Source organism: Trachurus trachurus (assembly GCF_905171665.1).
Source record: "Trachurus trachurus genome assembly, chromosome: 17".
NCBI lineage: Eukaryota > Metazoa > Chordata > Actinopteri > Carangiformes > Carangidae > Trachurus > Trachurus trachurus.
This window is the reverse complement of record NC_139900.1, coordinates 26155923-26300101: the sequence shown is the minus strand read 5'-3', so window position 1 is coordinate 26300101 and position 144179 is coordinate 26155923. Positions and strand designations below refer to the sequence as shown.

The 144179-nt window shown below is 42.1% G+C and overlaps 1 protein-coding gene across 1 annotated transcript; it reads left to right on the top strand.

Annotated features, from left to right (window-relative positions):
* Positions 1–26057: 26057 nt before the first annotated feature.
* carmil3 (capping protein regulator and myosin 1 linker 3) lies at positions 26058–135665 on the top strand (the record flags this gene model as incomplete). Its single annotated transcript, XM_083991750.1, has 40 exons — positions 26058–26115; positions 31037–31131; positions 45630–45680; positions 47634–47693; positions 47778–47899; positions 53794–53888; positions 54471–54541; positions 54750–54823; positions 61674–61749; positions 63092–63180; positions 65174–65268; positions 66474–66560; positions 72520–72629; positions 75361–75438; positions 81621–81697; positions 91877–91981; positions 96743–96812; positions 96923–97004; positions 100633–100729; positions 100827–100881; positions 103351–103523; positions 105796–105864; positions 106250–106343; positions 109316–109414; positions 109550–109669; positions 113253–113366; positions 113987–114162; positions 114296–114383; positions 117402–117527; positions 118737–118803; positions 120033–120220; positions 121002–121081; positions 126641–126760; positions 127789–127957; positions 129123–129492; positions 131423–131526; positions 131619–131829; positions 132531–132602; positions 132969–133088; positions 135625–135665. The coding sequence occupies 40 exons, from the start codon at positions 26058–26060 to the stop codon at positions 135663–135665; spliced, it is 4248 nt and encodes a 1415-aa protein (XP_083847876.1).
* Between the last annotated feature and the right edge of the window lie 8514 nt (positions 135666–144179).

The following is a 144179-nucleotide window of genomic DNA, read 5'->3' as shown; positions in this document are numbered from 1 at the left end:
TCCACCTCTCTGCCAGCAGCCTGATAAAATACACCAGCTTGTAACCAACACAACACCCTTATCGATTCACCACTATATGTACGTTTATCAGTCTGCCTGGAGCATCAACACTGCAATGCAGCACTCTAGGTGAGATGCGCTGTCATGGCACTGTCAATAATTACAGCATGCATAATTGATCATAGTATAATGGCGGCGCTGGAGATAAAATGGGGCCCGTTAAAGCCGGTACACCTGGGAATGACTAACTATACACTGCACTTACAGAGAGAGTTACACACACACACACACACACACACAGACATTCAGTGTGCTGCAGGATTGCATCACAGGACACACAAGTTGGTGTATGTGTGTGAGTGTGTGCGCATGTGTGAGTGAATTCAAGAACATGGAGATTCCTCATTCTGTTTGAACCTTACTGACACGCAGAATCCCTCTGGCGATTCAGCTCAGTGTGAGCGCTTATATGTGTGTGTGTGGAGAGAGTGTGTCTCTGCACTTGTGCATCTTTGCATTTCAAGTATGTATGGGCTTTAAAGGGACATTGTGTAACTTCTCCAGTTATCTATTCACGAAAATTGATTATTTTGTTCAAAAGTCTGTTTTTCATTAACCAGTAATCCCCCCCATCAACAAAGTGAAGTGTTCCTTTCAGCTCTGAATTAGCCGTTCATATCATTCATATCTACATGGAGCGGGTAAGCTCGGTGCTGCTGCCATGTGGTGTCACCATGTTTTTACGTTCAGTGGCAGCGTGACGGTAGGAAACCACGGAAACTCAGCGGAGACACCGGAGCTGTCGGCTCAGGTCGAGGTGGCGTCTGTGAAAAGTCACCGCGGTAACGCAGTGAGGAGGAACGGAGCGTTACACTGATGCTGCATTCACCTGCAGTCGGGCAGACGGCCGTCACTAACAAACCAGATGTCATTTTAGTCACAGAAGTCCAGAGAAAGCCGGTAAAACGTGGGTCAGATAAACAATACCACATCGCTATGACAACATATCGTCACGTGTATTGTTTTGCCTCGTGATGACGGACCACTTGTTTACATAGAGGCTTGTTTATGCCGTTACATGCAGCGGCTGTCGTCCGTCTGCTGTCTGCCCAATTTCACGTGAATGCAGCATGAAAAATACGATTGAGTTGCTTGCGATATACAACCGCAACGCTAGATGTGAGTAATTCCTACACAATGTACCTTTACTTTAAAGGCTGCAGCTTCTAAACACGACTAAAGTCTGAGGGACTTTGAGCAGCTGCACGGCTCAAAGCTGGAAGGAACTCTGTGGATGTGATGTGACATCCTCCTTCCCCTGTAGTTAAACGTCTAACTACCTCCTAAGTAGCTGTTAGCTCCACCTGTCCCTATGGTTTCTTTTACACCCGCCTGTTCCTCTTCCTCACCTCCCCTTGTCTTTCTCCCCTCCCTTATTCTCCCGCGCTCTCTTGCTCATGTGTTTCACTCGGGACACTCTCAGAGTTCACTGGCTCATTTGAAGTGGAAAATTAAATCTTCATTAACAATCTTAATTAGAGTTCGATCTCCCCCGTAGCAAGCCGACAGGGAATCCATAGTGTAACGGGGGGGGGGGGGGGGGGGGGGGGGGGGGAGACCTGGAGCAGGAGCCTGTTTGGGAAAGGTGCTAGTGGTGCTGATGCTGCTGCTGCTGCTGCTGGTGGGGGATTATAGGGGGGGTAATTAGTGAATGGGAACTTAAGGGTAAATTACACAAGAGGTGTTTACACTTCAGAGGCAAAAACGGGGGGAGGGGGATAATTAAAGTGTCCCTCTGGTGGATGGCGGACACTGGAGTATGAAATCCAACATGTGTGATGTGCATGTTGGTAAGCGTGCAGGTCTTGTTTCTGCATTGTTGGCAAACTAGTGCTCAGTGAGAGAGAGGAAGTCAGGGGTGGGGGCATTATTAGTCAGAAATCTTCATTGGAATTCTTCTTGTCTTGCTTTTTGGTGACATGGTGTTACTTGAGGCGACATAATCCCTTATCATGCTTCCATAAGCATAGAGCATTTGCCTAATACCAGACAGTAATCATTCAAAGACACTGCTAAGCATGCGGCCCAATGCTCCCGCTCTTATCCACATTCCACAGAACACTATTTAACCACTGTGTGCAGGGATTGGGGGCGGTGGGAAAAAAAAAAACAATTAGTATATGCATTCGCACAATTAAAATATACATTATGTTCCTAAAAAATGAAAGCAGGAAGCGTCGCTCTCCTTCCTCTCTGTGCCCTCTGTGAATGATGTCTTCTTTCACTGTAGTACCATTGTAGTTAGACGCCCTATCAGAAGCCATCAAAATCCCTCGGCAGCCCTCTTTTGTGGAAGCAATGAGCTGAGGAGAGATTTTTGCCTGAAGGAAAGCAGACAAGTTGAACTAGCCCAGGACTTAATCCTGTGACAGGAGGCCCACGCAGGCAGTGCAGCACGCTGGCCTAAGTGTGATTGTGTTTGTCCCCGTAGAACAGGTTATTTGTTTAGCTGTCCAGCCGCATGCTTTATTTGCAGGGAACATACAGATACACGCTGGGCGTGGAACATTTCCAAACGGCGGAGGGCAGGAGATTGTGTCTGGACCTTTCGTTTTATTTATCTTGCTCGGCGCTCGGTTTCCTGGGAGCCGGGCTGGTCGACCGCTCCGAGCACAGTGATCATATCTGTGGTAATGTTGCTATGCCTCTGAAGACCGGGGAGAGAAATATGTAGACATGTGTGATGGTGTGTGTGTGTGTGTGTGTGTGTGCATTCTGGGAAGTGACAGACTTTGTTTACACAGCTGACCATTAGGCACTAAAAGTAAGAAGTGAAGATGATAGCCAATTACAGACACACAAACACAGAGACAGAGGGGGAGAGTTAAGTGCGTTCATTAGCCCTTGGAGTCAGATTGGTTAATTGGTCAATGAAGTGAGAAGAATAATAAGTTGAGGGGGATGTTAAAGCCTTTGGTGGAATATTCACGGCATTTATCCTCATCAGATGTTGCTGTTATTGTCCTACACAGAGACCATGAGGCCGTGTTAACATCACACATCATTGTCTATATATATTCTCTCTATATTTTCCCAAAGATTTTCGCCTCCTTTTTTATCTTGACTCACTTATTCTCAAAGGCTTTAATGATGTAGACTGGGAAATAGGACTGCCTACAGCCCTGCCCTCCCTGCTGCTGATGCAATATGCTGCCCATTATTTCACTTGTATTACTATTAATTTTCTATTATTTGGATTGTTCTGCAGAGCCTGTGCTTATTTTTATGTTTTTGCCAGCTTGTTGGTTTTGTCTCACTACCTGTGATGCAATAGCATCAATTACAAGACCATATTGTACACTTAAGTCGTTCGCAATACTTAGAATAGTGGTAGTGACAGTTTATGGTTAAAGTTTAAAATAATGATAGTGTTAGTGGGATTCAAATATCATGTAAACATAATTTAGTAATGTTAAATATTGAATCCAATTCACCAGGAGAAGTATAACACTTGTCTTAAAGCAGCTTTAAAGATGTTGAAAGTGTGATATGAGTGAAATATTTACTCCCCAGCCTCTATGATTTTTATCCCAGCAGAATTAATCAAATAGAATTATTTTAGATTATTTCAGTGATGTGCAGTAGTTACTTCTCACCAGTTTTGCCCCAAAAATTCAATTTCACTTCTCTGATTTCTTTGTAAACTTTGGGATCATTTCCAGAATCTCAGTTTCTAGTAACTTGCTGCTCGGCACGACTTCATACAAAATGTCCAACCAGGTAAAACAGGCCCCACATAAAGCTGAGGATTATCAGCTGAGCCTAATATCACTCCACTGCTACCTGCTGATAAAAAGTCAAGATATGATGGATTGAAAATACACAACCAACCAATAACTATAATTCATGTGTGACATACAGTAGCTTGGCATAAAGAGACACTGGCAAATGTCAGATATGATCAGAAAAGGTTGTTCACATGGAGATGACGTTTTTTGTTAGGTGTGCAAGTGTTGAACTATGAACTAACAAATACACACTTCCTACAGGGAATGAGAGAGAGAGAGAGAGAGAGAGAGAGAGAGAGAGAGAGAGAGAGAGAGAGAGAGAGACTGCCAACCACAGGTTAAGTGTTTTTAAGGCTATTTCTAGTCAAAATTTCTAGTCAAAATGTCTCATTATACTTAAAGGGACAGTATGGGACTTTATTGGCTTTTTATTGACAAAAATCAAATATCGCTTTCATAAATACGTATTTCACTGAAGTGGAATCGCGCCCGCATACAAACAAGCGCTTTCTCGTACCTTAGAATGAGATGTTACAAGTCGTTACAAACATACAGGGGGGGTTCACCGAACCTTCTCTGCCATGTTGAATCGCCATGTTTTACGTTCAGTGTCACCGTGGCTGTAAGTAACCTCAAACTCGGGCCGCCGGAGCTTCTCGGCTCGGGGAGAAAGTTTTCCAGACAGCGCCTGTTAAAACTGTCACCACCGTGTAGCTAGTGTGAGGAAGGACGGAGGCACTGGTGTTGCCTTCAGGTGCAGTCAGACACCTGAATGACGCCGTGAGTGACGCCGTCGGCAAACCAACTGGATGTTATTTTACTCGACGAGAGAAAGCCGGTAAAACGTGGGTCAGGTAAACAATACGACATCACCATGACAACATATTGTCACGCCTGTATTGTTTTGCCTCGTGCTGGCGGACCGTTTGTTTACATAGAGGCTTGTTTATCCTGATACATGCAGCGTGTGTTGTTTTTCTGACTTCTGCCCGAGTTTACGTAAACGCAACAGCAAGAATACGTGCCGACATGCAACCGCACCGCTAGATGGGGGTAAATCTCACATACTGTCCCTTTAAAATAAGACTCATCACATTAAAAAAGTAGCTTGTTTTTAGACACTTTTTTTTTTTTTTTTTTTTTTTTTTACATCTTTCAAGCATATTTTCACTTGAAATAAGTAGAAAAATCTGATAGTGGATAAAGTTATATAGTTATATATAGTTTTTCTTTCACTTTAAGATTTTCACTGGCAGATCTTTCTACTTATTTCAAGTGGAAATTTGAAACAACTGAAAATGATCTAAAAAAAAAGTTCATTTTTAGGTGATGATTCTTATTTTAAGTGAAAAGAGTTTAGTTTTGACTAGAAATGAGACATTTTGACAAGAAATAAGACAAATATTCTTGATTAGATTTAAAGTTTTTGCAGTGTGCCCAGGTGGTCTTGACCACGCAGGCTGACGGAAAAGGTTGAGGACTCGTCACATGAGCTCCAGAGGTTTCCATGTCTCCTCCTCCTGCTGTGACATACGCTGTGTACTCCAGTGCCGTGACATCGCTGTGATTGTATGATTATAGGAGCCATGAAACCGGGGCATTACACGCACTAAGTGTGTGCGACCGCTCTGGCAGACCCATGCCGACCGGCCCGCTGCTTCTGAAATGCCTGACAATAACAATAATGGCTGATCTCTGGTCTGCTGTGCTCTGGTCATTGCAGGACACTTCATTAGAGCTCCCACAGTTCCAGTGAAACTAAAACCGCAGCATGTCCAGCCTGATTATGTCTGTTTTGTCCAGCAACACTTGACATAATTAGGCCCATCCAGTTCCATGTATTGGTTTGTGTCTGCTGCCACCTGCTGGAATAATAACCTCTTAATACAATGAGTCTCCCTGCTGGTGCTCACTCACAGGCTGTCTGCAGCCTCTCCCAGCACCCTTCATACATCATCTGTTCATTACTGAGCTAACTCACTTGTAGAGTCCATCACACCCTTGGTCAATTAAAACCCTCCGTTCTGCCAAACCTGGACGTCTTTGGGACTCGGGGGGGGGGGGGGGGGAAATGCAATCTAATTCCACAGGGAGAAAGCTGCAGCTGAGGAATCAAACCGTCTTGTTGGGAGATTAACACACAGGGGTTCAAGCTTCAGTACATTTTTCCTAACTGATGTAGAGAAATTCAATTTGGGTGAACAGCTTGTTAAAATGATTTATTGCGGTAATCCAATAAAACGTGAAGGAAGGGATTATATCTGCATGATGCTTTTGAGAATGATCATAATTGGAGCTTTGCTTGATCACAGAAATAACCTGTGATTGTGATTGTTTTTGCTGATTCTGCGCCTGTGCTGAGAAACACGTCACATTCATGACATCCCACTGAAAAACAAACTTCATAAAACTTGCATGACGTTACTTTCTGTTCTTAAATTCAGAAATGGGGATAGATGTCATAAATTGTGAGAGCTGTAATCCCGCTTTTGAGATTTTTAAAGTCACCAAAAGGCGTTACATTTTGTGTATGACACCTGAATGACAGCATGAAGAAGATTAGGTGAGTTTGATTGGCTTTGTGAGTGTCCTATTTGAAAAGACACCCACAAAGAAGATTATGTCATATTTAGTCAAAAGCCCAAAGTGTATGTATATGTGTTAACTTCACTTCATTGCTCCTATTGAATCAGTTCACAAAACATTTTGCTACTTGTGGATCTAATCATGGAAAAACACTAATAATGGTGATATAATGTGTTTTTATCTATTCATGTAATCAGATTCCTATAAACAGATTATCCAGGGGTAAACTGTACTATAAAAGTCCAATCAGTAATCAGTTTGATTGGGTATATAATTGGAAATCTTGGATTATAAATCAAATAGAAGTGATAGCAGTCAGATCCCTGTCCTGAGATCTGTTGGTTCAGATTTGGATCATGGACCTTTAAAGCCTTTCGGCACTTGTTTTCACACTCTGATCATATGTGGCTCCAGAGAGACAAACTGGTGAAACAAGACCTTGAGCAGTTCTAACTGTAAACTGTTGTTGCAGAGCTAAATCTGATCTGATTTCCCAAACACAATCACTCAGAAATGCAGCATTATATCAGCGCTACAGGTCATAGGTCGTGAGTGGACGTGTTGTGCTTTGACACATGACAGTTCAGGGTGTTATAAAGATATTTCACCTCTTCCACTCACTTCTTTTCACACCGTGGGCTCTTTCTTTTCCAGACTTCACCTCGAATGGCTTCCAGTCGGCGATGATTCTCTTTCATGTCCTGTAAGCTCTGCTCTAAACCCCTGTCTGCCTCCTCCTCTCTGCCCCCCTGACTTCATATCCATCACACCAAACAATCACATTCAAAGTGTGCTGCAAAACACCATAAAGTGGGCCACGCTGAGAGGCTACCATGTGAGATTTTCTCAGGCATTTTGCAACACGAAACAGAAAAACGTCTTTTATTCAGGTTATATCTTTGCTGCTGGATGACACCATAAAAATGTTAATTTTATGTGGACTGAATTTTTTGCTGACACCTACAACAGATAAAGTAAATTACTGAAAATGTCTCCGAACTATAAAATGAAATTTTGACTCCTTCATTTATCTGTTAACCAAGAAGACTATAAATATCTCCTCTGTATGCAAAGCAGACTTTGGGTTGGCATCTTTTATCAAATTCTATTAGCTGTTTATATTCCACTGGCTGTTCCCCAACTCTAAGCTACAATAACTGCATTTTCTATTTTCCATATGAAGCTCAACTCCCCACTGAGCAGCAGCTATGAGAGGTCAAGAGAAGCCCTCCTCTGAGAGACTTCAGCCTAAAAAGACTGAGATTAAGACTGAAAGACAATACCACATATGGTCTCAAGATAACAATTTAATATATTTTACAGACTTACAGACTCAGTAGCTTTTATAACCCAGCTGTCTCAAATCCTTTCCCTCTGATCACTGCCATCAGTCCCCTGCTGATGCAGCAGTGGAAAATATAGACCGCAGCTGCTTTTTTGATAGCTACTGTGAAGGATGGGCAAACAGCTGTCAATAAAATTAAGGGCAGAGAAGGAGGAAATTGTAAATGAGCCCTGAAAGAGTTTAAATAAAGAAATGGCACAGTGGAACAACTGGTGCATAATTAGGGTCATCGTAAATCTTTTGAAAGTGGATACTTAAAATTGTTTCCTCTTAAAGTGGTGAAAAAGTTTTAGAGATCCTGCGGAGTGTTCCAGATGGTCACCAAAAAATGAGCTGTCATTTGGTCTTAAATCCCTAATTAGCACATATTTACTTTATTGTGCTTTTTTCCTCCAGTCATTTAGAAATTATTCATAGATGTGTGCATTTTACTAATTCAGACGAGGTAATGGGTTTTGGTGGAGCTCTTAGTTAACTTGAACATGCCAAAACATTAATGCAAATCAGCTAAATCAGGTCCAGGCACTAAACTGCCTGGAAGTGTTAATGCCACGGCAGCGTTTTTCTTCCAGGATGTTTAGGACCATTGGGAGTTCATTCTTTATTTTATTTTTATTTGTTTTTTTTTATGTTTTTTTTTGTGACATTCTGGCCTTTACTTAGTGATAGTCTACAACAAGGCCTAAATACTTCAAAAAATAATAACAAATCTCGCATGAAGTTTACTCCAAAATGACATGATCCCCAAAGGATGAGCTCTAATCTTCTGAAGCCCCATCTTTTGAATCTCTCTTTCACAGAGACATTGGACCATGATAGGGTATCTCGGAAATTGGAGACTGATTTTCATTGACATTTGCTGGGAAATTACATGGTCCCCAAAGAATGAGCCCTAATTTTTGTGGTGTCTCTGATCTTTCCTCTTTTACTAACAAGAGCTGGCATGTTCCCCTTGTATAGAAATAATTCAACTTAATGAACAGTGACATAAAAGTGACTACTATATAGAGGAAAGAAACTAGTTGTAACACTCATCGCCTGTTACAGTAATGGTGTTCAGATTGCAGCAGCTATTACTTTCTCACTTTTGGGATTGTGGTGGTCCCAGGGAGACGATTCCGAGTGATGTTGGTGACCTCTTCATTATGGATTGTCCAACACCCTCAGGTTAGATTCTCTCTTCAGCATCTACTTTGTTCCATGATGAGATATCTGAAAAACTAATGACAAATTTTCACTGGCACTTTCACTGACCATTTTCATGGACCTTAACTTTCTATTACCCCTTGTATTCTCTATAGTAGCACCACCATCATTAGATAATCCAAAGTCATTGTGCCGTCGTCATCCTCTGAGGAGCATGAATCCTTTCAGTCAATGTCTTCTTTCCATAGAAGTCCTGAGTAGTGCTCTCAGGAGGATAACTCATTTATTTCTAATGTTCAAATGGCTTCTCCTCAGTCACCAGTAGCAGGTATGTTATTGTAGCTTCCATTGATATTTAGTTGTGTACTCTTTTAGACCTTAATGGCTCTTTTTCTTCTTCAGGATTAGGATGTGGCTAATTTGTCTGCATTCTGGGACACACTGACCTGAACGTCCCGACCTGTCATCCATCCATCCACTCTTATCATTAATTAACACAGCATTCTGTTTATTGACGACTAGAATTAAATAGGGGATTACTCACAGACACACAAACTAACGTATGGACACACAAAGCAGTATGAGATAATTGGTTTATTTTTACATTTTTATATTAATTCCAAGGCTGGAACTAATTATCTTGAATCATTTTATATAATATTTCTAATGTTTTGTAAACAAGCTGAGGGAAGGTGCAGAATATCATTGTGTTGCAGGAAGTGAGTCCTTGGGAGAGGTATAATGTTTGAATAACTTTAAAGTGGGTAATTGAAAAGCTGGTAGATTTTTCCTGGGGTGAAGACATGTCACTGATTTATTTTTTTTCACATCTTCTCTCTCTGCCCTCTGTGTCTGCTGAAGTGAGAGACTTGAAATTAAAGGGAGAGGATATTTGTCACTTGTACAAAGCCACTGAGAACATTTCCTCCTCCATTTGTTTTGTTGCCTGCTGGTTATTGAAAAGTAATTTGATCTGAAGTCTCTGATCGATTAGCGACTTTGTGTTCAACCCTCGCTTCTGCTGCGGAAATATCAAAAGGTACAACTGTTTTGAAATGGGCTCTGTCACAGTGCAGGGTATTGCTGTTTGTACTTCAAACCCTGAACCAGCGGTAGTGACATGTTGTCTACCATACTGCCAGTCCTTCTACTAACATTTTTACTTTGATGTTCGAAGTGGCAAAGGCTGCGCTGCATATAAATCTCAGGCCTTAATAAATCATTAATCCTGTATCAACACCCCTGAGGAAATTCCACTGTCAGTGAACTTGTTTCAGGACCTGTGAAATAATTAGAGACAACTTATTTTGAAGGAGACAGATGATAGATAATGATAATAATAATAGTAATACAAGTAATTCATATGATTTTCAAGGTACCCAAATTCACTTTACCAAACAATATACATCTTTTCTGGGCTTCATCAGTTCGTACGCAACAAGTCTCACTAGTCCGCACTAGATGGACAAAGACAGTGGAGTAAGGCCCAAGTATTTAACCTCTGTGGGAGTGGTCACCAGAGTACCTGTGGGTGTGTTTACAAAGGTACTGGCTTCACTTGACCATTGTTGGGGTCGTTAGAGGTTGAGTTGTTTATTCTCCTGGGTACAGATGAAAGGGCAGCATTGTAAATGGGAGATACGGTAGGTGGTGTCTCAGACCTCCTCCTCTGTTCCGGGATGGTTTCTCCAACTTTTACAGATGGCTTCTTTTACTCTTCTTTCAAACCATCTGTCCTCCCTGTCCAGAATCTTAACATTACTGTCTTCAAAGGAGTGTGCACTGCCTTCTCCTTTAGATGTGAGTAGATAGCTGAGACTGGACCTGAGGAGTTTGCCCTTCTGTGTTGGGCCATGTGTTTGTTTAAAGGTTGTTTTGTTTCCCCAATGTATAAGTCCCTGCATTCCTCACTGCATTGGACAGCATACTGTATATCAGGTTGCTTTTTTTGACTGTGTTACACTGTTTTTTGAATCTACCAGTTTTTGCTTGAGAGTGTTACTGGTTTTGAAAGTGAGTTTCTCTGAGACCCCAGACACATATGGTATGACAATTGCGTTTGTCCTTCATTTTCTCAGCATCCTCAGTGTTGGTATTCTTTCTGGAGCATGTTGCTGTTTTGCCAAAAGTCCAACTCGGATAGCCACAAGTTTTCAGGGCTCCCCTTAGATGTTTATGTTCTTCTGTTTTGGCCCGAATGAAGGTGGGCACATTATCAGCCCTGTGTTGAAGGGTTCTGATCACTTCCAGTTTGTGCTGCAGTGGATGGTGTGAGTCAAAAAGGAGGTATTAGTCTGTGTGTGTGGGTTTCCTGTATACCCCAATGTGGAGGTTCCTGTCCTTATCAAAGTGAACGTCACAGTCCAAAAACGGTAAGTGGTATACAGGATACAATATACAGTAAAGCAAAGCAGATTTTACAATTCACTTTTAATAATTTTTCCAAAAGGGAATAAAAAAAAGAGCGCAACACAGACAGAGCAAAGATATAATGAGAAAAGACAGTGACAATAATAATGCAGACAATAGAATGAAGAATAAGAATAAAGAGTTATGAGAAAAGAAAATGTATAAACAGTGTAAGCCTTGGCAGCACATTGCCCATCACATAATAAAGTACCTAATATATTACTTAAATTATCATATAGACTAAATGAGGTAAATATAATTATCCCACACATTAATCACTAAGCGAACGGCTGCATTCACAAACACAACATCACCAGCAAACAGAAAACCAGGGCAGACATCACATCACATTACAATCAAGCAGCATCATAATACATTTCAACATATAGCACAGACCATGCCTCAAAGCTCATCCTGCATAAAATAATAAATAAATAAATAAATAAATAAATATTGGCTTCTCTCTGATTAGCCAGTGGCTATTGTATTCATGCAGGGTGCACATCATTTTCCTAATCTCCTATTGCCTATTGCTCGCTGTGATAATTAATTGTTCATTATTGGCTAGCTGGTCATTTCTCCCCGTGCTTCATTAACAGGGATGATATTTTCCCAGTGTCTAAAGGCAGCGTGAAGAGCGCGTTGGCACCATAGACTCTGCTTAGCTGTCAGTCTGCTCTCCTCTGGAATTATTTCTCATCTGTAACATCTCTGTACCAGGGACTTGAAAACAAAGTCGGTTTTGTGTCGTTTTTATTACGTTGGTCGAGTTTGTGCGGTCACAAATGTTCCGATAGTTTCTGGATATCGCTGATAAGAGGTTAGCATTGCATCAAGAGAGTATAGGTTGGCATGTGATGGTGGAGAAGGTCAGGGAGGGAGGATTAGGGAGGGCTCTGTCTGATGCTTTGTGGAACAGGACGTCAGTGAAGGCTCTGAGCTATACTTGAACTCCGCTCACTTGAGTGTCAGATTTTTGAGCTGTGAACTGAACATGAGCAAAAATGACATGAAATGCTGAGAAATAGGTACATTTATTGCATGACAGCTTTGTTATCCTCTCTAGCCCCTTTCTCTTTCAGCTTGACCAGCCCTCTGCCATCCTGAAGGAACCCACTATGCACTCATCCCTTTCTGAGAAATAGACTACAGCCTGGAGGGCAGATCATGGCAGGAGTCTCTAGCACAAATATCCCCAGAAAAAACAACAGCATCTTTGATCATGTTCGCCTCAACAAAAGTCCTGCAGCTTATATTCCCATCTGGAGATTACTATTTTACCCTACGGCATCTGTTGGACCGAACCTTTGTGCATGGGATCAAATAAATGTCAGAATGAATTTGAACTTGTGAAATAAATCTCAGATATAATGGGAAAATAAAATGTATTTAACAGTAAAGGTTCATATAGAGGAAAAGAAACATGTGTGCACACTGCTGACAGTGACAGGAATAAGCAAGGCCTTTTGTCTGTCTTTCCAATTCTATCTGATTAGTCAGCCAGAAAGCAATCTGACGGACCAATCAGAAAAAGACTTTTGTTATGCAACAAACAGCCTTTTTTTTCCCCTAGATCTGTTTTCCCAGATGCCTGTGGCTTCGTGTTCATGGTATTTCTTGCAGTTTTGAATGCTGACAACAATACACAGTCTATCATCAGCAGGATAATAAAAACGTGGAACTGTTTTAATTCACCTACTACCTGCTGTCGAGGAATGGATTCCTCCTGAGGCAGTGAGAGCGATGGTAAGTGTGTTCACCAGATACCGTTCTGTTATAACAAACACTGCTGGTTCGACAGAAATGAGCAGGGAGTTCCATCTTTACTTTCATGGCGTTACTTTAAAGTAAATCCCACATTAACCAGAGAAGAGAGTGTTGATCCTTAATCCAAAGTACTCTTGAATTTGTTATAATACCTCTTTCAGCCATTCCTGGTTCTGTATAGCAATCAGTAATAGTTTGAGTGTCCTGGCATTAAGGATATTTGCATAGGTTATATTTAAAAGGACAATCTGACATCTGATCTTCTCATTAGCTCACAACAAGATCTTCACTGAGAATTTCTCTCGGTTCAAGGTGAAAGTGCAACAAAATAAAAGAAAGGCTTATTGAATACTTTAACCTTGGAGAAGTCTAATGCAAAAACACTCCATTCACGTTACACATACACACATATACAAAGCCATTAGAGGTACTGTATTCAGTTGGAAAATATTTCATGCAGGTAATAAAACCACGTACAAGGTGTAGTGTGAGTTGAGTTTGCTTGGAGAGATGAACACGTCAGGGAGTTATCACCCAACTCTCTCTTAAGCTTTTTAGACTCATCTTATTGATTTGTTGGGACAGACCAAACCTGACGGAGAAAAAAAAGATACTGGACAAAACTCCAGAAATGTAATGGGTTTTTTTTGTCTGTGTATTTGTTTTTCTTATTAGAAATATTTAAATCCATTTGATTTCCAGACCAGTTTTAAAATCATAACCTTAGGCCTATATTTGATTAACCAGCATTGAAAGAAAGGCCCTCCTGATAAATAATTCAGGTAGTGGACTGAGTCTGGTGATGGTGATACAGTCAGGCTGTAAACAGAAAATTAATTTAGTGAAATTACTCAAGTATTGTGGGCTGAGTATAATTTGTAATGCTAGAAAATCCTCATGCGGTATAACGTCAATGTAAACACTTCTCAGAGACATGCAGCGCTGTTTAGTGGAATAGAGTAAATTGTTTTGGTTGGCATTTACACACCAAATTAAGTTTTCATTACTGTTAATTCTAAGCTCAGGGCGCACACATCCACATCTGCAGAGAATCAAACTATGTTTCTTCATTCAGTTTGAATTGAACAGCATTATGTTTTTGCCTGATTCAATAATGAGTTTGCTACCACTGAATAGTTAAAACAGTCAAACGTGCAGTTAGTCAGTTCCTCCATATAGTATTGAACATTGCTCATGCCTTGAACAGATTTATTGCATGCTGGGATGAACTCCAGCCGTCGTGCCCCAGAGAAGGAACAGATGGGCAAAGAAAATTAATGAGTGACTCAATGCGGACCTGCATGTTTGCTTGACTGGGCTAAACACTGACTCTTGAGAAGAACAGGAATACATTGGTTTTAATGGTTTTTGTAATATTTTCCATCCATCTATTCATCCATCCATCCATCCAATATCAACATTTGTACATTATAATAACTCTCAAATCATTAAAGCATAAATCAAAACCATAATAATTATTAGAGAATATGTCTCAGAAGACCATACAGATTTAACAGTGTAAAAAAACCAAACAAGCGACAACAAAAAAATATTTTACCTGTGTTTAAAGTTTCAATTTTTAATCCAACACTTAGATGTCTCTCTAATTTTTAAATTACACTGACTTCATTATGTGGTCTTGTTTACCACAATAAATGTAACACGTTTTGAATCAAAGTGCCTGTTTGTATGCAATAAAGAAGGACTAGAACAAAGACAACCCCATCCGTAACATTAAGCATTTTCCACAGCCTGTCATCATAATCCCACATGCAGGAACATAAAATGCAAATATCACGGACTACATGGCAAATAGTACTGACTACTTACTTTCATTGATGTTATGCATATGAATGAATAACATCAAATGTTATGCATTTATTCATGGCTGCGACCTATTATTTTGCAACCTGACAGTCTTCTTGTGAAGGACTGTTATCCAAGGAAAGTGAATTGACAGATGAGGCCTGTGCAGCGGCCATGAGAGACTTTGATCATGCTGCAGCTGTAATGACCACTGTAAGGTGGATGTGGTAATCACTCTGATGAGGAGGCCAGCAACAGCCACTGATCACACACCCATGAATTTTGTCCTTAAATGCATAAACATTTACCCACTCTTCCACTTCAGCTATTTCAATACCATGCTGTTGAATTAAATGGAGTGTGCTTAACTGTGTAATTCTTAAACCCTTAGCCTTGGCCAATACAGGCTATGCCAATGTGGCGATTTCTCCTGCCTAATGCATGAATACATTTTATTGACTTTTTAAAGCCACTATAAGCACTCTTTCTCCTGCTTTATTCACCTTTACCACATATTTTTCAAGGATTTTGTCTTGTACAAGTTACTTTTCTTCAGCTTGCTGCTGAATGCCCCACGAAGTCACCTGGGTCTCGACTTTATTGAGAAGACTTCAACACATTCTAAAGGTGACAATACATTTGACTCTACAGCTGCATGATTTATATACGTATACACTATTTTATTTAGGTTCTTTTTGTGCCAGTAATACTTGAAAAAAACCTAATACTGCCCCTGACAGGTAGCACTTTGATATGATAGTTATATAAGAGTAGCTGAGTAGATGGTGGTTGTGTCCTGGTGGGAGTGTGAATGTACACAACAAATTTCACGCCAGTTAGCCTTATAAATATGTTGATCACAGACTAAACAAACAAACACAGATAGATGGAAGTGATCGGATAACCTTCTTATAGCGGAGGAAGATAGATCCGAATCCCCCCAGAGAAATTCATTTTTATTTTGCACCCCAAGGCTCCTGAGCACAAAAAGACGTAATACCGCTGCTTTATGAATATGAAGACAAACGTTGTGCCTGGTTGAACACAATAGGCACACTCAATGATGACACTTGCTAACAAGACCAAGCAAGTGTAAATTGCTGGACTGTGAACACAGCCCTCTGGTGTAGCTACAGAAGAAGAATATCTACAGTCTTCACTCAGGCTGTATAGACTCACTCTACAACAACTTCAGTGTGGCCAGGGGCGGGTCTTCCAGGGTGGCACAGGGGGGCACCTGCCCCCCCTGCAATCTGATTGGCCACCCTGTGTGCCCCCTGAATGGTCATTGACTTGTGGCAATGTCAATCATTGTGTAAAGCTCTTTCCCACTGCACTGTGTAGAAAATAAAGAAAATTGTGTAAGACTGTTATTGTTCTCAATTTGACCATTTGAGTGATGTTTGTTCTGGTTATTCTGCATAACTGACTGACTCTTACACAAAACACTGAGATGTTTGTACAGAGCTGAGCGCTAAGAGTATAAGATATTGATGTTCACTTTGAGAATATTGTGTTGCTTATTCTGCTTCTGCTAAGACTTCTTATTACAGTAACAAGATAGAGTTGGTTATTGATTGGTTATAATTTTAATATTTACAGGTGGAAAATGGAAAGGTCATCTGCCTTACAAGGTGAAAGATTCAATGTGGCCAATAAAAGCAAGATGAAGACATGTAAACAGTGTGTACCTGTACAATATTCAAGAGAGCGGTCAATGGCAGCCTTCATTTTTGTTACTTTTGGACGCCCCCCTCCCCCAGATTCACTGTTGTTGCCCCTTGTGCCCCCCACCAGAAAATACTGTGGACCCGCCCCTGAGTGTGGCTGCAGTGCTCTTCGAGTGAAGAAGAAGAAAAGGGGAACACAGCTTAGACAGTGTAATTGACTCTCCTCCACAGACAGCAGCACAGGTTGGTGAGAATGAGTGGGTTTGTCACTGTAGACTCCTTTTGATGAAGAAAATGTGGCATTAAGGGTCTTAAAAGTTGCCATATCAAGTGATCACTTGCAATTGAGGTGTTGCCTTATCAGTAACACTGGATTGCTTTCTGAGCCCCAAAGCCAGGCTTCTGTAGGCTCCACCTACAAGCAACACCCATTTGGATTGTTTTGGCCACTAGGGGGCAGCAGAAACAAGCTGTGAAAACACCATTTCCAGGTGATGCTGTTGGTGCCGGTAGGGAAGAGGTCAACGAGGACGCGCTGTAGGTTGACCCCTCTCCCTTTCCACCTGATTCTTAAAGTCGGCTTTTTTAAGCCCGGCCATGATTATGTGTTTGACTGTGTAACCATGGTGACAAAGGCCCTCAAACCTTTAACAACATGCCTATTCCAACTGCACATAATGACAGTATTTCCACCTTAGAAGCACAACAAATTGAGAAATTTCATCATTTCAAACTGACTTGATTACTGCAATGCAAAAGGAACTCTACAGGTAGAGTAGGCTATTCATTTATTTATTTGTTGTAAAGTACTTTGTGCTATTCTAGTATGAAAAGTGCTATAAAAGCAAAGTTTCTTTGGTTGTTGTGTTTGCATCCACCTGCTCTCCACTATCCCCTCTCTTTTAACTCTGCTTTGGTCTCTACTCTCTTGTAGTATCTGTCTCTGCCCATGTGCGTCTGAAGCTTTTACAGCCATTTCGCTGCCTGCTGCTGCTCAAAATGGCCTTAAGAAATGTGAATGTGAGGAGCTGCAGATACAGGTACTGTAATAATTCTTTGTTTTAATGCTGACAGTTTCGACGTCTCAAATAGCATAGTCATAACATTGTTATTTTATATATTTTAGAAAAACTATTGATCATAGTTGCTTGAAAGAAAAACTAATATACTGCATATATACGTATATTGAACTAGTATTACTAAAGTGCAGCTTAAGTGAACTTTGTAGTTGTGTACATAAAAGTGTTTGATGAAATCTTAAATCAAAATCCACTTACATGTACCAACTTTTTTTTTTTTTTTTTTACTGATCTTTCAACTACATCACTCAGTCTGTAAGAGATGAATTTGAATCAGAGAGATAACTCAGCTGTCATCACATGAGCTATATCCATGACAACAGAGCATACAGATCCTGAGATGTAGCTCTAAGCTCTGGAAAAAAAGGTTAGTGGACCTTATAATTAAAGTCCCCCTCCACTTAAACATGTGCTTCGCTCATTGTTCCTTCACTTTGGGAGTTTGAGCTTCACTGTGCAGAATGATGTATGTACAGAGTTTGATTTTAGAGACCTGTGTTCATGCCTCTGCACTGACAACAACTAGGACTGAAGGCATTAGGGTTTGCGGTTTGTCCACCTGTCTGTCACCATTTTTGTGGATGCAATATATCAGCAGTGTTTTAAAAGGATTTCTTCAAATTTGGCACAAATACTCACTTGGACTCAGATACCTAATATAATTTGTTGATCAAAGGTCAAGGTCACTGTGACCTCGTAAAACATATTTTTGGCCACACCTCACAAATTCATACCCCTTTTACAATTTAACAGAAATGTCTAATGGGCTTAAATGACGATATTTGAAAGGTCAAAGGTCAATTTCACTGTGACATCATAATATTCTGCTAAAACACCTCTGGCTGTCATTCAATACTGATATTCATAAAGGACACATTGTGACCATGTACCCTGTCTGGCTTGTTAAAGGAGGCATACAACCAAACAGGTTTTAATTCGGTTTAACTCAGCTGCTGAAGGAGGAAGCGTTCTCTGTGTGCACATTAAATCTGAGTTTAAGGCAAGCAGGTTATTCAATATGATTTACAGTATAAACAGTGTTTGTAAACTAGAGGTAGAAGAGGAAGATCAGACTGAAGTTCAAAGCAGAGTGTTTCATATATCTGGAAAGCAGGCTACCGTTTGTGAGAATGAACTCACACACTTGTTTAAATGTTATTTACTGTCCAACTACAGCTATAGCTCTTCACTTTATATAAACAGTGTTGGCCCTTCATTTACTCTGCACACTCCAAAGCTCAGCACAGCTACACCTCTGACTAATACTCTCTGCTCTGCTCCAGCCTCCTCTTGCATTTCCATTTGGATTTCTGTGACTTCAGGATGCTTTTCACTCAGCTCATCCAAACGTTTTTGTATCCGAGGAACTGCCAGACGGCCTGCGAGCTCAGGCACAGTCTTCGTTATGCCATCTCAATTTTTTCCAGGGGCAGAGTCACGCCAAAGAGCTCAGTGTGATCGTGGAAGTAAAAGGGTGCAAAACCTTGATGTGAGTGTCACAAGTGAAATTTATTCAGGTCTCATCCCCCTCCCCACTCTGGCATGATGTCAAGACCCGTCTGTTATGAGACATCTAAGACCTCAAAGATGTCTGGAAAAGTACAGTGAGGCCCTTCAGGCATCATGTCCAATCAATACTCTTTTCAGCTTTTTGGTGTGCAACAGATCAGTGGAGCCATGAAATAGAAAGGCACAGAGTTCAGCACACGCTGTTATCCACTTTCCGGTCTTAAAAGTGATCTTCCATGTTACTTCCAATAAGTCGCCGACTTACTGTCCATATTTTCTTCTGGAGCCGCCAGTGCAATGAAGAAAGAAAAATCAGACAAAATAAAGCCTTGTATCAGCAGGGACCCTGATGAAGCAGAGTGCGTAGCCTCTGGTGGAGTGCAGTATATGCAGGCGCTCAAGCTGTCTCCAGCTGTAGCCAGCTGTTTCGCACTCCCTCTTAATCTGTATGCAGGCTCATTTAGCAACTGGCTGCTGTGGATTTGGTTTCATCAAGTAGAGTCATTGCTGTGAAGGTCAGCTAAAATTTATGCTTGTGGGAAGCCCCAAAATAGATGGAGTCAAACTCTAGATTCCATTTATGAAAATGCCAGTGTGATAGCAATGCAGGAAAAGCAAGGAGGAGGAACATCTGTTCATGGAGCTACTTTACATGGGCATGCATCGGTACGGCTCTGAGCCATGTGAACTCTACGCTACGCTTGATTTGAGCATTTCCACTACTTTTTACTTGTACTTTTCAGAGGTAAACATTGTACTTTTTACTACACTGTCTCTATTCAACTGTCAGACAGAGTGATTGGTTACTTTTTGGGTTTAGAGTTGTTGAATTTGATAATGTTTAATAAGAGGTCAGTGTGCTCTCAGTTTCATCATACTGAATGTCACAAAAATGGTTGTGTAATAAATCACAGAGGACTCAGAGCCTGAGGCAGAGAACTTCAAATCCCTCTGACTTCCTTCTATTTGAGTTGAATTGTTGTTTAAGAAAGTTAAAGAATTTGACATCAGAGGTGTGTGTGTATGTGTGTGTGTGGGGGGCATAGACTGGCAGCAACAGTTTTGTGCTGCCCCTTTAATCTTTTAATACTGCTACAACATAATAAAGTAAGGTCTTGCCCTAACGCTGTAAAGTACTTTGAGATAATGTGTATAATTATGTGACACTTAAAAAGTTAAACTGAAGTGAAGTGAATTGGATTTATTTTATTAGTTAAAAGGTTTCTAGGTGGTTTGTTATAATTATCTGTATTTTTTTGGTACCTTTTTTGTTTGACCTGATTCTGCAATGTTTCACTATATTCCACTGCAGCTCTCCAGTTCATATAGTAGGCTACACTTAGTGTGATTGACAAGACAGTTCAACAGGCTCAAAGTGACTCAGCCTTTTTGTCCCTTTCAAATTGTGCAGTGAAATGTCTTTAATAGCACATAGGCCATATACTGTATATACTTTGTTCATTTGTTCATTTATTACTTTGTTAATTTGTTAATTTATTATGGTACTGTAAACATAACTTACCACTGATGTTAACAACATCAGTGAAAATCTGCCTGACAGCTCACTTGCACCCGTGCCAATGATGAACGGTAAGTTTCACAACACTTTGTTCTAGCAGTCAGTGAGTAGGCACCAATAAAAATAAGTATATGGGCAAATTAAACTGTGGAAGAATAACAGCTCACTGATGAGTACTGCATATGTGTAAGTTAATGTCCACAGTATTCAAGTATGTAGAAAGAGAGATTTCCCTGGCTTTCTTTAGATTTACAACAGGCCTTCACGTGTTATATGTATACTGTACTGTATGTTGTTGTAGTGTTAAATCCATGGATAACATGAATGCAGCCCAGATTCAAAAACTGAGCCTTAAACAAGCTGTCAGCACTTCTCTAACATTATAATGTTAGCTCAATACAGTCACCACTGTGCCCACAGCACGGCCCACCTGGACCCAGCATCCGGTTCGCAGGATTAGATTTCTCCTCGTGTTTACCTGAATTCTGCAATGTTTTATTCGATCACTCAGAAAACAGAAATCTGATATTGCTCCAGCTCCAGGGAGAAGCCTGAAAGAGGAGATGTAAAACTACACTGAGATGTTTTTTGGCACTAAAATCCACAAATATTTCTTCTTAAAATAAAACACTTGAAAAGTGTAAAGTCTGGGAACCTTCAAAGGGGCTGCATGGTGTTCAGGTCCTGACTTGGTGTCAGTCAAATCTGGCAACACTGAAAACCACTGGGACAACAAAAAGTCACATGTCAACTCACTGACACAGAAACAACAGCAATGATCTATATATGTCACTTGATATATTTGTTGTTTAGATAGGATTTTACTGTGTAGTTAACCCTCCTGTTGTCCTTCTGGGTCAAGTTGACCCAATCTGTCCTTCTTCCATCCTTCCTTCTTTATTCATTTCTCCCTTCCTTCTTTCTACAATCCTTTTCCCCTTCCTTCCTTCTTTCCTTCCTTCCTTCCCTTCATCCTTACTTCTTCTTCCTTCCTCTTTTGATCCAATTCACCTGGTCTGTTCCATCCCTCCATCTTTCTTTCCTCCCACCTTTCCCTTTGTCCTTCCTTCCTTCCTCCCTTCTTTCTTTCCCTTCATCCTTCCTGCCTTCCTTCCTTCCTTCCTTCCTTCCTTCCTTCCTTCCTTCCTTCCTTCCTTCCTTCCTTTCGTCCTTCCTTCCTTGACCCAGGAGGTCAACAAGAGGGTTAAAGTAGATAACAGGCCTACTTATAATTTGGAAGAAGGATTTTGATTGTAGGACTATTTTCTTTTACTTTTCTTTTTTTTTTTAAAAACATTGTTATCCTTTTGCTAAAGCGAAGGACCTGACCAACTCTTCCACCGCTGCAGTTTGGTGACAGCAGCATTTCACTGTTCAACTACGAGAGTCATTGATATTCTGATTTATTTGTGCAACCTTGCAGTTCAGAATTTGTGAGTACAGTGTAACAGTCCTGTGTGCCTGCATGAATTATGAACTCCTTCACATTGGATCGATGTTTACTGTTTCCAGCCTGATGAGGGCAGTGTATTACAGCTTTGTTGCACAGCCAGAGAGATGTGTTAATCTAGCACATTCTATACCCTGAGGAGAAGCCAGCCTTGGGTGAATATTGGGAACAGATCGAAAAGGCTGCTTTGAAGCATCATTTTGAGTTATTACTGACGTCAGGAAGAACAGTGAGACAGAGGCTGCTAACACTTTTATATCCACTGGCAGTTTTACAGTGGATGAGACTGCCAGTGTATTACACACAGTTACCCCCTCCTCTTCTCTCTCTCTCTCCCTCTCTAAGCATTTCTATGATATGTGGATTGTCTTTGCTTCTCCTGCACACAGATGTTGTGTTGTCTTGTGTAGATATTTCCTGCCAAACGACTACTAAATGTGCACAGAAGGAGCACTAAACAGATTTTCAGTGAATGAGTGTTTCTTCTTTTTTTTGTTGCAAGAGCTTTAGTAGCACCCCCCTTTGTAAAACCCTTTTATTCAAGCTTTGTTTTATGTAAGCAGATTCATGCACATATACAGCACCTAGACAGACAAGTAATTGAGGGAATATGGAGCGTCTCAACTCGTATCTATGAGGTTCTGCATTGATGAATAAATAATGGATGGTCCTTTCATGTGCATCTTTGAACAGTGTTGAAGTTTTTAACCCCATGAAAACCGGAGACAGCTACGGGTTCCCAGACTGTAAACCTCTTATTCTCGTCCCACGCACTCCGCCTTTCTCCTTCAACGCCCCCCCACCCGAGGAATAATGCCCCCCACCGGGTCTTCTTTCATCAGGGTGAAGTATCAGTGCGACACAGACACAAAGGTCTCTCACACACATGCGCAAATATGGGAGACAACACACTTTTGTTGCATGGCTCTGGGGTCCCTTAAGGGCCAGTTTTTGGAAATGACACCAGAGACAGCTGCGCCCCCCACAACCCATTCATTTGTGTCTTCATGAGCACATTTGTCAAATTAAGAATTGATGTATGGCACTACGAGAGTTAAAATTCAGGTCTAATTTTGGCAGCATCTATGAAAAACAGCTGAACTGCGCTGCATAAGCGATGACATTGACAAGTAGCAGCCATTCAGATGAGTGGGTGAATCATATATCATTGTTACTTACAGCTTGAGCTTCAACCTGGCCTCCCCAGTTCTCTATCCCAAATCCTATCACAGCAATTCAGAGGAGAAAGCCACTGAATGAAACTGTTTGATATATGGCTCCGGTCCTTCAATGTCCTCACGTCATTACAGAAATACTGCCATGAAAACACATTTATCAAAGGCATCAAATCAACTCTCTGCTGTGACAGAATGAAACCATTACTTCTCTGTGCAGATCTATAATTTAAACAGTGTTCAAATAAAGAATCACCTGTTTTATGTCAAAACGACACAGACAAGAACCCGAAATTTGACAATCTACCAGATCTTGAATATTTTTGACCATTTTGAAGATCATGACAACAAATGTTCACCTTTCTGTCCATCAAATTTTGAGCCATCATGTTCAGATTGTCATCAGCAGTCCAGAAGGAAATAAAAAAAGCAGTGTAGTCTGACCTCCATTTAATGATTAGACCGCTCCATTACAGAAGGAGCTTATACAGCTTCCTCCTAGAAGCTCCTGCAATTTGATTTAAAATTGTAATTGGGTCTTTTGCAGAAAATCTGCTCCTCTGGCTGCTGGCATTTATGGCTATTTTAAAACCTTGATGTGTTAACCTCATTGAATTTCATTATGTTTTAGACTAGTCTTATTTATTTTATGCTTTTAGACAGAGGGTGTGATTTAAGGTACTTTTACACTCAGAAGTATTCATTATGCTGTGTTTGCACTGATGTTTGTTTTTGTTGCACATTGTCTGTTGGATGTACCCCCTTGTTAATTCTGCCTGGTTTTGTCAGGACAATCTTGAAAAGAGGATTTATTTAATGCAGTACTTATTTCCCCACAGACTGCCCATTAGACGCGGTCACACACTTGACATTGGTCTGCTGGCCTGTAGTGCCTCCACTGTCTCACTTAAGTGGCAACTAGCAAGTGTGTTTTCTGTTACTGTTGTCTTTATTATGTAGGGTGGCTGCTTTGTACACTGTCTGCAGGCAGCCTTATCTTGGCCATCTCCAGTTAACTCACAAACACTTTCACAAATAACTAGACTTTTTCTTAGGTGCATTGGCATTGTGATTTCTTTGCAGGAGTTTGTGGGCTTTATGGTTTGTACCAAGCAACACAAAGGCACTCCATAGGTCAGGATATAAGAGCTTAAGATGCAGTTCATTGTTAGTAATATTTGTCCTTCATCTTTGAATTTGAATTTGTTGTAGCTTGTGTGCACTATGTTATTTAACAAAAGCTGCAGTGTTGCTGCTTTAGCTTGCTGGCTGGCAGACTAATGTTCAGGGAGCTGAGCTTGAGACTGACTAAAGTGAACCAGCAAAGGTAGCTCCATAACAACTGCACCGTCATGGAAAATGCTAAATGTTGCAAGAAAAGTTTTGAACTTTTGCAAAATATATTAAATAAAGATGAACAAAAAATCTGTGATAAAATAAAAATGAATGAATCTCATACAGTAATAATGAATTGGGTAGGCCTATCAGTATTTCCATTCATTATTTCACAATTAACTGGTTGATTAATTTATGATATTTTTTATGTAATGCTTATCATTAATTTCATAATTCTTTCTTTTAATATGAAATTTAAAATGTAATCCCAAATAAGAGATAGGCTACTTTAAAGCTTTTAAGTTGTAGTCCAATGGTGTCAATGACACTAAATCAGGGATTTACTCACCATCATCATCATCACATTGATCATCAACGTTAATAGTGTTTTGTGTTTGATTGATTAACTATTTATTGATTGATTATTGGCCCTCTGAGACCTCTTTGAACTGTGACATGGATTTTCTAACAGACCCTTCCTGACTGCTCATTACTGTCATCGGTAATCAATACAGTGCAACACAATGTGTCTTCTTTATTGTGATCACTTTCACAGCAGCTAAACTGTTGGGTGGTCAAAAATAGCTCCACATGCAGCAGTTCCAGTGAGAAGCTAGAGCTTAATCAATAGAAAATGAATCAGAATCAATTTAAATAATTGATGCGCCATTAAATTTTTAAGTTTCAGCTGCTCGAATGTGAGGATTTGCTGCTGTTTTGTGAAATTATTGTAAATTCAGTGTCTTTAGGGGGGTTTGAATGGTTGGAAAACAATGCATGAAAATATCTGTCTTTTATATTCTGACACTGTGATCATTTTCACTGTTTTCTGACATTTTACATATATAGATTGAAATATAATAAATAGTGAAAATGATCACTATACATAAAACATAGTCTTTCCTGGTTTGTGCTGAGCAAAGTGAATAATTAGAAACCCTTGCATTCCACCCTGTTCTGTGTGCTTGGGCCCCTTCTGTACTGGGGTTTGCATGCCCATTCTTTTGGGATGGCTATGTAACCCCCTGCCATGACTACAACCTGACAATTACATCCATAGAACCTCTAACCCTTCAGAAAGTCTAGCTCCCACCCCTCCACCCACCCTCTCTCTCTCTCTCTCTCTCTCTCTCTCTCTCTCTCTCTCTCTCTCTCTCTCTCTCTCTCTCTCTCTCTCTCTCTCGTGCCTGAGTGCTGGAGTCGGAGGCGCTCCTCTCTAGTTTTGCCAGTGCGCACCACAGCGTCGCCTCGCATCGCTCTGTACCGGCTGTTGCTGCGCCCGGAGCACCTGCAGGCACGGAGGGAGGTGAAGAAGAGAAAAGAAAAGGGGGCGGCGAACAGAGTCTGAGGGGGGAAACATTTGTGTGAGCAGGCGAAAGAGAGAAGAGGAGGAGGAGGAAGAAGAAGAAGAGGAAAAAGAAGAGGATAAAGAAGAGGAAAAAGAAGGGGCCGGACCGGCGGGAGGAGCGCACCATGGCCTCAAAGGAGACCACAGCTGCGGGCTTCGTCAGCGTCAGCAGGGAGATCACAGGTGAGCTCAGGCAGGAGCTTTTTTTGGGGGGGGAAGTGTGTTTAACCTGTGTGTTGAGGCTGCTGGGAAGCAGCGGGAGGGGGCAGAGCTGCACGAAGACGCGTGCGGTTAGTTTTTTCTTTTACTCGACTGCTCTTTAAACAGCCGCTTTCCACAGCGTTTGATTTGAAAGGAGTTACCAGAGCAGCGCTGGAGATGTCTCCTCGGGCTAAACCCGGAGTTAATGGCTGTTGAGGACTGTGATCCAGAGATCTGCGGAGCTGGGGGCTCACTTTGGGATTGATTGAGCTGCTGTTGACATTTTGTCGAGCACATGGATCCTGTGGTGCTGTCTTTTAATTTTTCTTAAGTGTCAAGCATGCGTGTCTTTTGATGTGTGTATTCATTAGTTTTCATCTTTCTTCTCTCCGCACGCGCGTGTGCGTGGGAGTTATTGTGCGACCGGAAGCGCTTTGCGTGCAGCAGGCAGCATGGGTTCAGCTGCACACAGCCTGAGCCTCTCTGCTGGGGAGGTTGACCAGTGCAACACACACCAACATGTTTGGATGATAAGGTGCTAAAGAAGGTGTGTGTCTCTCTCACTACTAATTATCCTGACGCGGCGAGTTAAATCCCGCTGTTTACCGGCTCAACCTGCTCAAGCCCCTTCTGTCTGGCCTGTTGATAAAAGCCAGTCAGCATTAGGCCATTAACACACCTGTCAGGGGCGGACCGGAGGGGGGGAAGTGGGGGGCAGATCCATCAAAGTGTCAAGAGGGCAGTGGGATGTGAGGGAAGTGAAGAGGAATGAATGGGGTTTCCTCACCCCCCTCCCTTTCCCACCTCCGTTCACCCCCTTTGGGACTAAGTGCAGAGGTCAGAGCAGCTCTGCCCTACAAAGGCAACCAGTAGGCCTATCTGTAAAAATGCCAAACTGAGAAAAACAGCTTTTTTTGTTTTTCATTGTCAGGTTTAAGCATAAAATTATGAATAAATACTAAGTCTATAATTGATTAGATAAAGGTAGACTGAATTAAATTTATTTTTTGTAGTTTGTCTTTCTGACCAATTTTGACCGTTTTATGGCAGATACTGCACTGTTGCCTTGGTTTTGGTGCAGATACGGCACTTTGCCTTGGTTTTGGTGCAGATACGGCACTTTGCCTTGGTTTTGGTGCAGATACGGCACTTTGCCTTGGTTTTACTCCAATGGAATTATAGAGTAAATTCTAGAATGTAGGGAGTAGGAGTACTTTGCAGATACTGCACTTTGCCTTGGTTTCACAGTGCTTTTTTGGATGGACAGCAAAATAAAAATTTTAGCAGTACCAATATCAAATTCTACCAGATTGAAGAGAATATGCCACACTTTTGATTGGTCAAAAAAAAAACTGCACTTTGCTTTTGTAGGGCAGAACTGCAGGCCTTCAGGGGGGGCCACAGAGTGTGTTAAAAGGTTTAAGTGATTGGGTCTTACCCAGCTTAACGTCAATAACTCTGTGTTTGTCTGCGGCTCATCCCTCGGTCGATCTGCTGGTGCGATCCACCATCAACCCTCCCTGCCCTCCACCCCACCCCACCCCACCCCACCTCATCCCATCCCTGCTTCGTCCTCCCTGCATCTGCCGCGGCTCACTCAAGTGTGAGAGCCAACTTCATGGTTGTTGCTGGATGTGGAAAGTGAGAATTATGAGTGTGTGTGCAGCGGTGAGAGAGCTGGTAGACTGACACAATGGAGCGTCGTGACACAGCATGACGTGCGCTGTATCTCCATCTGGCTGGCTTCATGAGTGCATATTTAGCATGGGTGGCCCCCCGCTTGAAATTGTGGACTGTGAATATCACACAGCCTGCAGGCAATATGTGTGCCATTTGGAAATAGTCTGGAAATATAGGTTGACATGGTGTTTTGTGAGCGGTAGTCAGATTGTTATGGAGAAGGCCTGTGGTGCAGTTCAGTGCACTTCAGCAGGGTCGCCTGGCATGGTGGAGCAGAGGCCCCCGAAGACCGCAGCTCTTGATCTTGTGTTTGGCTCCATTGAGATGAGCTAGGCTGCTTTTTTTTTCATTCTCTGAGGCTAAAAATAGCTCAGTTATGAGTCCTCTTCTGCTAGAGGTTGTGTGTGCAAGTAAATGTGTGTGTGTCTGCCTGTCCTCGTGTTTGTGTTTGTGTCTTTGTAGCTGTCTCTCTGAAGCCTCACCCCTGTGTGACTGACTTTAAAGGAATAATCCACCAGTCACCAGACACAATGACAGAATCATGGTGACATTGCTGGGATTTGTGCTCAGTCTCTGTCTCACAGCTACGTTCAGACAGGACACATTTGAGTGGAAGATATTTACAAAAAAAAAGAGTTAGTGATTCACTTTCACAGGAGTACGTCCAAAAAGTGTCCCCTGCTAGTGTCCTAAATCCAAGTCTTAATGCCCTGATGTTCAGCTTACTTTACTAATGGTGGTCATGTAACAGTACAATGTGCACGTGGGGGAGAATATTAAGCAAACCCAGCATTTAGTTTCTTCTAAAGATTTGTTGCTTCTACATACAGTCCTCCAGAAGAGCATCGGTGCAGCTTGGCATTGATTATTAATGTGTCCGGAGGGATGATCCCCGCTCTTCATTGACAAAACAATCTCAACTCAAGGACCACTTACTCACCTTTTATCGGGTCACAAACAAATGGTTAGATTCATTTATCATTGTTTTCCTGCTTTAAGTGTCTTTTCTTTGAATTAAACGAAGGTGATAGTGGAAAACAATACAATCACATTCAATATACCCTTTACATAGGCGTGATTTATATATGCAGATATTGTGATTGTGATATGAGTCATGGTTTTTGTCGGCATGGCAACTTTTGCTTTGCAGTCTCACAAAGAAAGGGTGAATGTTGCTGTGGTTTGAACCAGACAAGCAAAGTCTAAATATGTGGAGGATATCATCTGTAGGCTGAGACATCACCACAGTGCTTCATTTATGTTATGATGTTGCAACACATTCTACCATTAAAAAAAAACTGCAGTTATTATGATTTGGCCATATTGTGATACTGATAAAATATCAATTAATTGTTCAGCTCTCCTATCAATCCGATCAGATAAATTTGTTATTAGATTATTTCTAAACTGATATGATGTTGACCACACCTCATAGTTTCAGCTCTTGATCTTCAGCAGTGTGACCTGTAGCTGAACTGCGAATGTTCAAACAGCAGAAGTTTCAACTTGATATCCTCAGACATTCATCTTGATTTTATTTGACCTTTTAATTTCTCATAATTTAGCTTTTTATCCTTAAAAAAACAAAACAAACCATTTCTACCATCTTTACATCACTGGAAATGCTTTTGTTTGATTTTGTTTATCTGCTTGATGCGGGCTCTTGCTTGACTTTCTATTTAACTTGCGGTGCCCTGTGTGAAGAACTTTGTAACTTCAGTTTTGAAAAGTGCCCCACTGTATAAAAACACAAGTAATAGAGAATGCTATTGTAACTTAAACATTCATTCGTTTAGCTCGACAGTTCACTCTTGATCTCATGCATTTTTTTAAACTGTTGATTCAGTTGAAAGCTCCATTACAAACAAGTAAGAGGACCTTGAGTGGAGATTGCTTCTTTAACTGTTGTTTTCGAGGTTGAGCATAAACAGTCAAGGTCTTTGTGTTTTGATGATGTTGCTGTCTGATACTGACTGTATGAAGTGTATTCACTGTCTCGGTCGGTGTCATTATGAAATACATTGTTTTTGCTGTGACAGCAGTCTGCTGACTCAGTTTTTAGCACCATGAAATCCCTTGGGCCATGTTACCTTACATACCAATGATTCCCAGCAGTTCTACATAATGCAGTGCAGGGATTTTCAAACATGTGGAGGTATTGTGCACATGTCAGAAATGAATGGTTTGAGTTATTTTGGTATCTAGAGAGAAGTTTTTGAATCTGTGTATCTCTGATTTTTTAACTTCCCAAACACTCGGTCTATATTTGTCACATTTCTCAGGGATGCATCAGTCAGAGACGCTGCATCTGTCTTGGTGCCTTGTTAGGGACACCAAGTATCAGCCTGATCCACATTAGTCACTGTTGTCATAGTAGTCACCGTTTTATTGTCCATAGAATTTGAGCACCATAGCAACTGCTTGTCTTATTTATCTTTTCACTATTGTCACTTAAAGGTCCAGTGTGTAATAATTGGCTAGGTTTATTGGCAAAATATGAAAGTACTACCCATGAATATATTTGTATACGTGTATAATCGCTATAAAATAAAATCTGTTTGGTTTTCGTAGCCTTATAATTCTTTTATATACACATATAGCAAGGGGCTTGCTTTAGACTTGTCGCCATCTTGCACCGCCATGTTTGACAGTAGACATATCATAAAATGGTTTAGGTCTTCACCTCACCGCTCCATGCTCCTGAAATACTCCCAGTCGTTGTTTTTTGTCCTCGGAGGCCACCGTTACTTTGCCGGCGGGAGGGGTGAGTGCGAGCGAGTGAGTGAGAACCTAAATGCTAGATATCACGGTTTTCCCTTCCATTTTACACACTGGACCTTTAAACAGCTTTGTCACAGCAGCAGTCACATCGTCTTCTCTTGTGTCTTTGTAATGACTTGATTGAAGGTTACTTCATGAACAGTACTGTTTGACATGACATGACATGAAGTCATATATTAATGTTAGCTTGTACACAGAGGAATGACCCATTATGGATCCATGCAGTGAGGAATAAAGTCCTTACCCCTCTCCACTCGTTTACCCCTGCTTTTTCCTTTCATGTGTCGCTAAGCTGTGCATTTGAATTCATACATTTCCTCTTTAAAAGCTTGTTACTGTGTTTCTGAGTGCATCTGAGGGCAGCTTTCATTCTGGTTATGTTTACATGATGTAATTAGCGCTCCCGTTTCATCCTTGTTTTTGCTCTGCTCTTCGTCTCCAGAGAGCATCCGGAAGGTGCTGGACAAGCAAGCCGTTAAGTTCGTGCGAGCCGTCAAACAGGACACCAGGAGCGGCAAATCAGAGGACAGGATCCTGGTGAGAGACGCCCCCACCTTCGCACCATCACACCGTCACACCGTCACCTCGTCGCTCTACGGTCACACCAGGTCACCTGAGAGAGAGAGAGATGGAGACAGAGACAGAGAGAGATAGTCGTGGTTAAAGAGAGTGTACTGTACTGTAGTAACGTTTGAGGTGCTGAATATGGAACAGGATGGCTGTCGCTCGTTACAAGGCCAAATGGCAATCAATGGAAGTTAATGACGACATATTGAAAGAGTCGTAAGAAGTCACGGCTTACACATCCTGAGACACAACAGATGCGTTGAAAATCAGGCTTAAGACAGATGCTGCCTAAGCAGAGTGAAGTGGACACCATGCCATGGCCTACTACTGAGTCCATCCTCAGAGTTTATTAGATGTGGCAGGATGGCCTTAATGCCACTGGCAAGAGATCTGCTTGTGTGCGTATGTGTGTGTACGCCTAACATGGAGTTCATATAGCAGAGGCATCAATTGTGTTTTTTTGTCTCTGAAGAAATCTCAGTGTTGTGTGTGTGTGTATGTGTGGCACGAGTGAGTGCATGCCAGAGGGTATGTGGGCAGCCTATGATGTGTTCGAGGAGCATGTGCGAGCCAAGGCCACCGCTGCTATTGAGAAATTGTCAATTAGTCAGCCACATTAGTGACTGATCAGTCGCTATGCGCGAGAGTGAGCTCATTTCCTCCCCTGGAAACAACAAAAAGGGACGAGCTGATAAGCAAATCAAAACTATTAATCTGTACTTCACTCAGTTTTTTTTTCTTTCTCTCCCCCCTTCTCCAACTATCTCCATCATTACCACCCCTCCCCTCTATTTTTGTCATCTCCTCTCTTTGTTTCCTCGCTCCCTCCCTCCTTATCTGTCCATCTCGATTATTCTCTTCCCCGTCACCACCCTCCTCCTCCTCCTCCTCCTCCCCCTCCCTCACCACCACGCCAGTCCCCTCTCGCTCTCCCTCCGTCGCTCCCCTTTATGCCCTTCCCTCTTCCCTCCATCTTTACTCAAACCTGTAAAAGGGTATTGAGCTCCTCTTTCCATCAGAAGCAATTCAATTAGGTCTCTGCCTTACAAGAGTTTTTTACTATCCAAATGGGCCTTGGCTGCTGCTGCTGCCACTGCTCCAAATTCTTTCAAAGGAAGGGAGGCAAGGGGGGGAGTGAGGGAGAGAGATGGATATAGGCATCCATTCTAGCTCGTTGTCAAGGTCTCCCCCTCTAAAAGGCAATCTTTTCACTCTAATGGATAAATTTGTTTAGATGTATGAAGGGTGAACAGATGAGAGAGTTTGTAAATAGACGGTTTCAGTTTCTCCTGGTGTTATGCACAAAGACAGAGTGGAAATTTAAAAAAAAGAGCGAGAGCCCCTTTTGAATTACCTGGTTTTCCCAGATGATTGGTCATAAAATGTCTGATCTTCATCTAATATCCCAAATGTAGACAAACACAGTGTCTCAAAGCTCATATAAACTCACACAAACTCTGGGCTCCAGTTTTTCCTCTCTGATCATCCTGCGTTGTGCTTTCGGAGCCGTCGAAGCTGGACGCCCACACGTTGTCTGACTGCGGACTGATGAATATTTCAACTCACAAAATCACTTTGCAACCCTTTCAGCTTTATCAAAATGAACAATTATGGATAGCAGATAGTTTGTTAAAGAGGCAACGTAGCTCTAACCCACAATTCCAGCTGGGTTTTGTTGACTGGATTCCAATCAACTTTTGTTCATCTCACTGAAGCTGACATACTTTCTGTGTTGACTGTGGACCAGACTGTTCATTAAGATGGACACTGGTTACTGTAGAGTGGTTTTGGAGCTGGGATGAGCTGCACATCTTGGCAGTGCCTGTCACTAAACTCTCTGCCAATCTCAAAATGGAGGTTGAGTGTGTGTACAGTGCTCACCTGTCACTCAAAGCCCACACCCTCAATTAGGAAAAGCTTTCAGACGGGATAAAAATGAACTTCCGCTACTTGTACACTTGTCACAGAGGATGAAATTAGCCATAGAGACCAAAACAGTCTCTGTAAACATGTTTATTTGTGCTCTGAAGTTGGGAGTGTGTAGGGATTGACTCATAGCCACATGAAGGATTGCACTTTTTAATACTTTAAAGGGATACACCAACATTTTTTTTTCGTGTCTTGCCTCACTCCTGAGTCCATGACCAGCAGATAGACACCATCCTTTCGACTGTGCGTGCAGTAACAAGGGATATACGGGCAGAGCTGGCGCACCGCTAATTAGCTTAGCTCAAACGCTGGAAGTGTATAGGTAATGTTAGCCTGCCTCATACCCGAGCCGAAATCAGCAGTCAGAAGCTGATTTCATTTTAACTCTAAACTCTGTAAATATATCACTTTATCGACATTTTAGATCAGCAGTGTGTCGTTAATTTGTCTAAATACCAGCTGTTTGCAATTTTGTTCGGACAAATTCGGAGCTACTCAAGCTACTGTAGCCGTTGTGACCAACGCACTTCCGGTTACTTTCACAAAATAAAACACCCGATACAGAATACCATGATGATAGAATTTGTGCTTTTACTTTGAAATAGGAAGCTAATCTACCCTGTAGATGTAGCTAGCTTGAACCAAAATAAACCGTCTTTGCTTGAACCCTCCGTTTTGACCGATCTCGTCCCGTTACCGGCATTCAACCGCTCGAGATGCCTTACCGGAGAGTTTTGTCAGCTCTGAGACGAAGATCCGCCCGCCGGTTTCCGTTTAGAGTTGCTGAAGAGTTTCTCTGATGACTTTAGGTGGAGGCAGGCTAACACTACCTATGCACTTCCAGCGTTTGAGCTAAGCTAATTAGCGCTGCGCCAGCTCTGCCCGTATCTCCCTTGTTACTGCACTCACAGTCGAAAGGATGGTGTCTATCTGCTGGTCATGGACTTGGGAGTGAGGCAAGACACGAAAAAAAAAAATGTTGGCGTATCCCTTTAATGTTGGTTTCATCTTTCAGCCTCAGAGGTCAGAGCTTGGTCAATATAATTAGGCTATACAATGTTTTGTGTGTTATCAGATAAATATATTGTAGGCCTACAATTTGAGGCCAGATTTCCACATAACCACTGAGTGCTTCACTGAGTTTTTCTTGCCGCTCATTTCCCCCTGTGCCTGCAGCTGTCATACACGGAACAAGATTGAGTCTTCTAGGATTTCTTTCTAATAAGGAGCTGAAGTTTAGTCTTGAAAATCATTTTTTCTAAGCCTGGAGGCTTAGCTAAGGCCCTCCTTTCCACCTTTATCCTCCCTTTCATGTGGAAACCCTCTCCTCATGACTGCGGTAGATTCGGCAGGTCAAAATCTGTACGGGATTGGAGCTTTCATCTCAATTGCTCTGCTTTGTTTAGGTTGCGGAAAGAACAGTTTTTAAACATGTTAAACATCAATTGTATCTCTTACTGTTCTACCCACCAAAGTCTTTGTTCTGCTGCATCTTGCTCTTTCTTTGTAGCCACTTTCCCCCCCTCCGGAGACTGCTGCTATCTAGCTGTCTGTGTGTGTTGACTGTACCAGCCATCACGCTGCAACACACACACAAACACACGCACACACACAGTTGTCTCCCTCCACCCATCTCAGACAGACCCGGGGAGGGCTCAGCATGACATCCCAACAGCACCCAAGGCAATGCATTGGAGAGCATCAAAATGCATGTTGCCCTCTCTGGGTACACACGCACACACACACACCGCACACACACACACACACACACACACACACACACACACACACACACACACACACACACACACACACACACACACACACACACACACACACACACACACACACACACACACACACACACACACACACACACACACACACACACGCCACACACAGTTTGACATGTGCAGGAAGCACATCTTCACAGGACCACATGGTTCAGTGCCTCAAAACTTGCCTGCATACACACTCTCACAGCCATTATTAGATCACCCTATTAGAAGATTAGAGGCAACTCAGAAAACAAAGCATCTTCAAAGGCAGAGGGGTGGGGGTTGGAGGGGAGGGGGGGTGAGTGAGTGAGGACAGAGGGGGAGGAGGAGGAGGAGGAGGAGGAGGAGGAGGAGGAGGAGGAGAGTGGGTGTGATGGTAGCAGAGGGCATCCCACTAGAGGGAAGAAAGTGGAGGAAGGAGTGAAGGGGGGAAGAGAGAGAAATCTCTGATGTGGTTTGATGCCCCAGTTGCCAATTTGGTTCTTCCGCCACTTATTTATCCTGATTGGTCGCTCCGTTTTCTCCTCTGTTGACTCTGCGGTTCCCTCTCTCCTACCTAATAATGGGCCTATTACGGCTGAGGCGGCCACTGTTTGACAGTCCTCGGCACACTCGTGCTCATTTCCACTCAGTTGCTGCACTTAACGTGGAGCTCCCCGCTTGTGAAACTCCAGCGGGACCGAGGTTTGAGGTCAAGTTAGCGCTGCGTATTTAAAGATGTGCTGGTTCGGGACACGGTTACAGCAGAGATTATATTTACACAGTCGGTAGAAGTAATGCATGACGATGATTTCTGGTCGGAGGTTGTGTAACAGTTCTCCAAATTTACTGCTCGGTTCTTTTTCATTCATTTTTTTCATGGCAGGAGAAATAATTGTGGAATGAAAGATGAATTTTCCCACATTACTAAAGTAATGAGAGCTCACCAGGCTGCACCTGCAGCACTGGCAGCAGGTTGTTTGCAGTTTTGATGTTCTGTATGATCCAAGATTGTGGGCGTTTGTATTGTGGTTTCTTTATTCACACAAAATGGTTGGAAATCACATTTTAAAGCTGCTTTCCTTCACATAAAATCAATCATTCATACACTTTATTTGATGTAACACTTAATGTTTTTATTAGTGAGTAAATGACATCAAACAATGAATGTCTTCCTTCTAGCTGAAGGTTTCTAGTCACAAAATACAGAACAAAAGGTATGAAGAGCTTTTTTCTCTCCCAGCAGCCATTGCTCATATGAGTTAGTAGAAGTCACACTGCTTAGAAGCAAAGTTTTTTAAATTGCTCTATTCAGTCTGACCCCAGGATTAAAAAAAATGTGATTGGCTGCATGACCTCCTGAAATAAAATTGTGCTTTTGTGCTAAATAAAATTGATTGGACTTGAAACTAGTCACAGCTGGCAGCGAACAGCATCAAGATGTGTGGATGTGTGCTCCAGTAAATAAAAGTATCACAGAGCTTGTTGGTATTGAGATGTTTGTAGTCCGTCTGTGTCTCTCTTCAGGCTTCCTTCTTTCCTCATGTCCTGAATTCACCCCCTTCCATTTCATTTTCCTTTTAACAGAGTTACCTCTGCCTTTTGTTTTAATTTTGTTTGCTGTTGTTTCTCTTGTCTACCTTTTTTGTTTTATGTTTCTTTTACTCCTCAGGGTTTTTTTGAAACCTCATCTGCATAAATTAGAGTTTTCAATCTTCTCTCTGTGTCCTTTTAATTATTTTAATTTTTATCACTTTTTGGGTTGTTAAATTGCTTCTGTTCCTCGCTGCTCCGTCCAGTGTAAACTGCATCATTGACTTTGTGCTAAACTTGTTTGTCTAGACGCTGAGGTCATTCCCTGGTGGTAAAACCAAGCCTGCGTAGTCAGAACTCTGACATTAGACTATTGACGTTAAAAGCGGTTGTATAATGACGTCTGTGGCTGTGAACCAGTTCTCCAAACTCTCGTTCTAAACAGAGGTGAAGGGATTGAAAGACGTGTATTAACCAGGCAGAGATGGACAAATTAAGTCAACTGATTGGTTGAATTATGGGAAATGTAGATCTTTTTGAAGCTTAATCCATATTTGAGACTAAATACTGGGATGTCCTCCTTTTTTCAGTCCATCGCTTGTGCTGGTGGTACATCAACAAAACCTTTGAAACTGTGTGTCACTACATGATGAGTCACAGATTTTGGAGGTCACAGATGAGCTGGGGAAAATGACAATCACTCAACAATTAAACTGACTTTTCAGACTCAGAATCTGCTAAACAGGTATCAATATGGTTGATTATCCTTAAAGCAGAAGTAAGCGTAAGTTTTCTCCTCGGCTTACAGCAGAGCAGAGTGACTGACAGACCCGTGTTTCAGACCAAACACTCTATATAAGTGATTGCTGTCGGAAGATATAACTATTTAAGACTTATATTAACACAAACATTCCGCTTACTTCTGCTTTAACCAGCTGCCTCTAAATACATTTAAAAATGATCCAAAAAAAATGAGCCTGCTAAGGGAAAAGATAGTGGAGCTTCAAACTAAAGAGACATTGCTTAATTTTAAGGGGTGAGATGCTAAAAGGTTTGGGAATAAGTGGGCGGCTGACCTCCAGCTCTGTCTTACTGAACTACAGAGGAAAAACAAGATGTGTTGAGGAGCAGTTTAAAGCCTGGTGTACCGGGACAGTCTGCAATGAAACGCATGGATCCTTGTTATATTGGTCAGTTGTAACATGTCTGATTTCTCAGGATATCAAGTCTTATTCATAACACATTGCGTTTAGTGTCTAATGCTCTGATTTGTCTTTTTATGGTTGTGTGTTTTATTGTATCGTGGCACTTTTTTTTTAAAACTGACTGCAATTCAGCCTCAACTCTGAATCTGACGGGAGCCGTAACACTTCACACTAAACTAGGGGTGTCAAATATGCGGGCCGCGGGCCAAAACTGGCCCGGCAGAGGGTCCAATCCGGCCCTCAGGATGAATTTGTCAAGTGTGAATATTTGAAATCGCACATATTTTAAACAAAACATTTCAGGTCGCTCATAATATGTTAACTGTAAACATCTTAATGTATTAAAACAAAGTGGAAAAATTAAAAGTTGTTTTTATTTATAGGCTATCATGCTATTATTTTACTGGTCCGGCCCACTTGAGATCAAATTGCGGCCCTTTGTGGCCCCTGAACTAAAATGAGTTTGACACCCCTGCTTCAGTTTGTTTCCATTTAATAGCAGACATGCCACTACTAGTTAGTATTTTTAATATTAAGGCACTGGCTTTAAAGAGCTACAAGATACAGATAGACGTGTCATATACCTAACAGCCATGCCTGCTCTCCCCTAGTATGCACAGCTGATAGATTTCCTTATTAGATCTGGTGATGTAGATTTGTAAGTTTGACGACAAATTTCATTGACACTAAGGAGAAACTCCTCCCTTTGGTTTTCTTCCACCAATCTCAATCAATCAGTAGTGTAAGCATTGTACTTGTGTATTGAATCCTCTCTCCCTGCCTCATCCTCCCTAATCTAATTCACTCACTGATTTGCTACATTTCCCTGGACACCTCCTGACAGCTCGCAGAGAATGTGACTGAACATCTCAAAGTTGTGCAGAGAGCAGCACAGCGCACTGCCAAGACGCCACTGTGGTCCTGAACAGACAGCGAAAGGTTTCCAAAGACTCTTTTTATCACTTCATCACCAGTGTTCAATGAAGCCAGACAGAAACACTTTGCAGAGGGAAGAGGTGCAGTCCAGTCCCGGTTGAGGTTCACGCTCTGTAGTTAGTGTTCCTGGCTCCTGAGCCTGCAGGACAGTGAATACGTGATCGAAAACAGAGCCAAAGTTGAACCCAGTTCTGAACTCCTCTTGTTTTTTTTTTGAGCTACTGAAATTGTGCTCGGTGGTTAAACAAAGTGAAAAGCAACAAACACTCGTTGAATTGCATAAGCAAACTGGTGAATTTTAAATGGTGGAACTGGGCCTCGCTTCCGGCTCAGATGATACTTTGTTGCGGAGAGGCTCCGACTGTGCACTGGACTGTGAAAGAAAGCCGAGCACAAAGCAATAACGCTGAGACAACCCGCGCTGCCGGCTATAGAATCCTGCATTCTTTCGCTCTCTCCACAACGCTGCCATTTTTTTTCCTCCTGTGTAATATGCTTGCGTAATGGAGAACATTAGCCTCGCATCATCCGCAGTATTCCTCTCACGGCTTCTTCCCGAGTTGCTCTCTCTCTGCGAGCGTAGCTGGGATTTACCATCTGACGGTGCGTGGCGACGGCTCTCTGCTGTAATTAGGACCGTGCTTTCTTTTTGATTATCATAACACATGTTGGTACCCGATGGGGGAGAATCTGTGATGTGTGACTGCTGACCTTCTCTCTTTCCCCCCCACATGAGAAGGAGAGATAGAGGGAAGTTTAGATTGAGCGTTAGAAAGGCCACTCAGAGCATCACTGCCTCTGTTTTTATCTCTCCATCCCGTTCATTTCCTGTCTCTCTCCCCGTCTTCATTGTCCCGGTCGTCCTGTCTCACCCCTCTTCTCGCTCCCTCTCTTCTTTTCTCACCCATTTGGCCTCTCCCACACTCGCTTGCTTTCTCTTTTGTCTTCTCTCTCCTCTTCCCATTCACCCAATCCCTGCCACTCTTCCTCTTTTCCTCCACGCTAATTTCTTACTCCCATCTCCAGCACAACCCTGCAACCTCTTCTTATTATCTCTGTTTTTCCTGTTTTTTTTTTTCCTCCTGTTTTTAAGAGGTCCCTTGGGTTTCAAAGCGTTCGCTTTGCCATCTCTTTGATTTCGGAGCATTGGACTAGTTGGATTTTCTGTGAGAATCTGGAACAAGATGTGTTTTTCAGCTTTGCATCTTTTTCCTCTCATGTAGCTCCATCTCTCTCACTCTCTTTCAAGCACTCTAAAGTCCACTTTTAAAGCAGGACCTGGGGCATCTGTGCTTTCTGCGCCCCCCATCCCCTTACTGTCACTTACACACTCATAGACTAGATGCACTACACGTGCACATAAACTGACAGATTAACTGATAGAAGGGTTGTGTTTTTATCATGCTGAATTCACTTGAATGATGAGTGTGCATGTGTGTGTATGAAAGTGTGTGACAGGGAGAGAGAGAGAGAGGAGAGCGACGGGCGAGTGTAGTCCAAAGCCAGCTTAGCAAGCTATTGTGCATCATTATACGTGCATGAGAGTCAGGGTGTGTGTGTGCTGCACTGGGATGTCAGACTTATGCAAATGTCTGTATTGGAATGTTTCTGATTTTGCACCGTGTGTATGGTGTATGTGTGTGTGTGTGTGTGTGTGTGTGTGTGTGTGTGTTCGAGTGTGTGTGTGTTTTTTAAAATGCCCTTGTGGACGAGCCAGAAATACCACGGGTGGCCAAATCTGGCACTGATCCTCAGCTTGCTCCCTCAGAGGCTATGCATACACACAAGACCCAGAGACGCACTTTGATTTGCACCATCTCGTTTGAAGTGCCAGACCCGGAGCCTGACAGCTTATGATTAATATAAGCCCCCGCCCTCTGCCCTCTCGGCTGCGTACGCGCGCAAACACACACATCGAAAGAGATACATTTGTTGTTTCAGCGCATGTACCGTTGGCGCACCCTCCCTGTGCATGACACACGCCCTCCCTACACCCTCAGAGTCTGCTTCAGGGCCCGGCTGGCTGCCTCTTTGAACTAGTGTTGCTGACACTGTGCCATCGCAGCAAGGGCACCTCTGTACCCTCCCCACCCCCCCACCTCCCCAATCCCATCATCTCCATCTACCACTCCCTTTCTTTTTTCTTTTTACCACTTCCTCAACACTTTGTGAGATTGTCACCAGCCGCGTCTTGGGCTGACCAGGTCAGAAGGTCGACCATCTCATCTCCCAGGGTTTCCTGACCCGGAAAATGATTCTGTGTGCGGGTTTCAAGATTTTTGATTGGTCCCAGGAGGAATGAGTTACATGAAAGCCACATTAGAGGACAGAATAATGGCTCGTGGGACTCGACCCTTAGTTCTGGTTATTTGTGCCAGTTAATGTAAATAGCTGGATAATTCGCCTTCATGCTTTTTGATGCTTCACAGAACCAGTTTCTTGTTTCCTGATAACAATGTTAGATGTGTTACTAAGCTCAGAGAAGCTCATTCATCTGCACTGTTTGAGCGGGGACTGTTAGGGAGCCGTATTACTTTTCTAGGGCACAGCTCCATCCAAGAGAAACAATAAACAATACTGTGAAAACTGTACACCCAGCCAGGCCCACAGATGATAATAAAATAAGACAAGAACTGTTATACTGATATGACAAGAAAGCACTCTTTCATCAAGACTTTGACAATGACAGATATTTCATCAGTATTTTACTGGAAGTGGACTTCAAAGTAAAGTTCATGTGTGTCTCGGAAGGCACACCACTTTTACTGTGGTTCATGTTTAATGATAATAACTACATTACTGTGATATTGAAATTTGCTTTTTCATCATTCTAATTGAGCAGTTCCCAACGTTTTTAAAGTCCCCTTGAAATCTCAAAAATGACAGCCCACACCAGACTCCATAATAATATGAAGGCCAAATGAAGGACTCCCAGAATACCTTTTACTTTGAGTGTCCTACGGTACGTTGTATGGTACTGTAGATGTATGGTCCATTGTGTTTGATTATGAAGCAGGTCTAGGTTCTAAGTGTCATGGTGCTGCTCTGTCCACAGAGAAATACACACTGAGCCTTAAAAGGATGGGTCAACATTTTGGCAAATTGGCCCATTGCCATAATCCCTATAGTCTTAGCAGTAGGTTCGTTACCTTTAATTGTCGGTGCAAGCTATTTTTAGAACGGCGGAGCAGAGCCGTGAGCTGCTCAGAGCCACGCTACGGAGGCTAATGGGATTTCTTGTTTTCCCTCATCAAACTCATCAAATACACAATCCAACAACTCCAAAAAGCTCTGGTGGACAAGTTGTGACCTGCACATTCACCACGCAATGAGATAATAACGGAACGTTACAAGACGGAGTTGTTTTCGAGGCAAATGCAGAGATTGCTTCCTGAAAAACTGCCTCTGAAGGCAATGCGCATCAGCGATCCTGCATGTATTTACGTCTAAAACAACTCTGTCTGGTAACGTTCTGTTACCACCAGAGCGTTTTGTAGTTGTTGGATTGTGTATTTGATGAGTTTGATGAGGGAAACCAAGAAATCCCATTAGCCTCCGTAGCGTAGCTCTGAGCAGCTCACCGCTCTGCTCGGCCGATCTAAAAACAGCTCGCACTGATAAATAAAGATAATGAACCTACTGCTATAGCGATTATGGCAATGCAATTTGCCAAAATGTCGAACTATCCCTTTAACACTGTACAGTCTCCACTGTATCCACAGGATCTGGTTCCTCTGAGCGTTTACCCTATCTGCTGCAATCTGTGATGTTTTTTTAATTAATTAATTAATTCCCTATATTCAGTCAGAGCGGCATCAGTCAACCAATCACAAGAGAGGCTCACTGACTCCTGAGAGCGGATTATTAGGTTATCAACACTTCAGTTAAAGCACTGGAGAAGAAGAAATGTGAGATCTTTGATTATAATGATCACATTCAGGACTGAACTGAAAGCAGGGGAAACATGTAGGAAGCTCCACAGTTCCCACAGTGATAGACTTTAAAACTTTTTTGAGATTAAAGGTTCTAAAACATTTTTGAAAAATCATTTAAATTATTATTATTTTCTTTTTTTCTCAAATTATGCTGTTCAGCAAACAATGTATTGTCCCAGCTGTGATGCCTTTGTGGCCACTGGTGGGCTGTATAGTCCATAGTCTGGAAACCACTGCTCTAACTATCTAACAACAAGTATCTAGGACACTAAGTTCCTGAAAGGACAACGTGCTGCTGCTGAGTTTGGAGTCCCTGGTCTATGAAGATACTCATGCACCTCCTTTAAAGTAAAACTGCAGGACTGTTTTACTCTATTTTCTAATGTTAGCTGTCAGTCAGATCTCCACTGCTCTCCAGCTACAACATGCAGGGCTGGAGAACGTGCACAGGCAGCTAATGCTATGTGATCATAAAGATTCCTCACTCCGTTGGCCTCTGAAAACAACAAGAAGAATCTATGCAAACTCTGTAAACATCAAAACAAACCAATGGATTCTCCCCAAAAACAAACACATTTCAGACCCAGGTTTAAAGCCCCAGTATGTAATTTATTGGGCTTTTTATTAGCAAAAATCAAATATTGCTTTCATAAATGCGTATTTCACTGAAGTCGAATCACACCCACAATCAAATGAAAGCTTTCTCGTACCTTAGAATGAGTTGTTACAAGTCGTTACAAATACACAAGGGGGGGCGCACCGAACCGAGGCGGCCATGTTGAATCGCCATTTTTTACGTTGAGTGGCAGCGTGACCGTAGATAACCATAGAAACTCAGCGGAGCTGTCGGCTCGGGGAGAAAGTTTTCCAGGTAGTGCCTGTTAAAACTGTCACCACTGTGTAGTGTGAGGAAGGACGGAGGCACTGATGTTGCATTCAGGTGCAGTCAGGCAGACGGCCGTCGGCAAACGAGAGAAAGACGGTAAAACGTGGGTCAGGTAAACAATACGACATCACCATGACAACATATTGTCACGCCTGTATTGTTTTGCCTCATGCTGGCGGACCACTTGTTTACATAGACGCTTGTTTATCCTGTTACATGCAGCGTCTGTTGTCTGTCTGACGTCTGCCCCATTTCACATGAATGCAACATCAAGAATACGTTCAGATATGCAACTGCACCGCTAGATGGGGGGAATTCCTACATGTTATACCTTTTTAAGAAGGTAACATCCAGCAGTACACAAGTTTGGCAGAATCACAAAATAAATGTTGAAACAGCAAAGAAAGTGAGAAGCCAGCTAACGACTTTTACAGCCTCTTGATCTTATGGGGGATAATTGGGCACAGGGAAGCTGTAGTGAGGGAGCTTTTAAGTTTGAAAGGGTGGGGGACACTGTTGCAATGGATTAAACACTTAGGATTTTCCCTTCACCACTGCACACATCCCAACCAAGTAGACAAAAAATAACAGGAGTATTGATCGTCTCTAATGATACCTCAATGGGCTGTAAATGATATATCAGGAGAGGAGAAACTCTGTGCGATGGGCCATGTTCAGCATGGGAGGATCAGGTCAGCTCCCATCAGAGAGTCTGCATTATTGATGCCTCTGTTTACATGATGAGTCCTTCTGCCAGGTTACGAGGAAGCCTCTGTCTTTCATTCTCACTCTATATATACTGTATATCTATACGGTATATCTCATGTCATGTTTTTTTCCTCTTTTGCCTCAGGGTCCCATCACACCCATCCCACCCGCTCAATCCTTTACCGGATTTATATAACAGAGTTTTCAAACTTGTCAAGGAGTGGAGATTGGACTAACCATCTCCTGCGAAGGCCCCTACATCAGCTTAGCGCAGAGATTTTTTTTCCCCTCCTCGGTGGGGGTATCATTATGTCTCCTCCTTTTTTAGTCTCTTGTTTTCATCCCTCCTCATCCTCCATCTCTTCTCTGTGGGAGTCTGTTATGTATGTCTGCATAGTTAAGACACAGGGCTGATCTGTGAGGCCATAGTTTTGCCGCCGGTTGGCAAAGTAATAGTTGGAGGGGGGAATCTGAAGACTTTATTATCAGGAGGCAAATCTGGTGTCTGTCCTTCTATCGCCTTCTCTATCTCCCTCTCCCTCCCTCTCTCTTTGTATGTTTCGTTTTCTTTCTTCCTCTCGCCGCCACTCAGCGGGGCGCCATTAGCCATTCAGCACAGAGAGGCCTTGAGGAATTGAAAGCGACAGAGCAGAAAAAGAATAGAAAAACTGAAACGGGAAGGGAGACAGGGGAGTTGGGGAGTTGGGGAGGTGGGGAGGGCAGGAGGGGATGGAGTGAGGTGTTAAGGCGGAGAGCACACCAGGCAGGGCACTGTGGCACACATGGGAGGAGGGGGGAGATGGAGGGATTAGGGATTAAGGAAGAAGATGGAGGGGAAAATGAACAGATTTCCATGGTGATGAAGAGAGAAATCAGAGGAATGACAGGATGCAAAGGAGGGAATTATGGACAAGCCAGGAATGGGATTTGAGAAGCAGCTGAAAAAGAGCAAAGAGAAAGTGTGGGCAAGAAGAGAGAGAGAGAGAGAGTTGAGGAGGGATAGAGATGCACAGTGCATGCATGGGGTATGCTAATTATGGATTTTTGAATTATGAATGAGATTAATTACATAGGCAGATGTGAATATATTCACATTTTACCGTCTCTTACGTTTCCCCAGATACTTTTAAATGGTAATGCCTTCTTTTTGGTGAAAGCACACCTCTCTTTTTTTGCTCACTCTTCCCATCTTCTTTGTCCTCTGTGTCCCCCTCCCTCCTCCCCCTCCTCCTCCATCTTTATCTTTGCATTAGATGCAATGAGGCATCTGTTGAATAAGTGCTACTTAGTTCCATCAACACAACTTCAGCGCTATAAATCGGACTGTCGTATGACTCAGAATGTCGCCAAAATATTGCTTTTTCACACACACACACACACACACACGTGCTCACACAGCGCTATCATCATTAGCTTGCTAATGTCTGGAGTGCTTAGCATGACTTACGAGCCATTGGGATGAACTGCAGTGATGATTTGCTCTCTTTTACAGGCTGTTTGTGCTGTGCTATTTTTGCTGTGATTTGCATTTTGCATTTCCTGCTCCTGTGACAGAAAAATGAATGTGTTCTCCCCTCAGGTCCTGGCAACATGGAGACTGTATCTCTTTGCTGTCAAAGTGCCCACCAAGGTAAATGTTCTCCCGCTCTCAGTGAAATTTTATGGCTTTCACTTGCCAGCCTTGATCTCATGGTAATGTGCAAGAGATGTGACAGAGTAGAAGTCGACTTTTAGAGCAGGAGAGAGGAGATAATGATGATGACTGCGCTGATGATGGTTTAGGATGATATGAGTCATGGTAATGATTACAATGAATACGATGAGGTGACAGGTGGCATAAAACTAGTTGTTGCAAGCGGTACTTAGAAATTTTGGCAATTTGCTGTCTTGCTGAAAGTTGGATGAGGAGATCGATGGGAGCCAGCAGCTGGCTGACTCGGCTTATTATGGTTTTACACTTTTGGTTTTTTGTGCCGATTAGACAAACAAGCTGTAATGTGCTAATTAGTGAGCTTCAGAGATGCTGGTAGTCTGATTTAATTATCCTTTAGAAAGAGCCAGGTTAGCTCTCGCCCTCTGTTTTCAAGCTTTCCTGCAAAGCTAAGCTATCTGGCTGCTGGCTGTAACTTCATATCCATCAACTGAGACAAGTGAGAGGCATCAATTTTCTCATCCAACTCTAGACCAGAAAGTATTAAGCAGGAGCACTTCAAACCAAAATGTTAATCTATTTCTGCAGGTTCTTTCTTATGTGTGGTTTTTCCATCATTTTGTGAGTCGTGATGAAAGTGTATGAATCAGAATAATTCCTGAGATCTGGGATAGCTGCAACGTCACTACAACAAAAGTCCCAACAAGGAAAGAAACACCAGCGATCAAATCAAAGGCTCCAGACATAAACATCTGCCCCATTAGAACGGCAGCGTGGTTTCCAGTTGGTCTGTCATTATGTGGCTGGCAGAATGTGCATCTGAAATGATTCCCTGCTCAGCAGTATGGTTGAGCAATTAACCGAAAAATAAAATTTGTCCCTAAAAACCCTCACCATAGTAATGTTGCTTATGTCCGTTTATTTGGTTGATATTTTCCTCAATGAACTCATGAACTGTTCCCTTAAGAAAATTCAACCTTGTGTTAGGTTAGGAGTCAAAATGAATCTGGAGATATAGAAGATACAGATATAAACACTGAGCCTCGGGCTATGTCCACACCAACACAACTTAGTTTTGAAATTTCTTTCACACTTACACCTGATGTCCAAAGCACTCTGGAGTTTTTGAGTCACTGAAACAGACTTGAAGAAAAGCTGCTTTTAGTTCAAAACAAACAAAACAAACAAACTCCAGCGTTGTGTTGTACAGACACACAGACAGATTCGGTCTCATCAGTCACGACTACCAGACAGTGAAGAGAATGCGACGTGAATAGCAACTGAATGTCGCCAACAGTTTGTTTAATCGTTTGGAGCACAATCACATTGCAAATAGGAAGATGGTTTAGAATAAAAAACACACACACACACACACACACACACAAAAAACACCAAACCAAACTATCATAATTCATGATCGATGAAGTTGTTTGAAATAATGATGATATTGATTCAAGTCACCCAGCCCTACCTGGCGGCAGTTCTTTATGTCAGCTCCATTAATCACCAGAGACATGTTCAGAATTACTGTTACAGCACTGTTCCTGTTGCACAGCCTCGTTGTTACCATTTCCAGTGTCATGTTTGTCTGGTTTTTGTCAGTGTTTCCATTGCAAATAACCTTCCTCTCACAATTTAATTTGATATATCAGAATTTGATCAAAGCCACAAGGCTGGTTCCTCCACTGTTAAAGTTTGGCTGTTACTGTATAGAGCTTCTCTCCTATTTAAAGTAAACCAAAGGCTTTTCTGATTGATCGCTCATGCTTCTTGCCTCATCTGACCTCTTTGAGGTGTTCATTACCAGATCTCAGCAATTACCTTGGAGAGTACAATATTGTTAGATCAAAATGGGCAAAAACCAAATTGTAAGGAGATGTACAGTAATTATCTTGTAAAGATGAAATGAGTGGTGTTCTGTGCTGTCTTCAGATGGAGGTCACCTTCAACTTCCTGGAAATCAGAGCAATGAACACCTACCCAGAGCACCAGGTGAGGACATTTTTCTTTTGCCATCTTCTCCCTGCCAGCGTTGCAAAGTATTATAATGGAAAAACTTATATCCATACGCTACAGGTTGTCATCGACACGGACAAGACCACCTACTCTCTGAGGCTGCAGAGCCAGGAGCAGCTGGATCACGTGGCCAGCCACATCAACTACGCCCTCTCCCGAGTCTTCAACAACTCCATTTATGCGTAAGCATCGCCGAGCCCCCCCCCCGCCCCCGCTTCGCTTCGCCGCGAGCAGGGGAACAAGTCTTTCTAGTTTTGTTTTGTCCGTGCTGAGGAGAGAAGACAAGTTGGCCGACGCTAACAGCTCTCGACACCGCTTTGGCAAGTTGGCAGCTTCACTTTCAGGGGCGCTTTCCCTCCTCAGCAGCCAAATGCATTGTTGTACTGTAACGCTGTAGTTTGCATCCAGCCCATTTGTGTGTCACGGTAGACTTTAACACCCAGCAATCACCGGGATTAAATCGGCCAGCTGACACTGAGTAGGCTGTTACCTGAAGGCATTGTGTTGACACTTTTTTTTTTTTTTTTTTTTTCTTTCCCAAAGCAGTTTATGCAGTGAAAGCAGCAAGCAGCAGCACAGACAGTCACTGACCGGGCAGTAGAGCCAGGCCTCCAGTCAGACAGCCACTTGTACACAGAGTTTGACTCAAGTTTTTTTTCTCGTGCCATGGTCATGTGGACATTAAGGGGAGCAGGCAGGCAAGACACAGAGTGTATTCCCTCATCTAAAATTTCTAAGAGCATCGGGATTGACTCTGCTCCGGCTATTGACCTGCACAAGGCTATCTCCGCACTCTATCATCTTTCAGAATGGCTCTTTTCCATTAGAGCCACGCCGGATGATTGCTTCCAGTGAGGACATTTAAACAGAATAAAGAGAGGAGAGGGGGGGGGGGGCAGAAGGAGGGAAGTTGTTGTGGGTTTGATCGTGCAGCCTTGTAACTGATTGGTGCCGCCGCATTGAAGCACATAATGCAGATAGTATCAAGACAACGTGCACGTACGCTTGCGCTCCAGGGGCGGATGATGATTGTGGAGATGAGGTGGGGGATTAAGGTCATGGATGTGGCGAGGTGTTGTGTGTGATTTGTTGACAAATGGGATTAAGGATGGTGTGTGTGTGAATGCAACAGTATAGCGGTGTAATCCTATCAAAAAGCCAAAGCAGGTACAGCACAGTATTATGTACAAACACAGTATTTACTTTGTGCGGACTCTTTTCTGCTTACTGGATGTTTTTTGCTTTGGAAAAAAAATTAGTAGAGCAATCAGAAAACTGAGGAGTGCGCTACTTCTTTTATGATTTGCAATAGCACAGTACAGTAGCTTCAAACTGAATTCCAAGGACGCAATTTTACACTTGGTGTATCATTTGTCCACATGCAGAGTCAACCTTGCACACATTCACTGAACATCCCAATACTTAAAGGGATAGTTCAACATTTTGGCAAATTGGCCCATTGCCATAATCGCTATAGTCATAGCAGTAGGTTTGTTACCTTTATTTGTCGGTGCAAGCTATTTTTAGAACGGCGGAGCAGAGCTGTGAGCTGCTCAGAGCTATGCTACGGAGGCTCATGGGATTTCTTGGTTTTCCTCATAAAACTCATTAAATACACAATCCAACAACTCCAAGACGCTCTCATGGACAAGTTGTGACCTGCACATTCACCACACTATGAGATAATAACAGAACGTTACCAGACACAGTTGTTTTAGAGGTAAATTCATGCAAAACCGCTGATATGTGCGTTGCCTTCAGAGACAGTTTTTCAGCAAGCAGACTACCTCGAAAACGGCTCCATTTCGTAACGTTCCATTATTATCTCATAGCGTGGTGAATGTGCAGGTCACAACTTGTCCACCAGAGCGTTTTGGAGTTGTTGGATTGTGTATTTGATGAGTTTGATGAGGAAAACTAAGAAATCCCATTAGCCTCTGTAGCGTAGCTCTGAGTAGCTTGTGGCTCTGCTCCGCCGTTCTAAAAATAGCTTGCACCGACAAATAAAGGTAACAAACGTACTGCTAGCGATTATGGCAATGGTCCAATTTGCCAAAATGTTGAACTATCCCTGTAAGCAGCCACAATCATTAAAAAAAAAAGTTTGAAAAAAGAAAACAGTCTAGTGCTACGAATTAGTATCTTGCCAATTCATATACAGTAAGACAGTGGTGTCATTTTAAGACTATTATGCAATTCAATTTTGTTTAGTTGGCAAAGGCTAATTTTAGCTCAAGCTCTTTTGGCAGCTTTTCACTATTGCTGGAAGTTGCGTGAGTGTATTTTTATTTTGCAGGGTGTGCGCTCGCAGGGAGTTGGGAGGGTCATACTCATTTAATCACACGCACACCTGGGAGCAGCCTTGTATCACTGCACTGTCTCTTGGGCAATTGAGTGCTCCACTTAAGCAGCTGGGAGTTCACTGTCTTTGCTTAAGGGCACTACAGCAGCAGCAGAAGGAGCTGAGGGAAGGGAAAGTATAATATTTACCAACCTCCTTTTCCCCAAACTGTCATTGGGACCGGAGGCTCAATAACAACACCTCTCCTCAAAAATCGGGGTGAGTGTCTATTCCTAAAAAGAATAGACACGATACGGCCTCAGCATGGCTCCGCAGATGGCAGTTTCACTCTCCTGTCTGATCTATCTCTGGGGCCAGACGGAAATATGGATCGGCCTAAAAAATTTTGTACAGGCATTCATGGTGTCCAGAGGATACTTACTAATGACTTAGTTGATCCCATGATATTTTCTTTAGTGCAGTTTTTAAAGTCTGGTATAGTGGCCTCCCCCTCAGACAGTGTGGAGGCAGCTGCACTGTCTTAACCTTGGTTGCCTTTAAGTTAATGTTGCTAAGGCTGCGTGCTATCATTATCTAGCACTTGACACACTGAAGTTGCGGTGAGCGCTTGTGCCAGCCTTTATTGAACCCAGCTTGAGATCATATTTCTGATGTTTTGGTTGGGCTTCTGTACTCTGAAGCTGCAATGGGCTATATGCACAGCTCCACTACTTCCTGAACTTAAAGGATAATTACCGTTTTTTACATTCTGGACCTTATTTCTAGCATAAAATACGATCATTTACTCACCCAGATAACTTTGGTGTCATTACAAGTCGTTCCGACAAAATTAGATCCAGCCGAGAGCCGCGTATATCCGTATAATGCGAGTACATGGGGCAACGCAATGAAGCCTCTAAATAACACATTATCCGTTGTGAAACTCGTTCATTTCACCAATATTTTGTTATGATACGCTAGTGCTATTCCCCTCTGAGTCCGGGGTTAGCTGTTATCAACATCCGGGGTCTGTAGGTTGACCTACTGACCTCTGACCTGGATGATGTCATCTCCGGCCGCGGCTTGTTGCTACCGCTAATGCTACGGTTCGTTTCTGCGTGTTTCTGTCTCGTCAGAACAAAATGAGCAGCTGGATGAAGTTCAGCTTCCACAGGCTTCCTCTCCTCAACCTGGACTCACTAAAGCTCCGGCGAGTTGCGCTAAAAATGGACCCGAATGCCGAAGTGGAATGATTATTATCAGAATGAGCCGGGCAGCGGTCGGAGATGACATCATCCAGGTCAGAGGTCAGTAGGTCAACCTACAGACCCCGGATGTTGATAACAGGTCACCCTGGACTCAGAGTGGACTAGCACTAGCATATCATAACAAAATATTGGTGAACTGAACGAGTTTCGCAGCAGATCATGTGTTATTTAGAGGCTGCATTCCGGTGCCCGATAGACTAGCATTATATGGATATACACGGCTCTCGGCTGGATCTAATTTCGTCGGAACGACTTGTAATGACACCAAAATTATCTGGGTGAGTAAATGATCGTATTTTATGCTAGAAATAAGGTCCAGATTGTAAATTGCAATTATCCTTTGATGCTGCTCCTTTGTTTCCTGTTTTATTATAATTGGACAAACTGATTAATCCAGGTGTGTCTGAGTACTGAGTAGTCACAATGGTCAGACACACCTAGAATAATCAGTTTGTCCAATAATGTGAGACAGGAAACAAGGGAGCAGCATTAAGTTCAGGAAGTAGTGGAACTGTGCATAGAGCCCATACTCGGTATAAAAAAATCACAGCATTTTGCTAAACACCTGAATTGCCATTTGCTGTGTCACAGCCACTGTTGAATGTGCTGATGGACCAAATCTACGATCCAATAAACTACAATAACTTCCAGTTGTCTTCAGAACTCCAGCATCAACCGGTTTCTCTCATTTCACGTAGCATTTGCGTCATGTGTCTCTCTCAGTTTCCCCCCTTCTGTGACTGCCCCCTCCCCTCCCCGGGGAGGCACCTCGGCCAAATCCAAATGTCCTGAGTTTGCCTCACTTTCAGATGAAGTCTGTGAGTGCTGTGGGCTCCAAATCCGCAAGTCACTCAGTCCTCAAGGGGCCTCAAGCCGATTTTCTGCAGACTGCAAGACAATCTGTTCAGCGTGCAAATATTATAGGAATCACATTTAGGTTTTAAGACTTTTTCATGGTGCATTTCATCGCCTTGCCAGTCCAACACCAATCACCGACTTGACATTACAGCCAGGTTTCACAAGGGCTCAGTCCACTAGTCTGGGGGATTCAATTCCAAAATCTTTCTTTCTCCCCTGGAGGCAATTTAAAGGGCACATCCACATTACAAACACACAAGCAGCACAGAACAAACTGACAGTGGCAGGAAGAATCAACAGCAGTTGTACAAATAAATAACCGAATGAACACATTTTTGTAGTTCAACCTCAGTGTGATTGAAAAACAGCTGGATATTAGATTTGAGATTTTGATTCATCCTTTGAAAAGCTCAGTATGAGATTTTTTTTATTTCAGGTTCTGAATGAAATGTGATGATGTTTTGTGCACAGGCTGATGTTCTCCTCGGGATTATCACTTTGGTGTTTTAACTTTCATCAAAAGCCATAACCATGTCTCAACTTTCATTTGATTATACTTTAAGGGGAGACACTACAGGTGAATAGGGGGAAAAAAAATTAAATAACAGATATCACCATGAAAGTCTATCACTTAGCCTACATTAAGACAAATATTTTTTGTATTACACGTTTTGTCAAATTTTATGTTTAAATATGTAAATGAGGCAATATCTAATGAAATTTGCGCTAATTTGTATTTCCCAAACCAAAATCTGAAAAATGGATAAGCCCCTTTCAAAATTCTTCTTTTAGTTTTACAGAGGGGATTTTGGATATCTCTTTTTATCACTTTGTTAATGAGAAAATACTGTCACCAGCCCTAAAAAAAATCAAATTTCGCCATGTTTTTAGGGATAAAATGTTGTATGAATCAGGCTTTGAATGATATATCAACAATCCCCTCTGTAAAAACCTTCAGAATATAGACAGGAATAAAACTGGAAGGTTTGGTTCGCTCCGAGTCTGAGGAAAAACCCATTTTGAGAAAACGGCCTTTATAGACTTGCACTGTAAAATTCCATTGATTGTTAATGTAAATCATACTTTTCCGATTGGTTGTGGAAACAAAGGAAATGACGATTTTTGGAGCCTGCATCATTATTCAGGAGAGAGAGAGCTTTACAATGATACCTGACATGACATGAGTCACACCACCGGCACAGGACAGTATGTCACAGTGGCATGTTAAATTTTGGCGAATTTAGGAGAAATCTACTGACGAAAGAGACAAAATGAAGTAAAATAACCACATTAATATGGATGTTCTACCATTTCTTTTGACTTTTCTGAAAGAATACATGTTAGGGAAGAAAAATAGCCCAAAATTGATCAGTGCATGAAAAAACAGTGTTTTTGTCTGTAGTGTCTCGCCCCGACCATACACCTAAGAAACAAAATCAAATCCAATCAGCCTCAGCTGTTTTGTGTTTAGCGCTAATTAGCAAATATTAGCATGTTAGCCACTCAGCTTAAGTAAACTACCTGCTAAACAAACAGTCGGCCTACCTGCCTAACATCAACATGCACTATGAGTGTGTTAGTCACAGCAGTGCTTCATGCTCAGTATGCTAAGTGCAGCTTTACAGAGCTAGCATTGCTGCTGTGTGAAACTCCTCACTCTCTCTTTCAGTCCTCCTATCTGTCGGGCCGAGGGAGACCTGACCGACGGAAGCCACAAGTTTTCACCAAACTCTGAATCGTCTTTAGAGCCCCAGAAAACCTGCGGTAAGTCTGCCGCTCTCAATGCACAATACACACACACACACACACACACACACACACACACACACACACACACACACACACACACACACACACACACACACACACACACACACACACACACACACACACACACACACACACACACACACACACACACACACACACACACACACACACACACATCATCATCATCATGTGTCAGAGTCTGCGTCCACTCCCTTCCTCACTGATTCAGACCAAATCATTTTGGAGACTCATCCCTAAGTGGGTCAGAAGAGCAGAGTTTCTGGATGTACTCCCTCTCTGCTGGTAATCCCATTAATCTATGGGACGAGCTCTTTCATGGTGCAATACTTTCATCTCACCTCAATATTTACAGCTAATTTCTCACAGTCTGTCTGCTTTACTATCTTTGTCTTGCTCTCTCATCCGACTTCCTCTTTCATCTTTGGCTTGCACCTTTTTACTCCTCCTCACTCCTTCACATGTCCTTTACCCTTGCTTTTACTCTCTCCTTGCCATCGCTGATCCGTCATGGTCTGGTTTGGATTGATTTGTTGTCTTCTCTCTTCCATCTTTCAGGAGGTTTTTCAGAGACCTATGCAGCGCTTTGTGACTACAACGGGATAGGCTGCAAAGAAGAAGTGCAGTGGGTGAGGAGACTTTGTAAAGAAAACACTTTTGTCTGTTGTGCTCTTGTTAGACCTTAAGCAACTCCTATCTTTTTGTGCAACTGGAAAAACAAAAGCTAGAAAAACAAAACAAAAAACAAGGATTTTTTTTAATGTTGGCATCCTCTCTGTAATAGTTTGTTTCTTTTCCTCTCCTCTCTTTCTTTCTTGCCCTGCATCTCTGCTCCAGGATGTTGATACCATCTACCACTCTCAGGACAACAGAGAGTTCAACTTGCTGGATTTCAGCCATCTTGACAGCAGGTGACATAGTTTACTGACATCTTAACTACACCCAGGCTCATTACAGATACAGTTAACTTGTGCCAAACTTAGACTGCAGCAGTACACAGTGTGTGCTCCAGTGCATTGGATTTGAAATGATGATAATGGTGTTAAAGTGCTGACTTTCAGCATTAATCTGACATTGTTTACATCAGCTTTAGGGGGCGTTTAGGGGACAGGAAGTAATTGGACACAAACTCATTATATCTTATATTTATATGTTGTCAATGTCTGGCAGTGTGTGACCCGTAGACATCGGCAGACAATTGGCATGCTGCTTGGTGATGCACTGCCAGCACTGTATTGCTGAGCCGTCTTCATTTTCTTCCTGTGTGTTTGCATTGAAACACCTGCTTTGTTGCATTGGGATCTCAAGACTGCTCATCCGGATGCTTTAAAGAACATTGCACTGAAAGTCCCAAAGCAGATCGTTACTTGTAATGATGGATCTGCATGTGTATGTGGTAAAGCTATACTGGTGTAACTTAATCAGAAATTCAGTAGCAGTAAGACTTTTTGCGATGCACTTCATCCTCGTCTACACTGAATTTGGCTGCACTGTGAACAGATACAGACATGAGCTGCTCTTCTATCCGTTTTTTTTTTTTACAGAGTTACTGCTTGGGGTGTTTTGCACATGCCATTTTGAATGGGACCCAGCGACCTTTATTACTAAAATCCATTTTGCAGTTTCCCACCAATAACCACAGGTGTTGTCAATAAACCAGGACTGAAATCTGGCTGATTTAAACCGAAGCTGAAATTCATCACCTAACTTGTTTTGCGGAAATCCACTGGAGTGAGGACCTCAAAACAATAAAACAGCATCATTGTTCTGATAGTTTCTGACTGCTCTGTACTTTTGGAAGTTGTTTCTTCTCCCTGCATGCGTTCTGCATTATGCTGTTTCGCAAAGACGTTTCCCCAGTACGGTACAATGCAATCCCTTCAGCTGTCAGTCCTCGTCTCATCCGACATTAGAGTGGCTATTTGTCTAACAAGACCCTCCCTGGGTGAAATTGTTGTGTGCATTAGTCCTTTGTTCTCTCTGCGGTTTTACTCCGTGTCCTATATCTGTGTTCACTTTTGTTACAAGTTCGGGAAGATCATAGAGCAGGGGAATGATCTGCTTGTCAGAGGCAGAATCCAAGGCTCAGAAACAGCTGTAAGATGCCATATGTCTTCCCCTCCAACCCCCCCACTGTCTCTCTCGCTCTCTTTCTTTTTTTTTTAAGTCCCCTGTTTCCTTTCCTAGACGCATTGAGGAAGAGCGTGCTTGTCGTTCCAGCGCTGCCGTTCATAAAAAAAAAAAAGATTTGGCAGCTGACACATGCAAATGCAGAATCCAGCCTAGCTTACTTGTCTATTGTTTGAGGAATGTTTTGTCCTGAGAAAACCCCGAGGCCCATGGAATCTCTCTCACTTTTCCTGTGTGTAGTGACAGCAGTCCCGACCGGAGAGGATACGTTCACACTTAAAAATGCATATCTCATCACAGGGCTGAAGCCTTGCTCTGCTGGTAAATCAAAAAGCCATTCATAGAAGCATGATTGCAGCAGCAACTCATGAATATATTAATGTCTTTCATATTGAGAGCTAAAATCACTGCATCGCTGTTGTTTTTCCTCCAATATTTTATACAGTGTGTGATAAACAGAGTCACAAGCTGCCTGCGTGTGCTGTTTTTTTTTTTTTACGATCTTCCATTAATATATTGTTCCCTTGAGCCCACAAGCCAGTGCTAAAGACTCTCTTCCTGCTTTTCTAGAGAGGCTGTGTCAAATTGAAATTAATAGAGATTTGACAAAATAATCACCCCGTGCCCGAAAAAAAAAAAAAAAGAAGAAAAAAAAAGCAAAGTGCAAATGACTTAGGAAAGGATCTCAGAGTGGGCTTTTACATGACCATGTGCCATAGACTGTCTGTGGTGCATTACTCTCTTCTCCCTGACTTGTCCTTCCACATTTCTATTCCCTCCATCCCCGACTGAGCCCGTCTAGCGTTACCGCGGGCGACAGGGCGATGCTTTTTCTGCTGACTGCTGTCCGTCCAAACAAGGGCTCATTCCTCATGACTGAAAGCAGACACCTTTTTTCTCTGGCTCTGTCTCATCCTCTTGTTCTCCACTTCCTGTGTATTTCTCCTGTTTCGTTTTCTTCAGTTCTGCCTGTGCTTTTTCTGAATGACACACACACACACACACACACACACACACACACACACACACACACACACACACACACACACACACACACACACACACACACACACACACACACACACACACACACACACACACACACACACACACACACACACACACACTGCCTGTCTCTGTTGGGTCTGACTTGTCGCTGCAAGTTGACACCGTGTTGTAGAGGAGTGTGTGTGGGAGTGTGTCTGTGTGTGAGGGTGTAGCTGTGAATTTTTGTCAAAATATTTCGGCCTGCATATATTTGTTTGTTTATGTGAGAGAGAAAATATCACACCTTGCTGCCCCAAGAAGTTCTTCAGACACCTCTTGGCTTGACAATCTCCTGTGTGTACAAACACAAACACAAACACACACATACACATACTAGTCAGGCTGGAGTGGCCAACTTCTGTCCAACGTTGTATCTGTTACTGGAGCAGGACAGCAGCTCCACAGCCCAGTGCCACCATCTGCCTCTCATGTCAATGTTTCAGCACCGGAGTCATGCAGCAGTGAGTCATTACACTACCGCACGAGTCATTACACAACCGCACAAACTCAAAATCTTTCCAAGAATATTTGTCCTTTTTCTTGTCAAAATGTCACATTTCTAGTCAAAACGAATCTTTTTCCACTTAAAGCCCCAGTATGTAACTTATTTGGCTTTTTATTAGCAAAAATCAAATATTGCTTTCATAAATCCGTATTTCACTGAAGTCGAATCACACCCGCATACAAATGAAAGCTTTCTCGTACCTTAGAATGAGTTGTTACAAGTCGTTACAAATACATAAGTGGGCGACGCACCGAACCGAGGCGGCCATGTTGCATCGCCATTTTTTACGTTGAGTGGCAGCGTGACCGTAGGTAACCATAGAAACTCAGAGGAGCTGTCAGCTTGGGGAGAAGGTTTTCCAGGTAGCGCCTGTTAAAACTGTCACCACTGTGTAGTGTGAGGAAGGACGGAGGCACTGATGTTGCATTCAGGTGCAGTCAGGCAGACGGCCGTCGGCAAACCAACCGGATGTCATTTTACCCAACGAGAGAAAGACGGTAAAACGTGGGTCAGGTAAACAATACGACATCACCATGACAACATATTGTCAGGCCTGTATTGTTTTGCTTCGTGCTGGCGGACCACTTGTTTACATAGACGCTTGTTTATCCTGTTACATGCAGCGTGTTGTCTGTCTGACGTCTGCCCCATTTCACGTGAATGCAACATCAAGAATACGTTCTGATATGCAACCGTACCACTAGATGGGAGGAATTCCTACATATTATACCTTTTAAAATAAGACTCATCACCTAAAAATTAACTTGTTTTTAGATCATTTTCACTTGTTTCAAACAAATATTCACTTGAAATAAGTAGAACAATCTGCCAGTGAAAGCAAGTTTTTTGTGCTTGTAATAAGGAAGAAAAACTTGCTCCACTATCAGATTTTTCTACTTATTTCTTATTTGTTTCTTATTTTAAGTATACTGAGATTTGTTTTGAATAGAAATGACATTTTGGCTAGAAATAAGACAAATATTCTTGGTAAGATATTTGAGTTTTTGCAGTGTGTATGCCTCAAAAAGTCCAACCATCCTCCAACCTGGGACAATGGTTGGTCCAACTAGCAGTCAGTTTGCTATGAAATGTCTTATTAATATTTATGGTCCACAGAAGATGAATAGAAATGATTTTGGTGCCCTCTGACCTTTTTACTCTGCTTCCACCAGTCAGGTCAGAGTATGCCCCTCTCTGTGGCTACCATATTTTCATAAAGTGCTATAAATATTCATAATGCTCACAGGGTTAATAGTCATGTTTTTGGTGACCTCTGCTGACCTTTTTGTCTACGACTACAAGAAGCAATTTCATTTGTTTGTAAGAAATCTGAGCAGATTGCCGTGATATTTACTGAGCATATTCATCCTCCCTTCAGGAAGAACCCTGTTTATTTTGGACACACGGTGACCTTAACTCTGCTTTTCCTACAAGCTTTTTAATAATCTTAGAGGCTTGTTGCCGTGAAATGGTCCTGAACACATTCATGCTCCGAGCGAGACTTTGATTTGAATGACCCTATGATGTTTTCTCCGGTAGCACCTCAGGACACACTCTTATCTCAGCCTGTTGTCTGCTAATTGTGAGAATGTAGAGGTGGAGGACAGAGCCAGGATAAGCTGTTGCCCCCGTTGCTTCCAGTCTGTGGAACCAGCTGCTAATTGTAGTTACATATGAATGCTATCAATCTCCTCATCTAAGTCGCTGCAGGCAGACAAATGAGAATTTCTACCAAAATGTCAAAGTTATGCTTTCATTTGCACCAGCTGGAAAAATTCCATTCATACTGTGCACGTGAAAAAGAGCCAGAATTGAAATATAGGGTCTTTAACAACATAGCCTGTGCAGCCAATTTGTATGCATGGTCTCTGTAGCACTATGGCAATGCACAATTTAGCTATAGTGATAAAACTGTGCTTTATTATTCTCATACTTTTAAACTGAATTGAACTCCACCCTCAACCATAAACCCAGCTGTTCCATAAAAGTCATTTTATCCTAGATCCAAAAAATGCAGAATATTAACAACTATCATATACTTTATTTGGAAATGCATACCTTTTTATTTTTTTGGGGGGGAAAAAAATCCTATAATAAACCTAGTCTATGTGGATATAGATGTATCAGAGGTTGGTTGGAGGAAGGGATGGAGAGTAGAAAGATGCTCCTTGTGCTGTGTTCAGTTGTTCATCCATTGGTACCATTGAACCATGCTGCCCTACAAAGGCAAAGTGCAGTATCTGCATTTTTTTCACATTTGTTTTTGACCAATCAAAAGTGTGGCATATTCTCTTCAATCTGGTAGAATTTGATATTGGTACTGCTAAACTTTTTATTTTGCTGTCCATCCCAAAAAGCACTGTGAAACCAAGGCAAAGTGCAGTATCTGCAAAGAGTACTGTACTCCCTACATTCTAGAATTTACTCTATAATTCCGTTGGAGTAATTTAATTTAATTTCCTTTATTTGTTTAAGAGGGACAGTGTACATTAATGAACATTTTAAAAGAATAAAATGTAAATGCACCCAATTATAGCCAATAGGCTAATTTCCGTTGGCAGTCCCCCTGCCTGATGGAGCATGGCATGAAACATAAAAGTTTCATGCCAAAACCAAGGCAAAGTGCCGTATCTGTAGCTAATACCAAGGCAAAGTGCAGTATCTGCACCAAAACCAAGGCAACAGTGCAGTATCTGCCATAAAATGGTCAAAATTGGTCAGAAAGACAAACTACAAAATACATTTAATTCCGTCCACCTTTATCTAATCAATTATAGACTTTGTCAGGTTTAAGCATCAAATTATGAAAAACGACCATGAAAAACACAAAAAGCAGTTTTTGTCAGTTTGGCATTTGTACAGATACTGCACTTTGCCTAGGGCAGCTGCAGCATGGATCTACCACAGAGCTAATCTCAATTTGTGTTTTAACATCCAACCCAACCTGAGTTGATCAGTGTGAAGAACCACACAGCGACAGATTGACCTGCCGCCAAGCAGACATGTCCTCATGCAGTTACAAGTAGGAGGCGACACATGAAGCGCCAACACGCCGCATCAGTGAGTGAGACATCATAGAGGTCAATTACATGTCCTGCTGTCAAAACGGGAATCAACAGGCAGCGCTGGTGATGAATGTTGACGTGTGCATCATCTGCTGACACGCACACAGTCGCACACACACACACACACACACACACACACACACACACACACACACACACACACACACACACACACACACACACACATGCACCATCAGAATGGACTGGTCTGATGGCTGGCATGGTAATGAAAAAGGAACACAGCCTGTAGCCATTTTACTCCTCAGAGATCCACTGTAATGGCCCGGCTACTGCGGTTACTGGCAACAGGAACCTCCTGGGCTGGATTACACTCTTTCCTCCTCTCTCTTTCCTTCTCTTTGTATTTTTTTTTTTACCTCCGTCTCTCCACACTCCTTTCTCTCTCTCTCTCTCTCTCTCTGGGTTTATTCCCCCCCCCCCCCCCCCCCCCCCCTCTCTCTCTGTGCTGCTGCTTGTTTGTCAGATGATGTATTGCAGGTGTAGCAGCAGTGTGGCTGTAGTTGGACCTTGGAGGATTCTAAAACTCTCTCTCCCTCGTTTCTCTCTTACTTTTCTCTTTCTACCTCACCGACACACACACGGGCAGCTGTGTCTGTGGGCTTTGTGTCTGTTTATGTACCAGTGGATGTAGCAGTATTTGAGGTCTGTAGCTGGGATCAGACTGTGGTTTTATTGAATAATCCACTGACCCGGCCATCGATCCTTACATCTGTTTTTATTTTTTCTCTCTCTCTTCTCTGCTTTTCCTCAGTGGGGCTGCAGTATCAGTCATCTTTTAGAGAGCAGCCCTGCCCACAGTGTTCTCCCTGTCATGATGATAAACTGCTTTTTTACCAAAGCAGGAGCAAAGAAAAAGTTTGGCCTACGATAATGTGAATTTATGGATCAATGACATCAAATGGTTTTGAGCAGATGGAGTTTGCTAATTTAAACATTTGCATTTTATCTCTAATATAAAGTATGTGTGTGTGTGTGTCTCTCTTTCTATTCCAGGGACTTGGCGGTGATTGTGGCATCCATCGCATACAACACCTGGTTCACCAAGCTGTACTGCAAAGACTTGCGCATAGTAACTATCCGTTTTATCTTCCTACCTTGTAAAGCTTCTTGCCAGATGTAAACTATAAATCAATATTCTTTATTTAGTTTTTCCTCTACCAGCCTGAATGTTTTAGATTAAATTGAATCAACATCAGTCTAGTCGGATCGTTGCTGTCAAGTGGTTGTAGTAGTAGTTTGCATTTTCTAAGTCAACTAGTCATAAACACTAAATGAAAATGAAGTAGGAAAAAAGAGCAAGATCAAAAGAGGACACAGAGTTAAGTTACCCTCAGCAAAGTTGTATGTACCTATTTAAGATGATGTGAGTTTTTAATAATTCATAGTGTGCATTAGAGTTAGTGGCATCCATCTAAGGTGAACTACAATGAAACAGTCTTCACAAAGTTTCTCGGATTAATATAATTTGAAAGACATTAGATTAAAAACATTGCTCATCAAAGCCCCTCCAAAACTTGATTTGAATTTTAAAGGTGTCATTTGCAATTTTCTTGTCAACAAACTAAAGTGTATACTCACCAGAATGCATTATGTGTTTCCGTGGATCCAGACAAAGAGAGAAACGCATTTGCAACCTCACAAAACACTGGCAAAGCTGATTTTCTACAGTATTTCATATTTTCAATCTGGCTCTGTGCACACGTGTTCGTCCTCGCGTGCATGCACAATACAAACACTTGATTGAAATTCTGAAATAAATCAACCTGTGGTTGGTGTTGTTTTTGGCCGGGATCATTTTTTTTCTAGGTTTCAGGATTTTTTTTCATGTGTGAAAAGAAGCCCTGAAAGGCATGAGAATTTTTTTTTTTTTGTGCCAGGATCAAGTTTTTCATTTATTTAGTTTTTACTCCCGGGGCTTGTTTGTTTTCACAGAGGAAAAAAACTCTCCAACTTACAAGAAAATAAAAAGAAGAAAAAAGATTTGGATCAATGTTAATGAATTACATGACCTTTTTTTCTTTGCAGCCCCATGTCCATGTCATATCCAGTTAAACTACAAAGATGTAGAAAGTTATATCAAAACCCTTTTGTTTATGGTAACAAGTCAACTGTGAATATACAGTACAGTAGGTTTTCAGGGAATTTAAAAATACTATTCAGTTTTGGGATATACTGTCGGTCGTGTTCCAGTTGTAATTCATTTATAATTCATCATGAGGCTATTGAGCAGAAAGGACATGAGAGCAATGTCATAAAATTGCATAGTGTGAAATCTGCAGCCTTTCACTTGTAGATGAACCGATCTTTCGACTTAAGTCTCTTTTGCTTGTGCTTCACTCTTCCTGCCTGGATCCTTCCACTGAGCCGGAACCTTCCAGTCAGACGTTCACGTGCTCTTTGTGTTTGGTCAGGGGTCGGAGGTGGTGGATCAAGTTCTACACACCGTCAGCAAGTCCAACAGTCTGGAGGAGCTCACTCTGGAGAACGCAGGACTCAAATCGTAGGTTTTTCCTCCGTCCTGACTTCATCATCATCATCATCCTCATCTGCCCTGCCTGTCACCTCTCTTTGTATAATCTAATTTCCTGCTTTTCTTCTCCTCACATCTTCACCTGTCAAACACCTCCCCACCTCTCTTTCTTTGCCCTTTTCCATTCTTCTCTCTCTCCTTTTCCCCTTTGCTTGTCTCCTCACTTTTCACTTCCATCTCCCATCTCACCTCTTCACCTTCGCTTTTCTCACCTCTCCCCTCCTCCTCACCCTCCCACTCTCCTCACCTCCTCTGCTGTCTTGACCTTTCCAATTCTGTCTCTTCTCTTCTTTCTTTCCCTCACACCTCACTTAACCTCCACTCTTTCATCCAATAAAGCTCCAATATAGATCTCTGTGTCTGCCTCTGGCGGATGTACAGTATTGTTTCTCCATTGAAAATGTAGGGAGATTCGGGGCTTTACCTGGAAAGACATTTCACCCTTTATGCAGAGCTGGTATCATTTAGCAGAGTAGTTTCCTTATTAAGTATTAATTGAGATGAATTGGCTGCCTCCGGGCAAGATGATTTACTGCACCATAATGATGATGTTACCAAGTTTTTAAACATTCCCTGTATTAAATCATTTCCAATAGAGCAGGCGGTTTTTTTTATTAAAGGCTCTCCACAAGCACTGCACCAAAGCTGAATCCACAAGTATGATATACTAAGTGAGGTAGCATCCTCAAACATTGTTTGACCTTAAAGGTTTCCTCTGAAATATATTTTCCATTATGGGATTTCAAATACACAAAAAAATTGTAAACTTGAAAAGAGATTCTTGGGAACAAAAATAAAAGAATAGCAGAAAAAAGGAGTTATCACCTTGTCAGAAAGTTGTTGCCTTTTCACACATTTAGCAGTCTGAGCCACTGTTTGCAATTGTCTGGAGTAAATGTTTCTGGCCATCACCAACTTCTGACACTTCATTATTTTTGTTCACTGGCAAGTCTCTAAGTCTGCTGCTTGGTGCGGAGGCAGGTAGCACCCAGTGGGTTGACTGCGGCTTGATTACTGAAAATAACAAGTTAGAAAATTTAGCCAACTATCTGGAATATCCGAAGAGTAATATTACTCAGAATCTAACCGAGCTGGCAACATTTTAAAGGTCCCATACAGTGTCAAGGTAGATATCCATTGTGTAGTTGATAATAAACCAGGTCTAGGTTTTATATTGATACTGGGAAGGTATTGTATAAAAGTGCTGAGTCCAAAGTGAAGCCGCACACCTCTAATCAGAAACTGAGCCTTAAAACTAGCTGTCAGTGACTTTTGTAACTTTGTGATGTCACAACAAAAGCAGCCACCACCCTCAGCCATGCCTTAAGCCCCACCCACCTGGACATGTCATCTAATTTTGCAGAATTTGGTTTCTCTCAGTGTTTATCTGAAATCTGCAACATTTTTAATAGATCAATCAGCGGGGAGGATTAGAGCCTCCTCTCTTCTGATTGGCTGACACTGACCTGGTGTTATTAGAGCTACAGAGAGAAGCCTGAGAGAGGAGATGCAAAACTACACTGAGGTTGTTCTTAAATCAAGAAATGTATCCTCTTGTGTATCAACACAAATAAAATATGTCACCATTAAACACAGTGTTACTTGCTGCTTGAGACACATTTGAGTTGATACCAGAAAAGTAGTGAAGCCCCCCCTCCCCACCCCATCTCTAACCATATTGACTGTTTAAAAAACTAATCTTTTACTGTCATGTATGATTTAAATACATTTCCTCAACATTTTACCTTTACAGCCAAACGTAATTCAAATTGATTTCATTTTCTGCACCGTGACAATAAAACATCCACCCATCACCAAGATATGTAGTTTTATTTATTTTAGCGGATGCATTAGGGTGAATTAGGGAAATCTGTCCAGTGGATTTACTCAGTCCTGGAGACCAGTATTGGATTAGCAATTCTATAGAAAGCTCAATTTTCCCTTTTCAACGTTTTGTCTCCAGGGATTTTCCACAGAAGATGGCGTCGGCTCTGTCAGAGAACCCGGCGTCTGTGATTCACTCTCTCAACCTGGCTCACAACACATTAGACAACCAAGGTACAGTACCGGCCCAGACTTTGAATCCTTTATCCCTTTTTACCGCCGTCTCTCTCAGGGAACTTCCGATTGTTCTTTTTGCTTTTATTTGGTTGCAGCTTTTGTTTGCTCTCAAAGAATTCAAAATCAATCTCTGTCCTCACAGAAGCCTCATTATCTGCCTCTCTTCCAAGCTATATGTGTATGACGTGTCTTCTTTAAAGGAATGCTTTCATTTTCTGGTCTCTCCCAAAGCCTGCCACACAAACTGAAACTCTAACTGCCGTGTATCAGTCCCTGTAGACTCCTCCATCCTGAGTCTACATGTTGGGTTGTCAGGGTCAGGCTGTGCTTGCATGCAAATATCACTCATTAGTTAATTTCTGTCCTCCCTGTCTGACACATGTCACTTCCACTCACTTCAATAAATTCTGGGTGTGCTCTACTTACCACCCTCTCCTTTCGTATGTGCATGTGTTAACATGTGTGAGAGTGTGTGCACTTGCTTCATTGTGATTTCAGAGGAGAAAACGTGCTGCGGTCTTGACTTTCACTGTTATAGGAGGGAAAAAATGTAGAATAACAGCAAAGAATGACCTTCAGTTTCTTACCTTTCTTTGCCTTTCAAATTAAGAGTCTGTACATGCACATTAATAAAAACCGAGAAAGACAGCAGAACGTAAGAACCAGAAACAAGGTTTGGCATTCCAATGAATTCAATTTTTAATAAAGGCAAGCCTTTCATATTATCATCATGGCTGCAGTATCTTTAATCAAATTGCTGAGCTGAAGTATGCCTTACGTAACCCATGCTGGCATATGGTATTCATATGGGTTTGTCTCTGGACTGGGTATGTGGGAGAAAGTGAGACTGTGAAGTATGATGCTGTTATGTTCTTTTAGCTGGAGTGTGTGTGTGTGTGTGTATATATAGTGTTTGTGTGTGTGTTTTGGAGGAGGTGTATTGGCCACATGGTATTTCATTGTTATGTGGCAAAGCTGTGTGTGGGCCGATTACTGTCCTAGTCAGAACTTTGAGCAGGCGATGGCTGAAGGACTGTAAGCAGAAATGATTTTCATTGTAGATTTTCTTGATTAATTGACTGAAGATTTGGTCAGTTGAAAGGGTGGTGTATTTTTTGTGATTTAAATAAGGCTTTTATTTTCTTATCTCTCCTCTCCTCTCCTCTCCTCTCCTCTCCTCTCCTCTCCTCTCCTCTCCCCAGGAGTTTCCAATCTGATTCAACAGGTGTGCCGCCTAAACAAGGGACTGCGCCTCCTCAACCTCTCAAAGACCTCCCTGTCCTCCAAAGGTAGGAAACCCCCTCTGGGACACAGCAGCCTCTTGTGGCTGAGACTGTACACAAACACACACACACACACGCCTCAATAAATATTTGATCAAATCTTCCCGTTGGGGCAAACCTGGGGCCTGTTGTTCGAAACCCAGATAAGGGATTAAGCCGGGATATCCTGGCTGAATTAAGTCTCAAGTCGGTTGTTCGAAAGTGGGTTAAATTTATCCTGGTCAAGTTACTATGGTGATTTATTCTCTGCAGCTAGCCTGCTCCAGACCAGGCTAACAGTCAGCAGTCGCTCTTATCAGAAATCAACGTGTTTAATACATTTATTCCATGTTCATGTAGTACATATTGGCCTGATTTCTAAACAAATAAAATGCATTTACAATAATCAAAAAACATGAAACATTTACAATATTTATTAGGCTTTTTTTTTTCATAATTAGGCCTATTCATGTCCTTCTTCTCACACTGAATCTTTGCATCTGCCAGTGCTTCCTGCTTCTTCAGATGCAGGGCTACAGATATCTGATGGTTTGTGAATTCTGTAAAACACATATAGCACAGAACTTCAGGCAATACTCACTATTTTTGCTATCTGTGTCCATGATATTTTTTATGACCACTAGTACTACAGTACATCGCTGGCTTCTCATAAAAAGGAATGGACCAAAAATAGCAAAAGAGTTATTTTTATTTTTTATAAAATATGTTACAAAATATATAGACCTAAATATTGGTTGAGGTAAGAAAACAAGTATAAAATTGAATGAGTGTGAGCAGGCACCTTCCAAATAATTTATACACTATCTGAACATTGTTATCAGCAATTTATTGAACAACCAGACTGCATAATGTTCGTGTATTTAATTATTTTCACCTGTTGCACTTTTGGCCACTTGTATTTCTGCTGTATGAACTTTACTTTAGATTTGTGAAATTAATCAACTTCCATTGCTCATCGTTAAGGCAAAGTGCACAGCTGTTAATTTGTGAAAGGAACTTGAGTTGTGAGTTTTGGATTATTAAATTATTAGTCCGCAGTTGTCCGCCACGTTCTCTCTGAGCTTTACGATAGCGGGGGTGCTTTTTTTTTTTTTTTTAAATCCAGGTTTGAACCCATGTTGTCACACAACCACAACACTAAACCCACTCTCAACCACAACACTGCCCCAAATGCAGAGTTTCAGCTGGCATTTACTCCCACAGATCAACAGACCCGTGCATGGACAGTATGATCCATCTACCAAATGATAATCAGGCCGGAATCATAAGTAGTTTATCTGTTTTTTCCCTAAAAATCCTACAAAGGCATTAGCGCAGTGTCCCAGTTCTGTTGCTTTCATCCCGGACAATGCAGCCACCCTGCAGTATTACAGCAGATTCCACAAGATAACAGTGATACAGATGTAAACCCATACATTAATAGCCTGATCTTTATGGTATTTTGATTATTATAACATATTCCAGAGCGTTTTTGATCTGCCATGGCTTTGATGGGTAATGATTGTGTGAATGTTTATCTGATTTAGCTTATACAGTATGGTGATATATTTTTTTTTTTTACTGAGTTTCAGAGGAGTCACATGCTGCTCTCCAAAGGCATAACACAGTAACTACACATTTGCTCAGGACTAAGACAAGAACTAAATCTGAATGTTTGGATTCTGGTGAATTTACCATGAAAATGTATTCCGCTGTGTAAAGGAAATTGAAATGGTAAACGGCATACACAGTAAAATTAGCAGTAACCACAAAAAGAGGCATGTCAACCCACAGTATCTGCTCTCTGTGTTGGCTGAGCTAAAACCAATTATTATTATATTATTATAAAAGAAACCCAGCTAACTCATGCTAACGCTAACTAGCATGACGGTAGCTACTGATCCATTTGATGCCAGTGGATGCTAGCTGTTATTTGGTTAAACTATCTTTTAAATTTTCTATTGAAATATATTAAATTATAACTTATTTTATTCATTTTAATTTCAAGATGAATGTTATCAACAGGCAGACACAGTGTTTGTTTTCTGAAACAACCACTTGAAAGGACACTGACAAACAACATTTAGTTGACATTATCTATCCATAAAATCAGCATTTCTTTTCATTGCTGTGTTGCAGGTTTTTCGAGTGCTTAAATAATCAGCTTCTTTCTCTGTTACTTTTGCTAGCCTGCTAGAAAAAAAAAAAAAAAACCTTGTATCTCAACTCCTCTGCAGTTACTGCTCTCTGCCTTTGTTGGGCAGGGAGGATGAGGAGGATTGGAATGTAATTATAAGACTGAAAGATTGTGTTACATAGAGCATTCAGAAAGTATTCAGACCCCTTCATGTTCTTCACATTTTGTTGTTTGGGAGCCAGTTTTTGTTTGTTTTCTCCTCGTTAAACTGCACTCAATACTCCTTAATGAGAATTTGAAATGCTTTTGTAAAGATATTTGCATATTTGTATTAAAAAGAGGTGCTGAATAATATCACATTGACACAAGTAGCTATTCACACCCTTTGCTTTGAGTTTAGGTTCTTCCCATTGCTCCTCTCATTATCTCTCATCTTTTCTGCACCTTAATTGCAATCCACCTGTGGTATATTAAGCTGATTGGTTACAATTTGTAAGGGCACAAACTTGTTTATATAAGCCCTCACAGCTGACGATGCATATTGGAACAAAAACCCAGACTTAATGCCAAAGAAAATGCCTGCAGACCTCAGAGACGGGCAGCATTGTGTTGGTGTAATGATCTGGGGAAGGATACAAGAAAAAAATTCTGCTGCACTGTGGAAGACTGTCCTCTGTAGTTCTTTAAGTGATGAGGTGGACTCCAAGTAGAGCTGGCCCGCTTGACCAAGCTGAGCAATCAGGGACCGAGATCTGATGGTCACCCTGGCTGAGCTCCAGAGAGCCTGTGTGGAGATGGAGAAACTTGAACCATTTGGCCTCGGTCCTAAGCGTCATGTCTTGAGGAAACCAGGCGACGCTCATCACCTGCCCAACACCATCCCCACTGTGAAGCATGATGGTGGCAGCATCTGCTGTGTGGGGGTGTTGCTCAGCAGCAGGCACAGATACCACACGATACACTTTATCGTCCCCTCGGGGAAATTTGTCATGTTCCCACATTAACTAGCTCCGTAGCTATATGAAACAAAATAACAAACAAGGAAGAAACAACACATTACCAATGCAGCACACAACCACAGTACACACAGTGTGTGCGATATCACACATATTGCACATATTACACATATTACACAAGCAGAGATGAAGTGATAAGAACACCATGAAGCTATCACACAACCCCTGCAGCGCCTAGCAGCATTATTTAAAATTTTAATTGAGGTAGGCACAAATGAGTTTTTAAAAGAGTTGGGTTTACATTGTGCTTCTCTGTATCGTGTGCCAGAGGGGAAGAGCTCATCCTCATGGAGAACATCAGATGGGGCGGACAATATTGTCTGTGCTTGCAGGCTGCGTTTGCACTGTTTTATTATTGGAGGGGCTGGTTCACTCCTCCCTGTAACCTTCACTGCATGCTGAACAAGACGAGCAAGCTTTTAACTGTACGCTGAGATTGCTTTAGCATGCTGACATCCCATAGTTGATTGTGCTCTCTAATACACACTGGAGGAAAAAGAACATATTCATCTGGTCCACATCCGTATAGGAAGTGTAATCGCATCATCATGTAGAACCACTGGACTGTGATCCCCACTGACCTCGGGTCCAGATCCCTCTCCTCTGTGTTTCTCACATTTAAGATGAGATGAGATTCTGTCACATGACTGCACAGAGCTCCCTATAGGAAGAAAGCTGAATGGAGCAACGTACAGAGATATCCTTAATGGAAAAACTGATCCAGAGCGCACAGGGTGTCACCTAGCCACAGAAGTGCACAGCCAGGATGACAACACAGGGACAGGCTTAAGGACAACTCTGTGACTGTCCTTGCATGACCCAGACAGAGCCCCCGACTTGAACCCAGTCGAGCATCTCTATGGAGACGTAAAAATGGCTAATAGTCCCCAGCTGAACCTGAAGGAGCCGGAGAGGATCTGCAGAGAGGAATGGCAGAAAATTCCTCCAAATCCAGGAGAGCAGAGCTCATCACGTCAACCTGAAGAAGACTTGAGTCTATAATCGCTGCCAAAGATGTTCTGACTAAGTCCTGAGCAAAGGGTCTGAATACTGAGCACTGTCAGTGTGATGCTTCCCTTTTTTGATGTTTCTGTTTTCACAGAGTCTTGATTTGATGAGGGGAAAATGAAGAAATGAAAAAGCAATATCACAAAATGTGAAAAGTGAGGGTCTCTGTACATATTTGCCACAGACAATGACCTTCATGCCCTGCTAGTCTGGTTATGAATGGGAAACCCAGACGAGGTGTGATTTTTCAAAGCCTGCCGGATTGACACAGCGATTCAGGGAGAATGCAGTGATGGTGCTGACCTTGGATGGGTGTGTGTTGGTATGACTTTGCAGGGTCTGGGCATTCTTTGTTGAATATTTATAGATCCCTCTCTCTCTCTCTCTCCTCTTCCCCTCCTCCCTCTGACTTCTGTCTCTAAAACACCTACACATATGCCGACACGAGCGCATCACTTGAGGCGCGCACAACTAGAGTCGGTGGAGCAAACGGGGAGATGCATCGAGCGTGTTTTCGCACCTCCCGCTCCCACACACACACACATACACTGTACACACTTGACACTGTCACACACACCGGATGGTTTGGGATGGAGATGCACCGATACAGATACCTGGGCTGAGCGTATCGGCCGATGCCCGATACCGATCCGATACTACTGTTGAATGAATGAACCGTATACCTTGCCATGTGAGTGAAGGCATCAGGCTTGACATAAACATTTAGCCTTGTTAAAAAAACAGATTGGGTCGAAAAGGGAAAGAAGGACGGAATGGGGAAAAAGGATTGTGGAAAGAAGGAAGGGAAAAGGAAGGAAAGAAAGATGGAGAGAGGGACCAGATCAGGTCAATTGGATCAAAAAAGAAGAAGTAAGGACGAAGGGGACGAAGGAAGGAAGCTAATTGGTCAATATCGGAGCCGATATCCGATCCGGGTATCGGATCGGTGCATCTCTAGTTTGGGAAAAGTCCCCACTTGCAGTAAAATCGAGCAGCTGATGGATCCATGGAGGAGAGGGAGGGGAGGGAGGTAGGGGGGAGGATTAGACACCCTGTCCCCTCTTCCCCTCATTTCGCTCCTAATCGCTACAAATTAGGGATGAAGAGCTTAGTGCCTTTCCAGCTTCAGAGCAGCACATGCAGTAGCTGGTCCCCAGTTCCACTGAACAGGGAGGAAAAGCACACTTCCTGTAATTGCTGGCTGTACTGGGGGGACATGTGGTGGAGCGCATATCACACAGAGTAACGACGGTTGTAGACTTTTTGTTTCATTTGTCGCTGCTGCTCGGTGTTTCTCCCGTTGTCGTTATTGTTGTTGTTCTTGTCGGGTCTATATTTAATCCTCAGCCTGGCGTGGCGTGCTGCGCTTTGCGTCAGCGTTGCAGGGTGAGGATTTTAATGAGGGGTTCCTTCGGGCCTGTGGGTGTAATTTTGTAGTGATCTGATTTGAGAAAATGGTTTTCTTTTTTTAGTTTTGCATTTTCAGGGTGTACTTTCATTCTGGGATAGGAGCAGAAACAGCGGCTGTGTTCCTCCAACAGTTCTTTTCATATACCAGCCTGCCATATGAGCTCACTAGTCTCTCTGCAATTATTATCTTTTTTTTCTTCTTTTTTTTTTTTTTTACCACAGAGCCTGTTTACCATTATGTAGTTTTGTATTCATTAGGCTCTAATAAGTCACGTCCAGAGCAATAACGAAAAATACTGGCTGATTATCAAGTGATTAAATGACTCAAGGATGAATATGTAACTTGTCCTCACCCTCTTTTCTCTTCTCCTCCCTTCCTCCCCCCTCTGTTCCCATCTCCCCTCTCTCCATTTAGGAGTTGTTTCTCTGTCTCAGGCGTTGTGTTCAAGTGATGACTACTCCAACTCTCTGCTGCATCTGGACCTGAGCAAAAACCCTGGGGTTTTGTCTGGAGAGGACGCCACAGTGAGGGACACACAAACACACTTAATCAGCGCCTATATGTATATGGTTTTATATATATATATATATATATATATATATATATATATATATATATATATATATATATATATATATATATATATATACATACTGTATACAGTACAGCTGTATACAGCTCTGGAAAAAAATAAGAGACCACTTTCACAAAATGTTTCTTAAAAGCATCTCTACATGTATGACCAACACAAACACAACTCATTCTGCTTAATGAGACACTGATGAGGTCATCACCTGAACCACATCTGGTTTTATAGGACAATTATAAAAACCACTGCTGGGATTAAACATTGACATTATCCCACAAAAACTGATTTATAAACTCTTCCTGAGTTAAAATATTCTTGCTGTGTTGTTTAGGAATAAATATGAACATGTTTTCTTTGCATTATTATTATTCAAGGTCTGAAAAGACTTGATATTTTTTGTTATTTAGACTAGTTTAGTCATTTTCAGCCAATAAAAGCTCCAAATGAAAATATTTTTATTACAATTTTGGGAGAAATGTTGTCGGTAGTTGAACATTTTTTTAATTTAATTTTACTCAAACACATACCTAATAGTAAAACCAGAGAAACTGATCATTTTGGGAGTGGTCTCTAAATTTTTTCCAGAGCTGTATGTTTATATATACAGTATAAAAAGATTCAGCCCCACTGGAAGTCTGATATGTTTTGAATGAACAACAAGAAGAATATAACCCGATTCAAATTAATTCATGAAACAAACATGAATATTTTTATTGTGTCCTGTTGTTGACACCAGCTGTTAATTACAAGGCACCCAACTCATAATATCCAAGTGGATAAACACATGGATGAATGAGCCTTTTTGTTTGACAGTTTTCCTGAGTTCTGACTTATGCCTTGCGCTACAGTGGGAAGGAAACCCCGACTCACCCACCTGACTGAGTCTGGAGGTTCAGTGATTAGCGCTGTCGCCTCACAGCAAGAAGATTCAATGATGTGTGAATGGGAGCGTGAATTATTGTCAGCCCTGTCGTAGTCCGACCACCTGTCCAGGGTGTACTACTCCGTCCCCGCCTGATGTCAGCTGGGGTTTCCCTCCAACCTGCCTGTGCCTCTGAAAGGATCAGCAGCAGTATAGCGAATAAATAAATAAATGGATTGAATTTAACTTTTTCTGACATCAGTCAACAGGAAAAAGACCCTGTAATGTCAAAAGTGAAAACAGATTTTGACAAAGTGATGCGAATGATAAATATTTACAGCCACTCAGGCTCTGTCAGCGCTTGTTGATTGTGAGCAAACTGCATTTTCACATCCAGCCACGCAGGAGTGGATTGATTCTCCGTCGCTCCACTACATTAACGCTGCTGTTTCCCCAGCCCTTCTTCTCCAGCTCTGGCTTCATGCTCGGGCTCGTTTTCTCACTGGAAAGCTTCTCACACGTGGCAGCTTCTGCCAACAGGTTGTAATCCAGCCTATATCTATATCCCTGCAGCATGTGGCTGCCATCATCATAGCTCACACTGGGGGGGTGTTATGTTTATGATCATAAAGTCTGATGGCCAGAAAGTTTGGTTTCCGTCTCATCAGACCACTGAAGCTTCTTCCTGCTGACTTCAAAGTTTCCCATGTGCCTCGTGGCAAACTGTGACTCCGATGTGGGGAGAGCGTGGGGCCGGCTCTGTCCCACTTTCTCACACTGCTGCGAAAGGTGAAGCATCCGGACGATTCTATAGTTGTTTGCCCAGTCGGTCTTCCAGCATGTCACCCTGCAGAGTGACAGACACACCTTCAGCGGTGTCTTGGTCCTCGCCTGCCCCCTATACAGTCACTTGGCAGATTTACAGCTGCGTCCAACTCTCTCTGTTTCTCACTGATCGATTTAACTGGACCCCAGGGGATGTTCAGTGGCTTGGAAATGTTCTTGTGAGCGTCTCCTGACTTTGCTCTGAGTTTTTAATGGAGGCGCTCGCAGTCTCACTTTGTCTTTATAGTGGAAGTTTTGGCCACAAAAATCTCAGACATCCCAGAGACAGATTTATAACATTTCTAGATTTATGCTACAGTCAGATGAAACCTATTGGCCGCAGGTGATCTCCATTTAGTTACGCGTCTTTGAAAACCCATAAGCTAAGTATTATATATAAATAATTAACTCGGATCACGTATATGCTTTCACTTTGACATCTTTTTTTCTGTGCATTTGTGCCCAAAAAAAATCCTACTTTGACTTATTGCTGTAAAACATGACATGAAAACTTCCAAAGGGGATGAAAGTTTTGTATATTATATAGTGTTGTATATTTCAGTACAAACACTTTGTGCAAAAGTTTTTCAAACATACTGCCATGGACAGTTTTTTTTTCTATCAATTAACATCATTGCTAAAAAAAAGACTAAAAAAACAAAATACTCCCATGTCCCAAATCATGTAATCCCAGACGAGAGTCTATGCTGTTGAGATCAGGACTCTGTGAAGGACAGACCATCTGTCGCACGACTCTTTATTCCTCTCGTCTCTGAGGACTTTATGAATCTGGCTGTTGGTTTTAGCCATTTTAAAGCTGCAGACTGAATTAAGGACGGTTCAGACGCCCCCTGATGGAATTGCATGATGGATTGGAATATAGATGTCTAAAGTCCTTCAACTTTTTGCACAGCACTGTATATTTTATCAAGGTACTGTATGTTTTTTTTTTAACGACCCTCTTGTTTCTCCTCTGCAGAACCTGTACCTGTTCCTGGCCCAGCCCAACTGTCTGGTCCACTTGGACCTGTCTGGGACAGACTGCACCGTGGACTCAGTATGTACTCACCGTCTCTGTTACAGTCACCATGCACCCTATCTGTGTCCGATCTCATCTCTGGGATGGGATTCTAGCCAAGAAACAGAAAGGTGTAGCGTCCTGAATATGAATGGCCCAGCGGACAGAAACGCTCTTACCTCAGCTGACTCGCAGCCTTTCCCTGAGCTCCTCTATGCATAAAGCCCTGAGTGAAAGCTATTAGAAGCCTCTACAGTACAATACAAATGTATACCTGCTTATGAATTATACAAATGATCCATTGTATGAGGAGCATCCGGGAGCTTGTGTTTCATGCATTTGTTCACATCTTTGTCACTTCAAAGAGACAGATTTGTCTGTGTTGTCACTGTGTCTAAATTTAAACAGTTTCTGCCACTGTGACAAAACAGTGTCTTGCTGCATTAGCAGAGACGCTAGCGGCTGAAAGGATGACAGAGCTTTCTCTGTGAAAGAGTTCAGTGACCACGCTCCAACGTGTCTGCCCCTGCTGGTTACTGCTGAGATGGCACTTCTGTCGTGCCCGCTTCACCGTGGAATGCGCACGAGCTCGGAAGTTACTGTACCGCTGTCGCCGCCGCCCGTCTCAGCCTGGAAGATGTAGAGTTTTGTGAAAAGCGCCGGCTGATCGGGAGGTCACATTTATTGTTTATGTCTGCTGCATTGTCAGAGCTGTATTGCTGCTGAGGGGTGAGTGCACAGTGGGGGGCATGCAAGGTTGTCTCCAACAGACATAAATATTTTTTTTTCCCATCTGTCCCGCGCTGCTGCAGGGAGGTCAGAGGTCAGTGTCAGCTACAGATCTGCTCTGAGCTCTGCTTGTGCTCAGTGACACCTCAGCAAAACAGTGAGCTCCCCACTCTGTGCCGCCATGATGCCCCGACATGTTGCTAATTTTAATCCCATTGCTGATTTACCACTGGGTTCCTCCCTGTGGTCGACTTTAAAGGGATACGGCAACATTTTTTTTTTCGTGTCTTGCCTCACTCCCAAGTCCATGACCAGCAGATAGACACCATCCTTTTGACTGTGCATGCAGTAACAAGGGAGATACGGGCAGAGCTGACGCACCGCTAATTAGCTTAGCTCAAACGCTGGAAGTGCATAGGTAGTATTAGCCTGCCTCCACCTAAAGTCATCAGAGAAACTCTTCAGCAACTTTAAACTGAAACCGGCGGGCTGATCTTCGTCTCAGAAACTCTCCGCTAAGGCATCTTGAGCGGTCAAATGCCGGTAACGGGACGAGATCGGTCAAAATGGAGGGTTCAAGCAAAGACGGTTTATTTTGGTTCAAGCTAGCTACATCGAGGGTAGGTTAGCTTCCTATTTTAAAGTAAAAGCACAAATTCTATCATCATAGTTTTCTGTATGTAAAGGGAAACAGGTGTTTTATTTTGTGAAAGTAACCGGAAGTGCGTTGGTCACAACGGCTAGCTTGAGTAGCGCCGAACTCGTCCGAACAAAATTGTAAACAGCTGGTATTTAGACAAATTAACGACACACTGCTGATCTAAACGGCTACTTTCTCATATTTACAGAGTTTAGAGCTAAAGTGAAATCAGCTTCTGACTTCTAATTTCATCTCGGGTAGGAGGCAGGCTAACACTACCTATACACTTCCAGTGTTTGAGCTAAGCTAATTAGTGGTGTTTCAGCTCTGCCCGTATCTCCCTTGTTACTGCACGCACAGTCGAAAGGATGGTGTGTCTATCTGCTTGTCATGGACTTGGGAGTGAGGCAAGACACACAAAAAAAATGTTGGCGTATCCCTTTAATCCCATTGCTGATTTACCACTGGGTTCCTCCCTGTGGTGGACTATAAAGAAATACATCTACTCTATTGTTCAGAGCTACTCTAATTAATACTTACTCAAAATTTTAGAGGTAAATGGTACTTTACTTTGCATAGATTATATTTCTTAAAATAGCCTACATATAATCAGCTTCTTCGCAATAGCAATCGACATCAAACAGCACAAACACATTATAAGCTGTTTTCAAGTCAAGTCATGTTAGTCTGGAATTTCAGTCCTAACACAACCTAAAAGTCAGGCTGCAAAATGCATATGAAAAAGTGGAGAAATATTGCAGCCTTCTACAAATATTTGAAGCAGTTGTAAATTGCGAAGTTGTCAAAATTCGCTACGATCAATTTTTCCTCATTCCATCTCCTCGAGCTGCCTGTAGTGCATCTGAAAAAAACAGAATACCGAAAGTGCCATTTTGACGAATGATTGCTGTCAGCACCAACCACCCTGACAAACACACTGCGTGTCCTGCGACTGCTTCACAACAAGAAATCCCCCAGTGAACAGCAGCAGCAGGAAATGTTCACTTTGCATTAGCAGTAACTTGAAAAGTGCGAAGAGAAGTAAACAGTAAGGCTGATGTCAGTGAGCTACAATCACAAACCATAATGAAGACTTTCACATGAAAAGGTCATTAAATATAGATACTGTTTTTTTTTTGGCAAAATAAGTGCAAGAACAAATTCACGGCCATATTATACAAACTTAAGATGGGATAAAACTGGTATTACAGCAGAAAATCCCCTAAGCTCTCCCAACTTTCACTTTAACACCATGTGGTGAATTTGTTTCATACTGTACATATGGCTGCTCTTTAATTGCTTTTAGATGACCAACAAAATGTCAGCAGACTGAACTCATTCAGTAAGAGGCTTACGGCAGATGGTGTTGATATGCAGGTGATGAAACCATGTGATGACAAAACTCTCATTCGTAGAGACAGGTCATCTGAGCCGTCTGTCAGTCCGTCTTATCTCCCAAATAGCTTTATAAACGCTGATAAATAATGTTGAATAGACTAGAGTTTCTTCACCTGAGATAAGACAGGATTCCTAAAGTGAGTCAGAAGAGCTATATGAACTTGGGAACTATTAATTTATGAACTCAAATGAACTCAAAATCAAACAACTGGTGGATTTCAAAACTGCACAGCTTATGTTCAAAATTAACAACAACTTGCTGCCCGACTGTATTCAGAAAATGTTTAATCTAAGACAAAGCCATTATAATCTCAGAGGGGTATGTATATTTAGAAAGTTAAAAACCAGAACCAACACCAAATTACAATGCACTACGGTAACAGCTGTTAATTTATGGAACAAATTGGAGAATGACTTAAAAACATGTAATACCATAATCTTATTAAAAACAGGATGATTAATTTATATAAATTAGAGTAATAAGTGGTGACACGTGCTATGCTGCTGCTATTTTTGTTCTGTTTTCTGTATGTTTGATTGTCTCTGTAAACTGGCCCCAGAATTTAAACTTTAAACTGCCTTAATAAAGCAACTCCGCCAACTAACAAAAAAACAATCCAGCTCACACATTAAATATTAATACTATTTTATTATTCTACAGTACTTTTGCTACTTTTTTGGGGAAAAATAACACAGTTGTTCTACTTATACTTCAGTGAAGGGTCTTCATTTCTCTTCCAGCCCTGGTTTGCTCCTCCTCCTCCTCCTCCTCCTCCTCCTCCTCCTCCTCCTCCTCCTCCTCCTCCTCCTCCTCCTCCTCCTCCTCCTCCTCCTCCTTCTTCTCCTCCTCACTGTGATATGTTTGCTTTCCTCTGTTGCTGCACTTCAGTGTTAAACTCCTAGCAGCACAGAGCTTGTCGAGCAAGGAATCAGTTTCATGGAGAAATGGTCCAACCTGTGAAACTAATCCCCCTCCCTCCCTCCCCTTGGAGTGGGCCGTGGATTTTCTATTGAATTCTGTGCATGAATGAAAGTCATTGGATCTGTTATTTTTAAGTTCTCAAAGTTCGTCTGTCTTTTGCTCTTTCAAAAACTCCCCTTCAGACTAGCAGTGCTGTCCATGATAGCTGCTTCATGTTCTGTTTTGTTAATTATCATTTATCCTTGGGAGAGAAACTGTCTAAGGGAGGATTTGTCTTTTTTAGTGTTGGCCTGTGGGATTGAATTATTAATAAGTTCCTTTTTTAATCTGCGCTGACATACCATCGCCAGTCGATTAGTCAATTTGGGTGATGGATCACAGTGCCAGGGAAAAATGGATTTGCCTGATAGTTTAACCTCTCGCAAGTGATGAGATGCTACTTAGAGTCTTACCAGAAATTGTGTCTTTTTTATGCTGCTCAAACTTGCTCAGAGCTCTGAACTGTCTCAAAAACATGCACACATCATCTTTGTTTCAAGATTAAATGGGTCACAGGTTTTGTTGAACCTAGGTTTCCCACAGGCCTTTAGTTTGAAAGTGAGTGATATCTTCACAAGATGGGAGAATGATTGGATGGATGGTGGATGAATGGATGTTATGTAAGCAGGGAAACTGAAGGTGACACAGCAGTGTTTGATTCTTTACACATTTTTCTCAATTTTAAAAGTGAAACTTGACATTTGATGAATAGTCGATACAACTAAATGACTAATTCATTTCTCCCACTATGGGTAAAGCTCGACTTTGATTCAGTGTAATACAATTACACTTCTTATTGCCCATTTGGTCCTGCTTTCGGGAATTAGTTGACTTCTCTGACAGATGAGCACTTTCAGTATGCACTTTCTGCTGTATTTCACTCAGCGGCTGGAGCTGGCCAGCAGTAACCATTAAATGGACAAGAATTAATTAATGAAAAACACAGCTTATCTTGTCCAATTATTTTGGCCTCAAAATGCTTTAGCTTGTGATTTCTTTTTCACCTTTTAAACACAAAACAATTGTCAAACCCTTAAATGTATTCAAAAAGTTTGAAATCTTTTTACCCCCAAACTTTCTGTGGCAATGAATCGTGGAAATGCTGTAATAAGGTAACATTTTGCTGAGCGAATCAATATTTCAACTGGAGCTTCAATTGATTTCCAGGCTGTAAAGGAGTGAAAACTTTACTGGAAATTCTTGCTCTTTTTATATAACCCATATCTGGGCAAAGTTTACAAGGAGATTCAGACGTTTCAAGTCCAATTTTGAGACGTAATTACAGTAAATGGAATTTCTTTCTCACATCTATAGAAAGTTGTAAATCAGCCAAAAAAGAGATAAATAGTAGAAAAAAACACTTTTTCCCAGCAGTGAGTCATGTTGAATTGAAAAAGTGTATACAGCCAGCTGTGAAAGAAGCATATAGATACTAAAGCAACAAACACCAAAGAGAAGAATCTATAACAAACAAATATATAATTAAATCATATTATAATTTACGCAAGCAAATTATAATTATTAATTTAACTACATGTTGGTTTTCAACGCCCTTCGGAGGTTTCATAGAGAAATCTGAGGGCTCAGTCAAATCAGTCTTCATTTGTTAGATCTTAACCATCTGAGAAATTGTTGAAAAACTCTTTGAAACAACTAATGAGTAGATTTTCTGTTGTCACGAGGCAAAAAGTTTGAGGCCGGCTGGTTTAATTCCTTAACAATGCTTTGAATTTAATGAGCTCATCATATTGCTTTGTTTTTTATATCAGCATAAAACCATCAGATGAATGTAGTGAAGTAAACTACCCAGTGTTTTTCCAATGAAAAGCTGTGGAGTAGGAATAATGTTACGTACTTTTCCAACACTGAGCAGCAGTACCAGATGATATCAAGGTGTGAGCCTAAAGTCAGAGCAACAGTGCACTGTTCACGCCCCACTCATCTGTGCATACCTAGTAGTAATGTAGCATCTTCCCCTGAGCAACCAGCTATGTTGGATACATCAAGATTGTCTGAGAATTTGACATTCACCTCTGACGTTGACTTTTTCTTAGACTTCACATTCAGCAGTAAAAAAAAAAAACACCTGTTGTGTTTTATGGACTTTTGTTGGAGATGTTGTTATCTTGAACAAATCCCAACCCACAACCCTGGCTATGGCATGTGAAGGCAGATATCAGCAAGGGCAGTTTTTATCTGATCATATCCATGGTGACATCTCATCTTATTCTGGACTGAATACCTTTTATCTTTCAATGGCAAACTGGTCTCAGTGTGTATATACATAACACTTCAGGGTCGTTTTTATTGAAGAGGCTTCAGCCGAGATGTAAGGACATCATTTTTAAACCCGTCCATGTGTATCAGCTTTAAATCTGTGCTATACAGCCATTTGTGCAGCCTCAGAACCAAAACAACTGTTGAACAACAAAATCACATTCACTTTAGTGAACGTACTGTAACACAACCCATTTGTCTCTCTGTCTCTGCCAGTTGTTCGGTGCCTTGCTGCGAGGCTGCTGCGCTGACCTCTCCTACCTGAACCTGTCCAAGAACTCCTTCTCTCACAGGTGGGTGTTCACCTACAGGGTAAATCCCCATTAACTTATTTCCATTTTTTATTTATTTTTTGGGGTTCTTTTTTGTTGTTGTTGTATTTTACACTAAAGCACATAGACACATTTGTTTTCGTCCTCTGACTCAGCCAAACAGCTCTGGAGGAATTCCAGTCAGGAGGCAGTGAGCAGAGCGAGCATCATCATTTATTTTCTGCTGTAGATTAGTGTTTAGCCCTGGACCTCACTGACGGAATTAGCACGCACACTCGCCTCATTTGCCCTGACTTGCTATGAGTATGAGTGTGTGTGTGCGCTTCCGCCTTTGTGTAATGTAAACATGTCTCTGTTTGCTAACAAGTTTTCTGTCTGTCAAGCACTTGTATGCATTCCTGCAAGTGTATTTTATGCGTTTCAGTGTGTGTCTGTGTGTGTTTACCTAGCTAGCAGGCAAAAAGCAGCTCCAGCTCTCATCATGTCATGTCCCTCAGGAGCCCAGGAGCTTCCCTGCTCAGCATATTACATTACAAGAATTACAGAGAAAAATGAGACTAATTTTAGACGGGAATTATGGTTTCATTCCCCAGGCTCCCACGCCTGTATTTTTCCCTCTGTTCCTTTGTATCTACTCTATCTCTCTTTTCTTCATTTACTTTTTTTCTGCATATATCTGTCTTGTTCTCTCTTTCACCTTGCTCACATTTTATTATGTGAACTTCCCGCTCTCTTGCCGGAGCTGTTGGCCACACAACTCAACACTTTCTCTACTCAGTTTATAATGAGAAGATTGAATTTCCCACTACCCCTCTTACTGTTGACATCCACACTACACCCATCTTCCCTGTCTGCTTTCTAATCCTTCCCGTCCCGTGGCTCTTTTCCCCGCCTTTCTTTTTCCTCACTGCCTACATCCTCTCCTTCCCCTCCCTCTCTCTTTCTTTATCACCCTTCATCTTCTTCCCCACCACACTCTTGCCTCACATCCTCCTGCTCCTCTGCTCCCCCCCGTCCCTTCATAGTTCATTCCACCTCCTGCCGGTCACGGGTCTTCTGGTATTAAAGGGATACGCCAACTTTTTTTTTTCATGTCTTGCCTCACTCCCGAGTCCATGACCAGCAGATAGACACCATCCTTGTGCGTGCAGTAACAAGGGCGATACGGGCAGAGCTGGCGCACCGCTAATTAGCTTAGCTCAAACGCTGGAAGTGCATAGGTATTGTTAGCCTGCCTCCACCTATTAACTCATTGAGTGCCAACCACGTAATTTCTTGTTTTTTGTTCCCATGCGTTGAGTGCCAAAAAATTTTTTTTAATTATGAAAATAGACACTTTAACACACCTGATGTGTAAATTTGGGGACTCTACGACGAGCAGAACTGAAATAGATGATGATCAAAGTCTCATGACAGCTCACAATCTGGAAGTTTTCATCATAACTCGGCTTTTGCAAACGGAGTTCTGCATGTGGATGCAGCGCAGCTGTGCCGCTGTCACCCGCGAGGCTCCAGCAGCTCGGAGCCGAAACAGGAAGCTCTCAGCTGACAGTCCCGCCCGGTCTTCATCTGGAGCAACACCGTGTCCTCCCCAAAGTCCCCCCGCAGTAAAATCTGATGGTCTCTGGGCCAAAGCAGACCGCCGTCACCGACCCGTACCACAGAAGGACCGCGACCACCGGTGGGGCCAGTGTTCCCGACCTGCTGTGGCCGAGAGACCATCACATTCCGCGGCGAGAGGCTGTGACACGGCACGGTGCGTCTGTGTTATTGTTGTTTAGTGGCGCCCCCCCCGCCCCCGATGGTGGTTTTGTGAATAGAACAACAATTGTTATATTTATCTTACACAAGCCCTTTGATCCAGAAATGCGAGTGTCAGAAGAGCGACAGACACAAACAGAGCACCTTTCATAAAAGACGCTGTATCTCCTTTTCTAGAAAAAAAGGAGGGATTTTGGTGAAACCCAGCCATGTTTAGCTTGACTTTTCTCAGGAACAGAGGCACGTAGAAACAAACGGCGTGAATGACAATAATATAGAATACACTATGGCTCTACAAAAATCATCAAAAATGGTCTAAATTGCCAGTACACTTTACTAAAACTTTGGAAAGGAGCGCGGCACTCAATGAATTAATGACACACTGCTGATCTAAACGGCTACTGTCTGGCCTAAAAATTAGGGGTGTCACGATTTCGATTTTTTATTGAAATCGATCGAAATTACGTCACGATCTCGAGAATCGAAGTCAAAGTGAGGATCGACGATTCCCCCCCCCCCCCCGCCGCCGCCGCCCGCAAAGCTGCAACTGGCCGTTGTCCCCATTGCGCACCAAGCGTCTTGTCAGTCACTGGTCCGAGTTTTCCTTGACTTTTTATTTCGAGACAACACTCACTCATTCTCTCTCTCTCTCCTCTCTCTCCCTCGCTTTTTTTTTTTTCCGGCGGTGTCAGCTGCTGTGCACGTCTGCAGCAACCCAAACAAATGCACATGTTGACTGGCTCTATTCCAGCCACATGATTGGTTCGGCGCAGCGGAACCTATCGACCACGTCTCATATTTCTATCGAAGAAAAGTTATTTCACAATTTATAGTGTTTTATCACCCAGCCCTGGTGGGCTACTGTCCCCTCCTACCTGGGAAACAGGAGAGAGACACAGCTCTAACTACACAGCACCGACAAGCACTGAGAGCCGCATGTTGCAGAGACGTTATCAGATTAAAAAAAAAAAAAAACCGCAAATAATAAGCCGACGAAAAGGTGCAACTTGCCACTTTTTGTCGATGTATTATTTGCGGGGGCTTTCGGGGGATCTGGTGACGGTGGAGGATCCGGGACTTATTCATTTGCCCACCACCAGTCTGATCAGGACCTGATCATCAGGTCCATGGCAGCACAGCAGCTGCAGCTCTGCCCCGCTGTCACATGACTCTCGCGTATCAGCGCAATCTGTTTACATTACATTAAGCCGACATCAGGAGAATAATGAGACAGACGGTAAATTAATGAAAATAAAATTATGATAATGTACATATATAAATATATTTGTTTCAAAACCTTGGGGGCAATTTTGGCCCCTGGATCATGATTTTTGGGGGCATGTTACCTTTATATTGTAAAGAAATTATTTAAATGTGACCATTAGTGCCTAATGTGATACATTATGGAAATTGCATCACTTATATGTATCCCATCTTTTGAAATAAGATTTACTGTACAAGATTTGATGAATAAAACCAATGATCGTAGACTAGACTAGTCTGAAAATAGCATAGGCGTCTGTGCTGTAAGAAAAAGAAAAAAAATCGAGAATCGAATCGTGACCCTAAAATCGAAAATCAAATCGAATCGAGGATTTGGAGAATCGTGACACCCCTACTAAAAATGTTTGAAATGTCGATAAAGTGATATATTTACAGAGTTTAGAGCTAAAATGAAATCAGCTTCTGACTGCTGATTTCGGCTGGGGTATGAGGCAGGCTAACATTACCTATGCACTTCCAACGTTTGAGCTAAGCTAATTAGCGGTGCGCCAGCTCTGCCCGTACCTCCCTTGTTACTGCACGCACAGTCGAAAGGATGGTGTCTATCTGCTGGTCATGGACTCAGGAGTGAGGCAAGACACGAAAAAAAAACAAAAAACGTTGGCGTATCCCTTTAAATGCACAGCGGCTCAGTGCTGCCGGTCAGACGGCTGCGGTGTTGTGGTGACAACACAGAGCCACAAAGCTGAACCGAGGTGATAAGAACCGCACGGCTGCTGTTCATGAATATGGAACGGACCGCCTCAGACTCATCACACACACACACACATACACAGATGTGGCACTCGTGAGAAACAACGACCAGACAGTGTAGATACAGTTACACACACATGCACATGTGGTGCCAAGCTGCTGATACAGCTCTCTGGAGAGTGGACAGTGACACTGCATCTGCTTATGCGACAGAAGCCGTTGTGTAGCTGCGGAGTCCTGTCGGGCTGTATGCTAATTATTACGAACAGGTCGGAGGAGAGCCGGTGTCCCACACACTTGGAGGTTATCAAAAGCAGTGACGGGGGCTTGTAATGCAGCTGCCTGGTTTTCTAACTCAACTATCTGAGTGTCTTTATCTCCTTCTTTGCTTTCCCCCTCCCACCATTGCTCTCTCCCTTATGACCTTTTCCATTTTTACTCCTCATAACTCCATTTTCTCCTACTTTCACCTCCCCCCTCCCCTCCTTCGTCTTTATCACTCATTTTTCTCTTCTATTTGTTTCCTCTCGCCACATGCATTTTTATCTTTTAACCAAGTTAACATACTTTTATCTGTGTGGGTTGAATGTTGGAGCTGTCAGGAAGACGTGCGAGTCGGTCAACCACACATTTGCTTTATCGCGGGGAGGAAAATGGATGCACTGCAGCTCAAGGAATAGAATTATCTTTTGGTTTAGCTTCCGTGTGTTTGTGTGTACGGGGGCTTGAAATTAACATCCCCCCACAAATCACCTGTGCTGGATGATGTTGTCAAGTTACAAACCGACTTGGCAAGTGGTAAATCAAATGTTAATGGTCCTGTTTTAACAGTGCAATCACACCAATCAGTGTGAAGCTGTGGGTCATGTTCACAAGGACAATACTCTCAACACAATATGTGCAGAATGGAATAGAAATTGGAGGGGTGTAGAGTGATTAGTCATTGTATTCCCAACCAGTCACATTACGGGTCTCATAACTATTAAACAGCTGTGGCACAACACATGGGCACATGACAAAATTGGCTCAGCAATCAGAGAGGAGAGTGCAGAGCAGCTTTTCAGTTATAACGTCCAGGAGCACAGTATTACAGATATGCTGCTAGAGGCAGGCGATGTCTCTTTTTAGCCTGAATTTGATAAAGTAGAATAACTGAAAGTCAGGTGGTGCTCAGTTCTGCTCTAAAGTGCAACTTGCAACTTTATTTTGGCAGAAAAAGATGCACACCGTCTTCTCTGTACTCACATCAAAAAGGTTAAATGTCTTAACCCTCCTGTTGTCCACCTGGGTCAAGAAAGGAAGGAAGGAAGGAAGGAAGGAAGGAAGGAAGGAAGGAAGGAAGGAAGGAAGGAAGGAAGGAAGGAAGGAAGGAAGGAAGGAAGGGCGAAGGGAAAGAAGGAAGTAAGGAAGGAAGGGAGGAAAGAAGGAAGGGAAAAAGGAAGAAGGAAGGAAGGAAGGAGGAAGGGAAATAAGGCAGAAAGGCAGGGAGGACAATGGGAAAGAAGGGAGGAAAGAAGGAAGGGGAAAAGGGAGGAAGGGAGGGAAGAAGGATTGTGGAAAGACGGAAGGGAAAAAGGAAGGAAAGAAAGATGGATGGAGGGAACAGATTCATTCTAGGAAGGAAAAAGGAAGGAAAGAAAGATGGATGGAGGGAACAGATTCGTTCTAGGAAGGAGGAAGGAAGGAAAAAGGAAGGAAAGAAAGATGGAGGGTCAGTTGGATCAAGAGAGGAGGGAAGAAGGATGTAGGGAAGGAAGGAAGGGAAAAAGGATTGTGGAAAGAAGAGAGAAAGGAAGGAAAGAAGGAAGGATGGAGGAAGGGAACAGATTGGGTCAGTTTGACCCAGAAGGATAACAGGAGGGTTAAAGGGACAACGAGGAGTTTCTATTCGGTTATAAAAAAGTCTCACGTTAATGTGGATGAATCTCCGCTACTCACACTTGTTAATGGCTCCATTTTCGCTAAATATATCGATCTGTCTCTATCGTTATTTTGTTATTATTAGTGGTGGCAGAAATGCTGGTCGAGCCGACCAGCGTTTCCTTCATGGCGAGTTATGAGAATAACGCCGCAGAATCGCCGTTTATGGTCGGAACTACGATGGTATGTGAACCTCTTTGAACCTCTGACTTTAATTTTTGATGAATGAAAACATGAGTCCGTCTTGCGCCGGGTCAAAGAAATGTACGGTGCGCGCGGAGGCTCATAAATGTAGTGTGAAAACGCTTCGCTTTTCCAAAACTCCTCGTTGTCCCTTTAAACATGTAGACGTTTTGAAGCCATTGAATTATTGTATTTGCATGGGAGTGAATGATGGTGGTTGGCGCTCTCTTCTCCCAGCAAGAAAGTTCTGTGTTCGATTCCCGGGCCTGAGGCCTTTCTGGGTGGTGTCTTTGTGGGTCCCTTCCAGGTTCTCCAGCCTCCTCCCACAGTCCAAAAAGATGCACACTAGGTTGATTGGCGATTTCCTACTGTGTGTGTGTGTGTGTGTGTGTGTGTGTGTGTGTGTGTGTGTGTGTGTGTGTGTGTGTGTGTGTGTGTGTGTGTGTGTGTGTGTGTGTGTGTGTGTGTGTGTGTGTGTGTGTGTGTGTGTGTGTGTGTGTGTGTGTGTGTGAATTTGAATGTGTGTGTATTATCTCCATACAGTTTGTAGCCCTGCGATAGACTGGCGAACTGTCCTGAGTGTATCCTGCCCTCACACTGTATTAAGACCCCGTATAGACAGTGAATGGATGGATGCATGCTGTATGCGAAGCAGTTAAAGGAACTGAAGTGTCGGTTAAAGTGTCAGTTGAAATGAAAACAATGAAAGTAGTCCAGGTGTCAGTGGTAGAGGAAACATGTGCATGAAAAAGAGTCGAGGTGTTTGAAGTCTTTTCAAACTGCTGAAGTCAGTTCAAGAGCAACTGCTGGAAGCTTTTGAGGAGATAATTAAAATAAAAAAGTGCTGAAAGGAGATGAAGCCTCCTTTGAAGAAAGAAAGTCCTTAAATGATTTGAGGCAGATTTGAAAGCTATTTGTTTGGGAAATGCACCGTAGAAATGATATGAAAACAAAGTCTGAGACACTTCAACGCTTGACTGTAGACGTGTAAAAATGGTTTGGCGGCATATAAAACTCAACATAAGTTTTGTGAGTTGTGCAGTTGTGAAGTTGTGAAATGCAGGCGAGATATCAAACACCGTTTACAGTCCCGTATTGGCAGGTTATAAGGAAGTAAAAGTCACTATAACAGTGGGTGGTTTGTAGAAAACACAGTCACAACCACTACTGACCTTCATGTCCCCTTCAGAGTGAATAGTAGGTAATACCATGAGTTTTTTTATCGAGCGCCGTCATGAGGTCGACATCTTAATGTTTTCACTTTAGGTTTTGACCCATGATACATTGATCCATAAACACATTTACCTTGTGATTGATGCTAAGTAACGAAGGTTAGTTCAGCCAGGACTTCATTCAGTCAGTGAATATGCTCCATTTGCTGTGTACAAAATAAGAGGTGAAAAGTGAGGGATGTCTTTTGGTGACTACTCACTGTGATGTGATCTTATGTGAAAGTGGGTCAGGCTGTGTTGTTGGTTAGGAAACCCTACTGGGGCCTGGACCATAGACTGTAAAAAGAATGGACGTAGCACCCGTGACGTCACCCATTGGTTTGGGGGAGTCTGTTTTGTGCCGCTACTACGGGGGTTTGAACTCCGCCATGTTGCATTTTACTTGCCATATTTGGAGAGGTGCGGCGGTCTCCGGACCTGTCACTCAACGTTTCTGCGCCCTAATTGGCCAGAACTTTTAACCTAATAATAGTAAAACGGTAGAGTTAAAAAAAAATTCACCCCCCCCAGAGTGTGTGCGGGGGTAGAAACTATCGGTTGAGACCAAACAAATAAAATGTACCAGGCTGTAAATATGTTTTTTTAAGCTGTAAAGTCGGATATTTTAACATGGGGCTCGATTGGAGTTGCTCCCTTCTGGAGCCAGCCCCCAGCGACAGCCGAGGGGATTGCTGTTTTTTGAACGCGGAAGTGAGCTTCACTTCTCAGACCGACAACTGCCCCCTTGGCCTGGACACTGGTGGTGAAGAAGAGGAGCTCAACTGGGTAGCAAATGTGAGGGACTGGAGGATGATGCGGTGGAGTCGCACCAATACACACAGAGATGACAGCAGAATAGAGGACAATAGATTTTAAAGTTTGATTTGATGATTGGCTGGTTGACATTGTGGTAAAATCCAGTTGGTTACTCAAAATCCATAGTCAACAGTTTGTAAGAAGTGGGGTAGGAGAGAGCAAGAGAGATTTGTGAGTTAAACTTACTCTGATGTGTGCTACTATTTAAAAAAATAATACATACATCTATATATCAATATATCAAATAGGCTTTATGCACAGCTCCACTACCTCCTGAACTTATGCTGCGTTCGATTGCACTCGGAACTCGGAAAGATCCGGGTCAGAAATTCCGACCTCCGAGGTAAATGCGTTTCATTGCGCAACCTCGGAAAACATGGCCGGCCACAGTAAACTCATGTCTTTCGAGCATCAAAAAGTACTGCTGGGGAAGAACATTAGCTACTTGGGGGAGAACGAGAAAGAGAAACGCCACTTCTGCAACACACCATGAACGCACCAGCGATGGGAATCCTGCATGCGTCATAGCAAGCCGTGCAGATGTCAACTCTTGCTGCAGTATATGTGGAACTATAGGCTATATTCCCTTCTCCATAACTTCTCCCTTGCTTAAATGTCTAGGTTGGAAAATAAATAACCTAAATAAATAAACACCTCTCACGGTGTGCGACGCCATTTTGCTTTGATGTAATTCTGACCGACTCGGGCTGCATGGATCCTACCCGAGTTCCCGAGTCGAAGTCCCGACTTCAAGGGCCGTTCTATTGCATTTTTCCGATTCAGAGGTCAGAATCGGTTCCGTGTGCAATCGAATGCAGCATTAAACAAGCTCCTTTATTTCCTGTCTTACATTATTGGAAAATCTGATTAATGCAGGTGTGTCTGACTCTGACCTCAGTAGTCACAACAATGGTCAGAGTCAGACACACCTGGATTAACCAGTTTGTCCAATAATGTAAGACAGGAAATAAATTAGCTTGTTTAAGTTCAGAAAGTAGTGGAGCCGTAGCCTAGAAATCTAGACGCACCCTAGTGGCAGCAAAAATATTTGCATAGTCTGGCTCGTCAGGCTAGTGGAGCTGTGCATAAAGCCTCAAAGTCGAAGTGAAACTCTAGACACTGTTGGACGTCTCAGCTGAAAACTCACAGGTGTAGTTAACGACATCAGTCAGCGCCTCTCGTTTATGGAGCCGAGTCCTCGTTAACAAAATTAGCTGCACCTGTGCTTTTCCTGCAGAGCCCATCCAAGACGTCTTACGAACATGTTACGTTCCAGATTAGTGTCACGTTAACTGTGATACGTCTTTCATCTGCGCTAACACAATGGGATTGTCGGCTTTAAGAAAATTAATCGTGGCGGTCCCATTTTAGCTGGTGAGCTGTAAAGTAAATTTCAGGCTGTGTGTGTGTGTGTGTGTGGCAATCCAAAAAAGAAAAAAAAGTACTTGTTGTTTATCAGGATGAGAATGAAAAGGCAGAGCAGTTACAGAGAAAGAGCTTCTGTGCTGCTCAAGTAAATAACGTATATGTTGCCTGAAGAGAGGTGGTGGGTAATCTGTTCCAGAACAACAAACCTTGTCTCTCTGGAAGATGAATCCCCCACACCCCCCTCTCCTCCTACTCCTCCTCCTCCTCCTCTGTGCCTCATCACTTTCTCCTGCTGTCTCCAACCCCCCCCCCCCCCCCCCCCCCCCCCCCTCCTCACCTCCTCTTCCTCCCCTGTGGTGAATTATTTGTGCAGTTGGGGGTTGAAATGGCAGATTGGCTGCTCTGACAACCTCTAAACACAGCTCTGCAGTGTACTACATCCATGTTGGAAACGCTCAGGATTGTCTCCTTGTTTATCATGACTCAGGACGTGCGCGCACACACACAGTTCTCTGTCCTTCCTCTGATGGCAGGCTAATGTATTGTATATGCCAGGCAGATGGTTGGATAATTGGTCAGTGTTACCTTTTTAACTGGTGGCAGTAATTAATGCTAACTTCACCTTTTCACTTTATCTGCTTGATATAATACTGACCTAAATGTCAGCGGCTGCATCTGTCTGCTTTAGCCTTCTTCCCCTCTCCCTCCTGTTGCTCTGTTCCCTCTCTGTCACTTCTCCACTCGTCTGCCGCAATCCTTTTGTCACTCTCTATCAGCGTGTCCCGTCCTTCTGTCATCCTCTGTCTTGTCTCCATCAGTCGCTTATCTGTCCTCATCGGTCTCTCACCACCTTTCATTTTCTGACGGTCTAAATGCCTGACCGTGATCCATAGTTAAATGCCCTCCTCTCCTCACATTCAAGTCTCTAAACCTTTCTATCCTTTTCTTTACTGTCCTTTTTTAGGAAAGCCAGGGATTCTTTGCCAACTTTCCGCCAGTTCTTCAGCTCAGCCTTCAGCCTGACCCATGTCAGCCTGGCCTCTATGAAAGTCCCTCCTGATTCTCTGAGGTGAGTCGCTGTCACAGGCAAGGATGTAGAATGACCTTTGAAACCCTGAAGATCTGGGAAACGTATTATAGATTCAAATCACTGGTATGGTCGGAACTGTGAAAGGCTGAAAAAGCAGCAGCTGTAACCTCATTCAGTCAATCTCCGACATGTGCCATTGTTACTGTTTGTATCTAAGCTTATCAGACTGTAAAGCAGCAGGTGTATAACAGAGATACAGTATAACCAAGGTGTATGCATGATGTGATGCCCCAATCACTTTGCATATATGAAGATGGCCACACTACTCATAAGACACATGCAGTTATAAATGCATGTGAGTATGCAATTACAATATACAGCCTGTCAGCACAAAAATGTATTAAAAATACCCACAAATAATACTTGCATTTGTAATCATGTTACCAAACCACCATCCAAACCCAATTAACATTTGAATGGAGTATGCGTATGTGGTCCTGTGTGTGTGTGTGTGTGTGTGTGTATATATCATTTGTTAGTGAAGTGCAAACACAGAGGCCGGTAGATTCAGTGATAGTGTTGGGTTATTTGATGTGGAGTTGTATGAGGTGCTTATCTATCATCAGTGTATTACCTGCAGTAGATTCGGATCAACATGCTCAGAGTTTAGAGAAGCAGCACGAGCACTTGCACAGCAGCTGAGTGATGTACTGCTGTGGATAGGGTCAGTAAAAAGAGTTGTTTTTAAAAAAAAATCCCACAGAACTAATACCAGCTAATATGTAACCTCGGTTTGTGTGAACTGCCGGGCACAGCTAAGCGTACTTATGGGAAGTAGGGAAACACGAGTTCGGTGATTGAAAAATGTGTTTCCACAGGGCTGTTTTGCAGGATTGCGAGATGGAGTGATGAACAGATTTAAAATACAGCTTACACTTCAACTAATATTGGCTGCACATCACTCAGCTTGTGTGCCAGTGCTCCTGATGCTTCAATGAAGTGTCATTGTGTTGATCTGAATCTATTGCAGGTAACACACTGACTACAGATAAGTACCTCACACAACCCCATTTCAAATAACCTGAGCTATGACTTTAAAGGGATAGTTCAACATTTTGTCAAATTGGCCCATTGCCATAATCCCTATAGTCATAGCAGTAGGTTCGTTACCTTTAATTGTCAGTGCAAGCTATTTTTAGAACGGCGGAGCAGAGCCGCAAGCTGCTCAGAGTTACGCTATGGAGGCTCATGGGATTTCTTGGTTTCCCTCATCAAACTCATCAAATACACAATCCAACAGCTCCAAAACGCTCTGGTGGACAAGTTGTGACCTGCACATTCATCACGGTATGAGATAATAACTGAACATTACAAGACAGAGTTGTTTTCGAGGCTAATGCAGAGACTGCTTGCTGAAAAACTGCTCCCGGCGGGAACATCAACAGGGAACGGTTTGCATGAGTTTACCTTGAAAAAAAAAACTCTGTCTGGTCACGTTCCGTTATTATCTCATAGCATGATGAATGTGTAGGTCACAACTTTGTCCACCAGAGTGTTTTGGAGTTTTTGGATTGTGTATTTGATGAGTTTGATGGGAACCAAGAAATCTCATGAGCCTCCGTAGCGTAGCTCTGAGCAGCTCACGGCTCTGCTCTGCCGTCCTAAAAATAGCTTGCACGACAATTAAAGGTAATGCCAACATGTTAAACTATCCCTTTAATGATGCACCAATCACAGGAAATGACTTTACAGTATGTCCTTATGATAGCATCGCATCAAGATGTAACCAGTCCACATTAAATACAGTTTGCTTGTTATTGCCATTATAAAACCTGTCATTATAATCATTCATGTTACAGTAGATGGTAACATTGAGGCTGACAAGCCTGAAACCGGCAAATATGGAAAAAATAAAGTCAGAATCCATTGGGAGACAAAAAGCTAGATGAGCACATCCCTATTTCCAATGGTAAACTAGTATAATCAGCAGCTGACACCCCAGCACTCACTCATTTGGTAAGCAAATCTTCCTAGTGTTTTATTAATGCCGTATTAGTTATGCAGTTCCTGATGTGGTTGTGCAGTGAATATTCTGCTGACTATATTCAGCTTTGACTAGTGCATCACCACTTGTGACAGCCAACTGGCAACTGAAACTCTCTTTGCCGTCATTTAGAGAAGCTCTGGACGGGACGTGCACACCGAGCTGGCAAAATGAACTGCAATAAAAGCCAAGAGGATGCAGTAATATGCACATCAGCCAGTCCCTGTAATATTATACTGACATTATATAAAAATGATACTGTAGCATAAACTCTGGGAAGAACAGCAGGAAGTATGCTACTATATCATGTTTTAAATAAAATAAAAATGAAAAAACAAATACCATGAGTTATAATAGGATTATTCTAAATACTATGGAGGCATTGTAAATGAGATAAAAGGATGCAAAATATCACCATAAAGTCACTTAATCCTACTGCATATTACTGCATCACAGTGCTCACTGGAATATTGTGAGAATATTACTATAGGCTTAGAATGATAAACTAAGTGAATGTATTGCGCCAGTCTTTCTGTAATGAATGTCACGCTGTAGGAGTAAATGAAACCCATAAAATAATCCAATTAAGAAATGGAATACTGCACATTAGGAGGTGTAGGAGACACGCATCCTTTTTCCCAGCACTGGAGCCAGCGTTCCACCTGGAGCCATGGAGCTCTACAGATCTGAAATAATGCTATGTTTAGCTCAGGTGAACGTTTATGCTATAAGTATCCTCAATCTATGACAACTCATGGAACTTATGTTTCTGTGTGTGTGTGTGTGTGTGTGTGTGTGTGTGTTCCTCACAGTACTGATACCACCTCTCAGTGGTGTCAACAAGCATTTGTGCTGCTGGAATGTTTAGTCAACTCAAGGCCTAAGTGTGGTAGCGGATCCATTCTCATCTGGGCCACTCATGCTAAAACTGTCTCCACTCATGATGCTAAAGTATCGAGTCAAATCTAACAGTTTGCATGCATTAATCTAATGTTCACTAAGATGTGTTGTAACCATCATGCATAGCTTCTACACAGTGGTCTTCAAAGCCACTTATCTTTTATCCTTTTTATTGTCTCAGGCTTGATTAGGGTTGCAAAATTCCGGGAATTTTCAAAGTTGGAAACTTTCCATGGGAATTAACAGGAATATATAGGAATTAACGGGACTATATGGGAATAAACGAGAATAAATCTGAAATTTAAAAAATTAAAGTTAGGCTCTTAACAGGGAACTTGAATATAGTTGGGGAAAATCATGGCTAGAACAACCAGATTTAATGCAAGTTCACTTGAGTATGCTATTCCTCAATCACTGGGACTTTTTTTGGGGGGGGGGTCATACAAGAATTAAAAGCTGATAAAGTTCTATCACAAATAAATCTGTTGAAATGTCATGTTTTTTAATTGTATTATTTTACATGGATGCCTGCTCGTGACAAAACAAAATATTTACATTTATGCTTGGACATGATACAGTTACATGATACATGATACATGATACATTACCCCCAATTTCCAGTTAATTCCCAGAAATTCCCAATAATTCCCATGGAAAGTTTCCAATTTGGAATATTTCCAAAATTCCCCAGCTTAACTTCCCATGGAAAGTTTCTGGAAATTTATCAGAAAATTACTGGAAATTTTCCGCTCCTTTGCAACCCTAGGCTTGATACTAAAATAGCTTACCATACTGGGAGTAATTAGCAGCCAAAGCACTGGTAAGATTCGATCATCAAGGCTTACAGTAGGCTTCAAACGTTATTTTCTTCAACAGTGGAGCGATTCTGTGTTCCGTTGCACCGGCCTTCAATCAGAGGACACAGATTGAAGCCTGCTGTATTGGCCAGCCTCCACTGTGCTTATGTGTCTCTGTGTAGGACTCTGCATCCTGACCAGCTTCAGGAGATGTGTAACTACAGCAGCTCAGAGAGCAGCCAGGCAGAGAGCTGCTTTTCCCTACAGGGATGAGTGAAGTATCACTGTAATACAGTCTTTTTCTGTTAGGTGTTTAGCCTGCTGTTTGCTCCTTGAAGCCAAAAAGCACAATCAGTCGCTGAGTAAACAAAGCAAACTGCCAACAATTGAGATGATTGTGTGCTGCATGATGGATCCCAGCCAAAATGGATGGAGTGGACTCCCCACTTAGCACTTCTCCTCATTACCTCCTCATGGTGCATAACTCTTAAATGTGTATTCATTGCACAAGAACAAGCTCCAGCAGGGCCTTGATGTGCAAATGCAGTTTTCCTTTCTGCATTCAGCTCGGCCCGTGCGTCTGTGTGCGCACACAACAATTGGCCAACTCTGAATAAATACTGAAGGTTTTTGAGGTGATTTCTGGTGGGGACTTAGTGAGCTATGAATCTTCTTCCTAAGCTACTTTTCTCTAAATCCTTTAAGATGGCTCTAAAACTTTTAGGTGTGCAGAGGAGAACGTGGGGCAGGATGGGGCGGCAGGGAGGGGTCGGATGATCCGTTCAGGTTGTTAGAGGGAGGAAAAGCAGCAATTGGATTTATTTGGGACTGATCTTTCCTTCTCTAATATTTTCACTCTGTCATCTTTGCCTTGCCTTTTGTCCATTAATTACTCTCTGTTTCTCCCCCATTTCTTCTTATCTACCTATCACTCTGCTCACTCCTCTTATTCCTTATCTGCTTTTCCATTTATCTTTTTTCTTCTCGGTTTGCTCTTACTTTCCCCTGCTCTCTCTCCCTCTATTTTTCCTATCCAACTCTGCCTGTGTTTTCCTTCAGGGCTCTGTTCCTGGGTCTGTCCAATAACCCTCATATCACTGATTTACACCTGGACATCAGCAGCTGTGAGGTACGCTCTGTCAGTCTGTGCAGCTCTAGGTATATTCACTCATCCTCCTCACAGATTAATGCTTGTGGCTGTCCCATCATGCTCCACTCCTCTCTGTCTTCCATCCACAGTTGAGGTCAGCAGGTGCTGGGGTGATTCAGGAGCTCTTCCCTCGAGTCTCATGCGTGGTGACTTTAGACATCTCTGATAATGGTAAGAGACACACCCAAACATGGCAGCACATAAACCCACAAGGGAACAGACTGTTGTTGTGCTAACACAATGACATTTTTTTCATGGTAAGCGTCACAGTCAGGACACTGATGATGCCAAATGCCAAACTTTAATTATGTGGTTATTTGGGAGGCAGTCGGAAGGGTCCAATGAAAGACAATCTGAGCTGCATTATGGGAATTGAAGGATCAGTGTTTTTTTTTTATATCTTAACCCAGACTAAAGATTAGAATTCAGAGCGACAAGGCTTGACAAGAGCTTCAGCTATCGTTGAATTTACAAGAGAAAAGGTTATAACACGCTCTGTGAGCAGCCCTACATCTTCGGGACCAACTGCTAGATACCATGGCTAACTGATTAGCATGCTAACTTCAACTTTCTACCACTTAAGCCTCCTGTTGTCCTTCTGGGTCAAATTGACCCAATCTGTTCCCTTCCTCCATCCTTCCTTCTTTCCTTCCTTTCTCCCTTCTTTCTTTCCACAATCCCTTTTCCCTCCCTCCCTCCCTTCCTTCCTTCTTCTTCCTTCCTTGAACGATCTGTTCCCTCCCCCCATCTTTCTTTACTTCCTTTTTCCCTTCCTTCTTTCAACAATCCCTTTTCCCTCCCTTCCTTCCTCCGTCCTTCTTCTGCCTTCGTTGAACGAATCTGTTCCCTCCCTCCATCTTTCTTTCCTTCCTTTTTCCTTTCCTTCTTTCCACAATCCTTTTCCCCTTCCTTCCTTCCTTCCTTCCTTCCTTCCTTCCTTCCTTCCTTCCTTCCTTCCTTCCTTCCTTCCTTCCTTCCTTCCTTCCTTCCTTCCTTCCTTCCTTCCTTCCCCTCGTTCTTCCTTCCCTCCCTTCTATCTTTCCTTCCTTTTTCCCTTCCTTCTTTCCTCCCATCTTTCCCTTCGTCCTTCCTTCCTTTCTTTGTTGACCCAGGAGGACAACAGAAGGGTTAAGAGAGATTTTTTTGTTTGATACTAAACTCACGTTGTTTCTTCCCCACTAGCAAAGTATGCACCTGTTAATGCAAACAATATGTAGCAATAGCAAAATGTAGAAAAATAGCTCTTTTATTTGTTGGAGTGATGACTCTATATGACTCACTATATCCAGTGGGTGGGTTGTATCTCAAAGTCTTTAAACTTTATCATCTCAACTTTTTGACATTACCAATAGTTACAGTTAATAGTTTTTAATTACAGAGCAACAAGGATTCAGTCAGTGACACATACTGTATCTCAAATGCTTGAAATTCTTCTTGGAGAACTAACTCTGCTTCAGTAAACATCACGTCTTAAAGTTAAAGTAAAATCAACAATATGAAAAGCTAATGACCTGAGGAGGAGCTCAGTGCGGGGGAGGAAGTTGCTTTGAGTTGTGACAGATGTGCTGTGCACCTGCATGAGTATGATCGGTTGCTCCTAGTTAGCTAAACAGATGGGGAATCGGCAACTGATGCATGAATAAAGCAGATGATGTCATTCACCTAGTGCAAATGCAACCTCAGTGCTGTGTCTGAACTAATGCAATGCCCCATAAAATAGCAATGATGCATTTATTCATGAGGCAACAAGTGGTTTGTCTTTTATATTCAAGGCTGGATTACCAACTGAGCAAAGTGATCAAAGACTCTGACCTGGTTCTCAGTACTTTCCGGGTGCCTGGTAGAGCCAGAGTCACAGCATGTCATTTGGTTTTGGTCATTTGACTAATTGCAAATTTGGTTTGCAATCCAAACCAAACAACAAAAGCAAGAACTAAGCCAGGCTAGCTCTAGCTTTATGTCTTTATTGCTTTTATTTGTACTGTGCTGATATTATGCATACTGCGTACAATTGAACTCTGGGTTCTGTTGTGGATGCACTGCACTTCATGAGAGTTTAGAGGTGACAGAGCACATACACAGGGTGGTGTATTCATGTAACCAACAGCAATTTCTTTCTGCGAGGTCTCGTCCATTGTAGTATTTCTCATCATGTAACCTTGGTGCAAGAAACTGATGAAATGTGGAATTACTTCTTAAAAAATGTTCTTATTTTACAATAACATGGAAGATTCCCTTATTTTGCATCACCACTTCATAATGCGCACTATCTTGAGGTGGGTCATCTGAAACGGCAGTGTAATTTAAAAGTCACAGATGAATGCGTTGAAGATTTTCATCCAGTAGGAGAAATTGTGCCAGAACCACTTCACCTGACTTTGCTGCACCAATGAATTTCACTCTCTCCTCACTCTGCCAACATTAAAAAACAAATGCATATCTTGGGACGCGACCAGTGTTCTGTTTTCACCATTCATCCTGCCAACCACTTCCCACTGACTGAGATGACGCTGCCTAATTTTCCAAAAAGCCATTTAGCACCGGTAGTATTAAAGGGAGCATTAACATGTCTGATTCATGCCCCCCCCCCCCCCCTGCTCTGACACATCACAGCTGTCACTGACACAAAAATAAACACACTCAAAATTAGAAACATGGGAGCTTATTAAATTACAGATGTATGTATTTCTCTGCTGAACCAGCCATTTCAGTCTTTGTTACTGAAATATCTTGCCATGGTAACCGCTTCCTCTCAGAAGCATCCTCCAACCACGAGCTTTTTTGAAAATGATGTGAGTGGGTGGGTAATTGGGAGTATTTTGGAATTTCAGTGGGCAGTGAGATTTTCTTTCAAAACAGATCATGAGACAAAAAAAAAGATGTTTAGGAGCCAGACATGTTTGCACCTGGCAAATGAGGAGTCGCTGGTATGAGAGCCCAGAAATGGTCAGTTTTGATGAAGTAACCAAAGTTCTTCAGTTTAATCTTCAAGTTTTGTGGCCGTTGTCTCATTTAATCATTGCTTACAAGGATGTAATTAAACATCTACTTGGCAATGTGTTTCAAGAGAGGCTCAGCAGAGCACAGTATTGCTTGCCTTGCACTATTTAAAGGGATAGTTCACCCAAAATTCAAATTTCACTCATTATCTACTCACCCTCATGTCGACTAGGAGCTGTGAGAATTTTCAGGGTCCTCCGTGCCTTCTCGGAGTTACGGGGGGGTCCGCGCAGCAGTATTTGTCCATATAATGGTTGTCAATGGATACCAACTTTCTTCGTCCAAAAAGACACACCAAAAAACATCCAAATACCTCCATACTGCTCGTCTGTAATGTCCCTCTTATATTGAAGCCCCGACATGAGAAATTGTTCCGCTGGTCAGTGCAAATCACGAGAGATTTGCACTGACATAGGAAGAGCAGTGAACCAAGACACTGGGAGCTTCCGCTACAAACAAGCTTAAAATATAGAATTATTTAATTTTTTTCGGAACAATTTCTCATGTCAGGGCTTCAATACAAGAGGGACATTACAGACGAGCAGTATGGAGGTATTTGGATGTTTTTTGGTGTGTCTTTTTGGACGAAGAAAGTTGGTATCCATTGACAACCATTATATGGACAAATACTGCTGCGCGGACCCCCCGTAACTCAGAGAAGGCACAGAGGACTCTGAAAACTCTCACAGCTCTTAGTTGACATGAGGGTGAGTAGATAATAAGTGACATTTGAATTTTGGGTGAACTATCCCTTTTAACTGTAGTGAAACTCTGGTGAATGTGTTGTGTTGTGATGCAGGCTTGGATGCCGACTTGCTGGCTGTCATCCCAGCATTCTCCAGGCACCCGTCTCTCAAACACCTGATGCTGGGGAAGAACTTCAACATCAAGGGCAGGTATGGACCACATGGGGCGGCTGAGATGATGATGATGATGATGATGATGATGATGATACTGATGTTGACTGTTTTCCTCTCCTCTCTGCCTCCTCAGGGTGCTAGATGAGATTCTGCAGAAACTAGTTCATTTGGTGCAAGAGGAAGAGTGTGTGAGTTGGATTATGTAACATATTGTAGACACGCACACACACGAGTACACAGAAAACCTCTGTGGTGCTGTATGTACAGATGCACGCCTGCACATACTTCACAGATCCATCGCCACGTACACGTACCCTGGTCGCACATAAACACACACCTGTCAGCATTTAAATTCTCATGTCCTCATTCAAGTGCACTTGAGCTTAATCTCCCACCTGCCACGTACCGGAGGTGCAAGGTGCAAACACAGAGTCATGATGTCTGTGCCACCAGTGAGTGATTCATTTGGTCTCAGTTTATCTGCGAGGCTCCCGAGGCTCTCTCCGCTCTGCAAATCCAGCATGACATCTAGCTTTCTCAATTATTTACCACTGTTGATGGTGATAGCACAACTACGCTCTCGCAACTGAGCACAGACTGATGACGTGCACCAACGTGCGCTCTCACATAGACAAGTGTAAATGTGCAAGTTAAAAAGGCATTACAGCAGCGTGCCCTGGAGGTCAGCTGTTAGTCAACTCACCCAGGAAGTGGTGACGACACTAACATCAAAATCATATGTGGCTCTCCTGCAGAGCTTTGATGCCAACACTCCAGTGAGTCATAGAAAGCTGCTCGCATGAAAGTGAGAAACTGCAAACTCCCAGCAGCTGAAGTGATTCCCAGCAAATTCAAAGGATATAAACAGAACTCGGAGGGGGAAAAAATACCACTAAAAGAAATAGCCTGATATTTTGTCTTGCTTTCTTGTCAAGAGTTTTGGGGAAGTTTGCTTCCGCTCTCATGTTTGCACAGTTTCAGGCAGGAGCTAAGAGACGCCTGGCTTATCTTAGCAGCCAGCATGGCTTTGTTCAAAGGGAACAAAATGCTTCAACCTGCACCTCTAAAGTTATTAATTAAGTTTTAATATCTAGTTTGATTGAATTCCATAGACAGTAAGGTGTAAAAAAAAAAAAAAAGTGAGTATTTTTGCGACTGCCTAGCAGCTCCAGCTTTCTATTTAGGCCAGCTGCTTTGCCACTGACTGACTGAGTGATGGGATTTCCACCACTGGTCAGCACAGTGATGAGCAGCTGTCTGCTGAGCCGCTCTGGTTTCCCCGCTGCTCTGAAACTACAGGGAAGTGGAGGAGCACTTCCAACACACTGTGCCTCACCTCCACAACAATAACTGTTACTGTTACTACTTAAAGGGATAGTTCACTCAAAATTGAAATTTCGTGGCTTCTCTGACTTACAGCGGGGCTCCATGCAGCAGTGCATGTCCATATAACGGTTGCAAATGGATACCACTTTTCTTCGTAACAAAAAGACACGCCAAAAAACATCCAAATACCTCCATGCTGCTCGTCCGTCTTGTATTGAAGCCCCGAAATTCAAGCTTGTTTATAGCGAAAGCTCCTCTTCCTGGTCGTCTAAATCTCGCGAGATTTGCGCCGGCGTCAGTGCGATTACTGACGCCGGGAACAGGAGCTTCCGCTGCAAACAAGCTTGAAATATAGACTTATTTAATTTTTTTCGGAACAATTTCGCATTTCGGGGCTTCAATACAAGACGGACATTACATACGAGCAGCATGGAGGTATTTGGATGTTTTTTGGTGTGTCTTTTTGTTACGAAGACAGTTGGTATCCATTTGCAACCGTTATATGGACATGCACTGCTACGCCGAGCCCCCCTGTAACTCAGAGAAACCACGGAGGACTCTGAAACTTCTCCCAGCCCTTAATCGACATGAGGGTGAGTAGATAATTTGAATTTTGGGTGAACTATCCCTTTAAACGAGGCAGATGAATAACTAAAGATAAGAAAAACATAAGATACACCGAGCAGAGAGAAGGAGGGAGAGGATAAAGTTATTGGTAACGACTCCAGCTCTACCTATCGAGTCGAGGAAGTTAGACATAAAGACCTGCCTCAAATAAAAGTCTGTTATGTTCAGGAGTTGGAAGTAAATGAGGGCTTAACCATTGCCGAGCCCAGACGGAGGCTGTGCTGTGTGAGAGACAACAAGGGAAAGATGGGACAGGTTCCCCAGCAGTTCACCCAGAAGAGTGCATACCAATTAGTCTTAGTCTTTGCTCCAGCTGCCCCATCTCTGGTCCAACCTGTGTGTACTGTAGCTGTGTATCCTCTGTCCCCAATTTTCTCCCACCAATGCAATGAAAGCAAAGCTTGAAAATAACAAAAGTGAGAAAGACAGAAAATAATACAAGTCTGTCTCTGCTTTCTCTCAAATTGATCAATTTGAAATTGTCTTGTCAGATAATACCACGGTTATATAATCAAGATTTGACCATAGGTGGTCCAGCCACGCATACTGGTTTTTGTTAATCTCTAAAAAAAAAAATGTCTCCTAACAATCTGCTCCACTTTTTGGGCGATTCTTTGCTTTTTAAATGTATTCCAGTCTTCAAAGTGATAACACCCTCATCATTTTTCATCTTTTTCCCTCCAATGCTCTCTCACTGCGTCCAGGCCTTGCAGTCCCTCTCTCTGGCTGACTCCAGGCTCCGTCAGCGAGGCACGGTGCTGGTCAACGCCCTGGGCTCCAACGCCTGCCTGAGGAAGGTCGACCTGAGTGGCAACCTCCTGGAAGACTCAGGGGCCAAGATGCTCAGCAAAGCCCTGCAGATCAACACAACACTCAGGTGGGTTTGATTAAAAATCCCTCGAGTGGTTGGGATGAAGAGGGATTTCGGTGCAGATCAGTGGAGAAGAAGAGGGGTAAGACGGGAAAAGAAGAGGTTTTAGAGGACACGAAAAGAATAGGGTCAGAGAAAATTAATATTATTGGTATGGTTTGAGGAGGGGACACACTGAGGCTGCTGCGAGGCAGAACAGCAGAGTTGAGTGCGGGGCTTCAAAGACAGGAAAGTGAGCCGTATAGGAGATAAGAAGGTAAGACTGAGGAGTCGGAGGGGTAGCGAGGCGAATCAGTGGGAGGGAGAGAAAAGGGGGGGAGGAGGGATGGAAAGAAACTGCCTTCAGGCATACAACGTATTGTACAACGCTGAAATAAAAGAAAAGAAGAGGCTGGGTGAAGACGGGTGTGTGTTTTTGAGGTGTGTTGGAGGTGAAGAAATAGAAGCTGTAAGTAGACGAAGCTCTGGGATGGGGAAAAGGAGGACAGCAGCGAGACAGGGGGCAGGATGGTGGTATTAGGATGGGGAAACGGCTGGGTATGCACTGGAGAGGGAGAAAGTTATGAAGGGGATGGGATGGGAGAGGGAGACCACCTAAGGAGTGAGATTTGGGTTCTGCTGATTAGATTTCTAGGGCAGAGAGAGAAAGTGCGAGTGGGGTGGGGGAAGCGAGAGACGGGGACGGGCGAGGAGGAGGAGGACGGATGAAAGGAAAGAGGCTGGAGATGAGTGATGCACTAAAAACAGGAGTTAGACAGTATTGAGTGTAGGTGGAGGATCGGCACTGTGAAATAACAGAAGCTCATTAGTTGCATGGCAGTCAGTCATGCATTCTTAATGCTGCTCATTTTATGCATGTGGTAAAAACAGAGAGTCCCGGCAAATGTGTTGTTAATCCCTCTGTGATGTGTTTGTGCAGCTGCATGGTCAGATAAATGGTGGAACTGTGATATAGTGTGTGAGTGAGTAAGGTGGGGAATGTTAACAATATCTGTTAAATATCTGTTTGAAGGTTAGTAATAGGGTTAAGCAGGGTTCCCATTCGTCCTGGAAAATGATTTATCACATAGTGACATTGGCCAGAGCTCTGTTTGACTTTTTCAGACCCCACTAAGAATTTGTTTTCCAAAGAAGTGACGAGTGAGAAGACTAGAGACTTTTAGTTGATGAGCGTTTCTGGTGTTGGACCATGAGCATGAGGGTTTTCTCTGCTGAGGGACAGATAGAGGAGCAGCAGAGAGCTGTAGTGGGCCTGGTTTAAAAACAAAAACATGTTTTTGCGTTGTTCTATGATAAATTTGTCATAATTTCTAAGCATGTAAGAGATTATTTCATACATAAGTCAGAGCCACAGGCTGCACATCTTTAAAGGGATAGTTCAACATTTTGGCAATCCCTATAGTCTTAGCAGTATCGTTACCTTTAATTGTCGGTGCAAGCTATTTTTAAAACGGCGGAGCAGAGCCGCGAGCTGCTCAGAGCTACGCTACGGAGACTAATGGGATTTAGAGGAAAATTCAGAGACTGCTTGGTCGAAAAACTGTCCCTGAAGGCAACGTGCATCAGCGGTTTTGCATAAATTTACCTCTAAAACAACTCTGTCTCGTAATGTTCCGTTATTATCTCATAGCGTGGTGAATGTGCAGGTCACAACTTGTCCACCAGAGCGTTTTGGAGTTGTTGGATTGTGTATTTGATGAGTTTGATGAGGGAAACCAAGAAATCCCATGAGCCTCTGTAGCGTAGCTCTGAGCAGCTCCCGGCTCTGCTCCACCGTTCTAAAAACAGCTTGCACCGACAAATAAAGGTAACAAACCTACTCCTAAAACTATAGGGATTATGGCAATGGGCCAATTTGCCAAAATGTTGAACTATCCCTTTAAATCAGACTTCTGGGGGTGAGAGAGGAATAAACATAGAAACAAACTGGTTAAATGTACAAAATAAGGTACAACTGTTGAAAAGAAGACTTCTCCAAAGCATGAATGGGATGGGGGATGTGTTAGTATACGTGACGTAATAACATGTCAGTCGGACTGTAGCAGCTGAAAATGTCCTGGAAAATCATTTCAAGAAAAGAGTGGGAACCCAGTTAAGGTTATTATGGTTATTATAAGGTTATTAATGAGGGATCCCCACAAAGACACATGTACAAGGTTGCGTGCATGCATGTGTACTTGCGTGTGTGTTAAGGAGCATAAAAACCCTGACTGTTCATGCTCTTCTCTTCCCGTGTGCCTGTCTCCCCCCCATTCCCCACCGGTTTGATCCCTCTCAGGAGTGTGACATGGGATCGCAACAACACCACAGCGACAGGCTTCCAAGATGTGGCAAGAGCGCTGGAGCAGTAAGATGAACACAACACGCACCGTGTTTGAAGAGAGGAATACACACATAAATCGAATCATACACACACAGACACGCACAACCCCATATGAAAGGCAGATAACCATCTTTTGTGCAGTGTTTACCATTGCACAGTGTTTCATCAGGCTTTTTGACGTTGGGCACCAGTCAAAAGTGGGTGTGAAGTTTGAGTTCTTATGTTTGTGTCTGAGTTTGTACAAGGATGTGTGGGTGTGTTTGAGTGTTGGGGAATTGGAGACAACTGTTATAAACGCCACGGGTGTTTTTCTGTTTGTTCTTGTTAACGTCATAAATCTTCCAGTTTATTATTCCGAGGGTAATATGATGTCTTTCCTTTCCCCTCTCTCTCTCTGTTGTCTAAACAGCAACTTCACCCTGCAGTACATGCCCCTCCCCCTCGGGGACGTCACCCAGGCGCACCGCAGCGCCCCCGAGAAGACGGACCAAGCTCTGACCAAGGTGAGAGGAGCTTCGCCTCTTCATGTTTTAAAGATGCAGTCGGTGAATAACGGCATTAGCTGACAATTAGTCCCAGACCGAGATGGAACAGCCTGATGAATGACTTTCATTTGCTTGTGCTTCAGAGGTGATGAGACAGTCTGAAAGTATTTGTAGACTTTATTGCTGCTGTGGAAACTACATGTGGTGTGTGGCATGTAGCGGGGTCTGTTTGAAATGTTTCCACATTTAAATTCATCAGAGACTCAGACTTTGTGATGCCCTCTGACTGCCTGGCTTATGATACCCAGCCAGTACGATACAGAAGACATTCCAAAATAAAAGCACATGAAGCGGTGGCTCAGATCACAATCGTTTTTTTTTTTTTGAAAATCAATCAATTTGATAATCTTTTTTTTAAGCTGATGTGTTAATACCTAGATGAAGCTTTTCAAAGAAAAGTTTTCTCTCTCAAACCTGGTGGTTGAAGATGTCGCCTCAGGCTTTAGGACACTGGGATGTGACATTTTACAGACAGAATTGTTAATTTATTAATTTCCAGATGATAATGATTATTATGAAAATAACAGTTTCTTGCCTGCTTGCTACCTGATTCTTGTGTTAAAGTCTTGACACCAAGGTGTTGCATTACCTAGGTAAAATTGGAGTCAGCATGGTGTAAAAACATTGGTATAAATTGCATCTTGTTGCGTTATGTTATGTTATGTTGTGCTGTAAGAAGCAGACAGAGTAATGTTAAAAGAAATTGGAGGCTGTGAAGCCGACCAGCCTCTTAGCAGCTCTGTTGTCACTTTACAAACTCACATCAGAGAGAGCTGCCAGACACTCTGCTGCTTGCTTTGTGAGTTACTGAACTTTTGGTTGTTTTTTGTCTGGCTGGATTGTTGTTGTTTTTTATCTGCTAGCTACTGAGCGGCTCTGGAACTATTCAGGGCAGGGTTAAGGGCCTTAGTCAAGGGCCCGTTGGTGGTGATAAAATGTAAGGAGTGAGCACTGCTTTGTTTACTTTCTCCCACTCAGATGTATCCTGGTTTTAGCTCTGTCTGTAAATTAGATGTGTAGTGCATCATAAATTGGTTCACAAGAGGCAGACATCCACATTTTTAATTTTCCAGCTGTATGATGTATCTGTTTGCGTGCGGTTGTGTATCTATGTGAGGAAACAGACTGTGTGCCAAAAGCTTTCCAGTCACAGTGTCTCTTTTTAACATCCTGTCTTGCAGCTTGTTTTGAGTCCATAAACAATCAGCCATGGGGGAAATGTTTGCTTGCTAACATCATTAGGCATGATACATTTCTAGATCATCAGTCGTGCTTTGAATTGCTTCAAAAACACTCCCTCAACATAAGGATGTGTCTGAATGACGTGGTCAGTTTTCTTCACTACCACTGCTGAAGAGATTCTGTCTGTCACTTGGCCTGAAAGCTGCAGTTAACCGAGCAAGTCTGTTTACGTTGCACGTCAGACCGGATCTCCCTGCTGGCTCGGCTGTCAGTCAATCATGTGCAACATCTCTCCTCCCTGCAGGCTCACGGGCTAAAGGAGCATTTCTCATACATCTCAGAAACAACACATCAACAGTGTCCTGACATCAGAAATGGTTCCACTGCAGCTCAAGCCCAATGAATCATGTCCGCTTACTTACTGAACTGCCCTAGCTTAGACTGTGCACTGTAAAATAACAGCCATAATATTATGACCAATTGACATTTTTACAATGGCACATGTTAGAGGTGTTATACATCAAGCAGCTTCACATTTACTCCTTGAACTTGATGTGTTGGAGCAGTAAAATGGGCAAGTGAAGGGATCTGAGCAAATACGACCAGGGCCAGATTGTGACGGTCAGACAACTGGGTTAGAGCATCTTCATACCAGCAGGTACTGTATTGTTCCTGGGCTGCACTGGTTAGTACCATAAAAAGTCTAAGGAGGGACAACAGGGGAACCCGAGACCAGGTCCTGGACCACACCTGTCAAGAAACAATGGTGTGATTTTGTTTATTTGATAGGAATCTATGTACACTGCCAACAGCGGTTACACCCTGCCTTTCCGAAGCCCCGCCTTTCCGACAATAGACTTCCATTCATCGTAATAGCGGGGTTTTCTATTTTTTCTAAAGACCCCGCTATTCCGAAAAGGCTATTGGGATAAACCCCCAGTGCGCAGTGCGCATTGATCCTTTTTTCCTTTTTGGGGTCAAACAGACTTTGAACGAAATAATCGATTTTCGTGAATAGATAACAGGAGAACTTACACAATGTCCCTTTAAACATTATTTTTAGAACAAACCCACTTCTTCATAGAAACATCATGGCAGGGGTCTCTTTCTGCAGGATTATGTACTCGTCCAAACTTTACATATGATGTGGGAATAGTTTGAGGTGTTGATTTGGCCTCAGATCTCAGTCCAGTTGAGCATCTGTGGGTTGGACAAATAAGTCTGATCCACTGAGGAGGGCCCACCTACCTCACAACTTGGAGAACTTACAGGAGCTGCTGCTAACTCTTGTCCGAGACACCGCTGCACACCTGCATCGGTCTGGTGGAGTGTCTTGACAAGTCAAAGCTGTTAAAGGGGACCTACACAATATTGACAGGTGGTCATAATGTTATAGCTGATGGGTGTGTGTGTGTGTGTGTGTATGAAGTGTTCACTTAGGGTCGGGAGTTGTTTTTGTCTCTGCATTGTCAGCAGAGCACCTAAGTCCTTGAGGAACACCCGATCCAATCTTTCTTTACATAAGATGATGAAGCAGTGAGCACCTCGACCTGCTGAGTCGAGAGAAAAAAAAAAAAATCAAAAGCACCCAGTGTATTTGTGAGGATGAGAATTCTCTCTCCGGTCTCCTTATTACCATGCAAATGGACTTGTCTCCTGTCACCTGCACACTGCGCTTTGTAAACACCTGTCAGATTCACTTCTCTCCCTCCTTGTTTGTTTTCTGTGTGTGTGTGTGTGTGAGACAGATCCAGCGGGCTCTGCTCAGAAACAACCAGACTCAGCGTTTCTCTCAGAAACAGGCTCTCAGGCTGCACCAAGGCCTCGTCACCAGCACTGCTGAACAGGTGTGTGTGTATCTGTGCTGGTGCATATGATGGTAAACAAGTCGAGATTCGTATTGTGATCCTAGACTGAATATCTTGTGCTTGTAACATATTATATTCATCTTTTTTTCTTTTTTCCCCCCCCCATGTGTGTAGGTGATGGAGCGTCTGTGTGTGCGGGTGCAGCAGCAGGTGTTGGTGCTGAAAGGCTGCGAGGAAGGAGAGGAGGTGCAGACGGCGAGGCAGCTCCTCAAAGAAGTCAGGAACTCCAGAGCTGTGAGTGACTTCATTGAGTTTTTTTTCTTTTTCTGTGTGTGTGTGTGTGTGTTTTATTTGTTGACTGTAATGATTCATGTGATACCACAGAATATGTGTCGAAGACTTTGGATGGGAATTGATTTTATTGACGCTGTTTAGTTTAGTTTAGTTTATTAGTTTATTATGTCGAAGACAATCCCAATCAATCAACTGTATCAATAACAGTAAAAAGGGCAACTTTAGCCAACATGGCTAATATCCTGCTGTAGTCCCCGGCCAGATGACAATAGGGAACCTTAAAAACACAACAAAAAACAAAAACAATATATTACAGCACATTGATTAAAAAGAGAGCTTTAGGACAGCTAGGAGACAAGATAGATCAGTGAAGACAGGAGAAACCAGTGAAACATCAATACAGTCATAACATACAGAAGCAGCACATAAAACATAATCACACATTAGCACATACAGTCACATTCAGGAGTGCAGACAGACATCATGTACTGTAGACAGGCAGCATCCATGATCATGACGCAAATAACGCACAGCCATGTGTTAGTGTGTGCAGGTAGAATTGTCGGCAAGCCATGTTTTAAACTTGGCTGCGATACCATTGTTCTGCTGATCAGAGTGAGTCTTTTTTTTTGTGAACAACTTTTTTTATTGCTTTTAAAGGAAAACAAGTACAGCAGTCTGATAAAAGTAAAGGGTACATTGCAATCTAATAAAAAATACTGTAAAAATAAATTAATAATAATAATAATAAAAAAATAAAAAATAAGAAAATAAAAAAGGGACCAGGTGACGACCCCCCCCCCCAATTGGATCTCTATAAAACTCTTACAGGACATGAGAGACCATGTTTTAACAAGAAATGCAAATAAAAAATAGTGATTACTGCAATTCCTTGATCTTATCTGCCATTGTTTGCCATGCTAGAATAGTATCAGCTCCAGCACCGTGCATTCTTGCCACTGAAAGCTCCATATTTATTATGTCAATGTAGGCTATGTGTTAATCCAATGGGGCTTGGTAACTGTATGTGGAGGTTTCCAGCGTAAAGCCAGCAATTTTTTGAGGAGAGTATGTCTTTTCCAGCATGTCAGTTTTACTGAGGTGGTATCATCCAGGAGTAACACAATGGGAGAACATGGTTCAGTGACTTCCAGTACATTAGATAAAGTAGAACAGACCTCACCCCAAAAAAGCTTCATATCCTTGCATTCCCAGTACATATGTGCTGTATATATGAGCCTATACGTCCATCTGAGCACAGGGTGCAATTTGGAGATGATAAACGTTTCAGGAGAAAGTTTCTATCAGAGTGAGTCTTTATTTATCTCTTCAATGGCTCCTGATCAGTTTTTATGGTGGAAGAAAACCAGATCTACATGGGTTATATAAGCCCTTATTGTAGCTTACAGACAATGATTGCAGCTGCATTAAACATATTTCATCAGCTGCATTGGGTCCATTCACATGTATAAAATATTAGGTATACTATACACTGTTTTGGCTGAAGACATGTGTGTATCCATGTTGCCCCGTATACCCATCTTATCAACATTTCAAATTGGATATGTATTAAATAATCAGTGCCAGTCAGTTGTGCATTAGTCTAGAGTTGTAACTAAACCTTGACTAAGAGACTGTGTCACCTTATACAATACCTTTTTTACAAATGATTGTACTTTTCACTCCATTACATCTGTTGGCAGCTACAGTGAATAGATAAATTGCAGATTATATAATTTCACACTTTCTAATAAAGACACGATATACTGCATCTCAGTGAAGCTTCTCTCTGCCTCAGCATCACTGCATCACAGAGGGTTCATTCTCACACTAAGCAGCATCCTTATAATCATTTATACATGAAAATGCATTTAAAAACATGTTTTCAAAATACAGTCCACGTTAGAAGCAAACAAAATCAATACAACCAGAAAAAAACTGAGCATTGCATGACTATTACACAACAGTAAAACCAACAAATGAGATGTTGCTCATGCCAGTGTAGACACTGATGCAAATTGCTCTGTGACCGTATGCAGTTCCAACACACCAATACAAAATTTAACTGCTGCTATTTCAAAACTTAATGGCGGCTGTAACAAATGAGTTTTTTTTAATAACACTTCAGTCTGCATGTTGAGTCTCTGAATGCTCACATCCAGACTGAAAGACAGGAATCAGTCTTATAGGCTTCATATGCATGTGTGTGTGTACATGTATGTGTATTATTATTTTTGTTGTTATAAGTGTAGTTATGCTAGGAATGTATGACTGTATGTATTTATTTTATGTCTTGGATGTTATATTTTATGGACCCCAGGAAGATTAGTGCTCGCCAAGGCAGCAGCTAATGGGGATCCATCCTATAAACAACAAACAATAGGTTGCAGCTAATTAGTTTATCATTGGCTACTTGATGATTAATCAGATTAATACGTCATTAATCAGATATAAGCAATTAATTAGGGCCAACTCTAGCTTACTGGGTCGTGAAAAATCTCAAGTAATAAGGCGATTGGAGTGATTGTATTCACATAGATGCAGAGTTAAGGATTCAAACTACTGTACAGAAGAAGAATGGCATCCCAGTGTGTACCCACAAACTCACTAGAACAGTACGGAGGAGAGAATTGTTTCATAATAATAATAATAATACAGAACAAGCACCTTTTTGTCCTTAACAGCCGACCATTCACGAAGCTTCTGGAGCTGCACGAAGACAAGACTATATTGGGAAAATGTTAATGCAGTTGTTAAAGATATTTTGGCACATAAAATCCCAAATACTTGTCCTGTGAGGTGTCTCGGGAACATTAAAGGTACTACAATAAGAGATGATGACTGACTCACTGGCCCCAAGTTGTTACCAGAGACTGGCAGAATGTAAAAGCTCCAAATTGTCCATGACATTTTCAGCACAGAGACACCTACATACATTTTAACAGTCAGAGAGAATGTGTTTAAAAAGAACTGGAATAAATGGATGATGATGATGATTTATGTGACACAAAACATTGAGTAAAGGAATGTCCAAGTAAAACAGACCCCAGTAAAAATGTGTGTGTCATCTTTAATGTGCTGCTTATATTCTTGTAAAAATGCAGTAAAAAACATGTGTGCATAAAAACGATTTTGGATTAATTAAGTTATAAATGACCTAAGGGTCAGGAATTATGGTTAAAGGTATAATGTGTAGGAATTCCCCCCATCTAGCATATTGCATATCGGAACGTATTCTTGATGTTGCATTCACGTGAAATCGGGCAGACGTCAGACAGACACTGCATGTAACAGGATAAACAAGCGTCTATGTAAACAAGTGGTCCGCCAGCACGAGGCAAAACAATACAGGCATGACAATATGTTGTCATGGTGATGTCGTATTGTTGACCTGACCCACGTTTTACCGTCTTTCTCTCGTTGAGTAAAATTACATCCGGTTGGTTTGCCGACGGCCGTCTGCCTGACTGCACCTGAATGCAACATCACATCACAAATTCTAAGACATCTCTTCCCACAGATCTCACCGACCAACAATTGATAATGTTTTTCAATATTTGCTTTGTGTGTGTGTGTGTGTTAGCTGTACCCGTCTCTGTGTGAGCTGGCCCATGTGTTGTCAGTGGACGGCCCAGTCAAGCAGCGCCTGGACACTCTGGCTGGAGAATTGGCCAAAGCAGCCGACAAGGAGCTGCAGGTGTGTTTGGGGAGTGGGGGGTGAGGGTGTGAGTGGGGGGTTTGGGGGGGCGGGGGGGGTGAACCTTGGCTGAAATCAACAGCTGTGTTTCCCCACGCATTCATACCCAGATAAGCTGCATATAAATTGACCATTTGCAGCGCGTGACCGTGTGTGCGGCGGCGCAGGTAAGCTGACTTCAAAAGAAATGAAGCATTTAAATTCACAGGGAGGAAACACTCGAACATTTTTTTTTTTAGTTCTGGTCTGATCCCACTGGGATTCAGCAGCGAAGTGCGGTTGAATGATAAAGCAGCAGCACACCCTGGGGAGGAGGCTGGGATACTTTCTATTAAATTTCAACATATTTGAGCACAATTGACAGTTCTGTTTGTGCCGTGCAATTTAGTTGCCATGCAAAAGGCTTTGGTTCTGATCTGCAGAGCTCAGATTTAGAAGATGCACAGATGTGATAGTTACCTGTTCATATACTGTACGGATGATTTCTAAAGATCAAAATAAGTGTGGGTTTAGCAGATCAAAAAACTAAAAGCTTTGGAAACCAATATAGAATATAGTGTGGAAATGCATTCAACAGGTAGATTATTGTGTTTCCTGATGCATTTCCTGTTTGTGTCCAGGTGGTTGTGGACTCCATGGTGTCTCTGTGCCGTGAGCTGTGTCCCATGTCCTGCTCGGCAGCCGAGAGACTCAACCCGCCTCTTTCATCCATCTCCGAGCAAGTTTCGATCCCTCGCTCTGCCATCCGCAGCGCCCTGATGGAGAGAGCAGCTGAGGATATCAACAGAGCCCTGGAGTAAGAGACGCAGAGAGAGGGAGAGAGAGACGGAGCTGGTGGAACATCAAGCGCAGAGCTTCAGCTGCTGAGACGCCGACTGAGTTGTTGATCTTTCTCATGTCTTTCTGTTTCTCTTGTGTGTGTCTCTCAGGGAGGTGAAGTTGTCAGTTGTCTCCTATCTGACCAACTCCATAGTGGATCAGATTTTGCAAGAGCTCTACACCACTCATAAAACCCTGGTACTGGTAATATCCCTTTACTGCATGACTTCTTTCTAGTTTGTAGAGAAAAGTTTTTCGTCTGGTTTAAAGCTGAAATTTGCAACTTTCAGGCTCAGGTGATGTAGTTCGGATCGGGTGTTAACAGAGCAGATACTGTACAGCTTGGTTTTGGTAATAACTGGAATTTTGAAAAACTTAAAGGAACAGTTCACCAAAAAAAAAAATGAAATTCAGTCATTAGTGACTCACCCTCATGCTGTTGAATACTCCAAAGTAGTTTTTTATTCCTCAAAGTGCATGAGATTAATAGGGACTGACACAAAAACGTCCATAAAACTACACAAAAACCTTGTAATATTCCTCCATACTGCTCGTCTGCTGCAATCCAAGTGTCTGAAGGGATATAGTCCTAGTTTATTCGAACCGACGTCATTCAGGATATTTTTACAGCCTAAACAGTCCTGTATTGAATTTGCTTGGCACGCACTCTTGCGTTCAGGCGACGCACGCGGACGTGACCGGACTTGCCTAAATGACATCGTTTTGGGTAAACTCTGGACTATATCCCTTCAGGACACTTGGATTGCAGTGGACGAGCAGTGTGGATGAATTTTTCAAGGTTTTTGTGTAGTTTTATGGGCCTGTTTGTGTCAGGCCCTATTACTCTCATATAAAGTTTTGGTTGGACTACGAACCGGCCTCCCGGGTCTCCAGATGCACTTTGAGGAATAAAAAACTACTCTGGAGTATTCATCAGCATGAAGGTGAGTCACTAATGGCTGAATTTCATTTTTGGTGAACTATTCCTTTAAGACAAAATTAGATTTACCAAACAATAGATATTGATAAAAACTCCAACCAGTGATCATAACTGTGTCTCTTAACACAACAACAAAACAGACTTCAGCTTTAAATCCCGGCATGTTGGTGTGGAAGAATAACTTCACATTCAGAAATACATTTGTTCATGTTTTGATTTTGATGTGACTTTCTGGAGTCTAAGCTGGTTGCTTGGCAACCTCATCCTAATGATGAGTCATCAGGAAGTCACTGCTGCCAGTCAAGAATTGATCCAACATTTCTGTTTAGACCTCAGGTTTTGTATGAATCAAACAACAAACTAACGAGACACAGGCTGTTGTTGATACTCTGCATGCATTCCCCCTGTTTCCCTCTGTCTCTGTGGTTAACTAAGCTGAGCTAAGCAAACCATCTCCTTCAGCTTTATGTTTGATGGACACAGATGGGAGTGGTATTGATTATTTTTCCATTTTAACTTCTGCATGAATGTGAAACAGCATATTTTCTAGAATGCCAAGCTGTTCCTATGAGTCTCTGAAAACTTCAAATCAAAGTCATTTTCCTGTACTGTTCAAAAAACTGCCTCTGACTAAAATAAGCAAAGTTCAACTGAAGTAAGAAAAACAAATCAATCTGTATTATTTATTAAGTTTATAACTCAGCTAATGTGAGTCATGAGAAATCTGCATTCATGTGGTCTGATCATGTTTAATTGACAGTGGCTGGGCAACACAAGTAAACATCTCAGTTTACTCTCTGTCTCTGTCTGAAATCCAGGCTGCTCCAACCAATTTCACTCTTGAGTAGAAGCACCACCAAAACACCTCTGTCTTACTTTGGCATTAAATGTGTCCAAGTAGAGTTTTGCTATTGCTACATGGATAACATTAGCATCGACAGGTGTTTCCTTACCAGTCTAGAATAAACAAGGTCAGCATCAAAATCAAAAGAAAGGGAGGATGAGGAAGCAGCTCAGTTCAGAGTGAGCAGTGACAGACAGCACTGACCGTTATCGCCATCGCCACCATCCACTCCAAGAAAGCACCCTTAAATGTTGTCTTTATTATGCACGACCACATTCATTCACAGTGAGAAGCTCAGAAAACAGATTTTCTGGCTTTTTAAAACTGGTTGACATAAATCTCTTTAATAAAATTCAGGGAAGAAACAGATCAATTCTGTGGAAATTTAAACCAGTTCAAAGAAGGACACACTTGCACTGGTCCAAAGGACATCCCACAGAGACGGTGCAGAGGTGACGACGCAGGATGCAGGACACACGTCATTTTGCCAGATCATTCCTACACTTGCTATTTGCCAAAAACAACTATTTATTTGTATTGCCTCCATGTAAATGATAATCCATGAGTAACCTACTGCAGCTTTAACAAAAACCATTCACTACTGTGTACACTGAGGGATTTGTGCAGTGTGTTTGTGTGAGATATGATGATTTCACTCAAAATCCATATTTCTCCATGGTAAGATGAGTCATATTTAAAGCATATCATCTCCCGGGTCCAATCAAAACTATGGATACATCTACAGAATATATATATGCAGAAAAGCATTATATCACAAATCACGCACACATTTACTAAAAATTCAGTGAGTTAAGAATCAGTAGTGGAGCTTCTTCATCTAATAAGTCTTGCAAGTTTTTTTTTAAGGCAAATTTTCTGAGGATGTTGAAAATCCCACACCTCTTGGATTTCTGGTGTGTGTAATTATTTGAAGAAGGCACTTCGGTTCATGTGCTATTAGGATTAATGTTTATACGTATAAAGCAGCTTTTGAAGAGAACATTGCCCTCAGAGACAACATAACAACTAGATTTGAGTCAGTTAAGGACATGATTACACCCTGCAGGTCCTCCTCTCCATAAAATTAAATTGTTAAATATGAAGGCTGTGGGAAAAGGAGGCAAAAATAGACGTGTGGCAATAACACTGGCGTCCCCGCTCTGCTCTGCTCTGCATTCCATCCACTGCCTCGCTCTCCTTCCTGTCTTCTGCTGCAGCGCCAGTTTGTCCTTTATTACGCCCTCACTTTTCCTTTGATAAACAAGAAATTGTATTTTATTCATATTCTTTTGTGGGCTTTTCCAACAACAACTGCAAAGTACCCATTTGTTTTGTTTGTGAACTTCTTAAGTGCAGGGCTGGATACGCTCCTCCACTGAGAGTTAATTGAAGGATATTGTTGTGTGTGTGTGTGTGTGTGTGTTTTCATCAGCTGCGGCAGGTGTCTCAGGCCAAGCGTTGGGACGATGTAGGAACCGGCAGACGCACCATCAGACAGTCCAGAATCATGGAGTCTCTGGAGTTTCCTGACGAGGAGTTTGGTGTGAACCTGGGAATAGTAAGTGTTTGATATGATGTGTGTCCTCAAACAACAAGTCTTTGATTCTTGCAGCGTGGTCTTATTTGCATTTACATGTAGATCGCAGCTAGAAGATTCTCAACATAAAGTTTTTATATTCTCCTCTTGTCTGCATGAGTTTCCTCTGGTGTCGCTAGAAGATACAGTAGAACCGTAGCACCCAACTTACCTTTAGGTGTGAATGTGTTTGGTTTATGTCAACCACTGTCACTGTCAGCCTCCTGCCACTATCTAAGGATAAGCAGCATGTGTAATGAATGGATGAATTTGGTTTTCAACGAATGTGACAGTTTTGATCACTTCATATGATTCATAGGAGCATTATCATTTTGTTCACAAAAGTGAAGCATTTGCCAGTTTCAGCTTTTGAAATGTGAGAATTTTCTTATTTCCTCTAAAGCAAATCTCAAAGCTCAGTATGTCTGGACTTTTGACTGTTGAAGCAGTACTGACGTGTTTAGTTGTATGAAAAGTTTGAGCAAGTGTCCTTGGGCTGTTTGGGCCGAGGTTTGAATATTCCTCCAAGGATTTTTTTTTTTGACAAGTGAATATAAAATATTGATTTTCCCAAAATTTTGGACCATGATCATGACAATATTTACAAGCAACAACAGCAAATGTGTGTGTTTTTCACAGCCCACTCAGTTTAGCAAACAGGAAAACCAAACAAACACGCTGACTGATGTGAACACCTTGTCCCTGTGGGTAATGGTTAGTGATCGTTTGGTGTGTATTATTCACCAGTATAACAACAGTGTACAGATAAAACAAGTGTAAGGATTATCTGTAGGCAGGTTACATACCCAACTGACTGAGTTACTGCTACAATAAATCCTTCTTCTCTGAGGGTGTAAAGTTTAGTTTTTGTAAGAACTGTGATGATTTTGAGGATGAAGTATGTGGTGCTTTTGATCCAGAGGGTTTCCTATTGTTTAGTCTGCCCTGTTTGGTATTAATGGAGTAGAACCACTGATCAGTGCCAAACAATGCAGTTAAACAGCACAACAAATTATAGCTCATCATCATAAAGTTCAGTACTTTATTACCTTTATTTAATGCACGACTGTTGTATTAGACTGCATTCGTCTTCTGCATCCTTTCCCTATTGATCTGTTAACTCTGTGTGTCTACTGTAGACCTAAAAGTAAAAATCACTCCTTATAATGAAATTATATTCTCTGACCAAAGGATACCATGGCCATCAAGAAGCGAAGCGCCAGGACCAGGAGGATTCGCCCCGTCTCCACCAGACTGAGTGAGTGCTCTGCCTGGACGTGTGCTGATGTAGCACCATGTATTTAAAATAAATCACAGCAGGGTCGGGGTCAATTGACTTTTAATCAAATAAAAAAAAAGTATTGTATTTCCTCAGCCACACAAGTGGGGTGCAAGCTTTCTCAGTCTACAGTATGTTAACGCTTATGCTAATAGTACGGGTGCCATTAGCCTGTGTATTCAATTTTTGGCATGTAATATCCTAAAAGTAAAAGATTAGCTCGGCCTTTTCTGTGACACTGCCCTCAGGCCAAACTTTCCATTTTTTCACACTAACGGTCTAAGAAGAGAGGAGGTGACTCATGATGATTTCATTTACAGCAGGCAGATTTCAAGGCTGTGGACCTTGATATTAAAACTGTCGGCATTTAGGATTTTAACAATTTGTGGTCATATATTTTACAAAAATGTGAATCCAACTGTTCTTTTGGAAGTAACTCTAAAAGAGCTCCTGTTTCATATTAAATTAAAATCAACAAGGGCTCAGCTTAAAGGGACATTGTGTAAGAATTACTCCCATCTAGCGTCGTGGTTGTATATCGCAAGTAACTCGATCGTATTTTTCATGCTGCATTCACGTGAAATTGGGCAGACGGACGACAGCCGCTGCATGTAACGGCATAAACAAGCCTCTATGTAAACAAGTGGTCCGTCAGCACGAGGCAAAACAATACACGTGACAATATGTTGTCATGGCGATGTCGTATTGTTTACCCGACCCACGTTTTACCGTCTTTCTCTTGACTTCTGTGACTAAAATGACATCTGGTTTGTTACCGACGGCCGTCTGCCCGACTGCAGGTGAATGCAGCATCAGTGTAACGCTCCATTCCTCCTCACTGCGTTACCGCGGTGACTTTTCACAGACGCCACCACGACCTGAGCCGACAGCTCCGGTGTCTCCGCTGAGTTTCCGTGGTTTCACGCTGCCACTGAACGTAAAAACATGGCGACACCACATGGCAGCCAGCACCGAGCTTACCCGCTCCATGTAGATATGAATGATATGAACGGCAAATTCAGAGTTTACCGGAACACTTCAGTTTGTTGATGGGGGGGATTACTGATTAATGAAAAACAGACTTTTGAACCAAATAATCGATTTCCGTGAATAGATAACAGGAGAAGTTACACAATGTCCCTTTAAGTTGTGATACTAGTGATACTAAGACATGAGAGTAATTCTCATTTTGTCACAATCCTGTTTAGGTTTAGGTGACGAGCCCTGTGCCTCTCCTACACCCTCGGCTCCACCCCACTCTGCCCCACTCACCCACTCGGCATCATGGGAGTGTCTGTCCACCCTCCCCACCAACGGCTCGCCCTTGCGTCACGTGACCCACGTCAGGCCCCGCCCACCACGGAGACACAGAGCGGGACACCTACCTCCTGAATCTGTGAGTTGGTGGCCAGTAACACTGCAGTGACCTCTGACCTCGCTCTGAGCCTTAGCGAGCAGCAAGCAGCTTCCTGTCCATCCTAATGAGGATACCTGACAGGAAGCTGCTCCCTCTCAGTCAGATTTGTATTCAGACCTGTTTCTAACACAGGTAACACTTCCTAACTTTGGTCTTTTTCTGGGACCTAGAGGGAAAAAAGAAGGAAAAAGTTTTTTGTATTGTTCAAGTGGCTCATGTTTAACTGCCCCGTTTTTGATCTCACAATGCAGCGTCAAGTTCAGTCCGTATGTTTCCACAAAAGAGCTCTGGTCTGGAGGTGAGACCAAAACCCCAACATGTATAGCTTTTTCTTTCTTTTTTTATCTTGACTTCTTTGTGTGAACCTTTGTTATTCATCTTGTTTTCTGAGCCAGTGGCACTTTCCAAAAATAAGCTATTTTTTAAAGTAAGAAGCTGTCGCATGTGTCTCTGTGACTCAAATGTTAATCATGCACAGCCATCCTACAGGGGCTGGGAGGCAGCCTCTATCTTAGCGGCTTGCTTGTTTGAGACTTTGTAAAGGCGTTTTTGAAATCGGTACAAACTGACTGAGGGCAGCATGATGAGGACCTGTTTTATAAACAGACTAACTTTGGCAGTGGGTTGGGGTTTGCCAGCCAACCATTTGAAAAGATGGCACCTTTTGTTGGCCTTTCAGCTTTTCGTCAAGGTGGCGGATTGATCATTGTTGTCCTGTTATTTTGTTTCCTGTTGTGTGTGTGTGTCTCCGTGTGTGTAGCACTGCTCAGAGAACGGAGGAGTCAGCATGCTGGAGGATGGACTGCCTGATTTCTACAGCAAGAGAGTCCTGCCTGACAGGTAGCTCACACACTGTGCTTTATTCTCATATAGTCATTAAAGAATACATTTAAAGGGATACACCAACATTTGTGTCTCACTCCCGAGTCCATGACCAGCAGGCAGACACCATCCTTTCGACTGTGCGTGCAGTAACAAAGGAGATACGGGCAGAGCTGGCGCACCGCTAGTTAGCTATTAGCTTAGCTCAAACGCTGAAAGTGTATAGTTAGTGTTAGCCTGCCTCCTACCCGAGCCAAAATCAGCAGTCAGAAGCTGATTTCATTTTAGCTCTAAACTCTGTAAATATATCACTTTATCGACATTTCGAACATTTTTAAGCGAGAAAGTAGCCGTTTAGATCAGCAGTGTGTCGTTAATTTGTCTAAATACCTGTTACCTGTTTACAATTTTGTTCGGACGAAATTCGGAGCTACTCAAGCTAGCCATTGTGACCAACACACTTCCGGTTACTTTCACAAAATAAAACACCCGTTGCCCCATGATAGAATTTGTGCTTTTAAGCTAACCTACCCTCGATTTAGCTAGCTTGAACCAAAATAAACCGTCTTTGCTTGAACCCTCCGTTTTGACCGATCTCATCCTGTTACCGGCATTTGATCGCTCAAGATGCCTTACCGGAGAGTTTTGTCAGCTCTGAGACGAAGATCGGCCCGCCAGTGTCCGTTTAGAGTTGCGGAAGAGTTTCTCTGATGACTTTAGGTGGAGGCAGGCTAACACTACCTATACACTTCCAGCGTTTGAGCTAAGCTAAATAGCGGTGCGCCAGCTCTGCCCGTATCTCCCTTGTTACTGCACGCACAGTCAAAAGGATGGTGTCTATCTGCTGGTCATGGACTCAGGAGTGAGGCGAGACACGAAAAAAAAATGTTGGCGTATCCCTTTAAAGGAGATCATATCTACTCATTATGGTGGGATGTGAGGATGACACACATACAAAGCTGAAAATAAATGTGAAACATGAGGGTTTATTCTTCAGCATCTAAAAAGGTTGAAGCCAGCTAAATATGAAGTACGTAGTACAATTAATGAAATTTGCTCTCAGGTTTTTGATTAACGGTTAACTGAACACATTAATTAGCGACTGGCTAAAGTGGCCACATAAAAAGGGAGACAAGCCATGGTTAAGATAAATAAAAAATGTTTTAATTAAACCAAATGAAACAAAATTAAGATGGAAAATTAAATCTTCTGAGCCTTCGATGTGGCAGTCAATAAAATTAGTAATGTGTGGTGTGCATGAAGGAGAAGGTGCAGAACTAAGCAATAAGAATTAACCTAGGACACATTCAAATCTGAAACTTGACGTGTCTGCAGATGGGAACAGAGAGACAAAAGCTGGCAGCACAGGCAGAAGACAGAATAGTAAAATGATGCCAAAACCTAAGAGGAGCCCAGGGGTGGTCACACAACTAATGAATGTGAACATGAGTATCGTAAGGTCTTACAACTTAGCAAGCTCTCACACCAGCGTGGAAGTGATACAGTGAAACGCTGTACGCTGACTGCCAAAAAAACATCCAAGGAAGGAAGATCAACTGTGTTTTACAGAACCTGGAAGGTGACTGGCAGAGAGATTCAAACAAAGCAGGGGTTGGTGTGAGACGCTGTGTGGATGGTCGGTCATGCAGGGGGGATCATGCACCGCTGTTGCTGGTTGGCACCAAGCAGCTGACTGAGGGGAAACTCAAACAAAGCTGTTTTTAATTCTGTAGCACTGTGTACTAATTCATGTAGTCTGGGGAAGTGTCAGTGACGGAGCGTTGGGGATGGTAGATTAGAAGGAGGTTCTCCTGAACAAGAATAACTTGCAGCAGCCCATCAAAAAACACTGAATAAATGAACATGAGCTCAGCTAGTTAATTTGAATGTGCGCGTGAGCTGAACTTTCAGCAAAGCTCAAAGAAGTGTGAACACTGAACTTGAATTGTGTAATTGTAACTGACGGTTCTAATTAGTATGACATAATCATCTCTTAATGATGAGACAATTTTCTTGCAATTAAAATAATATGATTATCAGAGTGAAATTATCATCCAAAACAATGCAGGTGAATAAGACCTGTAAATTCATTCAGGTAGAGATGACACATAGAATAAGACAATTTCTTAATTCCAATCTGTCCACATAATTACAAGATGCTAACTTACAATCATGAGATGGAGAGACATGTAAATGCACGCACACACACCGACTCCCAAGGTGAAAACAACCTGATAATGGCACCTGTGAATTTGCTGAAGCAGAAATAGCAGTGTATTATTATACACCTCCATAAGACAGGGCTTTGTCCTGATCTCATGGGTTATCATTGCTCCCATTTTTCCCCTCCTCCAGTGTCAGTGCTACTAAAAACTGCTTTTCACAATGAGAGGAGTAGCATTACCACAGACTCCTAGAAACGATTTTCCATGTTCAAAGTGCCACTTTTCCATCAGACACAAACCTCTCCCCTGATATAGTTGTCTCTTCCTGTAAAGGCCAGCTGTCTGAACCACTCAGAGATGACCACTTCTGGTCACTCTCCATGGTCTGGCCTCTTTCTGATGGGCAGGGCATCTGCAAGCCCAAAATATGCAGCAGTCTTATTACATGTTCTTCTGCCTCCTCCAGTCAATGGCGCAGGACTTCCTTCCCCTCTCACTGAGAGCCAGCTGTCAAAACTCTTGACTTGTCAGCTGTCCACTGCATACAGACCTGATTCCTACCAAGATCCTCCAAGCTTTATCTCCCACTATTGTGCCAGCAAGCACTAATACGATCTGAATCTCAGTCCCTGGATCCCTGATGGTGGAAAGATTGATTTAATACTAGCTGAGCAGCTCCTTCTCTGTGTTCAACAGGCTCTTTAAGACTCACCCTAACATGTCTAACCTGCACTTAGTGTGCATTACCTGTTCTTCTTTCCCTTTGTCTATAGAACAGATTTCCTACTTAGCACTAAGGCCTCCTCCTCTACTGAAGCTTGAGTGTCATCCCTCTGTTGCTTTGGACAAAAGCATCTGCAAAGAGTAATAAATATAATGTAATGTACTTTAAGACCGGACTATTAGATTTTCCCTTCTATGGTTTTTTCCCCCCTCTCCTGATATTTTATGTGATCAAGTATAACTGAAGAGCGAGCCCCTGGAGCACTGGGGCGCAAATGTTGTGGAGAGGTTCCATTTACACTGAATTGAGGGCTAATTTATACTTCTATTTGTTCAATACCTGGAACATATTCCATTACATAGACTAAATCATTTTGTTTACTGTCACAGCCCAGCCTCCTCTTTCCAACTTAATTTCCTTGGAGCCACACAGTGGTCATGCTGAGTCTTTCTCTGTATTAGACACGGTACTTACTGTCAGCTTCTTTGGCAAAGTAATTGCATATCAGAGAAACACAACATCAACATAAACTTCACGTTTGTTTCACACAGTAATTAGCTTCAGCTGTATATTTTACAGTACACCATAAAGGCGTCAGTCATATTTTGTGCGTTTAGCCACTTTTCAATGCGTTTGCTCTCATTAAAATGACTAATCTATCCTCAGACTGTTTTACAGTGGCTCTTGGTGTGAAAGTTCATGGCAAATATAAAATATTCAGCACAACTCCAGTAAACCAGTATTTAGCAGTGTGGTCCTAATAAAGATTTCATTTCTTTGGGTTACTTTAAAGCAGCTGGTGTCACTGTTTCCTGAATGTATTTATTCAAAAGAGTGCCTGTAGGTCTCTTTATGAACCTACAGCCTCACATTCTTATCAAGGCTTCTCTGCTTTTAGTAGCAAATCTGTAAAAACCCATTCAACAGTAACCTGTCTGGCCCCACACAGACATTGAAAGTGCTTATATTTATATATTCTGTGCAAGGACAGGAAATGTTATATTGATATTTGTAAATAGGCTGTCATCTATGAGCTTCTGTAAAGCTTGCTAATTCTTATAATGGAAATTCTTAGTGATGGAACAGTACTTGATCCATGTGTCAATGTCACCAACAACCAGAGCTTCTCCAGCTTAAGGTTATCTGTAGATGAGCCACAAAAATCTCTATTGATAAACTACACTACATTGCAACTATATATACAGTATATACTGTATATATATATATATATATATATATATATATATATATACACACACACACACACACACACACACACACACACACACACACACACACAGTTCTAGACAACAAAGACTCAAGAAAACTAACTAATAATTACAAATTAGACATAATGTATACACAAATCAATTAAATCATCATCATCACACTTCATCTTAGTTCAAATAATACAATACACATGGCCGAAAGGGAAAGCGGGAGAAGCAAAAGTTTGTCTAGTCCCCCCTCATTACCCACAGAATAAAATCTTCATCATAATATTTTCTTGTCTTTTGCTTTTTACATTTTGACATAACATTTTCTTTTACTTATGACATTTTGACATAACATGTTACAGCAGTAGGTAGTATACAGAGCTGAAGTCTAGCTCTAGACAGTACATACAGATTATGAACAACAGTCTCATCTTGTAGCCTGGCATGTCACAAAGTCACAAAGTGGTCCAATCGACAGAGAGCAAAAGCTTTCGCCTCTGAGCTGTACAACACCAAGTTCACTCCAGCCACATGGAAATGATGGACCTCAAACAGTTAAAAAGTCTGGATGGGAATGTGTGCTTAATGCCGACCAGCAACAGTGCATAAAAAAGGTTCACTGATGCAGCAAACACTTCACCTTCTGTCAGATATGTTAAACCATCTGCGTGTCTGTTAACATCAAATGGTTCATTAGGATAAGTAATATAATCCACACACTGTAGTCAGCTGATTACACTGAGATGACATAAGACTGGTTAATAATGGTTGGATGCTGATTGCCTTAAAGCAGATATCAGTGGAATGTTTTTGTTAATATAAGTCCTAAATAGTCCTATTTTCCGTCAGCAATCACTTACATGAAGTATTTCAGCCTAAACACGAGTCTCTCCGTCACTCTGCTCTGCTGTAACCCGAGGAGAAAAATTTCCTTGTGGGATACAAGTGTTATCCAATGAGGAGAGAGAACGGCATGAAGGGCTGTGTGTGCAGCCAAGGGATGCGCGTGAATGTGGTGACGTAGCACGAGGACCAATTGATGCCTGACAAGGGCGGGGGCTGCTAACTCATGGTGCGTTCAAAGAAACTCGTACTTTGTGTTTTTCCTTCCTGTGAAGTCATACCAGTTCGATCTGGTACGAGTTCACGGGTCGGAAGTTACGAGTGGCCGTTATAGGGAACTTTCACAGACAACAGGATGGTAAAAACACGAGCTACGGGTTACCTGGAATGCTACCAAGTCGTAGTTGTGACTTGAAGCTGTAACTTACGGTTTCAAAAGCCTGCCTTGAACGCAGCATTAGCCGAAACGGCCGTGAAGCTGATATCTGCTTTAACAGTACCTACAACCCCGTGGGAAAAAAATGACCTCTGTCATGATCCTACCGTTATGTACCTCTTTATATATCCATTTAGTATTGCCACTAACCATCTCTCCACCTTTCTTCCCTCCCCTCTCTCTTCCTTCCAGCCAGTTGTCCTCCCTCCACCAGGGCCAGTCACTGCGGAGGAAGAAAAGACGTAGCGTGTTGTCCATTTTCTCCGGCTTTCGCAAGAACCGCAACTCCACCATCTCTAACCAGGACTCGGAGTACGTGCTGAGTGGATGGAGGGAGTGGAAGTAACATTTAAGTGCACAGAGCCACAGGATGAGATGGCTGTTAAATTAATCCAGGGCCGGGCATTAACGTCACTTCACAGCTTCATAAATATTTCAATGGGAGAAAATATTTTGCCATCCCCAACTGTTTCCCTTTGCTGAATTTACGACACTGAATATATTGAAGGTGCTCTTGCATAACGGCACCATAGCTGAAAACGTAAAACCACACAGCAGTACGGCAAAAGGGGGAAAAGTGCAATGTGTAATTACAAAGATTAGTAACCGAAGGGAAAATATAGCAGTCAGTAGGCACTCGCCCATTAAAGGGAGTTGCACAGTTGGACAAAATGGGAAGGAGAAGGCACTCGGTGGGAGCTACTGTACTCTCTGTGTGTGTGTGTGTGCTCCAGCTAGCAGAAGTGGTTGCGAATTAAACTTAAAGGAACTGTGGCTTGAGTAAAACCTGGTGATGCATCCAACTCTGCTGGTTAACAGCCTGGCTGTGGCATAGGAGTTACACACTTCAACAGAAGCCAAAGTTTCACAGCAGTCTGGAAGAGAAGAATAAAAGAACAGATGAGTCATCCGAAGGCTACAAAGATATAGATAGAAAAGGCGTTCTAAAAACAGTTTACAGTGTTTTGTAGTTTTTACCTGCAGATTGTTGCTAAGCAATCAAAGAGATTGTTTGTTGCTGCATTCACTTGGCCACACTCTGACTCCATTTGGTTTGTCTCTTTTTACAGCAGCGCAGAAAGAAGGTGGGAAGTGTAACAGTATCTGGGCCAAAAATCTGTCCGTTAATGCAGAATTTTCAAATTAATGACAAAGGAAGCACATGCTTATATTGCATATTGTAAAAATAATTAAAAGGATTGGTGATTTATAGCACATTAAAAATACAACCATGAAAGTCAATTTGAGGGCGAATCAGATCAGCCACCACTTATTCACATCCTCCCCTCCAAGGTCAAGACTCATAAAAATGTTTGTGCTTTTCTGTCGGTTTGTTCCAGCAGCGCCTCGGAGAACGTCTACTCGATGATTCAGCACCCGAAGGACGGTGTGAGGCCAGAGAGCGCCGTTCCCGGAGCAAACGGGAGCATGCCCTCGCCTCGGCCGACGCAGGGCGTGCCGGTGCATGGGATGAGGGCTGCCAGCCCACCCTGCCTCATCCAAAGACAGGTACGGCTTTGGAGTGCAGTCGCAGTGAGTGTGTTTGTTTTTATCACTGTGAGCAGACACTCGACCCCTTGCAGCTCCAGGATTGCTGCTCTACAGTATACTTATTTGTTACCCTTGGCCTTTGAAAGCACAAGAGCTTTCTGAAGTGTTTATTTAACTTCCATTTAGGCACACACAGCGTCATTCCTCTGGGGAGTCGGACGCCAATCTGGCACACCAACCTGTTTCAAGTGAACAGGGCCGTTGCTAGGAATTCTGTGCCCCCTGAAAGAATATACTAAAGTGGGCCCCTACCCCCTAACTTTTCCTTTTTTTTTTCTTAGACTACATATGTATTATCATTTTTTATTTAGCCTACTTTGTTTTGATGCTATTGTAGCGTTACTATGAGTATTAGTCAGGATCTTATGCAGAATAAATCAGTCATACAAAGATTAGACTACTGGGGTTTTTGTGGGCCCCTAGAATTATCACCTTTCTCCCCTATACAACGGCCCTGCAAGTGAATGAACATGTTATCTAATACTACATCCCTATTCTCATGTCTATCTCATACTGTATGAATATGAACTGTAGCATCCTGCTCCCAATTCCTATAGTCCTACATAACATGACACAGCGCATGGTTGCATGCTGTGCCCACCACCTGCTATTCTCAGCCTCAGCCTTATCTTATCTGAGGTGTGGAGGACTACAGTGCAGTACAGTATAGTATATGGCCTATTTTAAATCCCTCACACACACACACACACACACACACACACACACACACACACACACACACACACACACACACACACACACACACACACACACACACACACTAGCAGTGAGAGTTCCAGCCATTCTCAATCCCTTTTGGTTCTCAAACAACAGATCATGGATCCTCACTGATCCTTGAGGGCCTGTGAGGACACATCTTGTAATATTAGGGATAATTTAGTTTTGGCATAATTGAATACGAGTGTTATACATTTTTAATCACTCTGATTATAAGATTATATCTGATTTTATGCTTCACTCTCACCACTGTTTTCACCAGACAGATCCAGTGCATCATCACAAACAAAGCAGTGAATTCCAGACAGCTCCGTACATCCTATATGCAAATATTGACTCTGATATGGTTTGCTTATGTATTTATCTCGTCTTTGTCCCTGTACAGTCCACAGACCTGGTCAGCATGGTGTACAGCTGCATCGGGGCAGAAATCGAGGACTCAGATGGCAGCAGCAACTGTGACATCAAAGGGACAGACCAGGACATGGACAGATCTACCACCATCTCAGATGCCCCCACAGATACCCGGACCAACGGCCACGTGGCGTCCTCCAAACAGCAGACGGACAGACAGATGGAGACGGGCAGGCAGGAGAGGATCGTACCCCTGACAGACTCGCGGACGGAGACGGAGGAGGACAGACCGGGTGGCGGTGGAAACGTGGCCCCCTGTGGGCTGAGGCCAGAGCCGCCGCCACAGAGCACCAAGCCCAGCCTGGCCGTCATGAGGCAGAGACACCTGCAGGAGAGTCTAGGTACTGCAAGTTATTAAAACAAGAGCCGAGGTTATACAAGTATGATATGATTTGCTTTGGCTCAGAGTTTTATTGTGCAAGACTCCCGATGCAAACAGCTGGATTGTCGCTCTGAATTCTCAGAACACAAACTGCATCACATGCTCAGTCCTCAGAACACAGTCATTCTGTATCAGCACCAGCTCCAGTGCTTGTTATGAAATGCACAGGCACTGAATAAAACATGTCGGTTAATTTAACAACTTAAATAACAAATGAACATAAAATCTAATGACTTCACTGCTGCTGTGATCTCAAATAAACATCAGTAATAGAGACAACAAGGAGAGATAATGTAGTCTCTGTAGTGAAGCACACATGTAAATAGCAGTTTATTGTTATATACTTCACATCATTACAGTTTCAGTATAGCCTCCTTTATTTTAGATAATTAGGTTTGATGCAGGCAGAAGCAGTAACCTGATGTACAATCACAGATTTATCCATGTAGGATTAAGTGTAATCGGACCTTTGTGTTAATTATCTACAGATAGAGTAATGCAGCATATTCGAAAAGTAAAACTAAAGTCAGTCTTCCCCTGCATCATTTCAAATACTGACCTCTTTCTTTTCTTGTTCTCATTGGTGTTTGTATAATCTTAAAGGATTCAGCACTGCATTAACTGCACAGTGATGAAAGATACCGTCGACTCATTTTATTCTAAAACTTAATTCAGTGATAAACATAATGTGATGCGCACACAAACGACGCAATCAGTGTTTATAGTCTTTTACAATATAGCATCATGACTTTTGCAGATTGAAACTGCTTTGGAAAACTGAGCCAAAGAAACTGAAACACAGTGAAGCTCCTGTGTCAGAATCATTGTGACTTACTGTAAACACAGAAAGGCTGTGTTTAGATGTACTATAGAGCTTTTGTCCCTCAAGGTCTTTGCTGATGTCACAGTGCAGAATGTAGCACATTTCCTGATAGTGTGAGTCTGTCAAACACATGTAATTACTTGATGCATTATCAAAGCTACATGCAGCTGAAACAAGTGTACAAATATGAGTTGGTAACATTGGAAAACAGTAACAGATTTGTCACACTTTCAACAGTTTGAATCTCTGGGTGCAGTGAGGGAGCCAACATACAGATTTTTTAAAACGTTAGCTCATCGTCATCAAAACAAAAGTCTGTCAAAGTGACTTTAATGAGAGATGAAGTATAAGGGCAGTGATTTGACCCACAGGTCTGCTCATCCAAACTACAGTGGCCTTTCCAGAGAAAGCGCCCGTCATTAAGAGCCATTGTTAGCCTTAACTCTAGACTTTGTAATGAGGTAAACCTGGTCAGTTACAAGAGGAGCTGCAGGCTGCAGTCTGGCTCAGAGAGAATTAAAAGATCAGTACAACAGCCAAAGGCCACGTCATGAAATCAATGTAATGGTCTGCAGATTGACAGTTGGAATGAAGGGAGAACAGGCGTGTAAAGTTTTATCCTCTGATTGACTGAAAGCTCCACTGCAGTGAATATAAAGCATTATAAATAGCTGCTGCTGTGTTTTCCTCAGTAGCTGAAGGTGAGTTGTCAGAGACAACCCATCAGCATATAGACATGATACTTATATTACTCTAACAGATGTACATTATGCATGTTAAAAGATGGCCAGATGCTTATATGTCTCTGAAGCTGTATGAAGCGTTTAGTACAGAAAATGTGACAGAGACTCACTCCATCACTGTTGGTGTTTTACATGATATGTCTATTTATTCTTAGTTTGCTATGTGTTTGGAAATCACTCAGCCTTTGCCAAGGCATGGCTTCAATTTACAGTGAGAGAATGTACATTAAATGCGTACCCCTGCTACACAATATTTTAAGATTTAGAAGGAAATGTTGAGACTGTAAACTATAAAGACAATGTTTGTATTTTTGTTAAACCAGAAGAGGCAGGGAGGCTGGAAGAAGAGGAGCTGAGTGAAAGAAAGCGTGACGAGAAGCAGAGAGCCAGAGGACCAGAGGGACAGCGTCCTCTTATTCCCAATAAGGTATACTGTGTATGTAGGAGAAGAATGTAACTTCCATCCAGCATAATGTGATACTATACATCACCAAATATCACTGCATGTTCCACCTTCAGCCCAGTCTTGACCTCTCAAGGGACAAGAACTCTCCAGAAAACAGCAAGAGCCCTACCGCAACCTCACCTGTCAGTCCAGGAGAAGAACCCACCGGTGACCAGAGGAACTTGCCTCCGGCTCAACCGATCGGTCCAGAGGAGGGGATCACTGAGAGAAGAAGCCCAACGGCACCTGTCAAGTCTGGGACAGAGGCAGCCGATCCCAGTCAAGGTACACTAACATGTCAGCAAATGATACACTACAGGAAAGCAAACTAGTGGTAACTCTACTGTAAACTGATGCATTTTCTATTAAAATAGTTTCATATTTTACATTTGGAACTCTTTATATTTATGTGTAATCACAGTAGCTGTTCATGTAAATATCCAAGATCTTCTTGTTTGAACGCACAGCTGAACTTAAAAGGGTACGCCAACTTTTTTTTTTTTTTCGTGTCTTGCCTCACTCCCGAGTCCATGACCAGCAGAGAGACACCATCCTTTCGACTGTGCGTGCAGTAACAAGGGAGATAGAGCCTGTATCGCCCGTAATTAGCTTAGCTCAAACGCTGGAAGTGTATAGGTAGTGTTAGCCTGCCTCCACCTAAAGTCATCAGAGAAACTCTTCAGCAACTCTAGAGCTAAAATGAAATGAGCTTCTGACTGCTGATTTCGGCTCGGGTAGGAGGCAGGCTAACACTACCTATACACTTCCAGCGTTTGAGCTAAGCTAATTACAGGCGATACGGCTCTATCTCCCTTGTTACTGCACGCACAGTCGAAAGGATGGTGTCTATCTGCTGGTCATGGAAAATTTTTTGGCTTATCCCTTTAAAGGAGACAAAATGTGTGGTTGATGATGTCATTCAAGCCATATGGAGCGAAAAAAAGATAGTGTATATGATGATAATGATGATGACTGTGATTGTTCAGATGAGGAGGAAGGCCGTAATGGGTTCCCAGCAACATCACATCACACCAGGAAGTCCAACTCATTTGACATAGGTACTGTATGTCTGCCTCTGTGTTTACTGCATCCCTGCTGCTTTCTACACATTATCTGTATTTGCTACTTACATAGACAATAAGCATGCTGTGTAGTTCCACACATGGAGATCTGCGACAAATGCACATCTTGCTGTTTTTTGTCCATAATTCATAACAATGGCGCGAGGCCTTTGTTATATTTTATCAAATGAAAGCAGCATGAGTGTCTGGTTTCATGCTCTCCCAAGCCTGTAGACCTCGCTGGCTGTTGCACCACGTTGACTGCCTTATCCTGCAACCCCTCTTTTTTTTTGTTGCGTTCCTGCACCCCATCGTGTGTGTGTGTGTGTGTGTGTGTGTCTGTCTCCTGCCGTTTTCCCTCAGGCATGGAACGGGACAGTCCCTACGATCTGGAGAGGTCTTCAGATCGCAGATTCCCCGTGAAAAAGCCCTGTTTCCCCCAGTACAGAAACAGATCTCTGGATTATACTGCTGGGACCAGATGTATGTATCTGTTTCACTTCCTGTAAATATGTGTGGTTACGACTGCCATGGTGCAGGAAAGGTTTGCACAGTATTTGACAAATTATTGCACTACAGAAATCATTTCAGAGTGAATTGCCTGCTGTGTCACAGTTAATGAACATTTTCTAGAAGTTGTAAAATATGAATCTTTAATGAAGTCGATTCAATTCAACCAAAAAAAAAAAAAAAGCTTGAGGAAAAGTCTCAATTTGTAACTTTTGCAAAAACTCAACTGTGTGTGAACTTTTTCATAGCGCTGCACATGGATGAGTCAGGCCCTGCATATTGAATACATACTTGTTCCAGTGTTTGATAAATGGTTGACCAAAGATGGATCATAAAACATACCGTAATTAAAAGATGTAATTTGGCTGTTTTCCAGATATGTGTCATTGCAGCTGGCAGCTGGATCTGACACAGCCTGGATGAGTGTGCTATTAGACGAAAACTTCATCATTTCTGAAATAAGGACCTTTTATCACTCCTGCTGTTAATTGGAGCTGATTTCTTTTTGATATCGTGTTCCATTATTGAGATAATTGGCAGCCATGTTTAGCTGATTCAACATCACTTTCCACACTGAGCCGTTTGGCACTGGAGATGAAAACCTGAGGCAGTGGAATTCAAGGGGCACTAATGACATGGCAAAACCACTGCCAATTACCTCTGTAATGCAGAACTATATATCAAAAATCTGTTGTCGGGGACTCAATTACCATCACTGTGAGAATGATAAAGGGCCCACATGTCACAAATGGTGGCAGAAAAGCCTGAGCCTTGTCTGGTTGGTTGTTAGGTAGACTGAAATATCAGGTAGATGCCTCGTATTTAGGGCAGCAGACACATCATCACATTTATGTTTGCTATACGGACTGAAATCTGAATAGCCTATCAGAAGTTTGAAGACTAAGTTTGTCAAACTCGAAATTGCATCATTTGATTTTTTTTGTGGCCACATGGGGGCATCTTATCCCTTCATAGAAATGATACACCACCAAATGATGGCAAACTGTTTACACATTCAGAAGCTAAGGAGCAACATCAGCATTCATGTAAAGCTGTGTTTTCTGCCACCTGATCAATGTTAGTCCAATATCAATTCTCTTGAGCTGCTTAATGTGCCAATGTGTTGATTGGCTGGCTACTAACTTTGCTGGTCTGATGTTTGGTGCTGGACAAGTAGAGGTTGATTCATCACTATGGTTCAGGTCAGGACAAGGCTAGACCAGAAAAATCCAAACAGTGATTCAATAGGGACTAAAATGAACACAGAAAGAAATAGTAATTATATAATTTGGTGATTATCCTCTGAATGTTGTTTCTTATAATGCTAAACCCACAAAGTACTTTTTGTGGAGTTGAATTCGCTAAAACATGCTAAAATCCCCATGAATGACAGGGAGTTCAGGTTTTTATGATCGTCCTCTGTAGGTTTGTTGCAGCTAGCAACATCTTTACATTACACAATTTTCACTGTTTATACTGTATAAAGGTTTTCATTAGTGCTTAGTCTTTAAAAAGAAAGTAGAGCGGCTTGCACACCACAGGGCTCCAATATGCAGTCCATTTATTCACACAAGACAAGACGTAACGTTTCGAGCAGAAACAGCTCTTCGCCAGACATGAGAAATACACATTGACGCCATCTTAGGTATCATGTGATGTGGGTCATGTGATGACTAGAGTGACAGGAAACTGAGACCAGCATAAACAAAATATACTAACATTTAGGGCAAAAAAAAGTGTTAGAAAGTGCTAAAAAAGGAAGAAAAAAACCCCCATCAATAATAATAAAGAGTCCTGTTATTTCTAGCGTAACATCATCTTAAATATAAATACTTCCTGAGCAAAACATAAGCATGTGTGCAGGGGCACACACACACACAAGCATATAACTGTGATGTGTATGTACACATGGACACATACCAATGAGAACACCATGTAAGCTATACAAATGTGTGACCAGCAGCAATATAGAAATCTCATAGTAAACTTCAAGTACAATACATATATAAAAAATATCAAAGATATAATAAACATCAAAGTCTATGTGTATTAAACACTAGTAAGAGAAACACAAGTCGTACATAGGGAAGCTACACTAAGTGGGATATGCAAACAGTGATCTGGCGTTAATGCCGTCATTAAGTAAGAACATACCACTGAGGCTACACCTAAGTAATAATACACAATAATAGCCACTAGTCACATTAGGACGAGGAGCAACACACAGATCAAATAGTCTGTTACATGGTAACGATAATTACAGCAACGGACGGATGTCCATTTCTTCGTTCATGCCCCTGGGTGACATCGTATCTAAAGTGTAAATCCAGAACAATTCACGTTTGAGAAGTAATTTCATTTGTTGATATCACCTCCCCTCCTCGGTGGACATACTGGTTCTATACCAATATAACTGAGAGAAGCAACACTATGTTTCATCTGGTTAAAGTGACTCTTTGATTTGCTTAGTCTTTGAAGCCATGTGTTAACATTATATTTGCTTCCTCAGGTTATGACAGCCCCCAGCTTGGTAACAGAGATGCTTTATGACAGTACCAGTGGACCAGGAGAAATTTGCTGGGAAGAGACGACTTGAACATGGAGGACTGGAGAGAGACGAGCTTTTAAAACTGTGGACTCAACTGACGCAGCTTTTTTGTTTTTTTTTCTTTTAATCCATAGGAACATTTGTTGCTGAGCTGTATGCATGTACTGTATGCTTTCTGTTTTTAACTGGTTGCACTTGCTATGGTTTTTCTCAGGCATAAAGGAAGCTGACCTGCAGTACATTAAGATACTTTTCATACAAACACAATATTTAAGTGTCTCTCCAGTATGCTCATGAGCTGTTGTTTTATGCATTTGTACAAAATCATTTGATGTTGAAGATACTCTGTCCACTCATCCCCTCCCTGTCTTTTACTGACAATCTGTGACTACTAAAAGTGAGTTTGTACTGTATTAAGGTGTAAATATTGAATATAAAACTGCACTAGCCATTGTGGTAACTCTACCAGTTAACAATCATGTTTTTATTTGTGATAATATATCATTTGATAACTGTGTTTGTAAGTATGCTTTTGGTGTATGCTGATGGTGATGATTGAGAAATGTGTTATCATGCACTTAGTATTTAAGTCAGTCAGTTGATCACTTACAGTTTTAATCTGATTTTGCAGGCCTGAAAATGAGTATATTTTCTAAAAATGCTTCTATTAATCAGAATAAATAAAATCAACTTTACACAAGGAATTTGATCTCTGTTCACATCCATATCAACACTTTTATTGTCAATGTACAACTTACCCTAACCCTTAAAATTAAATGGTCGGCATGTTATTTGTCCAACTATTGCCGGGATAGTTTGACAAATTCAAAGATAACATGTAACATAATGTAAATGTTACACATTTTTCAAAAGGGAATACCAATTTTACTCGATAAAGCCGGGGTTTGCTGTGGGCTTTTCAGCTAAACCAGTGAAAACAGTATATTGCCCTCTTGTGGATCAAAGGAGTTTCGTCAAGTTTGAAGAAAAAAACTCTGATTGTTACTTAAAAAGACATTCATATTTGGGAAACTATGTTCATTCATTTTCTTGCTGAAAGAAAAGTTTATTAGCTCTAACGTCACAAATTTAGCCTCACTGATGTTTTCTATATATACAGTAGAAACATATAACAGATTGTGGTTTCATGTAATCAAGGCTGGGAACCATGTAGTCTTATCACATAAACAGCAGGACTTGGTGCTAACTAGACTAGCTTTTTCCCATCTTTATGCTGGGCTAACAGAATCAACTGCTAGATGTAGATTTCTACACAAATGGTATCAAGATTATTTTCAAAATTACCGACCAATTCCTTTAACAGACTAATAGATAGCCTATGTTCCATGTTGTTTTTATAGTGTTGTTGCTTTGCTTTGTGTAAGTGAATACTCAATCAGAAAATGAGCACTGAACAACATTTAAGTCTAATGGCAGCACACGTCTTGATGTAATTTCAAATTCATTTATGTGTTACTGTCTCTTAGCAGCAGATGGCAGCAGAGACTGAAAGCTCCTCTCTCCGCTGCCTGTTCACTACTCCATTGACATGTTGTGGCCAAGTCATGATCTACTGTCAGTACCAAAACCATAGATCCTAGCAGCAGCCACTTTCTCCCTTCCTTCTTTCCACAATGTTTTTTTCCTTCCTTCCTTCCTTCCTTCCTTCCTTCCTTCCTTCCTTCCTTGAACAAATCTGTTCCCTCCCTCCATCTTTCTTTCCTTCCTTTTTCCCTTCCTTCTTTTCACAATCCTTTTTCCCTACCTTCCTTCCCTTCGTCCTTACTTCTTCCTTTTTGACCCAATTGACCCAATCTGTTCCCTCCCTCCTTCTATCTTTCCTTCCTTTTTCCCTTCCTCCTTTCCTCCCATCTTTGCCTTTGTCCTCCCTTCCAGGAGGGTTAATTGGCAGTATAAACATGCTCATGAATGACTCCTGTCTCTGCATGTACAGTAAGCAGCAGGTTATTCTGCCTGTCTCTCTCTCTCTCTCTCTCTACATTGCATTCTGTCTGTCAGACACACGTCTCGGCCTCACAGGTGAGATCAGGCTCGGGCGCTTTCATCAGCTTCTCCAAACAATGATGAGCCTGTTTGTCTTGTGACATTGAGACGTGTTTAGTTCCCTCCCTCCAGTCCACCTGATCTCCCTCTGTGCCAGGACACATGGCAGCCAGCGGTGTTGCATTCACATTCACTGGGTCAGCGGATAAGCATGGTTAATTCTCTCTGTCTTTCCATCCACACAGTCCCACGCACCATATGCTCAGCCCAATATTTCATTACTGTGTATGTAAACTTACACGGTCAGTGTTCCACTAACTAAGGAGTGTGTGTGTGTGTGTGTGTGTGTGTGTGTGTGTGGGCGCAGATTATTATCTGAGGGTATTCCAGCTCATTCATCTTCAGATGGTGTGAAGTGTGAACTCACTTATTTGAATATTTGCAAGCCTGCTCATTCATCTATGTCTCTCTCTTTGTGTGTGTGTGTGTGTGTGTGTGTGTGTGTGTGTGTGTGTGTGTGTTGGAGGTGCATGTGCACATGGGTCAGCAGCAAGCCACTTGCCTCACTGTGGGAAGCTGTTAATGAGTTTGTGTGTCTGTTGTGCACCTTCTGAGCAGCAAAGAAAAACAGGTAACAAAGCCTGGACACATGAGGTTGACTGTGTGTGTGTGTGGTATTGGTGAGCTTCAGTTAGGTGACACAATAACACCACATAAAAGGATTTCAGCTTAGCGTCACCACAGCAGTAAACATACCACATTGTGTACACAGTATTTCTAACAACTGCATGCATAAACACTGTTCTTTTAGCCAGGCTTCATTAAGGCGAGACACACTACAGGCAAAAACACTGTTTTTCATGCACTGATCAATTTTGAGATTCTGGGCTATTTTTCTTCCTTAACATGTATTCTCTCAGAAAAGTCAAAAGAAATAGTAGAAATCCACATTAAGTTGGTTATTTTACTTCATTTTGTCTCTTTTGTCAGTAGATTTCTCCTAAATTCACCAAAAGTTAACATGCTACTGTGACATACTGTCCTGTGCTTGTTGTCTGACCCATGTCATGTCAGGTATCATTGTAGCCTAAAGCTCTCTCTCTCCTGAACAATGATGTAGGGTTAAAAATCATCATTTCCTTTGTATCCGCAACCAATCAAGTGTGCTTTACATTAACAATCAATAGACTTTTCCAGTACAAGTCTTTAAAGGCCGTTTTCTCAAAATGACTCTGAGCCTGAAATCTCCACTTCAGCAGCACTTAGAAACACCAAACCTTCCAGTTTTATTCCTGTCTATATTCTGAAGGTTTTTACAGAGGGGATTGTTGATATATCATTCAAAGCCTGATTTATACAACATTTTATTCCTAAAAACATGGCAAAATTTGATTTTTTTAGGGCTGGTGACAGTATTTTCTCATTTACAAAGTGATAAACAGAGATATCCCAAATCCTCTCTGTAAAAAACTTCTGACTCTAATATGTCAACAAAATAAGATTTTGGTTCTGGAAATGAATGCAAATTAGTGCATACTTCATCAGATATTGCCTCATTTACATATTTAAACATAAAATTTGACAAAACTTGTAAGAAGTGATAAACTTGGTAAGTTTCATATCTGTTATTTAAAATTTTTACCCTATTCACCTGTAGTGTCTCCCCTTTAACAACCACTCAGTAGGCCTAATTGAAAGGATATCATTGTATTTACTTTAAAAGAATGCACATCACACACATAGGGAGTAAACTTGCAGGATTCATGGTTGAATGTAAAGGCCTCAGTACTTTTAAACAGTGGCTGGTGTGTTGGGATGCAAAACGGTGATGCTGCTGGCATTTAGAGCAGTGATAATATTTTAAGCAGCAGCACTGCCAGTCCTTCATTATGATTATATTTTAATGAAACCAGTATTGTTTTTTTTTCATAAGTTGAATTTTCTGTTTCTGTTAGTCTCCCTTGAGCGGCTTTGCTTTTTCATTTTCCAGGAGCAGTTGGTGGTGAAGCAAGAAAAAAAAAAAAAAAAAAAGAAGCTAAGAAGTGAAATAGGCTGCAGAGTGATTAAGAAGTGGGGGAAGCGGACACGACTCGAGTCTTTGTCACGTACCGGTGGAACAGTGTTTGTCACGAGTAAGCTGAACGCAACTTTAATACCGGTGACATGTGACTACACAGACCAACAGACGATACCACAGATGTTCACAACAAGAACAACAACAGATTATCCTCGCTGTGTCTTAGTAATAACACACCAAAGCACATCCACCTGATCATTTAGCTTTTAAATAAGGAGAAAACAATATTGATTTGTGTCCATGGATTAATTCAAGAGCTCAAATGAATTTGCTTTTTCTTTTCTCCATGACACCACTGTGTACTTTCAAAAGAGGGCTCTGTGAAAACTTAATTAGTTCGATCTGTGAGCTGTTAGGAAACTCAAACTTTGGGTCAGTTACCATGGCAACTGACTCTGTGAACCCAAAATGCTCAGTGGCAGGTTTTTGTGAGCTTCTCCTTGTCTGATCCCTGCGGCTGATCCTGATGCAGTTGATGGGCATGCCATGTGTCCCTTCCATGTTTACCCAAACAACACTGATGCTGATTTAATTTGCATAGCTTTATTTTGATAGCAGAGACCCTGATTAGATGTGCTATCAGTCCCCGATGGCTCGCTAATAAAACATTACCATTATTTGCCACACTCTGTCATTTATCAGAACAACACTCTCTGGCCTTGACGAATGGTGCACACCACGGACATGTTCTCAGATCAGGGCTAATTATAGTGTTGCTCTGATTTCTAATGTTTCCTTTGTGACACTGCCGCACGGAATATATTGGAAACAGATTATGCCAGGTGCCCGTTGCGATATGGCACAGATCTGCGGGTACAATCTGAGAAGAGTGGCACAGGACTTCAGGTGCCTGATGTACAAATCACTCAGTTGAAGTTAATGATGATATTTGAAATTAGATTCTGTAATGACACTCTGCAGCAACCCCAGACTGGCATCAGTAATTTGTTTTTTATTTAGCAGAGTTTCCCAATGTGACAGACTCCATCAGCGGCACGCATGTCTCTATTACTGTTTCCTCAGTTAGTGAAAGAGGTATGATATGAAATATGTCTTGAGTGTTTGTGATGTGTGAGAGGGTGAGTTATGCACATGTGTATATGGATGTTTAGAACGCTATGTAAATTGATAATTCTTACCTTTCTATTGTTCTTATTCACCTGTCCAGGGACTACGGATGGAAAGTAGCTAGTAAGCTAAATCCAGTACAAGGCATCTCTTCTCATTTCGAGACTGATGTTATTTTGTACATTGTCCCTGATACAAATAAACTTATTAAACTAAACTAAACTAAACACTGTGTGAATGGGAAGTCTGTCTACAGCAACAATATGCAGGTACATTGACAACAGTCTTACAGCAACAAACACTGAACATCAGGAAATCCTGCAACCTATAGCTCTCATTATCTGTATTGCAGTCAGGGCCGGCCCAAGCCTCCATGGGGCCCGAGGCTAAATATTATTTTGGGCCCCTCTATTACTACCAATAATACTAATTATTAATCATTTACACACCTACTACAAACCTATTTCATTTTTCTAATCCGTCATTACGAATCATCATCCTAGCCTGGCATGTTTTTACCCACCTATGGCATTTGCTGTAAACACGTCATCGGTGTTTTTATATTTGGTTTAAAAAAAACTGCAACAGCAATGTGAAACAACAATTTGAAGTGCAACAACATTTCATTTCATTTCATTTATTGGATCTCCATTAGCACCAGCACATTAGCATAGCTATTCTTCCTGGAGTCCAAACATTCAGTCAAAATCGACTATTATATTCTTCCAAGTCAATCAAGGAAAAAGTAGAACAAAAACAACTAATACAGTCACAACACACAGATACAATCATACAGTAAACGCAGACATACATATAACACAAGACACAATACACCACTTGTACAATACAATTAAGAATCAATAAATATATACATACGGGTTAAAGCAATATAGCAAAACATACAAAAACCAAAATAGTACTCTCACAGGGCAGGGAAGAGAACAGGCACTATATTATATAGCATATACCAACTACTGCAGCTACAACATTAGAAGAAACTGTTTGAGCAAGAATTTATACCTCTCTTTAGAATCAATTAACACAATATAAAGTGGCAACAAATTCCACTCTAGGATGGCTGTGAACAAAACAGATTTCTTCATCACATTAGTGTTCGCTTTAGGCAAAGTAAACCTCCCTTCTATAGCATGTCTTGTCTGATAATTATGTCGACTCCACTGATGTGAGAACAAACAATCCAAAAAATTTTGAGACTTATTTACAATAATATTCCTAAGGAAGTTCAACAAAATGTAAGAGCTTCTTTGAGTGCCAGTTGCTCATGCATACGTGCCACATTGGTTTTGTAGGAGCACTGTCATATACAGCGTGCTGCTTTATTTTGTGCCACTTGTAATTTATTTAGATCCTTCATTGAAGCACTAGACATGGTGGATGGGACGATTTCTCTAGGGATTGACAGAAGGTACAGTACGCACTATATATTGAAAAAGTGAATTGCTTTTTAGGGTACATAAGATCATAAATGTCAAAAAAGTCAAGTGACCTGGCTCTGTGCGTGATCCCGTGAAGCGTAAGTGAAGCTTTGCACAAATATCATTCACTTGTCTCCCTCGGTATAGGCTACATTCACATCCACTTAATAATTACAGGAGAATGTGAGGCCACCTGCTCGGTGACCATGCCAGCCCTGTCTGATGACCACTGACCCTTTGCCAGAGCCAGACACAAGGCCCCAGACGGTGCTACGACGTGGCCCACAGCAGGACTAATGTCTGGGTTGAGACATTCAACAGAGCTGCTCAAAGCCTGGTTCCTGCGTCTGCATAGACTGGTCCCATCCACCACGCCTCCAAGCCCACAAGTCCAGGATGAGACATAATCACCTCACAGATAAATCCGCCACCACCCCTGCAGTCTTGTTAAAACAGCTCATACACACTGGAGGTAATATTCTTTATCTCCTTCAAGTACAGATTAGTATCTGTTTATTGTTTTAACAGAAAACACACCCACACACTTCTATAGCTTCGATGCTCCAGCGATTCAGTTTCCTGTAATCCGCCGCCCCGCTCTTTTATCGCTGACAGGGAAACACAAGTATGACATTAAATTCTACTACTCTACTTGAAGAATTAACCTGGCATTTACTCTGCATCTCGCTGTGTTAATCTGTGCTCTGGAGGCTGATGGAGCTGCCCTCTGCTAATACCCAGACATGCTTTGTTAAACAGGAGAAGTTGTTTTTGCATTTGTAATATATTCTCATCACTTCAGTTCACAGAAAAAAAATAATATTGTCATTTTTAATATTCACCAGTTGCATTGTCTACTCTACAGTATGTTGTCCCTCCACTCCCACTCCTGCCTGAGAAGTAACCTTACCTCTGCCTGCAACTGTACCCTATTGTCTACTGACCAATGAACAGTACAGTCTGTTCCTTTAAACTATAGTCAAACACTAAACACACTTCTGACAGTAAACGTTTTAAGACCAGTCGTCACACATGCATCACGGCTGCAGAGCAAGGTAACAGTCAGTGAATCTGAATCTGAACATGATATACCCTTCGTCTTATGTTAGCTTTCTGCCATCTACTGTATGGTGTCCGGGTCAGTTTTGACCCGTGTTTTAAATCAGCTGTAAAATACACTAAAAACATTCCAATCCATCCTATTTGCTTTTCTTCTCTTGGTTGCATTGTTAGGCTTCCTTGTCCATGAAGATATTGGTTTTAAAGGGTAGTTCACCCAAAATTCAAATTGCACTCATTATCTACTCACCCTCATGTCGACTAAGGGCTGGGAGGTTTCAGAGTCCTCCGTGGCTTCTCTGAGTTACAGGGGGTCTCGGCATAGCAGTGCATGTCCATATAACGGTTGCAAATGGATACCAACTGTCTTCATAACAAAAAGACACCAAAAAACATCCAAATACCTCCATGCTGCTCGTATGTAATGTCTGTCTTGTATTGAAGCCCCGAAATGCGAAATTGTTCCGAAAAAAATTAAATAAGTCTATATTTCAAGCTTGTTTGTAGCGGAAGCTCCTCTTCCCCAATGTAACCTTCCTCTTGTCAGCTTTCTGCTACCATCTATGGTGTTAGGGTCAGCTGTAAAACACACTAAAACTATTATTTATCATCCCATTTGATTCTCATCTCTTGGTTACATTGTTAGACTTCTTTATCCATGAAAAGGTTTTTGCACTTATGATTTCAGTTTGAACTCTCATTATTGTTCTTACCGTATAATAACCAGGTAAAAATTTACCCTAACTCCACAAATGTCATAATTTTAACCAGAGTATTTTAGAATTTTGTGAAAAAAAAAAAAAAGTTTTATTTTGTTTAGACAAAAGTCAAAGACAAAGTCAAAAAGCCTTGATGCTATAATGCTATGAACA